This window comes from Budorcas taxicolor, chromosome 8 (genome assembly GCF_023091745.1).
Source record: "Budorcas taxicolor isolate Tak-1 chromosome 8, Takin1.1, whole genome shotgun sequence".
NCBI lineage: Eukaryota > Metazoa > Chordata > Mammalia > Artiodactyla > Bovidae > Budorcas > Budorcas taxicolor.
This window is the reverse complement of record NC_068917.1, coordinates 63,580,890-63,725,068: the sequence shown is the minus strand read 5'-3', so window position 1 is coordinate 63,725,068 and position 144,179 is coordinate 63,580,890. Positions and strand designations below refer to the sequence as shown.

General features: G+C 41.3%; 1 protein-coding gene and 2 pseudogenes across 1 annotated transcript; 2 read left to right on the top strand and 1 right to left on the bottom strand.

Annotated features, from left to right (window-relative positions):
- Positions 1 to 62,645: 62,645 nt before the first annotated feature.
- MELK (maternal embryonic leucine zipper kinase) lies at positions 62,646 to 128,778 on the bottom strand. Its single transcript, XM_052645114.1, has 17 exons — positions 128,721 to 128,778; positions 127,096 to 127,181; positions 125,276 to 125,392; positions 124,222 to 124,365; positions 123,286 to 123,354; positions 121,472 to 121,564; positions 116,091 to 116,189; positions 100,915 to 100,983; positions 99,284 to 99,382; positions 93,645 to 93,731; positions 86,563 to 86,691; positions 82,138 to 82,260; positions 74,377 to 74,608; positions 71,073 to 71,169; positions 68,760 to 68,928; positions 65,540 to 65,643; positions 62,646 to 62,848 (listed from the first exon to the last, which is right to left on the bottom strand). The coding sequence occupies exons 1-17, from the start codon at positions 128,776 to 128,778 to the stop codon at positions 62,671 to 62,673; spliced, it is 1,953 nt and encodes a 650-aa protein (XP_052501074.1). The 3' UTR covers positions 62,646 to 62,670.
- A 6,522-nt stretch (positions 128,779 to 135,300) lies between these two features.
- Positions 135,301 to 135,921, top strand: LOC128052066 (60S ribosomal protein L7-like 1; annotated as a pseudogene).
- Positions 135,922 to 139,072: 3,151 nt separating this feature from the next.
- LOC128052567 (40S ribosomal protein S15a-like) lies at positions 139,073 to 139,530 on the top strand (annotated as a pseudogene).
- Positions 139,531 to 144,179: the final 4,649 nt, after the last annotated feature.

The window sequence follows — 144,179 nt, the reverse complement described above, 5'->3', positions numbered from 1 at the left end:
AAAAACAAAAACATGGACACCTGGTTACATATGAATTTCAAATAAGCAATGAATAATTTGGGGGGCTTCCCAGGTGGTGCCATGGTAAAGAATCCTCCTGCCAATGCTGGAGATGCAGGAGATATGTGTTCGATCCCTGAGTCAGGAAGATACCCTGGAGGAGGGAATGACAACCCACTCCAGTATTCTTGCCTGGAAAAATCCCACGGAATGAGGAACCTGGCAGACTACAGTCCATAACATCGCAAAGAGTTGGACACAACTGAGCTCGAGTGAGCAGCAGCAGCAGCAATGAGTAATTTTTAGTATAATACACTGGGAACAAACTGAGGAGAGTGGTAATCCCAGTCACCTTTCTGTTGTATCAGCTCTGGGCCCTTAAGATCACTGGGTAGATAGCTATCATTTGGGACCTAGACTAAAACATTTTTTGTTGTTTATCTGAAACTCAAATTTAATTAGGTATTTTATCTGGCAACACTACACCTATCAGAACACCTGTCTGGTATTTTACAGGCATGAGATATAAATGTCTGTTGTGTTTGAGCCACCTTATATTTGGAGGTTTGTTTGCTACAGCAGCTAGCACCATCACTCCCTTGAGGCATCAGATATTAAGCAGCCCAGGTAGATGAATTCAGTCCAGAGTAATCAGCATTGATGCAAATGGATGTCTTGTCACCAATTCTTCCTGCCTGGACTGCTGTAGCTCAATAGAGCCTGTGGGGCTTTCTCCCTGCTCCCTTCCATAGACACATTTGGAGCCAGAAAGGAAGAGAGACCAGACTTAGTTCTTGCCCCACCACGCACTCTAGAAGCTCTCCACTTGGGGTCACCAGTATTTCCAGGGGGCTCATGAACAGATGCAAACCAAGGCTCAGAGAGTTCAGAGACAGTAAATCGGGTGAAAGAAGCGCTGGCGAATTTTGGGGGAAAGTAGCAGCAATCCTGGGCCCCACCTGGGAACATGACATTAGCTACCAGCACTGACACCCACGGAGCAAGTGCTTTGGCAGATAAGTGAGTAACCAGTCCACACTGGGACGGTCTGGATCAGGAGCCTTGGGCAGTTCAGAGTCATGAACATGGAATCTTGAAGTCAGGTCCTGGGACCTCTGATGGGAGCTCCCAGAGAGTTATTTCCAATGTGGCCCAGAAAAAAAGAAACAAGATTTTGGAGTTACAAAGATGTAGGTCAAGTACTGACTTTGCTTAAGCAGGTTATTTCATCTCTCTGAGTCTCCATTTCCACCTCTATAAAACAGAATAATATCAAACAAGTGTTGGAAAATTACCCAAGAGAGTCTATCCAAAGAGTCTGGCTCCTAGTTGGTACATAGTAAATGATACTTCCTCCCCTGCTGGTCTGGTAGTTGGAGAGAAGATGTGAGGGAGGGGAGCTCACCCGCATTATCACTCCCCAATTTCCTTTAATATGCATGTTCTCCCCCATCCTTCTCTTCCCCACTCCCCATGGCCCAGAGACCACTGCAGCCAGGGCTGGAATGTTTCTGACCCTTCCATCCTTCCTCCTAGTGTAGGACCACAGAGTCCCCATCACTAGAGAAATAGGGTTCCAAATAGAAGTTGGGCTCCAGGCCAACCCTCACTCCAGCCTTTCATAATATTGCTAAAACTCTGCCCCTCATTGGCAGAATGGACTTAAGTGGGCGAGACTGGGAATGTAGTCACTACCTCCAGGCTTATTCCTCGGGATCTGAGCCTCACTCCTGTAAAGGAGACCCCCTGGGGAAACTGACACTCCAGAGACGGCAGCTAAGGCCTGAGCTCCAGCGCCCAGATGCTCGTTTCCAGCATGCCCATCACTCACCTGCTTCTGGAAATGCTCCCGTTGGCTCCTCTGGAGCCATTACCGTCTGTCATGCTTATCTGCATTTAGGTGCAGTGGGGATTTGCACACTTCGATCTGTCATTGCTCATGAAGCAATGGCCCAAAAAATGGTAATGACGCCTCTGACACTGCAGCATTACTGCCTTCTTTACATATAGGGTTGCTAGGGTTAGCAGGTAAAAGCACAGGAAGACCAGCTAAGCCTGAATCACAGGGAAACAACAAAGAATTTCTTAAGTTCCCAGGTGGCGCTAACGGTAAAAAGTCCTCTTGCCAAAGCAGGAGACTTGAGTTCGATCCCTTGGTCGGGAAGATCCCCTGGAGTAGGAAATGGCAACCCATCCCAGAGTATTCTTGCCTGGGAAATCCATGGACAGAGGAGCTGAGAGGGCTGGGCTACAACAGTTCATGGGTTTCAAAGAGTCAGACACAACAAGACACACGGACATGTGCTTATTTGGGACATATACAAAAAGAGGACATTCATTTTTATCTGAAATTCAAGTTTAACCTGGCGTCCTGTATTTTATCTGACAACTCTACTCACCCAGCCTCCTGGTGCACCACGGTCATGCCCAGCTAGAGAATTTTCACAGTCAGGCAAGAACTGGGGGCTTGGGGCATCTCTCTCCTTAGCCAGATTACACAGCCACTACCACTGTCTTATGGCCATAAACACTCCCACTAGAGAAGCTGCTCTGTGCCAAGCTCTGTGTGGGACACGGTCTTGGGATGGTGTATGGCTCTAATGTGTGCGTGTCTGTGTGTGTCTGTGGAAATGTGCACACAAGCTTGTGTGGGGATGAGGTGGGAATGTCCTCAAATGTTCATGTTAAAATCAAACTTCTTACATGCTCTGAAGAAATAGAGACCTTCACAGGTTTATGGCCAAGGAAACTCATCCCAGCTTTCTTTTTTCTGAGAGGAAAAAAAAAAATTAAGAACAACCTGAACACTCAATAATAGAGAAATGGTTCCATCAGGAAACTCATATACAATGAAATGTGGTACAGTCATTAAAAATGATATTATGAAGGAATACATACTGACAGTTGGTAAATATTCACGATGTCAAAAGAAGTTAATAAAACAGATACAGTAGTGCCCTAACTTTTATATCCCTGTGATAAGACATGAATGTGAAATACTAATTGGTTTGTTCTCATTGTCTCTCCTCCGCTCCTTTTACCCCATGCCTTCACCCTCCATGAGAGTATATCGTGACTTACCCCATTCCCATTACCCAAGAGGGTAGTTGTCAGAATAGCACCCAAATTCCCAGGGACTTCCCTGGCAGTCTAGTGGTTAAGACCCTGTGCTTCCACTGCAGGGTGCCCAGATCCAGTCCCTGGTCAGGGAATTAAGATCCTTCATGCCGTGCATGGCATAGCCAAAACAAAAAAGTCCCAAGTCCTTAGGTTTTAAGTTCAAGAGCTGTGGTCTAGGTATAGGATGAATAGGTTAGGTGGTGGGCACGATCTACCAGTTACGCTCTGCTCACTCACACTACACAAAAGGCACTCAGGCTTAAAGGGGGAGGGGGAGCTTGCAGGTGAAACTAATAGGTCAGTTGCTGGTGTGGGAGAGTCCTGGACCCACCACCTACTTGCTTTGGGCTAAATCTTACAGGAGGAGAGGAAACGCTAAAATCCCCAAATAAGTGTGGAGACTCCAGAGCAGAGAGCCCCAAGCCCACACCAGTGCTGTGGAGGAGCCACCTGCTGGAGAACAGAACACAGATGTAGTGTGCCCAGACATGAGAGGCCAGTACTGCACCAACCCCAACTCTCCCAGCCCATGTGGTTTCCTGAAGCCCCTGACAGCATGGCAGCGCATCCAGAAAACTCTCTTGGCTTCCAAGTAGGGCACTCAGCTTGTCTGGAAGGTGTTGGGTCAGAATTTCACAGCCAGGATGGCCCTTGGAGGGTGGGTGTATTAGGTTTCAGCCCAAAGAGACCCACACAGCTCTGCCAGAAGGACATGGGGCATCAAGATCATGGAGATCAAGGCAATGCATCAGTGCCTCGCCCACCATTTAGAGTCAATCCAGAAGGTGGGACAGAGAGGAAATCCTGACGGGGTAGCAATCTGAGTATGATAGAACTCTGAAACCTCAAGTCACTGAGAAGCCCCTGAATAATAATAACTTCAGTAAGAAATCACTAGTCTACTGCCTTATGACCCAGCAATCCCACTGCTGGGCATACACACCGAGGAAACCAGAATTGAAAGAGACACATGTACCCCAATGTTCACTGCAGCACTGTTTATAATATCCAGGACATGGAAACAACCTAGATGTCCATCAGCAGATGAATGGATAAGAAAGCTGTGGTACATATACACAATGGAGTATTACTCAGCCATCAAAAAGAATACATTTGAATCAGTTCTAATGAGGTGGATGAAACTGGAGCCGATTATACAGAGTGAAGTAAGCCAGAAAGAAAAACACCAATACAGTATACTAACACATATATATGGAATTAAGAAAGATAGTAATGATAACCCTGTATGCGAGACAGCAAAAGAGACGCAGATGTATAGAACAGACTTTTTTACTCTGTGGGAGAGGGAGAGGGCAGGATGATTTGGGAGAATGGCATTGAAACATGTATAATATCATATAAGAAATGAATCGCCAGTCTAGGTTCGATGCAGGATACAGGATGCTTGGGGTTGGTGCACTGGGATAATCCAGAGGGATGGTATGGGTAGGGAGGTGGGAGGGGGGTTCAGGAGTGGGAACTTATGTACACCCGTGGCGGATTCATGTTGATGTATGGCAAAACCAATACAGTATTGTAAAGTAAAAAAATTAATTAAAAAATAATAATAACTTCAAATTCTGAAAAGTAGAAACAGTACAGTTTGCTTTGACCAAGAGGCAATAAAAGAAGGGAAAAAAAAATCACTAGTCTGATTTTTCTGCATCAGGCAGAACAGGGGCATAAAAAAAATCCCATTTAGAGGGAAAATAAAAGTACTTCTGGGTACATCTACCTTGAAATGTGTAAATTTCTTCCCACAAAACACATGCACACTCCCACCAGGCTAGAAGACCTGGCCCGAAATGCTAAATGCTATTAACACCAGCCGGGGTGGTGAGGTGCCCAATTGTCTTGATGTTCTTCTGTGATTTTTTCTGGATTATTGAGACCCCCTCAGTAGCTTCCCTGGAATTCTCCAGGGTGTGATGTCAGGAGAGACCGGCCTGGTTGTCCAATCCCAGGCCCCAGGAGCAGGTGTGGTCACCCCCAGGGTCAACTCCCAGGAATGAGTTTTCCAGAAATGTTGTCTAGGTTTAACCTCTCTCTGAGCAATACCATCTCTCCTAGCACCCACCTGCCACCCTAATAACCCACATCTTATAGTAAGTGATGGGAGGTATTAGCAGGGGAAGCTGGAGGAGTAAACCTACAAATGTGACCTTCATCCCTGATTCAGAGATGTTGGCTTTCCAGGAGCTTGGCTGGTGACCTTATGTGATCACATATCACCTCATTCCATCATGGTCAGAGGGCTTCATCAGGATCATTCTCAAAGCCCAACCTTAGGAGAGAAGTCAAATACTAACACTGTGTAGAATATGCATGTGTGAAAGGTGAGGAATCTCAGCTCTGATCATTTTTATTCTCCCTCTGTCTCAAAAGGCTGCAGTGGGTCCTAAGATGAAGAGAATGCACAATAGTAAAAGTAAAGTTCTTATGCTGAGAACTTGGACTCAGCTCTGTGCTTTTATCATTTCCAACAACCCATGAATAGCTACCCCTCTTACCACTAAGTGCCTGTACATCCTGGTATTCCAGGACAGTCCTGGTTTATACCTGTGTCCCAGTCCAGATGACCTCAACAGTCTCCCTAATTATTATCTCCCCTTTTACAGATGAAGGTAGAGAGGCTCAGAGAAGTGAGCTAACTTCCCCCAGGTCACACAGCTAGAACACAGTGGGTCTGAGAGTTGGGCCCAGTCTATCTGACTCTGGAGGGTGCAGGTTGTTAGTGAGCTAGAGAAGGACATGGTAGGGAGAAACAGGCAGAGAAAGGACCACCAGACAGATGGGAAAGACAGGTGAAATCACCCCCTTTTCTGCTTTATTTTCCCAAGACTTCAAAATAGATATATATCCCTTTTACAAATCTCCTCATAAAAATCAAAGCCTACACAGTTTTTGATGAGGATATTCTTGCAGAAAAGGAGAGTGCTCATCACAAGGACACTGTGTCCCTCTGCCCTGCTCAGGGAGGGTCTGGCCAGGAGCCCCGGAGGCCTGTGCAGCTGCGCAGCCCCTTCTGCACCTGCTGTTTGAGGTGGGGTGAACAGAGATGTATGACAAAGGGCCCCACAGGTCAGCTTCTGGTCCCCTTCATTCTCCCTTTCTGAGCCAAATCTTCTCATCTGTAAAATGGGTATGATAATCCAGGTCCTATCTTCCCAGAGTTCTGTCAAGAGAATCTGAGGGGACAAGCTGGGGCCCAGGGCACAGAGGCAAGACAGGCTGTCAGCATCCACCCATCCAGTGAACATTGCCCAACTCCTGTGATGTGGTCATGGGGCTCCAGGCCCAGAGCAGGCTCAGCCCACAGCTGAGCGGTCCTATTTGGATGGAAATTCCCCACCCCATCCTTTATTTTTCATACCCTCATAGGACTTTCAAGTAAATTGAGATGTAGTCCTCACCTTGGAAGAAAAGAAGACTGCAGCACTCAGCCCAGGGTGTACTGACCATGGTTCAGGTCAAGGACCCCAGACTGAGCATGGAAAGTGGAAATGGAGCTGAAAGGAAGCCACTGACGAGGAACCCCATGGTGTAGAAATGGGGGCCAGGGTGATCCCACTTGCAGACCCTCCACAGAACCTGGCCAAGGGTTGGGGTCGTACACACACAAGCAGACAAATCTCGACGCAACAGAACCTTTCACAAGGGGTGCCTTCCCCACTTCTTTTTGCCCTCAAAGAAGAAGCCTGACAACTTCCTGAGGAACCCTTGCTCTAAAAGTGATGGAGGGACAAAGAGGGGGCTCAGGGTCTCTGCTGGCGGAGGACCACATGTGACTGCTTGTCCCACAGTTTCTGTAAACAGCAAGCAACACTGGGTAATGAACAGAGCATCAGGTTATCCAAAGACCCAACACTAGAACACAGAAGTTGCATGACTTCTGAGCCTCAGTTTCCTCATCCAAGAAATGGAACTTTTAAAGCATGTTTTGCATCCCAGAATGGGGCGGGTTCGATAACCCACTAAGGGGTAGGGATCTAAGGCCCATAGGAAGGGGTTGACTGATTCATCTTCTCACTAGCCGGGCACCTTCTCCTTTATCTCTCTTCTTTCCATGCTTTTAAAAGAGATACTCTGTTACTTTATCCCCAGAACACTATTTCAGTCATATCTGCCTCTGGATATTCAAATTAATTCACACAGAACATCTTGGGAACCATTTTTTGTTCCCAAAGCTGGCTGTTTTGTTCCTGTCCTCCCTACTCACAGATCCCTCACAGCCATTCAAGCCCCAGTCTACCCTGGATCTCCCTTTCTAGTCTGTGAGTGACCTGAGGTCAGACTTCGCAGATTCCAGAGCCACTGCAAGGGAGTGGCTCAGAAGCAGCCTGGGGCTCTTCCCCACCTAGCTTCTCAAAGGTGCATCTTTCTCCCCCCAAAGAAGCCAGGAGAACAAGGGGACACCATCAAGGGGACGCCATTTACAGACAACCCTGAACAGCGACAAGAGCAGGGCAATGACCTTCATAGAAATCCCTCGTAGTAACATTTCAGCCCTGGCCTGTGACAGGCTCCAGTGACTCCTGGACATAAATTACTTGTTCATTATCAGGCCCCGACATGGGGAAGGATGTCGGCAGCTTGATTGTGTTTGCGTCCTGTGGCAGGCGGTTGCAATCTGGGCTGCCACTGTCCATAGTGCTGTTTTACATGGGCTGGTGCTGCTGCCTTCATTTCCAGGCAGGCTCAGGCCTCAGGGTACCCACCAGCTTTGTGCTTCAGGGAGGGAACCCTAGATTCTGGGCTGGGTGGCAGAGGGAATACACAAGTCCTCATGACAAGATGGCCAGATGTAAATGTAGATGGAAATTCTGCACCAAGGTCAAGCTGCACAGAGCCTAACCGAATTCTGAGAGCTACCACTTACAGAGCCCTTGCTATAAGCCAGGTGCTATGCTACATATATTAATAAGAGTTAGAATCCTTTGGTTGCAAGTGGCAGAAACCCAGTTCCAAACAGCTTAACCCAAAAGGGAACTATGGGCATTCACTCAAAAAGTGAGACCAAAATAAAGACGCTGGACTAAGAGATTATTGGAGCCAAGGATTCGAGTGCAATCAGGGCTCTCTCTGTCCACTTCTCTGCTTCTCTCAAAGTAGGTTTTTTCTGATGAGTCAGCTGTTCCCCCAAGGCCAGAACCACATCTGCAGGGAACTTTTGGCTTACATTTTATGTCTTTACAACAGAAAGGAAAGAGGTCTTCTTTCAACTAGAGTATAAAATCCCAAGGGCAGACTCTGATTAGCTCCACTAGTCTGAGCTGAGCTGCCTATGCTGGGGGTTCGCTCCCAGATCTAGGAAGGTGACCCTCTAAAGTGAAGAACCCCCAGATCCTGGCTTCAGAGCAGACCTGACGCACAGAAGCCCACAGATGCCCGGGAGGCACAGAGGCTGGGACACTAAGGCCACGGCTGTGCCCACCATCATTCTGCAAGGTGAACGCCTCCACCCAGCAACCACCAGGGGCAGTGAAGCTAGAGGACTGCCTGATCCAATCTTGGATAAATCTGTGAGCTCCTCATTTTGAGGACCACACCTAATTCCTGGGGCCAAGCCCAGCACCTGGCACACAGGAAGAGCTCCATCACATTTGCAGAATGAATAAAGAAATACACCAAAGAATCAGTGAGGGAGAAAAGCAACATCAGTTGAACAGCTGGGACAAGCTGATGCTCCTTGTAAATTACCTCACTTAACCCCCAGCCAACCAAGCCCCAAACAAGATGATCCAACAGACGAAGTTCAAGTGAAGATTCATAGCCAGCAACAGGTGGGGCAGTCTGGTCCCAGGGCTCCCTTCACCCAGAGTGTCTATGGAGAGTGCCTTGAGGAAGGTCTGAATCTCCAGCCTGGCTCGAGGGAGATGCCCAGCTGGCTCGTGGGGTGTCCCCTGGTGCTATAGCCACCTTGGTGTCCCCTGGTCAGCAGCTGGGGGAGACTGAAGCAGGCAAGGCCCAGGTGGAGCCCAGGCCAGGAGGCCTCGGAGGCTGAGCCCCTCCCCACTCCCTGCATTGGCCCTCCTAGGAGAGATGCCCACACCCTATTGCTAGCAGAAGGCTTCAGCAGACAGAGTCCCCGGGCCGAGCAAACCCCGAGGTCCCCAAACTTTCCACTTCCATAAAGTGCTCTGATCTTGTCAAATTGCTACCAGAGGAGTCATAGCTGAGTGAGCACTTGCGAGGTTCCCGCAGCTCTCCCGAGAGCTGTCACTGTCCTCATCCATCATAATTGAAGCAGTCCACCTGCTCCGGGCCCATCTTTCAACTGCAATGATGGCTGAGATGCGATAGATGTGTCTTGTCATCACCTTGACTCTTTTTTTGGAGAATGCAAAGGTCAGAAGGGGTCCTGGGGCGGGTGAAGCCTTGATCTCAGGGTAGAGAGCGGAACACCAGTCCTCACCATGGCCATCTGCTACAGCCTTCTGGCTGCCTCCCCACATCAGGTCGAGAGGAGAGCTGGAGATTCTCTTCACCCCAAGACCCCAGGTTGCTGCATCTGCCTGCCATCTCTAGTTCTGCAGAGAGACAGACTCCAGCAGGCCCACAGAGCTTGGCACTGCCTTCCATGACCCCTAGACCCAGGATGACCCTAAGATACCAACTTTTGCATGTGCCTCCATTCAGTCCATACCCATGACCACTGGCCTTGGACCTGTTTGTCCGGTAAGAGAAATGGTTATTACTGGTTATCTGCCCTCAAGTCTGCTAATGAGCGCAGTGGGTATGAATAGGTGCAGAGAGACTGATAGCACGTTGCCCTGCCTCATCCCCAACCCAGCCAGAGTCATCTTTCTGAAGCAAAGCTCTGCCTATTCACCGTCCTCTTGACTTGGAGGCCTCCAGGGCGTCCTCTGCCTGGGGAATAAAAACCACACCCCTGGGCCTGGCACTCAAGGTACCAAAGAAACAGACAGTTTGAGGATCAGTAGGGGCCCCTAAAAGGATCAGTGCCCACTTATTTTAAGACTTCATTAAAAAGGAATTAATTTTTTTCAATCAGAGATATTCTAAGACACAAAGCTATGTCAAGGGAAGAATGAGCTCTCTGTCTCTAGAAGCATTCTAGTCCAGCCAAGTGGTCAGAAGTAGGTCCCGCAGCTCCCAGGTCCTCAGGCCTCACCACCTCTCATCTGGACGTGGCAGTAACTTCCTGCCCACCTCCTGCCTCCCCTCCAGCCCTTGCTCCACACACAGCCTGCCCTCTTCCCAAAGTTCCAGACTGCCTCTGATCTTGTCATTTCTCTACTGAGAACCCTTCCAAGTGGGCTGCACTCATTGGCCACAGGGCCAGGCATATCTGGCTCCCACCGGCTTTCCCACCTCATCTGCACCCCTCTCTACCACACGACCACCTTCCTGTCCCTAGGCTGTCACCCTTGCTATCCCCTCTGTCACCCTCCTCCCCAACTATTCCAGTCCCCTGCCTCCTGAAGCAAAGCTGGTCCCCAGGGCTAGGGTGGGGGCTGCTTTGTTCCTTTCTCCTAGCACGTTAGTCACACCTTTCCCCAGCCCTGACTCCCTCTGGCCTGGTGCCTTAGCCAGTGTCATCACATCTGTGCCCCGCCCCCCACCACCCCCTGTTAGCCTGTGAACCCAGCCTGAGGCTTAGCCACCTCTACTTCCCCAGCACCTAGCATTGAAGGCAATCAATATTTTAGGAAAAATCTCATGATAGTAATTCTGCCTTAATCTTGTATAGTGCTGTACTTGTAAAAGTATGTTCTATCAATTGCTTCATTTTACCCTTAAATTTCTCCTCCGGTGATGGGAGACTAGATATTATTCCCATCTGATGGATAAGGAAACTGAAGTTCAGCGAGGTTAAATATTCCCCCTGAGATCACATGACTAATCAGTATTGGGGGCCTGACTCTGACACAGGTGCTCTGAATCCCATTCCACTGATATGTTCTGCCACGCCAGCATTTTCTAGGCATGGCTAGAAATCCCTGAAAAACACCAAGGCATAGGAATGCTGCCTGATGACTGTGGCTTGGAAAACATTATTCTGGTTTTTTGAAAGAGAAATAAGGAAGACGGCCCAAATCAGAAACCAGTAACCTTGACATTGACCTAGGCAAGATTGGTGGGTTGTGAGCAGCCAGAAAGCAGTAGAGGGTGAGGGACTGGGTGAGATCTCAACATCCACATTTACCAAAGTGAAGTGCTCAAAGTCAATTACAATCAACCACAAAAATCTACAATTCTACTAGGGAGCAGAATTTATATATTTCCTGGCCAACAACCTTTGGTCTCTTCAGGTTCCCTGAGTTCTTTTCCCAGCTGCTTGCTGAATGTTCACTGCTTGTCTTAGCTGATTTCTTTTAGCCACATCTGTGTGTGTGTGTGTGTGTGTGTGTGTGTGTGTGTGTGTGTGTGTGTAAAATCCTCTAAATTACCTAGTACCAGCAGCCCCATCCAGGGACTCAGGTCCTGTTTCTTAATGATGATTGATGGCTTTGAAGATGCAGTGGATCAATAGGGTCTGAATTCCTAAACTCTTGACAAGTGCTGGAGAGAGCACACATCTCAATGCCTGCCACACAAAGCAGAAGGGGGCCCTGTCCTTCACCCTCTTACCCCTTCCATGGTCAGATCAACAAGAAATGGAGCCTCGTGGGGTCACTCAGAGAGATGGAGCATCATACTACATCCACACTGTGGCAGCAGTTCCTCCATTCACTCAACAAGTACTTAACCATCTTATCTGTGAAAGATTGTACTGAACTCTGCTGTGTGCCAGGCATCACTCCCAGCTCTTGAATGCATCCTCTCCTTTTGGTCCTCACGACAACCCAATGAGGAACTTGACAGTTATCATCTTGTTTTACAGAAGGGGGAAGCCAGGTAAGGTCTCTTGCCCAAGGTCCAAGCTAGGAAGTGTTGGAGGCATGATCTCAGGCTAGGGTCGGCATCCTGGCACAGATAAAGTTTCACAGGAGGGAGAGATGACCTGGCTGTGGAAGAAGGGATGTAATGAGGGAAGATGAGGTTTGTGAGCCAGAACTCCAAGGACAAATTGGATTTGAAAAAAAAAAGAGCATTCTAGCCAGACCCCAAACTGGAGCAAGGGCGGGGACAGCAGGCAGGAGCGCATTTCAGGAAATGAGGCAAGTAGCTGGGTTTGCAAAGAGCAGAGACTCCAGAGAGAGGGACCAAAGCAGGAGGATGCTAGGAAGGTGGTTCAGAGTCAAATGAGGCAAGACCCAGGAGCGGTATCTTCCTGAGTACGGAATAGGGAGCCACAGAAGGCAAGTTTTCCACGCAGGAGAGGGTCACTATCAGGACTGTGAATCCCGAAAAGCAACCTGGAGGTGAACGCCACAGCAAGACAGACTTAGAAAGCGGACCGGGCGGGCCAAGAAGAAAAAGGAGAGACTGGCACGCCTGTCGCCTGAGCCCAGGCCCGGGCATGGGCAGCGCGCGGTGAGGGTCCCTGCCCCGGGGCCGGCCGCAGCACCCAGCTCTGGAGCGGGCAGGTAGCAGGGACGCCGCGGGCAGCGGGGGAGGCCGGCGCGGGGCGGCGGGCGGGAGGCTCCCCTTCGACAGGTAAGTGATTGGATTAAGAGGCCGGTCTGACAGGATGTCCGTTCAGCCGCGGAGGCTAATCAACTTCCCCATCCTGTCTGCTAATAAATCCCGCTCCGGGGACCACTCTGCCTGATGATCTGTCCTCGGGGACCGCCGCAGACTTCTCCCGGAGAACGCTCGCGCAGTCTATTAAGGGGCCGCCTCGCGCCTGTCAGGCCCGCCGTCCCGGGGAGTCTCGGGAGGTGCCCATCACCCAGGTGCGCCCGCTCCGAGACGGCCGCCGGGACAGCGCGGCCCGCGGCCACGCGAGCCATTGTTCCGCCGCCGCGGGGCTGACAGCCGGTCCGGGGCCGCGGGGGCCTCCGCTCCTTCCCGCGGGCGGCGGCCGGGACCCGCGCTCTGCCTCGGCGAGCCGCGCGTGCTCCTGGAGGGGTCCGCGTGCATAAATTAGGAGGCGGCAATTGTCGGATCCGTAGTATCTATAGAGAAGACGTATAAATAAATTAAAGCTTTAATTATTTTCTTGGATTCGCCGCAGCTCAAGAGGGCTAACAGAAAGCTGTCGGGGAAGGCCTGGCTCTTTCCAGAAGCTGCTCTAGTTTTGCTTAGCTGCTGTCATTTCTTTTTTCCTTTCTTTCCCCTACCCGCCAGAAGGTACCAGGGGGGCTCAGAAACAATTTCCTTTGTTACTCAAGATAAAAAATCCAAGCCTTTGGACTTGTAGACCCAGCTGCTTCCAAAATAGGATGGGTCCCCACCCCCAACACACACACACCCCTACCACTAGCTTTCTCTTCTGTGAATAGTGTCAATGGACAGAGTTCAATTCCACATTTTCATCAGATCTGGAAGAACCTCTAAGGGCGTTATTAGATATGTGAAATACGCCAGAAATATTCACGCAATCCCCATCTGGCCCTGGGAGGAAAGAAGGGACTGGGAAAGTAATAAAGTGTGTTTATTTTTTAATCTAGATGACATATTTTACATCATTAAAAAGGACAATTATTTTAAAAATTCAGCCTGCATGCTTCAATGGTTCAGGAGGCCTGCCACCATGAAATCCATCAGAACCTCCCTCCACAGCCAGGCCTGGGTCTGCCCTCCAGGCCAAGTCCCATCCTTAAACAGTCAAAACCACGGAGGCAGTTGAGAGTCATGTAAAAAGCCCTCATCTCTGAGGCACCTTTCCAGGAGAAGGGGGTCTCCGATCTCACAGTTCAGAGGATCCTAAGCTCAGGCAAAGGAATTTCAAGGATGACAGAGGACAGACAGGGTTCAGAATGTCCAAACCACCATTATCTTTGCCACAAAGCACCAGTTGTCCCATTAATGAAGTCCTGCTGCCAGCCTTCCTGATTACATCTGACCTCTACTGTTACTGGTCCAGGGTCACATCCTAGTGAGGGATGCAGCTGGGACTTCTACCTCCTCATCGGGGCCAAGCCCAGGCTTCTCTCCAGGACACCCAACAGCCAGCTCCAGAAATTCTCCCTCAGCCCTGTCCCTTGGGTTCTTGTTCTGCTTCATACACAGGCCAGAAGTCAGTATATTAAAGTCACTCAGTCGTGTTCGACTCTGCCACACCACAGACTATAGCCCACCAGACTCCTCTGTTCGTGGGATTTCCCACGCAAGAATACTGGAGTGAGTTGCCATTTCCTTCTCCAGGGGATCTTCTTGACCTAGGGATTGAATTTGAGTCTCCTGCATTGCAGGCAGATTCTTTCCCGTTTGAGGCACCAGGGAATCCCTTAAAAGCATGCATCTCTTTTGACTCAGCAAATGGATTATTCTAGGAATGTCTAGAAACACAAGCAAGTCACCAAAAAAATTATGTGAAGATCAGTCTTAACGACGCTCATCATGGTGTTATTTATGTTTGGTTAAACCCTATGAAACTGCCATCTCTTAGGTCAAGAACAGCCAAATGTCAGAAATTTCATATTGTTTACTTTAATAATGTAACAAAATTAGAAACACTTAAATGCCCATTAATAGAGATGGTTGGCTGCATTTCAAGGCCCACTGAAAAACTACTTAGCTGTCTGAAATGATATCACAGAACTATACTTGGTAGAACATAAAGATTTCAGAATTATTTTTGATAAAAAATAGTTGCATATTGTCTGATTCTTCTTCCATAAAAATGAAAAAAATAAATAAGTAGAGATAACGATAGACTGCAAGATGTTAAGAAGGGTTTTCCCTTGATATTGGGATTGGACATGATTTTTATTTTCTTCTTTTTGTTTATCCATATTTTCTGACTTTTATAACAAATGTACATTGCTTGTATAATAATAATAATAATAATAATAAAAGGAAACAAAGGGTTTAACACACTCACACATACACACAATAATAAAATAAACTGTGTGTCTCAGATTTGAATCTGAGATGCTGACCAAAGCTGAAGCCAAGGACCCAGGTCTGGCTATGGAGGGAGGTTCTGCCCTGCCACAAATGGGACCTGAGGGTGGGCCTCTGCTCTTTGTTGCAGGCTGGAGGCAGGCAGAGGAGGCCAAACAGGATGTTGGAGAAGGGGCAGTGGTCTGGGGTGGTGCCCTATTGCACTGTTAGGTCAAGTGAACTGGACAGCTGCCAGCACCATGGGCACTCCCTGGCTGTCTCGGGCCTGGCTTTAGGGCAGAAGAGAAGTAGGAAACATATGTGCAAGGATGTGTTCTACTTGAACAAAACTGAATTTCTAGTGTCTGAGCATGGCTGCAAGAAAGGCAGAGTGGACAAAGCCAGGTGCATCCTAGATTCACCAAGTGCTCTGTCTCAGTGAGGCCAGAGAGCATTCTGGCCATTTGCTGGGGTGTTTGCTTCCATATTTCCTAGTAACATTTGTTTTTGCCTGGCTCACATTACAGAAGAGGAAGAGGTGATTTCAGTAGAAGCAGAGACCAATTAAACAGAACAAGGTGAGAGCAAGGTGGGGACTTCCCTGGTGGTCCAGTGGCTAAGACTCCATGCTCCCAATGCAGAGGGCCTGGGTTCAATCCCTGGTCAGAGAACTAGATCCCACATGCTGCAACTAAAGATCCTGCCATGCTGCAATGCTCTCACTAAGATCTGATGCAGCCAAATAAATAAATATTGGGGGAGGGAAAAAGGGGGAAATGTTTAAAATAAAAGGATTGGGATGGATGTCTTATTTGTCAGTCATTTTTTTTTTCTACCCCAAAGGATATTTTCTACTCCCTGGACTTCAAGAGAAGATCAAAGATTAGATACTGGAGGGGTCCTTGGGAAGGGCCCAGAAGTCTGCCTCTCCCCTGGCTGAGCTCATGGTTACAGGGATAACAGAACTCTCAGGTGAGTTTGGAGAGATCTGAAAGTTGGGGAGACCTGGCCTTCTTCCCCAGGGAAGACCAGGTAGGCACAAACCTGGGAGAGAACCCATGTTCATGTGTGGGCAGAAGGGACAGAGAGAGAAAGCTGTGGGTGGTGTGCCTGAGCAGAGAGGGCCTTGGGGAGTGTCAAAGAGCTTCCTATTGCGGGAGAGAACAGTGGGATTTTCCCATGTCCCTTAGCATCCTCTCATGTAGCTGAGATTGCAACACTTCTGGAAAGGTCTGTCTTGGGAGGGAAGGATGGTGGAACCAAAGGCTGAGGGCATCAGCCACAAGGACCAGCAGCGCTGATTGTCTCAAGGGTTGACAGCTAGAGTGGGTGTCTCCCAGGGCACAGACAGCACTCAGATCACTTTGCAAAGACCTTAAGTGAACTCCCACCCAAAATTTAGACAGTTCAGCAGCTGAAGAGTATGGAGAGAAACCCCAAAGTAATAAGATCACTTGAAATTCACTGAGACTACCTTCTTGCTTTGCAGCTCAAGGACAGCTCAAAAGAGAAAGGATGCCCTGTGAAGAAAGACAAAGTCTCCTTTCTTGAAAACCCAAGCCTGTGGCCCAAGACTGGTGAGAGGATAATAAGGTCCCACTGAGCACCATGTCCTATGGATCTGCACTTTCTCAGGAGTTCGGGTGGCCAGCAGAAAAGGCCAGGTGGACAGGAGTGGAGAGATGGAGAGAACAGGCTAACCAAGACTCAGAAAAGCCATTGGCTGGAGAGGGACAAAGTGAAGCAAAGGGGTGCTGAAGGCACCACATAAGCTTCTGGCAGAGCCAGGTTTGGGACTCAGCTCTTTCTAACCCCAGGCTTTGCAAGTGGCTGCAAGATGAACAGAGCAGAATGGGGTGGATAGATGGGAACTGTAGAGCCATCCTGGGGGACATGGCTGGGTGGGCAGACAGTCTCCCAGTCGAGGCAACTCTCAGAAGACAGCCCGTGACTGGGGTTTCCAGGAGCTCAGGTGCATGCTGAGCCAGCTGCCTCCAGCCATGGTGTCCTGTTAATAACTGTGCTAACTGTCCCCACACACGTCAGCGCTAATATCCCACACAGCCTTCCAGGACCTGATTTATCAGGATGGAGGGCACGCTCTTAAAGGGTCATAGCCCACTGCGGATCTCCACTCCTTTAGCAGTAAGTGGCGGAACATATTTTCTCTGCTAACACGACTATATGTTAGAGGATAGATTATTTTAAAAATCAAGACTAAATTGAAATAAGGCAGGCTTGATTTTCTTCCCCTAGAACCATAGGAGAGGGTCATCTATCAGTGTGACGTAGTGGGCACAGTACTAAAGAGTGACTGCCAAGCTCAGGGTGGAGGACTCCACTCCAGCACTGATTTGCCAAAGTGACCTTGGGCAAGTCACTTACCCTCACTGAACCTCAGCTTCCTCATCATCGAAGTGGGGAACACTGTTCCCCATCCTGGTGCATAAATTGGTCTTACAAATATATCAGGGAGACACAAACTGGACATTTTACCAGGATGTACATGTACACATACACGTGGCTGGTAAACATCAAAGAAATGTTCAAAATTTCTAATCAACTTAGAAATATAGATTAAACCAGCTAGAGGACATTTTTGATTATCAAATTTACAAATATTAAAATGTGATAAAACCAGCATCAGTGACTGGAGAGATACAGGCACTTTCAAACACTGTTGCTGAGAATATAAATCAGAACAACCTTTGTGGAAGGCAAACTTGGCTGTTAAAATGAGCCTACCCTCTGACGCTGTAACTTCAAACCCAGGCATTTCTCTGGAGGAAATAACTGTGTGAACAAAGATGTAAGAACTTTAGTGCCGGGGGCCAGCGTGAGGAACTCCGCCCATGGCAAAGGTTATGAGGAAGGAGGCTTGGCATACGCAAAGGCGTGATCAAGCCTCAGGAAACCCCCTGTTCCCGAGCATCTACCCCAAAACCAGAGTCTGTTTTATGCTCTCACCTACACCTCTGACTTTACGGGGGGCTCTCCCCCATAACCGTTTCTCTCGGAGAAGGAGTAAATGTGCAGCTCCAAGGCAATAAAAATTCCTGGGCGTGACAAGAGTGTTTCAGCTTACGGACTCCTCTGAAGGTTATCTAGCCCGCCTGTATAGGTTCGTCTGGCCACATGTGATTGTTTACAGCCTCCCAATCTGAGAGGCACGAGATGTTTTAGACTTACTAAAGGCAACTTCTTTTGGGGAGTTAGAAATTATTAGTATAGTGGGTTGGTTAGGAATTATATTGGTGAAGGGTTTTTCATTTGTTGTGTCAATAATTGCTGCTAATTCCCTGCTCTGGGTGGGACAAGGATGTCTCAGGTCAAACCTCTCTGCTGACAGACTAGCTTGTGTGACAGGATTATCCATACTCCTGCCACTACGCACATGATTGTTTACTACCTCTCAACCATAAACAGCACAGAGTTTTAGAGTATTTTGAGAGTCTTAATTAGCATAGGGCTTTTTCTTCTTGTTGAGTCAATGATTGCTGCCAGGCCTCCATATCCTTAGGCACCTGGGACTATATTAATCAATGTATTTGGACTATAGAAAAGGAAATATAGTAGTTTTAAGGTTAGCAATACTAGACTTTTTGAGTTAATGGATTTTCTCTTTTGTAATAGATCACTGTACTTTGTTATAAATCACTGTGTCCTTGCTATGTAAAAATGTAACTTTATCACTATCTTAAGACTAAATAGATCTTAAGGGGAGCATTGGTGAAAGGATTTTCATTTGTTGGGCTGATGTTTGCTGCTAAATCTCCATGTTCCCTACCCTTATAATGAATATAACTAACATATAGGAGAAATAAGTATTAACCTTTAAGCATATAGGAGAAATAACTATTAACCTTTAAGAGTAATCATGTTAACCTTGGGTTAAATAAATTCCTTTCTTGAGTGTAACTCACTACACCCTCACCCTATAGGAATGCAACTTTATTTGGAGGGTGGTGCCTGGTTTAAGAAAAAACACCTTTGGAAGAAATAAGTTTTTTGGTTATCAGAAAGAAAGGATCATAAAATCCCTAAGACCTTTTTTATGTAAAGCACCTGATTTTGATAAAGGTCAGGACTACTGACCCCCACGTGACTCTGTATTCATCCCTATATGTAACAAAAGGTATATAAGCAAACCCCAAAATAAAGAAATCGGATCAGTTTCCAGAAAGACTGATTCCCCCATGTCGTTTCTTTCTTGCTCCTCGTTTTTCTGGCTGAATTTCCATCTGGAGCATGGATGCTATTCCACATAATCCAAGTTATTCAGCCTCTTTTTCTACACTATCTCCTACTACACTATCCGTTTCTAATCTCTCTATATATCTGTAATTAAATATGTATTTTTCCAAAGACGCCGACACTGTCCCCCCACCTTCGAATCACCCTGGATCCACCGGGGCTGGACCCCGGCACTTTAGGAATTTTATACCCATAATTTTATCCCAGTTATAGGAATCTGCTTATAATAGTGGGGGTTAGGGGACAAATTATCTAAATATCTGATCTTTAAGGATTGGGTTGGAGAAGGCAATGGCACCCCACTCCAGTACTCTTGCCTGGAGAATCCCATGGACAGAGGAGACTGGGAGGCTGCAGTCCATGGGGTCACTAAGAGTCGGACACGACCGAGCAACTTCACTTTCACTTTTCACTTTCACACATTGTAAAAGGAAATGGCAACCCACTCCAGTGTTCTTGCCTGGAGAATCCCATGGATGGAGGAGCCTGGTGGGCTGCCATCTATGGGGTCGCACAGAGTCGGACATGACTGAAGCGACTTAGCAGCAGCAGCAGCAGAGATTTGGGTAAAGGATGTTCCAACCATCTGATGGAACATTATGTATCCAATTTAGCTGTCAAAACAATTAGTGACACAAAATTATTCCTTGTTAAGGTGTTTTTGTTTTTTTTTTAAGCAGGCTATAAGACAGAATCTAGAGTGAAATCTATGGAGGTAAAAAATACTAGAAGAAAATACACCAAAATATGGGCAATGGCAAGTCACTGGCAATGGGCTTCTGAGATTTTTATTTTCTTCTCTTTGTTTATTTGCATTGCCTACATATTCTACAGTGGCCTTTACACTCTTAATTTTACAGCAATAGAAGTTATTTAGTAACTATCCTTACTGTGTCTCCCAAGGGATGGAATGAGGATCAAGCTGGCTATACTAAGGAACTAGGACCACATAGAGGATCATGATTCCTCTGCTCTTCATGAAACCCTTGCACTGGGTCAGAGTTGGTCATGCCTTTCTCAGGCCTCTATTCACTTATTTGTGTTCTTCTCTTGGTACTGACCGCATGCTGTCTTCTCTTAGACTATGTACACACTCATTTCTCCTTGTGACCTGAGAGGTCACGGGTGCAGAAGCCACCATGTTTTGAGTTTGTCACCTGGTCAGGGCTTGTCCTAGAATTACTATCCAGTGAATGTCTGTTGAGTTAAATAAAATGGCCATCAGCTAGAGCTAGGTCACCTTGGATGCACATCCTGCTTGCTGCCTTCCAGAGGGTTTCAATTGCCCTTGTCTGTGCCCGCCCCAGCAAAGCCCATATGCAGCACCTTCTATCTCACCAACCTTCTTCCTGGAAGACTGTTCACAGCTTGCTGATCCAGTGAAACCTTACCTATAGCACCTCCTCTGTGGGCAGCAGGGGTACCAGGCCATCCCAGACACGATTTCCTTGGGACCTCATAACAACTCAGGAGGGAGATCAAGGGCTCTCAATCCCATTTTACAGATAAAGAAGCACAGGCTGTGAGAATTAGGATGAGTTGCTCGTAGAACTATTTAGAAGAGGAGCCTATGCTTCCAGACTTGAATTCAGCGCTGCAGCCCTGTGCTCAGGGTAACAAAAACCCAGACCCAAATGGGTACTCTAAAGTCTTCACATAGTAACAGATTCAGATCCAACACTACCCTTCACTATCTGTGTAGCTTTAGGCAAGGCCCTTTCCCTCTCAGAGGCTTTTTTCTCATTTGTAAAGTGGTGCTAATAATTTCTGTCTCAGAGGGTTATTGAGGAGTTTACATCAGAGAGGGAAGCTCCTCCCACAGGATCTAGCTCAGTGTATACAAGTTGCCTCCCTGGTCAGGTGAGCCTTTGACAGAGGGCTGCCTTCAGATATGGCTGCCCAGGTGGGCTTTCTTTTGTGCTTCTCCATGGGAATGACTTTGTTCTTCATGCACCCTGAGATCAGGAGGCACTGCCCAGGAGACTGATGGCAATGTCTCCTCCTCTACTTCTCACCCAAAAAAGGGCTCCAAATTCCTTCTACAGCTTCCTTACTGGGCAGAGGTAGGGGGTGGCAATAATAAGAAAAAGAGAGTGGGAGACTGAAAGAATACATTTCTGCCACTGACTCACTGTGAACACATCACTTCTGGAGTGGAATGAGTCATATCCCTCCGAAAATATCAGATCCTAATGCCAGGTGTAAATCTTACCTTACATGGCAAAGGAGACTTTGTAGACATGACTAAATTACAGACCTTGAGATGGAGAGGTTACCCTCAATAATCTGTGTGGGTCCTAAATGCAGTCACAAAGATGAGAGAGGCAGAGGAAACTTGACACAGATGATAAGGCAATGTGAACACGGAGGCAGAGATTGGAATCATGCGGCCACAAGCCGAGGAGTGCTAGCAGCCACCAGGAGCTGGAAGAGGCAAACGATGGATTCTCCCTTTAGAGTAGGGAGTGTGGCCTTGTGGCTGCCTTGATAGTGTGGCCTTGTGGCCGCCTTGATTTCGGCCCCGTGAAACTGATTTTGGATTTCTAGTCTCAAGAACTGTGAGAGAATATATTTTTGTTTGAGGCCATCAAGTTTGTGGTTAATTTGTTACAAAAAATTAACATGAAAAAACAAATGCACTTACCCTCTCTGAGCTCATGGAAAAGTTCTGTGATGAAATGCTTGTATAAATAAACTCTCAGGGTTTATTCAGTTCAGTTCAGTCGCTCAGTTGTGTCCAACTCTTTGCGACTCCATGAATCGCAGCATGCCAGGCCTCCCTGTCCATCACCAACTCCCGGAGTTCACTCAGACTTGCGTCCATCAATTCAGTGATGCCATCCAGCCATCTCATCTTCTGTCGTCCCCTTCTCCTCCTGCCCCCAATTCCTCCCAGCATCAGAGTCTTTTCCAATGAGTCAACTCTTCGCATGAGGTGGCCAAAGTACTGGAGTTTCAGCTTTAGCATCATTCCCTCCAAAGAAATCCCAGGGCTGATCTCCTTCAGAATGGATTGGTTGGATCTCCTTGCAGTCCAAGGGACTCTCAAGAGTCTTCTCCAACACCACAGTTCAAAAGCATCAATTCTTCGTCACTCAGCTTTCTTCACAGTCCAACTCTCACATCCATACGTGACCACTGGAAAAACCATAGCCTTGACTAGACGGACCTTTGTTGGCAAAGTAATGTCTCTGCTTTTGAATATGCTCTCTAGGTTGGTCATAACTTTCCTTCCAAGGAGTAAGCATCTTTTAATTTCATGGCTGCAATCACCATCTGCAATGATTTTGGAGCCCCAAAGAATAAAGTCTGACAGTGTTTCCACTGTTTCCCCATCTATTTCCCATGAAGTGATGGGACCAGATGCCATGATCTTCGTTTTCTGAATGTTGAGCTTTAAGCCAACTTTTTCACTCTCCTCTTTCACTTTCATCAAGAGGCTTTTTAGCTCCTCTTCACTTTCTGCCATAAGGGTGGTGTCATCTGCATATCTGAGGTTATTGATATTTCTCCCAGCAATCTTGATTCCAACTTGTGCTTCTTCCAGCCCAGCATTTCTCATGATGTACTCTGCATATAAATTAAATAACCAGGGTGACAATATACAGCCTTGACGTACTCCTTTTCCTATTTGGAACCAGTCTGTTGTTCCATGTCCAGTTCTAACTGTTGCTTCCTGACCTGCATATAGGTTTCTCAAGAGGCAGGTCAGGTGGTCTGGTATTCCCATCTCTTTCAGAATTTTCCACAGTTTATTGTGATCTACACAGTCAAAGGCTTTGGCATAGTCAATAAAGCAAAAATAGGTGTTTTTCTGGAACGCTCTTGCTTTTTCCATGATCCAGTGGATGTTGGCAATTGGATCTCTGGTTCCTCTGCCTTTTCTAAAACCAGCTTGAACATCTGGAAGTTCATGGTTCACATATTGCTGAAGCCTGGCTTGGAGAATTTTGAGCATTACTTTCCTAGCATGTGAGATGAGTGCAATTGTGTGGTAGTTTGAGCATTCCTTGGCATTGCCTTTCTTTGGGATTGGAGTGAAAACTGACCTTTTCCAGTCCTGTGGCCACTGCTGAGTTTTCCAAATTTGCTGGCATATTGAGTGTAGCACTTTCAGAGCATCATCTTTCAGGATTTGAAACAGCTCAGCTGGAATTCCATCACCTCCACTAGCTTTGTTTGTAGTGATGCTTTCTAAGGCCCACTTGACTTCACATTCCAGGATGTCTGGCTCTAGGTGAGTGACCACACCATCGTGATTATCTGGGTCATGAAGATCTTTTTTGTACAGTTCTTCTGTGTATTCTTGCCACCTCTTCTTAATATCTTCTGCTTCTGTTAGGTCCATACCATTTCTGTCCTTTATCGAGCCCATGTTCCCTTGTTGTCTCTAATTTTCTTGAAGAGATCTCTAGTCTTTCCCATTCTGTTGTTTTCCTCTATTTCTTTGCATTCATCACTGAGGAAGGCTTTCTTATCTCCTCTTGCTGTTCTTTGGAACTCTGCATTCAGATGCTTGTATCTTTCCTTTTCTCCTTTGCTTTTCCCTTCTCTTCTTAGGTCAGGTCAAACAAAGCTTTCAGTTAAATAATGAAGAAAGTGACTCACTTCTGGGTTGTGGTCTGCAATCATCTGATGTCAAATGTCACCCTTTTCAATGCCAGAGGCCAGTGCAGCATTGAGCACAACCTGACACTCTAGAGTGGGTCAGGAGTTCTCAGAAGTGTTCCACTCAGCCCCAAGATCCTGCAACCGGCCCAGTTATAAACTGTGTACTCTTCTATGTAAAGGGCACTATGGTTACTTTTGTTTGCGAGAAAGAGTTCTGTTTCTCAAAGAAAGAAAAAATAAAAGAAAAAAATCTTGGCATAGTCTCTAAGAATGTAGTTTTAGGAAGTGAAACAGCAGAAGAATGAATTTTTAAAACCACCAGTCTAGTCCAATCCTTCCTATACAGACCAAGAAACCCAATGCCCAGAGAGGAGACAGGGTCTCACCCAGGGTCATGCCAGCAAGCTAGGAGAGGTGGAGAAGTGGCTGTTGTTTCATTTCTAGAATTACGTTGTTTAGTCTGTGCCTCCAGCACAGTCCGCAGCTGGACTAGGGGTACAGCTCAGCCCTTCCGGCTTCCCACACTTACACACAATCGTAACACTCACACACTACTAGATTCCTAGCACTCCACGGTGTGCCAACTTTTGTCCTCAGGAAGTCACCATTGTGCTAGTTTCCTGGGGTTGCTATAACACATCACCACAAACTGGGAGGCCTAAAACAACAGAATGCATTCTCTCGTGGTTCCGGAGGCCCAAAGCCCAGAACCAAGGTGCCAGCAGGGTCACACTCTCTCTGAAGGCTCTAGGCTTCCAGCTTCTTCTGACGATCCCTGGCGCTCCTCAGCTTGCGGCTGCATCTCCCCATCTCTGCCTTTTGTCATCACAGGGCCCTCTCCCCTCTACGTCTCTGTGTCTGTTTTCTTTTCTTGTGAGGACATCAGTCATTGGATTAGGGTCCACCAGTGTGATGCCATTTTGACCTTGCCATCCCCAAGGGCCCTGTATCACATGACAGGTCTAGGCAGACATGAATCTTAGAGAGACACTATTCAACCCAGCACAGCCATTTGGGCTCTTTATCCAAACAAATGAATAGCAGAGGCTCGACAGCCTAGCCTTAGCCAAATTCTTAAACATCTGAAGGATTTTCTCTGTACCTCTCTTTCTGCTCTGTATGGTAGTAAAAGGAGGCCCATTCTACTCTTTCTAGATTGTGCATTCAAGGGTGAAAAACGAGTTCCCAGTCCCCTCACATAGCCCTGGCACAAAGGAGGAAGCTGGGAACATTTGTTTTGCAAATGAATAAGAAATCGAGGACACAGCCTGAAGAATGCCATTCCTGGAGATGGAGCAGCAGCCACATCTCCTAGCTTGCTGGTGTCACAGCAGGCAGCTGAGTTGCTGAGAGTCCCCAAGATTCAGGGGTTCTGCCTGAAGGAGGCAGGAACAAGACTGGCATCTGGCAACAAGCCACCAGGGGTCAGAGTGGTCTTATGGCTGCAGCCTCTGAGGATTGAGTTTGGCTCCGCTCATCCAGCAGTCTCCCAGAATCAGAACCGTTCTGATTGCAAGGGCTGAGGAAATATCTAGTCCAACTCTTCTTTGTGTAGATGGAGAAACTAGCACCCAGATAGGAAGGGCCCTGCCCAAGCTCACACACAGTTGGGATCCAGGTCTCCAGACTCCACTCCTTGGGTCAGTCTAGTGCTGCCTGCCTTATTGGTCTGCCTGGAATCAATCCTTAACAAGTTAAGTCAACAACAAACTTTTAAAGGGATCCCTCCTTCATTGAATTTGATGTACACAATGTATATCCTCTTTGACCTAATGATAGCTCTTCCAGAAATGGACCTCAGATATGTATAAGGACGTTCACTGTGGTGTTGTTTGTAAGAGGGAAAAATTGGAAACAACATACATTTCAACAGTATAGGTCTCAGAGGAGCCTGGTGGGCTACAGTCCAAAGAGTTGCAAAGAGTCAGACACGACTGAGTGACTAAGCACACTCAGTTTAATCACTGATGGCATATTTGGTTTTGGAATATTCTGCAATCATTAAAAATAAATTTTAAGAAGACACAAAGAAAATGTTTATGATATATAAAACTGGGGAAATAATACCTATAGTTTGTTCCTGCTGCTGCTGCTGCTAAGTCGCTTCAGTTGTGTCCGACTCTGTGCAACCCCATAGACGCCAACCCACAAGGCTCCCCCATCCCTGGGATTCTCCAGGCAAGAACACTGGAGTGGGTTGCCATTTCCTTCTCCAATGCCTGAAAGTGAAGTCGTTCAGTTGTGTCCGACTCTTAGTGACCCCATGGACTGCAGCCCACCAGGCTCCTCCATCCCTGGGATTTTCCAGGCAAGAGTACTGGAGTGGGGTTCCATTGCCCTCTCCGAGTTTGTTCCTAATATCCCAAAATTATCCTGATACCTAAGCAAAGATGGTCCCTGTTTGGGGTCACAATTTAGGGCATTCTACACCCTACATTTCATAGACACACTCACACATGAATAGTTATTGCAGAAAACACGGGCATTTCTGTTGCCTGGAATCTGGTGCTTGGTGCTACAAAGCAGAATCTTAAACACCAACTTGCAATTAACATCATTTATGCCCTAAGAACTACATCTCCATCTCCTGCCCTCCATTTTTAAAACAAAAACGGACTAAATCACAGTGCCACAATACTGTGTGCGGTGAGTTGCTCCTGGCATCAGAGACGGACACTGCCTCAGAGTAGAGGCAAGATTTGAGCAGTGGATGTGCTTAAAGAAAAGACAAATTAATCTGTCAAATACTTCCTCTCAGATAGCATGAAATGCAATCTTTTCTTGCATAACAAAGTATCATCTCGCAGTAGTGCCAAGTGTCCATTTCCTTGCTCTTCTTCTTGTAATTCGTGGTTCCAGGAGTACTCACTAATTAACACATTTGCAACAGCTGCACATAACAGCTGAGGAATGTTCTACAATAGCAAATAATTCATTTTACTCTTAAATTTGTATGCATGTAAGTCTAGGTATAATATGCCTGAAGCATGATGCCAATTCTTTATATTGACAACTAGATGGACCTTGGCCATTAAAAATAGCTTCAAGTTTTACTATTTTGAATATTTCTTTAACTTTACTCAAACATCTGAAAATTAATTAAAGTTTTCAGCTTTATTGGAATAATTTTATCTAAATTTTCAATATTTACTAATTATAATTTGAAGTTCACCTTCTCATCTTAATAATTTTGAATATTTTAGAAGAAAAACAACTTCTTTAGGAAAATGATTTAAACATGTGGTATATGGGACTCCAATAGTATGCTTGCCCTTGTCCCTCAAGTGTACAGATTATGCCTGTGTTTAAAAAAAGATCCTGAGAAAAAAATATTTCAGAATTTTAAAGGAGGTTGAATATAGATTGCAAGACTGCCATGATTTTTATTTTATTCTTTTGTCTTTTATTTGTATTTTCCCAAATTTTCCACAATGAAAAAATGTTACTTGTCAAGTCGGAAAAGGGGCTTCCCTGGTGGCTCAACATCCACCTGACAGTGCAGGAGATGTGGGTTCGATCCCTGGGTTGGGAAGATCCCCTGGAAAACAAAATGGCAACCTATTCCAGTATTCTTGCCTGTGAAATCCCACGGACAGAGGAGCTTGGCATTCTACAGTTCATGGGAGTCACAAAAGTGTTGAACATGACTTAGCAACTAAACAACAAAGTCAGGAAAAACACAGTATATTTTCAAGTGATGCGTAATCACCAGACCAGCTCTCCAACCCCACCTCAACATGGAATTTCTACCCTCAACCAGGATCCTGAGAAAGGTTTCTAATTGTAACCCTCTACTCCCACGACCACCCCAGACTTCCAGCAGGAGGGACCCCAGGGTAGCTCTACCTCAGACCACTCAGCATTTTCCCCCTCAGCCAACATTGGAGTCAGGTAATGAAATACATAAAGGAGCTCCCGAACACCCCATGGACCGCACTCCTGGCACAGCATTCTCAGCCCAAGGTTTCTCCAGAGCAGTTAACTCAGTGCTACTTCTGGGCCCTAAGTAAAAACCAGCACCCTCCCCAGAGTTTGCAGTGACCGCACCTCCCCCACAACAGAGCTAAAACCCCCACAACCTGACCTTACAGAATTCTCCTCTGACCTTACAGGATTCTCCTCTGGAAGATGATCAAATGATCAAGCATACTGGGGGTGAGGGGAGATGCTATGATGGTTCTATTCTCAATTCCCCAACAGATGGAATTTCCCCATGTAGGGAATTAACAATAACGGGGGAAACATGTTTCTTCAGAGAAAACAACAGTGGGATGTTCTCCCTGGTTCCCATCCAGTCCCAGTCTCTGGCACCTGCAATTTCCCTTGCCCACTCCCAGGCACCTTCACCACCACCCCACCGCACCCCACCCCCACTCCCAGTGAACTTAAGTGAGGCTATGTTCCCTTGTCAGGCCATCTAACTTGGAGGAAATGCTTCCCAGAATTGGGAGAGGAAGTGTTTACACCTTCAGGGTCCCCAAAGGGCAAAGCTGGGAGGACCTCAGAGCTGAATCAACCCCTCTTTGCATACATGAGGCTCAGATTTCCACCAAACACTGGCCCTAGGTCACAAAGCAATCATGTCCCAGGGGGAACCCATGAATTTTCTCTTCTGGCACACTGGACAGCCTAAAACTTCGCTTCACATTGTGACGTTTGAACCCTGGGGACTTCCCTGGCCACCCAGTGGTTAAGACTCTGTGCTCCAATGCAGAGGACATGAGTTCAATCCCTGATTGGGGAATTAAGACCTCGCATGCCACACAGCATGGCCAAGTAAATAAATAAATAAATAGAATACCTGCCACATTCTTCAAGATGTGTTTACACTTCAGGGTTTTTTGGAAAATTATCTCGGGATGCTTGCCCTGAGCTACAAATTGAGCAAAGGCAGAGACTACAGTGCCTAATTCACCACAGTAGCCTCAGGGATTTCCAGCGTGCTACCCGGTTCGCTGAATCTAGATGGACCTTTTCTCATATTTTCACATCTCTGAAAGAGGGTTACAATTGCAATCAACCAACCACAGGTCAAAAGTTTAATTGGCAGCATTCTTTTCTTCCTTCATAGATCCATCATTGTGCACCAGACAACTGATGCATCTTAGATTCAAAGAAATATGGTAAATATGACAATCGTGGCCAAAACATATTTGTCAAATGTATAAATGTACCAAGCGCTATGCTAAGGGTCTACACATATTTCATTTACTTCTCCTCAAAAATCCTCCTATGAAGGAAGCGATATTATTCTCAGTTGACAGGTCAGAAAACTAAAACCTAGCGCAGTTAAGACACTTGCAGTGTTAAGATCGCAGTTCAGATCACACAATAATGGTGGACCTGCAGTCACCCCAGAAGAATGTCGTTCCCTTGTCAACAAGTACGGTAAGCAGCTGGGTTGGCCCTGGTCTGAGGGTTTGCCTGGAACATGAGAATTTCAGAGCTGAAACTGGCAAAGTCTTTGACAAACCAGGATGCTTGATCACCTTGCCACCAAGTCCAAGAGTCCTCCACCCCTCTGCCTCCATCTCCTCCAAGGCCTGACCCTAAATAGGTCCCTAGAGCCAGCAGGATTCCCACAGCTGAGTCCCCTCTGAATGAGTGGCCCCTCCACTCTTTGGTACTAGGGAAGCCACCTATGTCCCCCTTCCCTTAGGGTCTGCTGTCAACAGGCAGAAGATCCAGATGTTCACTGGACTGGCTGGGCTGTTCCCACAGCTGATGATGGCACATCTGACTGGGTTCTTGAAGCTTCACTGAAATCAAGTACCAGGCTATGTCTCCTTAATTCCCACTTCATGTTGTTATATGAATTTTGACAAGAAGCTCAATGTTTTCAGGTTCTGCGAAGGTAATAATATTAGTACATTCAGACCCAAGAAAAAGGGTCCATTCCTTTGAAAAGCCTCCTAGCCTTGCTGATCAAGGTTTCTGGAATCCATGTAAGGCCCAAGCTTGTTTAGAAGGTCAAGTTGCCCATGGGCAGAACTTCTCATTGGTGGGGGGGACCCCAATCTGAGGCGCTTATTATTGAATTGGCCAAAGAGTTTGTTCGGGGTTTTCCATACACTCCTACAGAAAAACCAAAATGAACTTTTGGGCCCACCCAATAAAATGCAGACTCCAGACCTTGGCCCAGACTTGATAAATCAGCCTCCAGGGATGGAGGCCAGATATCCACATCTGAAATAAACTCCCCCGGTGGTTCTGATATATGCCAAAGTTTATGAACCACACTAGAAGACAGTCTTGGAAAATCTTGTGGCCTCGTGTCACCTTACTCAGATTCTCATGCAGTTGGGCCCCCATTCAGGTGGGTCCAGACACTGGTGCCCCAACCATGGGGACCCTTGACCCGACCCTTGACCCTAGATCCTACCTTCTGGGTCTGTCACTGCTATCCCCACAGCTGGACGGGAGGTATTAAACAGCTCTGTTCCCCCTCAGGGGGTGATGGCTGCAGGACCTGGGAAGACTGCAGTCACAGATCAAGTACTCATGGGCACTGCTGCCCAGAGCCGAGTACTTCTTTGGCATCTACGGTGCCTTCTCCCAACCAGCTTCACAGGGAACCGGGCTCCCCCTCCTCTCTGCCCCAGCCACCCCTGCCTCTGCTCACCACTTTCTCCCCTCTCCTGACCTGCTGACTCCCAGGGCTCCCCAGTGCACTTCGGGGACTCTCTTGTGGTACTGGTGGATTTTACATGAGAAATGAATATATCAATCTAGATCATCCCACCCTGACCACAGTTCCATCCATGGGGCCACTGGGTCTGGGCTTTACCCTTGGCTCAGCCTGGCACGTTGTAGGAACCAGTAAATAACTGGATAAATGGACTATGAATAAATCCCCACATGGCCCTATGAAGCAAGAACTATTTTTATCCCCACTTTCACAACTAAGGACCTGAGGCAGAAGTGAATGATACTACCCAATGACTATCTGGCAGGACAGAGCTGAAACCCATTCTTTGGGTCCCAGATCCCCAAGTTCTACCTCCACTTCTGAGAGGGTCCAGGAGGAGACAGACCTGGGCTAGTCTGGCAACGGGTTTGCTGTCTGTCCTGAAACCTGGCAATGTCATTTAAAAATCTCCCCCCTTCTTTCTCCTAGATTTCAGTTCCTGCTTCTCTTTCTCCCCTCTCTCCCTTCTCAGACCTCACCTGCCCACGGTGTCCACAGCCTCGTAGAGTCACAAAGACTCAGTGATCTCTTAATGAGGGCCTTCTCTTTTTTTTTCATATTTCTTTATTTATTTGGCTACACTGGGTCTTAGCTGTGACATTTGGGATCTTTTTTAGTTGTGGCACATGGGACCCCTGACCAGGGATTGAACCCAGGCCCCCTGCATTGGGAGCGCAAAGTCTGAGCCACTGGACCACCAGGGAAGTCCCTCTTAATGGGAACTTCTCAAAATGAAGTCAGAGTCATGCTGAATACTGAGAAAGCCCATCATCAGGCTCAGGTGATTCACTAGCCACGGTGAGTTGGAGAAACAGAGGTAAATAAATATTGAAAAGAACTAGTGCTTTTTTGGTTTAAAGTCTGTCCTCAATATGAAAGAAAAATAAATTTTAAAAAAACAGCTCCTGAAGATGAAGAAAAAGAGTATTTGGAAAACTTAGAGAAACAGATATAATAATAATAATTGGAAACTGGCTTCCACCCTTTAAAATGAATCCTGATGAGATGCATCCTGAAGTGTAAACAGATTTGAACAATAAACTTATTGAACCATATACAATTATTTCTGGAGAGAAATGGATGAGCGGTTGGTTAGACAAATGGAAGAGGTGTGAATGATTCTTAACACTCTGATCTGGCAAAATGGTCCTTGGAAATTAATGGAACAAAAAATTATACTGGGGAAGAGAAGCATCATCAGGAGAAGGCACTAAGCATAGGAACCATGAAATGAAAATGCATTCTTATGAATAAGAGAATTAATGAAATGAATTTAAGAAAAGGTCAAGTCGGGGAGAATATCGGATGGGCTGCAGTTCCACAAAGCCTCCAAATTTACTGTGGCATTTGAAGCACAGGACTTTGGAAGTTCAAAGTCCCAGAGAAAATCATCCATTCCATGCTTTTTCTTTACATGAGGACCTGAGGTCCAGAGAGGTGAATGACTTGTCCAGAGCCACACAGCAATGAGGGCTCCAGTCCTTTATGCTACACTGATGCTACATGGATCAAGCAAAGTCATGCTTCTACTTACTCTAAACTGCAATTTAGCAACTGAAACTACACTTCAGGCGGTGCTGACAGGCATGAGACAGGCCTAGATGAGCCAGCTCAAGAGTCTCCATGCAGAGAACACGCTCTCTGGAGTCAGAGAAACCTGGGTTCAAATCCTGACTTTACCACCCAACAATTATGACCTTGCAAGTCACTCTACCTTTCTGAACCTCACTCTTCTCATCAGTAAAATGGGGCCAACACTGCCTACTTTGCAGAATGAAATGAAATATCCCAGGAAAAGCACCTAGTACTTGGTAGGAACTCAAGAAACAGTGCTGATGTTATAGACATGACCAGAATCCATTGTCTTAAGATTCAAAAGTTCACCAAAAAGTGTGTGTGTGGGGGGGGGGGACCTTTAATGGCAATAGAAGGAAAGTAAAGCATCATGACAGATTGTCTGATTCTGCCCCCCTCCCCAAAAAATGAGAAATGGAATGTGTCTCAAAAGCTTGCTAACTTTCCTCAGGGAAACCAAACGGCTCAGAATTGCAGAAAAAATACACTCAGTCAGTGTGCGCCACTTGGGGAAATGCTAGCATCTCTTTATATTTTGGTTCTTGAGATACTCTTGAGGATTTGGACTGCCCTACCCCAGCTCATACCCTGAGGTCCCTCTGCAGAACAGTGCCCGTATAACTAGTGGTGCCCACTCTGCAGGAAAGTAGGGTCATTTGTCAGGCCCTCCACCCCCATCACTGGGTGTGGCTCAGGGAAAAAGGCCAAGATGGGCCCTGATGAAGAGACTCCACTTACTATCACAGGAGAACACCAGGGAGGCACTATCCTCCCAGAGCTGTCTCAGGAGCAGTCAGGAAGGGGCTATCTGGTTAGGGCACAGGATTTTGCAGAGGTCAACTTTGAAAAATACCCACAGAGCTCCTGAGGTCTGCAGAGCCTATATGGGACTCCACTCAGCAGCCCTATTTGCAAGGGAAATGTGTGCCTGGCTAAGAACTAACTCCTGATCTATTCCCATGAGAAACCAAGGTGTATTTAGCTAGAATTATTTTCACAAAATGCTGCTATAATGAGTTTAACAGCTTATTGCCCAGTAAACTATCATGCTTTAGCTCTGTACAGATGTGAACTAAGAACTTGCAATCCGCAGGACAGAGAGACTCAGGCACTCCAAGCTAAGACCATATGCCCATAGTTCTCTAGATCCTTCAGAGTAAGCTGCCTGTTGTGACTGAATTAACTCAACAGCAATGACATCCAGTTCAAATTCCGCCATATTCATAAAGCTTCCCAGATCCCCCATCAGAATCAGCTTCTTCCTCTAGATCCTGGGGCTCTGTTTTGACCACTGTCTTCCTGGAACTTAAGAAGACATGTCAAATGACAGCAACTGAGATCAGGACCATCTTTTCCTTCATCCCCAGTGCCTTTAGCAGCATCTAGGTGGGTACCTGGCACATGGTCAGGCCTAAAGAAGCATTCTAAGAATTAAATTAAATTAAATAATTGTGGAAAATGTAAGGCTGGGCCAAAAGGACTCAGAAGCCAAATTTTCCAACAGTGACTTTATTGTTTTTATTTCCCTTATTCTTGGTAGGGAGATTCAAGGTACTTTATATCAAGGGACTTATAGTAAAAGGTAATGGACTCTGCATTCAGTTATGGCTGGAGAGTTGACATCCTAGTTCAGTGAGCTGCCTAAGGGAAGGCATATAAGACTGTTCTTTGGTGATGGATAGACCCAGGGTCAAACTCTGACTCTACTGCTTACTAGCTTGGGCTTCATTTTCCTCATCTGTAACTAATAGATAACAGTGTTTGCCTTGTAGGATGTAGTGAGACTTAAATGTGATAATGTGCAAAGCACTTAGCTCACAGGAGGCTGTAAGCACCATAGTCCCCTTCTCTGTTCATGTTTTAAAGAGACATGGTGGGATAGAAAAGGGTGCAGTCTCAGAGCTTCACTGCCCTGGATTAGGTTTGAAACTTCCCTTCCCCACATGTACTTGTGTGACTTTGAGCAAGTTATTTACCTTATGCAAGCCTCTGTTTTCTCATATGAGAAACACAGTATGTATTTTACGGGTTTGAGGGAAGGTTAAATGAGGTTACTTTAATGCTGAGACTAGTGCCTGGAACTTATTCAGTCCTAAACAAGTGGGTGCTATTATGTTCTTAGGCTGGTTCAAGGCATTTATCAGGCCCACAGTCAGAGCTGGACTTTGTGGTGGGCTCTGTGGATTTGGTGGTCCTGGCTGAGAGGGCCTCCCGAAAGGCAAAGGATCTAGTGAATGGCAGAAAGCCTCTAATCTGGTCGGGACCACGGACAGCTCCAGGCACTGCAGGCTGGACAGTGGCGGTGCCCCAGAGGTTCACAGTTCCTGACGGTGTGTCTTTCCAGGGGATAACTTTAAGGGAATCTATTTCCTTGTCCTCAGCTTCCACAGGAAACATTTCCTAAAACTGGTCTGCCTGTGGTGGAAACATCATGCCAGTTTTCATTTTCCATCTTCCCTTTTCTATAAAACCCCTTCTACTGTACAGACTCATGCATCTTTTCACCCTGAATCTTATTATGATGCACTGTCCACTGAATCCCAGCTTCTGGGACATCAGATAAAGGGATAAGCCAACAAATGGTGTTCTCAATGTCACCTTTAATCAAGGCTCTACAAATATCCCTCACCAGGGCCGCCATATAGAGTTGTGCAGGTTGTCCACTGCATAATTTCTGGGGTTGCCATCTACAGCATAGTCTATGTAAATGGCTCTCCCTGGAGACACAGATTGAGTGGCTGTATGAGGTGGTCTTCCCCGATCCATCTCATTAAGAGAAACATTTCCACTAAAATTTAACTGTTTAATAATTATCAAAATTTGCAGTATATTCACGTTATTTTTATTGTTTGTATTACTAATACTTGAAGTGATAGTTCAGAAGAATTTTTTAATTCTTAGAAGCTTATGGTCACAAAAAATAAAAGAATTCAATTTATGTACATCTTTTTGTTGCAGAGAAGTATGATAGGAAAATCAATAAAAGACTTTCAAGCATAAAAATACATTACATTAGAATAAAATTCTGTGGAGGAAGTGGATTGGAAATATAATTTCCTACTGTTAAATAAGAGCTCATTCGTGTATTTTTTAAAAGGATGGTCGTGGGTCTCAAATTGCTATGATATTTGTGTTTTACTGGATACATTCAAAATTGCAATGTGAGAGTTTTATCTTACAATGTCTATATTTAAAGTATACCACACATTATATCCTTTGTAATTATTTTTAATTGTTTATTTAAAAGTATTTAAAATTGCTTCAGATATTCTAGATGTCAACTTTTAAATGTTCAAGAAGGGATATAGATTTTTAAAATTATTTTAGGGAGTATTGAGGAAAAAATGGCTAATTCCATTGATGTTAACCCTATTTTAGACACTGGCCTGTCCCAGCAAGTGGATGCCTCCTCTGCACAGCAGAACAGGTATCCCACTTTGGAAGCACTAGTTCTTTGCTTTTCTTCAGGCCAAGCTCTGGTTCAGGGGCTGGGACACTACTATGTGAAAAGGATGGTGTTTGGCTACCAGACCAGGTTTGCCTGGATGTCTGCTATCATTTCTCTCCTCACCACAGAACTTGGGTTTTCTTCTGTGATTCCGGGCAAGTGTTCACCTTCCTTTGGGTTCCAGCAATCTGGTTGTCAGGAAGGGGTCGATCAGACTCTCAAGACTCATTTGGTTTGGGACTCTGGGTTCTCTTCCACTAACACTCCCTCACTGAGTGCCTGATACCATACCTGGTACATTGTAGGCTTACAGTTAATATGTCTACCCATGTGACAGCCTCAAATATGGAGAGATCTGCCTTTTCCCAGTAGAAAGTTCCAAAATAAAGCTTTTATTAAAAACTTTTAAAAAAAGTATTGGGGTATAGCCAATTAACAACATTGTGATAGTTTCAGGTGAACAGCAGAGGGACTTCAGCCATATTTATACATATATATGAATCCATTCACCCCTAAACTCCCCTCCCATTCAAGGCTGCCACATAGCATTGAGCAGAGTTCTATGTGCTATACAGTAGGTCCTTGTGCTTATCCATTTTAAATGTAACAGTGTGTGCATGTCCATCCCAAACTCCCTTACTATCCCTTCCCTGCATCCATCCCCTTACCCCAACCCACACCAACACCCCCACCACAACCATAAGTTCATTCTCTAAGTCTGTAAGTCTGTGAGTCTCTTTCTGCCAAAACAAAGGTTTTGACCTATTTGTATGTATAAACTTTTAGGAATATAGATGAGCTAGAGTGCTACTTATTTAGTAAATTTTAAAATTTAATTTCACAAACATGTAAAGTAACTTACACAAGACATATTCCTATACCAATATGTTAATTATAAATTAATATGTTAATTGAAAACTAGCACATTAATATAAAGTTTTACAAGTTACAAATATATTTAGAAATATTGTTTCTCCATGTTTACATTTAATTCATGAAACAATTATATTCATTCTCTTCACATACATCTTTGACATTGGTATCTTTGTCACCACTAGAACTACTTCCCAAGTCATCTGACACAGCTTTCCAGAGAACATCATCTTCACTTCCATTCAAGTCATTTAGGATACAGGCCAGTTTGCATCTTGGGGTGATGCTGTCACTGGAAATTATACTCCTAACCCCAAGTACCCATTCTCTATTCATGAGCTCTGCAAAGTAACCACTTAGAGTCTATTGTCTTTTAAAGCAATCTTTAAAAGGCTTGTTTACAACATTCAACACTTGCAATTATAAGGAAAAATGACTAAATCTACACTTAGTGTTTTTGTCTCCATTTCTGCGCGAGTGACCTTCCTAAAGTCACTGGAAGCACAGCATTGGTTGAAGTTATCAGGAGCTAATATGTCACCCCAAATAGTGCTTTGTGGGTTAAAATTAAGTGTTTGAGAGTGAGCCCTGTAACAGAAGAGACTTACTAAGGACATGAATAGAAGGTAAATCTCTCTTTTCTGAGAGGTAATGGGTGAGTGACTGAGTGGTGGGTGAATAACTGGGTGTTGGAGTCTTTGGCTAAGTTCAGTACCCTCTCTCCCAGGTTTGGGCTTCACAGGGGCCCAAGGTCCCTAGAGTCCCTAGAGTCCTTAATTGGAATCTTGCCCAAGACTGACCCACCAGTACAATGGGTTCCGGTTTAGGCAGAGAAGCTGACAACAGCCTCATTTTAATCCAGAGCCAAGCCCAAGAAAGGAAGCTATGTTTATAACATGATTCCTTGGCGTAAACCGCTGCTTGGAGCCTTCTTCTCTGCTACCCTGTTAAGTCTCCCAGCCAAGGTGAGAGGTGGCTGTTTAGCCATGAGGACACTGAAGCTCTAGCCTTTTTAAATTACATGTATAGACACATGAAAACTTGGCCAATAATTAACCTCCCAAATGGTTACAAACTTAGCCCAGTGGCTCAGAGTTAGACATCCCAGATTTAAATCCTGTTCTTCCACTGAAGAGACATATGACCAGTAATAAAACATTTAATCCTTCAAGGCTTTGCTTTTCTTACCTATAAAATGGGGATAATAATGTCTGCCTCAAAGGACTGTCATGAGGATTAAAATAATGGTACCTAGTCCAGAACCTTGTACATCTGTAAGAACCTCAAGCTTCAAGACTCAAGTTCTTAGGGCAGAGAACATAATATAAATAGAACCAGATGCTCCTTGGGACAACAGAAGTTTTCCCTGGGCAACAAGTGGCCACACTGCTTACCTTTGCATGTATGAAATGCAGAAAAGAAGATAGCAAACTGGCCACCCACCCAGACACACAGTGATTCTAGCAGGGGACTTGGTGTGTGACAACTATGTTAAAAATCATGTTTGCCACTTGATTTTCTTATGACAAAAATGATACAGTTCATTATACAATTATACAGAGGAACAAAAAGAAAATTACAATCACCTCTAATTCCCAGAGATAACATTAGGTATTATTTTGGTATCCTTCCAATTCTTTCTTGTTTGTTGGTGGGTTTTTGCTTGCTTGCTTGCTTTTCCTCTCTTAATTGCAAACAGTGCATCATACCCTCCATATTATTCTGTACTTACTTTTCTCACTTAACACCCTGTGAACAGCTTCCTATAGGTGGCGCTAGTGGTAAAGAGCTTGTCTGCCAATGCAGGGGACACTAGAGACACAAGTTGGATCTCTGGTTTGGGAAGATTCCCTGAAGGAGGGCATGATATCCCACTTCAGATCCTTGTCTGGAGAATCCCATGGACAGACGAGCCTGGTGGACTACAGTCCATAGGGTCACACAGAGTCGGATGCGACTCCCAGGCATGCATATCATTTTAATGATAGAAATGGCAACCCATTCCAGTGTTCTTGCCTGGAGAATCCCAGGGACGGTGGAGCCTGGTGGGCTGCCGTCTATGGGGTCGCAGAGAGTCGGACACAACTGAAGCGACTTAGCAGCAGCAGCAGCAACCTACTACCTGACATGCTTTAAAAAAGAACAAAAATTTTTTGGAGGCTTTTGAGTTGTTTGTAATTTTTCCCATCACCAAGAAGTCCTCTTAGAATTTTACAGTGCATAAAGCACTTACTCCCATCACTTTAAATCTTCTCATTAACTCGAAAAGAAAACAATGTGATCTTAATTCTCTCCACTTGACAGGTGAGAAAACTGAAGCTCACAAAGAAAAAAAAAAATGGCTTGCCCAAGGTCACTCAATAACTGGTAAAGCAGCGGCCAGCCTGGTTCTTCTGGATCTCCAGCCTGGCCAACCTCCTGACCCTCCTTCCTTGCCTCGCCTCCCTGTGCAGAGTAATGAGTCCTCCAAAAGATGCTATGCATCTTCAGCCTCCTCCTCTCCAGGAGCAGTGGGTTTAAAGGCACCACTTCACCCAGACCAGAAACCTTGACCCCTTAATCCAAAGGAGCTCCTCAAAATACTCTCCAGCCTCTCACCCAGCTTTTTTTTTTTTTTTTAATATTTATTCATTTGTCTGTCCTGAGCCTTAGTTGCAGCGTGTGGCTCTACTTCCCCGACCACAGACCAAAGCCAGGTTCCCTGCACTGGGAGCGTGGAGTCTTAGGCACTGGACCACCAGGGAAGTGCTTTACCCAGTTTTATTTTGATCGTTGTATTTATCACTACTCATTATTTTCTTGTTTATTTACTTGCCTTTTATAGAGTTCAGCGATTTTCAACAGGGGAGAGCTAACCCTCAGTGTGTGCGAAACAAGACATGGGTTGTCTCACACCGTGATAGCATCTGAACTTTAACCAGACATCCGTGTGAGTCAAAAGTCACTCAGAATTATATAAATATAGACTCAGGCTCCCTCTTACACACAAATGCTCGTATGCTTGGTTTAACTGATACTGACTTTCCCCATGGAAAGCAAGAGATTACCTGACTTTCTTCAACTTGGAGTTTCCTCAGTTCAGAAAATCGTGTCATCAGCAGCATTCATGGTATTTGAGTCACTGTTACTATACATGTATCAGTTTGAGTTTGTAGCTGTCACATTCAAAGCAATTCTAAGTATATTTACCAGTATCTTTTTTTACTCCTTGTTTCAAATTGTCAAAAGAAAATGTCAACACTCAGTTAGACATTATCCCTTTTTTTTATTCTTAAATTCAAACATTCATTATAAGTAAGTGAGCTTCATGGTGCTTTCTGGTATATCCTTATGATCAAACATTTAAATATTGAAATACATGTTAGTTTGCTTCCCTAGTGGTTCAGATGGTAAAGAATCTGCCTGCACTTCGGGAGACCTGGTTTTGATCCCTGGGTCAACCCGGAGAAGGAAATGGCAATCCATTCCAGCATTCTTGCCTAGAGAATCCCATGGACAGAGGAGCCTGGCGGGCTACAGTCCATGGGGTCACAAAGAGTCGGACACGACTGAGCGACTAACACTTTCACGTTAGTTTGATTAAAATTCCTTCCCTTTTATTTCTCTATTACATTACAGTGAAGTGCTATATTGATTTTTTAAATTATGTGAATAAGTAGAATGTGTTATCTGTGAATTTAATTTCAGAATGATAAAGGAGTCCTTCAAGAGATTTGAGTTCCAAAGAAGTCTTTAGGTCTGATTGTGTTGAGAACCACTGGTGTGGTCTGTCTCCCCCACTAGAAAATCAGCTGCATGAAGGCAGGACCTGGTCTGACTGAATACCCACACTGATTCCCAGCATTCAGAAGAGAAGGGTACTCAATAAAGACCAGCTGAATGAACAACGGAAACATTCCAGGCATTATAAAAATTTGGGGTGGGGAAGATATTTATGGGCACAGGTCAGCCTGTGACAAGTTGATTTGGTAACATTTCTGAAATTCTTTTTCTCCAAGAATCAATCAGGGTAGGAACCCTAATCTGCCTGGATGTTGAGAAGATTCAAAGAGATCATGGATTTGCAGCCTCCTGGCAGAGGGGAGGACTGAGTAATTGATTGCTGGTGTTGTTTTTGTTGTTAGATTTCCCAAACAGTAAACCGTAATTCTTTATTCTCAGCTACCTGGCATCCCTCTCTGTTCCAAATCCGGTAGTTGTTATTAATATATTTTCCTAAGAACCTCCTCTTCCTATTCATTCCCTCCCAGCTCCCCCACTGCAGGCCTGCACTACCTTCAATAATCTCACTCTAATTGGAAATTGGGGCTGTCAGGATGCCCTTCCTCTCCCCTCCCCAGTTCCCACCTTGCTCACAGATGCAAAGGTCCCTATGGCTCCAAGCAGAAGCCACAGACCAGGAGGACGAGGAGAGAGCCAGACTCCCCGTGGGCGCCATGGCGGGACAGACCCAGCGCCCCAGACTTCAGCTGCCATGCCGGGCCTGGACCTGCTCCCTCTGCCGACTCTCGGTGATGAAATGCCGCCGCCCCCCGGGAGCCGTCTCCAGCCTTCCACAGTGGCTCGGCGGCAGGTTTATCACACTCGCTGAGAGAAGACATAATCAATTCCCCAGCTGGCACTTTGCGCTGAATACCCACTTTTTCAGCTTGATAGCAGGACTAAATTAGTTATTTAGCAACTAGGCCCTAATTTAGAGCGAGCGAGAGCCTTGACAAGGATCATTGTTCAAGGCCATCCCCCCTTTCCCTTCAGATAGGAGGCCCACAAATCCCCAGAAGGTGATAAATAGACAATTAGAAAATAGATATATTTGGTTAGATCTACAAGGCTCCCCGGTGCTGTCAGGCTCACAATGAAGGGGGCCGGGGTAAATTGGTGGCCAGTGAACGCCAGCTGCACGGCCATCCGTCCTGCAGACACTCAGCCATATGTGGCCATTTACAGGCCGTCCTGAAGAATAGATCGGACCAATAAGACCAGAGGGAACTAAAAATACTTGACAAAGTTGGCTGCTCTTCATTTAACAAGAATAAAATATCTAATGGGGTGTAATGGAGGCCATCAATCACCTACTGCCAGACCCTGCTGTAATACCACACTTTTAACTATTAATGCTACTTTTTTTTTTCTCTAATAAGTGGGACAGGCACAACCACTTTGTATACAGGGTGGATGTTTGGGGAGTGGAGATGAATGGAAGATGCTGGAGAGCTGTGGCAGAGGATGAATTTTGGCTGAAAAACAGAAAGAATGGTGGGACTGGAAAGTGGCACAGCCATCGCTGAAAACAGGATGGTGGTTCCTCAGAAACATAAACGTAGAATTACCACATAACCCAGCAATTCCACTCCTAGGTTTATACCCCAAAGAAGTGAAAGCAGGGACTCTACCGTATACTTGCACACCAATGCCCACAGCACCATATTTACAATAGCCAAAAGGTGAAAGCAACCAAGGGTCCAATGACGGATGGATGGATAAATAAAATGTAGTGTATACATACAATGGAATATTATTCAGCCTTCAAAAGGACAGAAATCCTAACACCTGCTCCAACTTGGATAAACCTTGAAGACATGATAAATGAAGAAACCCAGACATGAAAGGGCAAATATTGTATAATTTCTTTTATATCAAGTACCTAGAATAAGCAAATTCACAGAGGTAGAAGGCAAACTGGTGGTCGCCAGGGGCCAGAGAGAGCAGGGAATGGGGCGTTGTTGATTGAGGTACAGAGTTTCAGTGAGCAATGACCAGAAAGCTTCGGAACTAGATAGAGGTGATCATTGTATTACTACAACATTGAATGTACTTAATGTCATGAATTATACACCAAAATGGTTAAAATAATAAATTTTATGTTATATATATTTTACCACAATGTTTTCTAATTTCAAATAGGAAAGGCAGAGCAGGAGAAACATTCTAATTTGCTTTAAGAACAGAAAAATCATGTGAATTCAATTAACCTAGGAGTGTCTTTTAAAGTCACCCTAAAAGATTGGTCTTCTCCTAGCAAATCGTGTTTTCTTGGTGGTGGGGGAGGGGAGGTCTTAGTTTCCTTGTCAGTAGATAATAGATAACAACCCTTGACACCTCTACTTCCCAGAGCTATTGTGACATCCAAATGAGATAAATGAGACATGAGCATTCTTTGTAAAGTTAAGTGCTGTTGTCTAATTTGTCACCAGTACAGCTAAGAAACACTTCAGGAAACCTACTAAGGGTACTTCATCCACAAGGACTGATCCATCAGTCTGAAAAATCCCATGGATGAGAAAGTCAGATCCCCACAGATAGAGACCAAACCCTGTCCTCAACCCACCATCCACTTGGGGAGGCTCCCCCTTGCCCACTGCTGGTTTCATGCATTATTCAGCCACCAGAGTCACCCTACAGTGGCCCTGATGGTGTCCTTCACAAAGCCTGAGAGTGTCTCCAGGCAGGGCAGACAAGTAACAAAAAGCAGAATGACTTTGAACACACCTGCAGAGAGCAGACGAGCCAGGTGCTGTGGCAGCGTGGGGCTGAGTGCTCTTTGCAGGGAAGCAGGAGAGGTCTGGGCATTAGAGGGGATGGTGACGGCTGCAGAACGGTGGCCATCAGGTATCATGGAGACGCTTGTGGTTTGGGGTTTCCATTGTCTTTTTGTCACCCTCTACCACCAGAATGCATATTTTGGTTTTATTGAAAAGATTCCTTCTATGTCACTTTTAAAGCACCTTTACACCTTTTAACTCATTTGATCCTTGAAACCACTGTGTGCATAAATAGATTGAATATTTCTTTCTCCTGAATCTGAGCATGCTCTGCTTGTGTCCTAGTTCACCAAGTCTGAATTCAACTCAGTCCCTCTGCTCACTGTTTTATATACACTCATGAACTCAGAAGCCCTATATCCCCTTTCTTTTTACATCTGATCCATGTTCAATAATTATTAATAATTCATTTAGCAAATTATACTATTAATATTTAGGATTCACAAGAAGCAGAAAATCAACTCAAACAAACTTAAACAAGGAAGAGGAAGTTAGTGTAAGGATTAAAGAGATTCTCATGAGCCTAGGAACAGGAATGTGCCTAGGACCCAGGAAAAAAACCCAGAAGCTCAGTCTTGGTCATCACACTTTTCATCTCCCTTCTCTGGTTGGTTTTCTATGATTTTCTCTCTCTCTCTCTCAATTTCCATATCAGTTTTCTAGAATTCTCAGGTTCAAAGAGAAGGAAATATGGTTGCCAACAGTTCCTGACCTTCACCTCTTCTGTGTTTAACCACTAGAAGGAAGAAATCTGGCCTTTCTTCCATCTCAAAGTGTAAAAGCCCCAGGAGGAGGCTTACTGGCTTAGGCACCCACTCCTGGACCGACTGTCAGCAGGAACCACTATATGAATAGAATAGGGGCAGGGAGCAATCCTAGATGAAAAGGTTGGGGGATTAGTGCTAGGAAACAAAACACAAGGTTTCCATTACCAAAGATTTCTATGGTCCACCATGTGGGAAGAATTCGTTCATCCAAAAATAAGTACCAAGTGTCTGCTATGTGCTAGCCACTGTGGTAGGCACTGGAGACAGGGCGCTGAAAAAGAAACTACCCCTGTTCTCAGGGGTTGATCATACATAATCATACCTGGTAATTTATCGCAACTAGGGGCTTCCCTGGTGGCTCAGGGGTTAAAGCGTCTGCCTACAATGCGGGAGACCTGGGTTCAATCCCTGGGTCTGGAAGATCCCCTGGAGAAGGAAATGGCAACCCACTCCAGTACTGTTGCCTGGAGAATCCCATGGACGGAGGAGCCTAGGGGGCTACAGTCCGCGGGGTTGCAAAGAGTTGGACACGACTGAGCGACTTCACTTTCACTTTCACTTTCAGGGGGTATAAAGGAGGAGGACAGGATATATTCATACAGGACATATACCAAAATAGATTAGGAAATATAGATAGATAAAATTTTATATCTGTATACTGCTAAGTCACTTTAGTTGTGTCTGACTCTGTGCGACCCCATAGACGGCAGCCCACCAGGCTCCCCGGTCCCTGGGATTCTCCAGGCAAGAACACTGGAGTGGGTTGCCATTTCCTTCTCCTATGCATGAAAGTAAAAAGTCAAAGTGAAGTTGCTCTGTCGTGTCCGACCCTCAGTGACCCCATGGACTGCAGCCTACCAGGCTCCTCCATCCATGGGATTTTCCAGGCAAGAGTACTGGAGTGGGGTGCCATTGCCTTCTCCATTATATTATATCTGTATATTTATATACATATATCTTCCAACCTAGTTTGATGGATGAGACATCTTCCCTGAGGAAGTGAGACTGAAGCTATGAAGAATGAATGTCAGTTGTCTGGACAGTCTACTAAATACTCTGGGAAATTTAAAGATGAAGATCCTCTTCAAGAAACTTCAGTCTAGCAGGGCAATGTTTCCTGAAGAGCCCCACAGAATACTGGCTGCATATTAACAACTATCTAATTTATAAGAAAAGGTGCTATGGTCAAATATATTTTGGAACTGCTGGGTTGGACAGTTAAACTGTTGTCTTTAGTGCAGAACTTGTTAGAGATTTTTATATGCCAAGGTACCCTGAGGGTCTCCAAAGAGATTCTCTTTTCCAATTAAGACAAACCTTTATAAGTAACATCTTCAAATTCAAGCAAATGTGCTCTGTCAGAAAACTGCCAATTTACGGAGGGTAAGAGACCTGCCCAAGGACACACAGCTCATTAATGATAGAATGTGGATTCTACTGACCTTCCCACTGGGCCTTCCTCTCCCCTGCATGATAGAGGCTGCAAACGCAAAATAACCACTTCCTCAGCCTTCTTTTCAGCTGTGGATGGCCACATAACCCATTTCTGCTAATAAGATGATAGAAGAATTCTGCTTGAAGGCTTGTGAGAAAGATTTTGCTCCTGATGTAAGAGAAGCTTAATAGGATGAGTCCTCTCACTGGCTTCCCTTCCTAATTTTGTATTCTGTTGATAGAAGACATGGTGCTCTGGGCTGCTGCAGCCATCTTGTGACGTTGAGGGGAGCTATCACCAATACCATGAGCGTAGAAAAGCATAAAGCAGGTGGGAATAGCCATAGCCTTTGACCACAATGAGTTGCTATGACCATCAACCACTCCACTTCTTGCCATGAATACCTACTTTAATGAGGGAGAATGTTTTGTTACTTGCTGCCAAAAAAAATTCTTATCAATTCAATTCTCATCCCTGCTCATCCAACTTGGACTTTTAAAATATATAATGTCTCATTGTCTAACATTATTCTGGTAGAATGCCTCTTAGAATAAAAATACCCAAATTTCATAAAACATTCATATCTTTCAATATCTTTCAGTCGGTATTCAAAAAGGAAAAAATTTAATTAAAAATTAATCACAAAAATTCATCATGACATTATTAACAAAAGGATAAATGAGAAGTCTCCAGTTGTTGTTTTTTTAAATATAATTGGTAGATCATCAGAATCCCATACAAAATTTTAAAAAGCAGACCAGTAGACAACAAAAAGGAGGTGTGTCTCAGATGGAGTGGCCCTAATAGAAGCCTTGTCATTCTGCACAACTATTAACAACCTGATTTATCATATAATGTTGTAAGCATTTTTACATCCTAATACAATCATTTGTAACTTAAATTTAAACAGGCAGTTGACTGTGTTTTACTTATGTTTTAGTAAAATTTAGTTGAGAGGTTTGGGTTGCATATGGCACATTGAATTTTTTTCCCATTTAAAATGATGGAAAATTAAATCCCAGTTGGTGTTTGTGTGTAAAATGTCTGATTTTCAGGAATGAATTCCTGAAAGCACAGATGTGGTAAGAAAACTGAATTTGAATTGCTTTATAAATGCTTTCACTGAATTACAAATCAATACCCCTCTTGTATTAAAAATCAATATGATAATTGGTTGTATTAAGTGTTTCTGCATCTTCTGTCGAACAGTGATTACTCATTTGTTCTCCTTAAGTTTCTGCACCACAGAGCTCCAGCCTAGCTGTGCCTTAGATGCACCTGGGGATCTTCTAAAAAATATAGGTGCACATGTCCCACCCCAGTTGGATTAAACAGAATCTCTAGAGGCAGGGTTCATGCATCAGTATTTTTTTTTAACATCCCAGATCATTATTAAATATACTCAGTTTGAGAACCACTGCTCTAAATAACAAATTCTTCCAAGAACTTAGGAATAGGAAAACACTGATATAACAAGACTTATAAAACCTACTAGGGTCCTTTTTATCCTGGCTACCAGGAAGCTCAAACAATTATAGTAACTCTCTTGTCCCTGGTTCTTATTTCAGTTAATTATCTCCTTCCTCCAGATGTTCAGAGGCTGATTCTTTTAAGTCACTTGTATTACAATAAAATCCAAAATATTCTGTGCTCTATCATCAGAATCCACCCACTGTAACCAATCATTCTAGCATATGACCACACATGAACACACACACACAGAGCAGGGCTTAGCCTACTCCAGGAAGCCACACCTCTTGCTTTTGACTTAATCTTTTTTCCCTCTCTTGAAGTTAGATTGCCTTAAACATGTTCTACAGTGGTTAAAACCTTGACTAATCCAATTTTCTATGAATCAGGGTTATCAAATATTAATATCAACCTACTTTCTGTGGCTTAAAAAATATTTTACTTTGGGAACAAAATATATGGCCTCATTTATGCCTGAGTTCATCAACCAGTTAAAATTTTTTGTGTTGTTCTTTTCATCAGCTCTGACAAAATGATATGGAATTAGACACCCTGTGAACTGTTTCTTTGCTCTAATGTGTGAGCTGCGCTTCACTAGAGGGAATAAAATAATCCACTGTCATTTCTGTTTTTATCATATTCATTTTTTTGGCAGAGAATTTATTCACTCTTCACTATATAGTTATTTATGTGCTACAATCTCGCATTTTTGCATTCCCCAGAGAATGCACCATTAAAACTCTTAATGTGACACCTCATATTTTTAGTAGACTAGAAAATAGTTACAATTTTAATTTAAATTGAAATGACTATGTAATAGCTGGACAAATCAGTTTGAGATCCCCAGAGCTCTTAATTGTAATTCTCCATTGTTTTCTATGCATAAATTTCTTTTCCAAAGTGTTCATTTTGAAATACTCACTCATTTTTTTTTCAGCTGTTTCATGCTCATTCCAAACTCACTTATTTAATAATTTTCTATGGTTAACAACTTCACGATTAAACTTTAATGTTAAATATAAATGGTTGAAATAATAAGCTTATTAGAGTGTTTAGAAAAGAGAGAGGATTGGACATTTAAGGAATGATGAATTTAAGTATAAAGTATAAGAATAGGAGAGAAATTCAGTCTGGCCAAGAACAAAGCAGAGACATAGATTTGTGTTTTTGTGGTGGGGGGGTGTATGTATACATATATACTTCATACAAATATATATGCTGCTGCTGCTAAGTCGCTTCAGTCATGTCCGACTCAGTGACCCCATGGACTGCAGCCCATCAGGCTCCTCCGTCCATGGGATTTTCCAGGCAAGAGTACTGGAGTGGGGTGCCATTGCCTTCTCCGACAAATATATATACATCTTATATATATATATGACTCTTGCAACCCAATGGACTATAGCCTGCCAGGCTCCTCTGTCCATGCGATTCTCCAGGCAAGAATACTGGAGTGGGTTGCCATTCCCTTCTCTAGAGGATCCTCTCGACCCAGGGATTGAACCTGGGTCTCCTGCATTGCAGGCAGATTCTTTACCATCTGAGCCACTAGGGAAGGATATATATATATTTATATATATATATGCATCTCATATATATGATATGAATGTCCAAGTCTGCTCCAGGATTGAACAGAGGAGCCTTCTCTGATGGAATTCAGGGCTAGAAGCAGCTATGAGAGTATATAGCCTAACCTACCCATTTTACAAAAGAGGAACACAAAGTTGTAGAAAAGGGAATGATTTTTTTTTTTTGAAATCAAATGATGTCTTAGCAAGACCAGGGTAAGAGAAGAATCACAAGTGAACTAAAAAAGGGGGTAAGAATTCTACTAAAGGCAGTCAGATAACCTCTTTTCTAGAATCCCCACATCTACCAACACAAGAGTCAGAGCAATAAAGGATATCACAGCCTCCCACTTGCTGTGCTGAGGATATTTCACAGCATCTGATTCTCAATTTAAAAACACGAACAAAAGACACCACCTGTGCTCCTGTCAGATCAGATTTTATTTTCACTTGGTCTGGCAATGTTAAGAAGGTAAAAATGTCTCCAATAGAAAACTGGTGTAATGCCTCTCAAATAAGCCTTGACAGGTCTGCTCATTATTGGAAGTTAGAACATCTACACTTGTCCGTCCATGTGTGCATGCGTGCTTAGTCGTTTCAGTCGTGCCCGACTCTTTGCAACCCCATGGGCTGTATGTTGCCCGCCAGGCTCCTCTGTCCACAGGATTCCCCAGAATACTAGAGTGGGTTACCATGCCCTCCTCCAGGGGATCTTCTCCACTCAGGAATCAAGCCCATGCCTCCTGCATCTCCTACACTGCAGGCAGATTTTTTGCCACTGAGCCACCAGAAAAGCCCTTGCCCCTCCATGCCACACCCCAAATCCCTAGGACACACACAGAGGACCTAACGAAGGTTGATTGCTAAGTTGTCCCTTTATTTAATGAAGAAAAATTAAACCACCTAGACAAGGGCCTTAGATAAATTCTGACAGATATGGAATCTAACACTGACCCTGTTACTAATAGGCCATGTGACTTTGGTCAAGTTCATTGACCACACTGGGCCTCAGTTTACTTATATAAAATGAGAAGACAAGTCTAAAGGCCTATCTGTTCAGCTCTAATATTCTATGGTTCCATCTGTGTTTAGTCACTCAGTCGTGTCTAACTCTCTGTGACTCCACGGACTATATGTAACCTGTCAGGCTCCTATGCCCCCGGAATTTTCCAGGCAAGAACACTGGAGAAGGTTGCCATTTCCTACCTACTCCAGGGGATCTTCCTAACCCAGGGGTCAAACCCAAGTCTCCTGCACCTCCTGCACTGGCAGGCAGATTCCTTACCAGTAGCAGCACCAGCTGGGAAGCCCTCATGGTCTTTACTCGACATTTATTGAGCGTGTTCTGTAGGCTAGACTCTCGTTTGACACTGGGGATATCAAAGTGAAAAAGAAACCATCTCCATTCTGCAGAGTCTCAGTCTACTGGAGTGAGATGAGCAATAATGTGGGAATTATTACTATCTAATAATCAATATTATTAACTACTATTAATATGCTGGGACAACAGATTTAAACTGAGACTGTCCCAGGCAACCTGGGATGTATGGTCACTCTGAAGATGGGGATTATAGGAGAAAATAGAGTTTGTGGAAATAATAAGTTTAGGTCTAGAAATGTTTCCTTTTAAGTGTCTATGGGACATCCAAATGGAGAACAATGGAAAGCTGGACATGGGCTGAGGGCTGAGGGCTGAGGGCTGAGGAAAGAGGACTGGGCCAGAGATTTAGATGTGGGAAGCTTCATGAGCCACAGGACAGATGAGAACATCTAGAAAAGTGTGAAAAGCAGAAAGAGAAATGGCCAAGCCAGAAGCCTAGAATTAACATCTAAGGGACAGACAGAGGAAGAGGCTGCAAAGAAGACTGAAGAGTGGTAGGAAAACCAGAAGAGAATCTAATCAAAAGCAGAAGGGGGTTCCAGATGGAGGAAGTGGGAATAAGGTGGTCATTGAATTCAGCAGTAGTGTTCAGGGGTGGTGTCCTTGGGGACTCTACCTCTGGGCAGTTTCCTCCATAGCCACACTCTAATATCCCCTTCTGACCATAGGATTTCTCTTTAAACCTCATCCCATCTGCTTGGAGTCTATTTGTGGGTATGATAAAATGGAGACGATATCCAAAGACTGTAGAATACTGTTACTTAAAAGATCGAATTGCATCAAGAATTGCTATTTGTAAGGCACTTTGCAAACCAGAAATATCATACTGAAATTCTCTTTTTCTCCTACCCAACATCCTTTCTGCCTCCAAGATTCACTACGTGTCCTCATCTTCATTCCCCTTCCCTTGTGCCTTCGATCTTCATCTTCATAGGTCTTACCTGTCTAGGCTCCACCCAATTGTTCTTGCCATCAAATCCATGAGCATGTAGTCTGAATTTCTTGCCTCTACTTCTCATCAGTGTTCCTGTGGCCCTGAGGTCAAGCTTCTGCCCCACCACACTCTTGAAGCTACCCTGGTTCCTCCTTGACAAATCTAATGCCCTCTTCTCATTCCTTAGCGTCCTTTTCCTCTCTGTAGCATCAAGCACCACTGTTTATCCCTCTTTCAAAGGTCTTCTCTCTTGACTTCAATGGCTTATTGTTTCTTCTCCCATCTCTTTTCAATTCCATTACCTGTTTTTCAGAGAAGTAGTTGACAGCAGCTAGATCCAGCTGCAGTTTGCCTGGGGTGAGACAATATCACCCTGAGGCCTGGGGATATGCTGGGCCATTGAAAGGGCCATTTCTTCCTTTCTAAAGCCAGATCCCCGACTTGAACTCTCTACCAAGAAAGCCCTGGGGCTCCCATTCTGCAACATAAATATCAGATCCTAGATTCTCCTGTCAAGAACCACATAGAATTATTGCTTCTCAGGGTTACAAGGGATTCTCAAATGATTTAGTTCAAAAGTCACCAAATGTTTATAATCCTTCCTCCATAGTCCTAGCTGAGGGCTCAGTGGATAAAGAACTTGCCTGCAATGCAGGAGATGCTGGAGAGATATGGGTTTGATTCCTGGGTTGGGAAGATCCTCTGGAGGAGGGCACAACCCACTCCGGTATTCTTGTCTGCAAAGAGTCAGACACAACTGAAGCAATTGAACACAGCACATAGTTCCAGCTGAGGGACTGTCTTGTTTCTACTGGAGCACTCCAGGTATAGGGAACTGGCCATTTCTAGGCAAGCATCTTTCCTTCCCAAATAGCTAAGGAGAAAGGCCTCCCTCATAGTAAACCTACAAGGATTCCCCTGTAGTTCAGTTGGTAAGGAATCTGCCTGCAATGCAGAAGACCCAGGTTCGATTCCTGGATCACGAAGATACCCCTGGAGAAGGAAATGGCAGCCCACTCTAGTATTCTTGCCTGGGAAATCCCATGGATGGAGAAGCCTGGTGGTCTACAGTCCATGGAGTTGCAAAGAGTTGGATATGCCTGAGCAACTAAGCACAGCACATAGCAACTCAAGACCAGCTTCTTATTAAACCTGTGCATTTGGTAGTATTCTTCTTTATACCCAATGGGTCAATCCATAAAAGTTCAAATCTCTCTTCCATAAATCTTCAGATTTCTGAAGATGCCTGTTACATCTCATTCTTGTCTCCATGAAGCCTGGCCATTCTTTCCCCCATTCCTCACATCACATAGCTTCAGTTCCCCTCATGACCCTGACCCACTTATTTGAAAGTAACCATTTCCAATAGTAAAGTGTGTGTGTGTGTGTGTGTGTGTGTGTGTGTGTGTGTAAGTGAATAAAAGGAATTTTTTTTTGTTTTCCTTTAAGTAGTTCATTTTTGCAAACATCAGGGAACAATTTCCGAGAGGCAGCATGACATATGATGACATAGGAACAAGGTTACCCAGAGCCCAGCACATCAGACAGTCTGGAAAACCCTTAAGTGAAGAACGCTTGTCTCCATGAAACCTTGATAATTTAAAAGGGACAATGACTATCTGAAGCAGTCAAGGTCTCCATTAAATTCTGCAAAGCTAGACGACTGGAGGGGGGTGCTTCTCACGCAAGGGGACCCTTTGGTCTTTAGCGACATCATTATCTGTGGGTTATTACCATTACTACAAATACTAATACACTTTTATTAAGCACTGGCAATGACCCAGGGCAAGTGAGTTTAAGTTCATATTATATCCATTTTCATTATCGAGAGAAAAGAGGAGAATGAACAAAGGACTGTAATGTGAAATTCTAAAGTAGGAAAAATGAAAAAAGGTTAATTAAAAAAAAAAAACCCACAGAGTAAAGAGAAAGGCTCCAACTGTTCGTGGTCAGGAGTCATGATGGATGGTGGATCTTGTCACCCTGGACTTGTCCCCTATGATTTCTTTCCATCTCTCTCTCTCTAAAAAGAGCCTTCTCTCAGCTAAGGGCATGGCAGGGACAGGGCAAGGGTGGGGAGAAGGCAGTAGACTTATCTCAAGGATCCCTGAAATTCTACAAATCAGTGTTTCCTAATTCTAATGTCTAGCCCAAAACAGAATCAAATTTAACATTTAAAATACAGTAAAATATAAAAATAAAATGAAAAGATTAAATCCCGAGGGACACTCCCTTGCCTTTTTTTTTTTGCACCCTTGACTCAAAGTATTCCACTCTCACCTCTGAGTATTCCACTCTCACCCTGGCCAGAATTCTGTATGGTTTACATTTCTTAGGAAACATATCAGAAATTTCCCACTGGACTTCCCTGGTGGTCCAGCGGTTAAGACTCCAGGCTTCCACTGCAGGGGGTTCCCTGGTCAGGGAACTAAGACCCCAAATGCTGTGTAACACAGCCAAAAAAAAAAAAAAGGAAATTTCCCATTAACCACCAAACTTTTCTCAGTCTCCTTTCTGTTCTATAACTCTGTGTTTAGTAATTCAAAATACTTTCTGTGGAAGATATTTCTCTCCATCTAGCAAATGCCTGAGGCTTTTTAGAGTGTATAAGCCAGAATGGGAATTCAGAAAAATAAGCAGATCAGCAGAATGGACATCTAAATACAGAGTCAGCATGTTGTCTGGGTCGGAGTATCCTTATGTTTACATCACATGTTGAGATGTTTGTAGCCACTCTGTCAGAGCTACTTTTCCTGGCTAAATTTTAATCCATCATTCCAAATTACACATCAAACCTTGGTGTCAGCTAAGAGGGACCCTGAAAGAGGTCTGTACATCTTTGGAGTCTGTGTTTCCAGGTACATGTCATGTTTATAGAATCAAACCTGGAGACAGACAGTGACTTACCCAAGGTGACACCACTGTGTCAGGTCTGCTGAGTTCTCCCAGGGCCTGAGTCCTAGCATCCAGCGCTCCTCCTGCTAAAGCGCACAGTCTCATAGACAGTGGTACAAACGCCACAGCTGGGCTCAGAGAAGTCTTCACAATGCCTCAGATTTCAAATACTTGGTCATAGCCAGGCCCTTCTAACACGCCAAGAGAAACAGGTGCCTCCTGTAACGCTGACTTAGATGAGGACTGGGCAGGAAGGAGATACCAAAAAGCCGTTGTAAACTTCTATGCATCTGGGTGCTGCCCAGTGTGTTTTTCACTGAGACCCTTAGCACCTTGATGGCAGGATAATACATGTATTCTTTCCCACATCCCACCTAGTACCAAGTTCAAATTCAATAAATGTTGACTGAGTAGCTGAACCAAATGAAGTTAAAAGTGAGTCAATATAGGGGGACCCATGTATACCTATGGCAGATTCATGCTGATGTATGACAAAAACCATCACAATATTATAAAGCAATTATCCTCTAATTAAATTAATTCAGTTCAGTTCAGTTCTGTTGCTCAGTCGTGTCCGACTCTTTGTGACCCAATGGACCGCAGCACGCCAGGCCTCCCTGTCCATCACCAACTCCCAGAGGTTACCCAAACTCATGTCCATTGAGTCGGTGATGCCATCCAACCATCTCATCCTGTCGTCCCCTACTCCTCCTGCCCTCAATCTTTCCCAGCATCAGGGTCTTTTCAAATGAGTCAGCTCTTCGCATCAGGTGGCCAAAGTATTGGAGTTTCAGCTTCAACATCAGTCCTTCCAATGAACACCCAGGGCTGATGAAAAATTTCTTAATCAATAACGAATATTCAACAAATGGCATGAGGTTAACTGGCTAATCATTTTGGGGTGTTAAATTTGGTAGAGGAAGAACTAGGGCTCAGTGTATGTATCAGATCTGTTTTGGCAAGGCCACTCCACAGATTCCAGTGAGGAGGACATCGTGAAGCTTGTCTGTGGACCTTTTCGGGGGACCCTGTGCTGAGTTGTACACATATTGCAATCCCTCTTCATGGAGGGCATTGTTTCTTCCGTTTTACAATTGAGTACCAGAATCTCTCAGAGGCCAAGCAGTCGCTGTCTCCCAGCTAGGCCATAAACATAGCTTTTATAATGGCCATTTTAAACATCTTAAATATTTTAACATTGCCAACAACTCCAATGCTTCCACTTAATGACACACCCTTATCAGTGTGGGTGTTACTGTTGGCGTTAGCACCTCCCCGCTTTCTGGCAGTAAGAGATGATCCAGACTCATCTTCCATATTTCCAGCCCCAGTCCTAGAATCAGCCAGTCCTCCAAGGAGCCCCTGGTTCTTTTTATTGGAGAATAATATTAGGAGCTAAGATCTGAGCCTTAAGTCTGCTTGCTGCTACCAGGTGTCTTTGAAACTTTCTCAGGGGACAGAAGAAATACACAAACAAATATGAATTCGTGTGTTTATATATAGGTTTATATATTTCTATATGTAACCATCCGTATCTATATTAAGGTAAACACTGCATAGATCATTCTAGTTTCCTTCCCTTGTTTATCTGTAAATTCTTACTCCAATGGTGAGAAATCTGGCTTCCACCACCCAAAATCCATTTACTTCAGTTCCAATATCAGAAGTATCAGAATATCAGAAAGATAAAAAGTGTTAACCTGTTCCCATGAGAAACAACTTTACCATTGAGAGTAGAGTGCCTATGTTTGGTTCCTTTTGCACTGAATCTTACACACTTCCCTCATTTCCAAAGTTACTTAGGTCAGCACCTTTTCCTCCACTCCCTTTAAAGAGGTTGTTTCATACATCTGTAATACAGTTAGACCCTCTTGTCACAGTGTACATTTCTTCCTGGGTTATCCCACCTTCTAAACGATTTTTTAAAAATTCATATTACAGTCATGCTATAGAATGAAGGCTTGTGTCTGTCCCTTACTCCCCAATTCATATGTTGAAACCTAATCCCCAATGCGATGCTATGTGGGGGTGGGACCTTTAGAAGCTGATTATGTCATGAGGATGGAGCCCTTGTGAATGGAATTAGTGCCTTTACAAAAGACCCCAGAGAATTCACTCACTCCTTCTTTCATGTGAGGTCACAATGGGAAGACATTCGTCTCTGAACCAGGAAGCAAGCATCCGCCAGCACCTTGATCTTGGACTTTCCAGCCTCCAGAACTGTGAAAAATTAATGTTTAAGCCAGCCAGTCTACGGTTCATGGCTACAGCAGCCTGAATAGATTACAACAAATATTTACTCACTGTGCTGAAAGTTCAATAGATTTTGACAAATGCATATTATGTACCCACCATTAAAGTATCATACAGTAGCTTTACCACCCTAAAAACTCCCTGTGCTTCGCCTATTCAACACTCCTTCCCATCACATTGATCTTTTTAATGTCTCCAGTTTAGCCTTTTCCAGAACAACTGCAACCACACGTAGACAGTCTCTTCATATTGATTTCTTTCACATAGCAATCTATGTTTAATGTCCTTCCATGTCTTCTCATGACTTGATAGTCATTTCTTTTTATTGCTGAATAATTTTCCACTGTATGGGTGTACCACAGTTTGTTTATCCAGTCAAATATTGAAGGATATTTTTGTGGTTTCCAATTTGGGGAAATTATGAATAAAGCTATTATAAACATTCACATGCAGATCTTTTTGAGAACCTAAGTTTTCAAGTCAATTGGGTAAAGACTTAAGAGCACAATTACTGGGTTATATAATGAGATTATGTTTAGCTTTGTAAGAAACTATCAAAACATCTTCCTGAGTGGATGTACCATTTTGCATTTTTACCAGCAATGAATAAGAGTTACTGCTGCTCCACATCTTTGTCAATATTTGATATTATCAGTTTCTGGACTTCAGCCATGCCAATAGTATCTCACTTTAATTAGAAATTCTCCAGCGATAAATGATGTTAAGCACCTTGTCATGTATTTGCCATTTATCTTTGATGAAGCATCTATTCAGATATTTCATTCATTTTTCAAATTGTGTTATTTTCTTATGGTTGACTTATAAGAATTCTTTTATTTTTATTCTTTTATTTTTTCAGCTTCAGCATCATTCCCTCCAAAGAAATCCCAGGGTTGATCTTGCAATCCAAGGGACTCTCAAGAGTCTTCTCCAACATCACAATTCAAAAGCATCAATTCTTTGGCGCTCAGCCTTCTTCACAGTCCAACTCTCACATCCATACATGACTACTGGAAAAACCATAGCCTTGCCTAGACGGACCTTAGTCGGCAAAGTAATGTCCCTGCTTTTGAATATGCTATCTAGGTTGGTCATAACTTTTCTTCCAAGGAGTAAGCGTCTTTTAACTTCATGGCTGCAGTCACTATCTGCGGTGATTTTGGAGCCCCAAAAAATAAAGTCTGACAGTGTTTCCACTGTTTCCCCGTCTATTTCCCATGAAGTGAGATAGTTAGATATTAATAGCATCCCCGGCTCAAAGGACATGAATTGGAACAAACTCCAGGAGACGGTGGAAGACAGAGGAGCCTGGCACACTATAGTCCATGGGGTCGCAAAGAGACAGACACGACAGAACTGAACAACAACAAAACAAATCCAAGGTCATATTTAATCCTGTATTTTTAAAGCATTTTTATCATTTTAGCTTTCACATTTAAGTCACTGATACACTTTATTTCTTATATGGTGTGAGGTAGGATCCAACTTCATCTTTACATGTGAGTATCAAGTTATCTGAGCACTGTTTGTCAAAAATGCTGTCCTTTCCTCATCAAATTGTCTTGACTTCTTTGTCAAAAATCAGTTGACCATTGTGATAGGCAGAAGAATGCCCTCCAGTCAAAGACATCGCAATCTAATTTCTAGAATATATGAAGATGATATATTACATGTCAAAGGAGAATAAAGCTTTCAGATAAAGTTGCCAAACAGCTGGCCCTATAATAGGAAAATAATCCTGCATTGTCTGGGTAGGCCCAATGTAATCATCTTTGTTTGAAGATGGAGGATGATGGCCACAAACTGAGAATTGCAAGCAGCCACTAGAAACTGGAAAAGGAAAGGAAGTGGATTCTACTTTTAAGAAAGCCTTTTCAATATATAATTCTACAAGCCTGTATTACACAAGTCATAATTATAAAAATAAACTCTTTAAAAATACATGAAATCACTGTGGAATCCAGAAGCTGAAAGTCATTCAATTCTTATTCCCTTAGTAGACTGCATTCTCCTTACTCGGGAAGACTTTGCACTCATTACTTTTACTAAAGAGAATCACGTAACACACTCAACTGTAATACACTTACTACACTGTAATGAAGTCTGAAATAGTGATGTTTTCCTATGTCTTAACCATTTTGTGTAAAACTGCTGCTATAAGAAAGCAATATTTTAATACATAGCCTATATAATATATGCCTTTATTATATATATGTTATATATATATTTATAATACAATCATGCTTTCCTACATGGTACAATTTCAGGAGAGAGGTATTACCTCTATACTTTGGAGCCTATCATGCCTGGTTCAAATCCAATGCACTTTTAAGCTTTATACAACCTGAATAGAGTTACTAATTTGCCTTTCTAAGCCTCAGTGTTCCCCTCTGTGAAAAGGGATACCACCTCCCTTGCAGAGTGAGTGTAAAGCTGAACGAGTTAATGTGTGTAATACATGTTACGATGATTTGAAAACACTGATCTAAATCAGGGGTCAGCAAACTTTTTCTGTAAACACTTTATGATAGTAAATACTTTGTTTTCTTGGTCATACATCATAAAAACCAATCAACCTGCCACTGAGAAACAAAAATAGACAATATGAGCTATTTTATATTGGCCATGCTCCCATAAAACTTTGCCAAAAAAGACTGCAGGGTGGCCCACAAGCCTGTTTGCTGACCCCTGATACAAATCATCCAGCATAGCATCTGGCATACAGTGGGCACTCAATACCTGACAGCTCTATCATCTTCACTTTGTTTCTCCCTATCAGTCACCATTCTAACTTCCTAACTTCCAAAATATTCAAAACTACCTATAATGATGCTGCAAAAGCTTCTGGGGGTCTCTCTCTGCTACCAACATCCAAACAACTGACTGATTATCTTCCATGATGTTACTGGACCACAGATGCTAAGGTAGACAGGAACTTCAAGACTCTTGGTTCAGCTCATACTTAAATCCCTTCTATGACCCATCTCACAAATAGCTGTCCAACATGTCTGAATACTTCCAACGAAAGGGCAATAGTCTAAGTGTTTTTCTCTTGTCTGGTAGCTTGGGAGTTTTTCTGAAAGCTCTTTATTGTGAGTTTAAGTTCAATATGGTTCAGGGACTTCCCTGGTGGTCCAGCAGTGAAGACTCTACACTTCCACTGCACAGAGAATGGGTTCAATCTTTGGTCCAGGAACTAAGATCCCACATGCCATGCAGTGTGGCCAAAAAAGAGTTCAATACCGTTAAACTTGATAAGCATATATTGAGTCCCTACTATATTCCAGAGACTACCACATGCTGGAGACACAAAGATGAATAAGATATAACCTCTACCTCCAACTCTTCACTGGACTTTCTTTGCCTGTTATTCTCACTAAAACAAGACACATATTCTCTCCCCTTGTGAGTCCTCCAGTTTTCAAACTCCCAATTCCTTCAACAATCCTTTACAAATTCCCTCATCCTCCTTTACACTGCCTTCCTCTGGACATAAAATTACACAGGCCCTACAAAGAAGCCCAGCTATGGCTGGACGATAGAGAATAAAGCCAACTTACAACTACATAGATTTAGTTTAGTGTCAACAATCTAAACCGTATTTGCCTCTTGAGAACTAACCCAGGCTTATTTACTTAACTATACCTATATCCCTTTAATTCTCCAAATGGCTCTACAGAATTAGAGCTAAGTGACAGATTTTTAGATGATATGGCAACTATTAACATTTTTTCTTAAAGAAAAGGAAGATTTTAGCCTAAATAGCAACCAGGGAACCTATTTTAACTTGATCTAGTCTGATGGGTAGCAGAACTAATAACAGCATTTCTAGACTGAATTGATCCCCCAAAAAAGATTTTAAATTTTTAAAAAATTTCAAAGGTAAACATACTAAAAACTCCAATTTAAGGATTGTAATTGTTAGACCAGATGTTTAAAAAAGAAAATAATATAAAATATTATTTCTTATATTAAGGTTAAGCAGTGTTTTTAAAATGTGTTTATGTGATGGATCCTAAGGCAAAATGTGCTTCTTACTATGGTTCATGGTCAGAAGTTTTTGAGAATCACTGTTCTAGACCATGCCATCTGCTATAGAAACAGAAGAGTAATCCTTCTCTTATGTCTTATAAAAATATATAAATTGGGCTTTAGAAAATTAAAACTTCTGTTCTTCAAAAGACACCATCAAGAAGCACAAAGACAACCTACACAAAAACTAAAAAATTACAAATCATGTATTTGAAAAGGGACTTATATCTAGAACTATAGAATTCTGACAACAGTAAAAACAGCCCAATTAAAAATGGGCAAAGGATCTAAATAGGTATTTCTCAAAAAAAAGATGTATAACTGGCCAATAGGCACATGAAAAAAATGCTCAATATCATTAGTCATTAGGGAAAAGCAAAGGAAAACCACAGTGAGATACCACTTCATATTACTTTGCAGGCTAAAATAAAAAAGACAATAAGAAAGGCTAGAATATAAATGTGAAAAAATTAGAACCCTCATACATTGCTGGTGGAATCATAAAATGATTAGCAATTTGTCAGTTTCACAAAATGTTAGATGACTCAGCAATTCCAATCCTAGGTATACACACAAGAGAACTGAACACCTATGTCCACACAAAAACTTGTACACAAATATCCAGAGCAGCATTATTTATAATAGTTATGAAGCAGAAACAACCAAAATATCCATCAACTGATAAAGGGATAAATATAATGTGATATATCCATACAATGGAATATTTTTCAGCAGTAAAACAGAAAGAAGTCCTAAAATATGCTACAACATGATGAATCTTAAAAATACTATGCTAAGCTGAAGGAAGCTAGACCCCAAAGGCCACATATAAGATTTCATTTATATCAAATATCCATAGTAGTCAAGTCCATAGAGGCAGAAAGTGGATTAGTGGTTGCCAGGGCCTGTGGGGGTTGGGGGAGGGGTTCAGGAATTGGGAGTTACCACTAATGGTTACAAGGGTTCTCTTTCAGGTGGTGAAAACATTCTATAATTAGATTATGGTGATGGTTGCACAAACAGGAATATACTAAGAACCACTGAACTGTACACTTTAAAGGGGTAATTTTATAGGATGTGAATTGTATTTCAGTAAAGCTCCTATAAAAAAATTTTAAACTCCTTGACAGCACTCCTTTATCAAAACAGTTTAGTGGAGGCTTCAAGTTCCTTCAAGTTTTTATCACTTATTTCCAGCTGAACTTTTGAATCCTCATCCCCTGCTATCCTCCCTATAGCACCTTCCACCTGTACCTTGAACACACAAGCCATTTTATCATTCCATGCCTTTATACATACTATTCATGCTGCCAAGAATGTCATACTGTTTTTTCTTTCTATTGAACTCATGTACGTTTCAAGACCAAATACAGTTTCCTTCAAGAAGTCAACCCTTATTCCTCCAGACAAAGTTGATCATGCCCTCTATACTATAAGTACTGGTAGATTTAAGTACTGGTTGATTTACATGTCATCTGCCCTTTTAATTAGAGAAGGCAATGGCACCCCATTCTGGTACTCTTGCCTGGAAAATCCCATGGACGGGGGAGCCTGGTAGGCTGCAGTCCATGGGGTCGCTAAGAGTCAGACACGACTGAGCGACTTCACTTTCAGTTTTCACTTTCATGCATTGGAGAAGGAAATGGCAACCCAATCCAATGTTCTTGACTGGAGAATCCCAGGGAGTGGGGAGCCTGGTGGGCTGTCATCTATGGGGTCGCACAGAGTCGGACACAACTGAAACGACTTAGCAGCAGCAGCCCTTTTAATGGGCTTCCCAGGTGGCCCTAGTGGTAAAGAACCCACCTGCCAATGCAGGGACGTAAGAGATAGGGGTTCGATCCCTGGGTCAGAAAGATCCCCTGGAGCAGGGAAGGGCAACCCACTCTAGTATTCTTGCCTAGAGAATTCCACGGACAGAGAAACCTGCAGAGTTATAGTTCATAGGGTCACAAAGAGATGGAGATGACTGAAGTGACTTACACATACACAACCTGCTAATAGACTGAACTTGAGTTTATTAGACAGTTTGATATTCAGTCCTAGAACCTAATGCTTATAAGCACTTAGCAAATGTTTACTGAACAAATGAATGATAAGACATTTCCTCACTACTGACTAGAAACACTGCTATTTTTTTCTCCAACTAGTTTAACTTGTAAATCCATACAAATATAACTTTAGTGTTGACCTTTAGAGACCAGTAAAATGGAATAAAAAGACAAGTTTGAGGCCAACCTTGAGACTTATGGAAAATTACTATAAAGTAACATTTCATGGGGGTTCATAGTTCAGATACTTATCATTGTTGACTGAACACACTTACTGAAGTCAACACTCTTTTATTCAACATATTAAATGTGTTGTTTAACTCTGGTAACCACAGCTGTGACTTAGTTAACGATCTCAATAAATCCTACTTAAATCAGAGACAGGAAAAATTATGCAAATGAATTCTTATCTGTTTTTCTGCCCAAGGCATATTTGATAACAGATAAAACATACTCCAAATAGTCTCTACTTAATAGTCAAGAAGCCATTTGAGGTTTTATTTGGATCAAAATTAAATACAAAGAAGAGGAGAAGCCTGCTATGTTCACAAATGATTTTATTTCAGAAAGAAATTACACATTAAAAAGAAGATATAGTTAAGAGCTTACATTCATGTATGGAAGTGACTCTAAGAAAGTAAACAGTTATTAAATATATAAAGCACATGATTTAAAAAGACAGTAATAGATAATAACAGATGGGCTTGCCTTAGGTTCACCCACAAAATAGTGTCTTTTGTCTAAAAACAAAGACATTGGTCTTTGAGACAGCTCTTTAGACATGAGTTTGTACTTCCAGTGGACTTGAAAAAATCAAACCAATCACACCAGGCTCCACATAGGCTGTGTCATCAAGTAGAATGGAAAACATCCATCAATTAAACCTTGCAGCTAGATAGGATGTCTTCCACTAATCTCTTGTAAACCCAGGCATCACCCTTAAGCCGCTGCCTCCTGATACCCACCACATCGGGTTTTTGAAGCTGGCACACTTCTAGTTCAAACTGCATTGTCACTTTGCCAAAATCTGACTGTGTTTGACACTTCAGTGTATAGCTGTGAAAAACAAGATAAGAAGCCAGTTAGTAGGAGAATCATGAATATTCTGTATAATACAAGAGATTTCTAAGCCTCTAGGAGGCCAGTGGGAAAATGAACCATGATTTCATATTAAGCAAGGTAGTACTGTTTACAGTTTCCAGATGACCTAGCTATGCATTAGTGATGGAGTATGACTAGTGTTTTCCCAAAAGCTGAAACAGAATCTTAAAAAAAAAAAAAAAAAGCTGAAAAGGCTTTATCAGAATTCTCCCTTGCTCCAAAGAAAAGTGCTTTATTCATAGCTATACAAACCATTCATGCTTAAGAAATCTTTTGGCATCCTTTATGCAGCTCTTTCAATGGTGTAACCTGTGAACATTAGGCCATTTCCACAATGTTCACAACAAAAGAAAGCAGAAGGAAGATGAAGAATATTTTATTTTGTGCACTTCATCAGAACTTCTGTCTTTCATATAAATTAAGCTGAAGCCACCAACCTGTTAGTAAGAAACACGTTTTTGAGGTTTTTCTAATAGTGAATGTGAAAGTTGTTCAGTTGTGTCCAACTCTTTGCAACCCCATGGACTATATAGTCTGTGGAATTCTCCAGGAGTGGGTAGCCCTTCCCTTCTCCAGTGGGTGGACCTTCTCAACCCAGGGATAGAACCCAGGTCTCCCACTTTGCAGGCAGATTCTTTACCAGCTGAGCCACAAGGGAAGCCCGATTTTCTAACAGTAATAAGAGGTTATGATCATTATAACACTTTAGGGCAGAATTATAAAATATATCACTCTTTTTCTTACTTGTGTCCTTTGGGGCTTGATCTATTAAAAATAAGCAGTCAATACCAGAAATGCCATAAGGTATACCCTGTAGTTAAGATTCCTGATGGGAAGATGAAGCACAGAGCAATGTAGTCACATCAAAGATAAAACGTGATTCTTCTTCATTGGAAAAAGATAGTAATGGAATATAACAGAGATTAGTGACACCACACCACTGAAAAGTTCATTATTCTGCTTTGTCACAAAGAAAGTAAAAACAGGTAAGATAAAAAGAAAAATAAGGGATCAAGGCAGACCTTTGGGTGGATCAGGAAGTTCAAGGAACAGATTATTGGTTAGTAGCCAGTTAATGATCTGACAGATTGTATGCTAAAGGAAAAATAATTGAAAGCTTTCTCATATAGATTCGTTCATGAGAGGTTCTGCAACTGTGAATAAACCCCAAGCATGAAGAGCAAGTCAGGGTTAGATGTGTTCTAATGACATCTGAAGAAGAAAGCCAGGATTCACATAAGGAGTGCTTGCCAACACTTAGAGATAGTGAAAAGTAAAATTACTGTTGCAAAAGATTCTTTCTTAAAATCTTCTCTCTATTGACTGTTCCATTTAAATATTTTTGTTAATTTATTAGTGGCTCTTCTTTGTCATTGTTCAGTCACTAAGTCATGTCTAACTCTTTGTGACCTCATGGACTACAGAACACCAGGCTTCCCTGTCCATCTCTATCTCCCAGAGTTTGCTAAAATTCATGGCCATTGAGTCAGTGATGCTATCCAACCATCTCATCATCTGTTGCCCCCTTCTCCTTTTGCCTTCAATCTTTCCCAGCATTGGAGCCTTTTCCAATAGGTCAGCTCTTTGCATCAGGTAGCCGAAGTATTGGAGCTTCAGCACCAGTTCTTCCAATGAATATTCAGGGTTGATTTTCTTTAGGATTGACTGGTTTGATCTCCTTGCAGTCCAAGGGACTCTCAAGAGTCTTCTCTAGCACCACAATTTGAATGCATCAATTCTCTGGCACTCAGCCTTCTTTATGGTCCAACTCTCACATCTGTACATGACTACTGGAAAAACCATAGCTCTGTTGGCAAAGTGATATCTCTGCTTTTTAATACACTGTCTAGGTTTATCATAGCTTTCCTTCCAAGGAGCAAGAGTCTTTTAATTTCATGGCTGCAGTCATGTCCACAGTGATTCTGGAGCTCAAGAAAACAAAACCTGTCACTGTTTCAATTTTTCCCCCCCTTCTATTTGCCATGATTTTAGTATTTTGAATGCTGAGTTTTAAGTCAGTTTTTTCATTCTTCTAGTTTAGTGCTTTCATTCTTCTGTTAGTGCTTTAAAAATGAAATTTTAGAGAGACATAACTAAGTGGAAATGCTTAGAAATATGAACATCTTAAGTAACCAGAAGCATTCTGGCTGTCCAAACCATGAGATCATGACCCAGGAGGTTTTGATGGCAGTTCACTCAACAGTGGGAAAGAGAAAAAGTGACATACTTTCTAAAGTACTGAAAACCAATCCTATCACATAGACATCATAAAGAGGAGTGTATATATATATATCCTTGATTTGTTTGAGGTATCTCATAAATTTAGATTACAATTCAGAAATATTATTGTTAAGCACAACATTAAAGAAAAATAGAAGAAGCAAAAGAAAACTGGAAGAAATTCAGATTTTTCTATTTTGAAAAGTCTAACTTTGAAAGCGGTGACAATATGGTCACTTAAAAAACTTCTAAAGCCCATATAAAACAAGAGAGAATAAATTATAAACACAGACATTATCATAAAAGCTTTTTTGGAAAAAATGAGATGGAAGAAATACATATTTTTAATAAGGGGAGAGGGGACTCAACCTATATTTTCTCAAAGTTCAAAAGACATCAAGTAATAGATACAAACATGCTTCTTACCCCTTCTGTACAAAGTCAACATGCTTCTTTGGAAGAACAGACATTATTTCATTCAAGAGTTGATCTGGATTCACTAATCTGGTTGTAGTCACATTATAGTGAGGCTTAAAAAAGAAAAAGGAGGGGTGAGAAGTAAATCCTTACATCAACACAAAGACCATCCTACCTGATTTAGAGATCCCCAATATAGTACCATTTCAAGTGGAAATATTTCAAGACAAACAGAATTTACAATCAACTCTTAGTAAGTTGGACTGAGATGGTACTGGGAGAGCCTAGAGAAATCATGTTTATTAGTAATAACCTCCATATCATCAATTTTTATACTTGCATCTTCCTCTCCTACCAGGTTTTTAAATAAGTAAATAAATATTGAATAATGTCTATTTCTCCGAGCTCTACCTATTTCCCCCTTCCTACACTGTGATAAAGATTCCTGCAGTGTAAACTGTGAGAAAAAAATGCCCTAGGAAATTTCACTTGTATATAGTTGGATGTGTTTCCTTAATTCTTTCTTGATTACTTAAGGAATTTTATAGAATCTCAGGACCTGATTCTATGAAAATTCTATGAAGGAATGAATATAACAGGTTTCCCTCATTCACTCACAGCATATTTCTCAGAAATAATTTCATTCCTAATTGGTAACTGTCTATCCATTCATCCAGCAACTATTTATTGAAGGCTTACTAGGTGCCAAGCACTGTTTTAATAGGTCCCAGAGACAGACAAGAATCTCTGCCTTCCTACTACTACCTTTATTGTCAAACAAAATTATACCTTCTATGTCTTTAAGATTTCAGTTCTTTTTATAAATAACAAAATGCTGAGGTTGGAAAAGACCCCACTACCTTACTTTTCAAATGAAGAACCTATGACCCAAAGAAGAAATTTAAGTTTCTTAAGATGGGGTTTCCCAAAATGTGATAAAAAAAATTATAACTGGACTTATAACTCTAAGTGGCACATGTATACTTTTTTTGGGTCACACTGCATAGCATGCGGGATCTTAGTTCCCTGACAAGAGTTCAAGACTGTACCCCGTGCAGCAGAAGTACGGAGTCTGAACCACTAGACCACCAGGGAAGTCCCCAGATAAACATTTTTACGTATTTGTTCCAATCTGATTTAGAAAAATATAATTAGCAAAAACTAATAATATATGATTTCCTTTTAAATAAATACAAGCTTTTAAAAAGTCATCTTGATTGTGGTGGTTTCGCAAGTGCATTCTGCATGCCAAAGTATATGAATTGTACATTTTTAATATATGCAGATTATTGCATGTCAATTATACCTCTAAATCTATTTTAATTCTGCATCATAGAATGCTCACTTTGGCAGCACATATACTAAAATGCATCATATAAAGAAAGTATCAGAAAAATTACAGTGTAGATTATACACTGATATGCCGATATAAAGGTGACTGTCAAATGACTGGAGTTCAGGAACCTCAGTTTCAGGTTATAAGAGGAACAAGAGGCACAGCTATGACAAGCTCCTCTGTCTCTTGGTTTCCAACTCAGGACTTTTTCACCAAATTAACTTGGTCTTTTCAAGATAATAACAAACTACACACTTTCAAATCACAATTCAAGTTATTCCTTTTGTAAAATAAAGAAGTGCTCTTGTTTTATCTATTTAAAATTCAGATTTTTAAAGACTCCTTCCTAAAAGAGGGTTTAACTACATATGGTTTGTTATCTCAAAAAACTAAGGTGTTCTTCGTACCATCTTTTATCTTTTTTTTGCCCCATCTCACAGCTTGTGGGATCCTAGTTCCCCAAGGGATCAAACCTATGTTCCCTGCAGTGGCACCACTGGACCACCAGGAAAATCCCTTTGTACCATCCTTTTAATTTTCTGTAAGTTTATAATTTTTAACTTAACAACCAGGTGGAAAAATGAGGCTAATCTCCGAAAACAAGTCCTTCAGTTCTGAAAAACTTTAAAGATCCAAAGTTAGATAAAGTTTCAGATGTTCAGATGTGCTAATTAGAACTGTGGTTCTGCTACACTGGGGTTAAAATGCTCAAAACTGACAAAAATAATGATACTTGACACTGGAACACCTTATATCAATAAAGCATTTCACATGCAATGTAGCATTTCATACAGTCTTGTTTACATATCCCAACTCTGTGAAGCTGCCAGAGACATTCTCTCGTTTTTACAAATAAAGACATTGAGAAAGTCAGAGATAAAATGATTTAGCCAAGCTACACTGTATGAAGCTGAGGCTATAACCCAGGTTTCTCATTCCCATCTTGTCATTTTTCTCCTACATTCTGGAAGCACTGGGAAATACCTAGAAAGCCAGTATCACAGCAGCTCCTACTGAAAAATGCATTCAAGTTCCAAACAATTTACATAGGTGAACATTTCAAGGATGTTATCCATTAGTATTTGATAACTGCTTAGCATCTCAATAATGTATATAATTGGACAAGTTTCCTTAATCTTCTTTATTTACTGTTCTCATAGAAATGACATGTGATTTTCATAATCCCAGTGTCAGGGTTTGAAATATCTCACAACTGTCTCCAACTAGAGAAATCTCAGAATAAAAGGATAAAATATGCCTAATAAACAGTCATATGAAACATAAAACTCCAGTGAATTATGTAAGTTCTACCAGGTAACAGATACTAATGGAGAAGTCCTATCTTCTCTCACTTTAAGGCAGAACATAAATGAGATCTCAACATTCTCCCCTGAAGCACCCAGCCTCCCTTCTGGGCCTGTTGCTATTCTTCTCACACACACCACACTCAAAGTTCAAATTAACTTCCCCTGCATTCAAATATTTTGTGAGGGCCTACAAATGCACCCATGTGTCAGGGACTCTTCTGTGTACCAGAAATAGGACAGCTGAGCACAAGTTCCCACCCTTAAGACAGTTCCTCATACACGCCCCATGCTTCCTCGTCTCCATGTTGCCTCTGAGATTAATCCCCCTACCTGGACTTGAATATTTAAATTTTAGTTATTTGTCCACCCAAAAGACCAACTGTATGTAATCTACCTCTGCATTAAGCCCACTGCATAGTAACATATATATTTTAGGTGCTCAAAAAATATGTACGTATTAGCTAAACAGATGAATAAGTAAATTAAAAATACTAATCAATTCACGCATTCAGTACTTTTGAAAAAAAAATAGTACAATTAGCAGTCAGCTTCTAAAATCCATATTAAAGAATTCCAGTCCACCTACCTTTAGTCTTCTTGGCCCATCTTTGACAGAGCCTTTCCTTTTGCTCCTGGTAAGCACTGTGATAACCTTATCCAACCCCTTCTCGAGGCTCCCAAACACTTTGGTTCCTTTTCTTTTTGGAGTTTCCTCTACATGTACTTGGTTGAGATTGAGTTCTACTGAGCGACACCTAAGGGGAAAAAACCCAAAAACCTCATGAGTAGGAGCTGCACTTCCACCTGTTGGCCCCTCACAGAGGTGCTTTTGTCATGCCTGATAGGTGCCAGGTATGCCCAGGCCAGACCATCTTATTCTTCTTCAGGGAGCACGAAAGCCATCTCCCACCCAAATGCAGCCATCACCTGTCCCCCGAGCCAAATGCCAAAATTATTTTTCCCTACCTTTTTTATTTTTAATGTCAAATCTGTAGAAGAGTTGAGCAAAATACATAACCACCACCCACATATCCTTCTAGATTAATATTATATTTTGTCACATTTGCTTTCTTTATGTATCAGTTCAGTTCAGTTCAGCTGCTCAGTCGTGTCCGACTCTTTGCGACCCCATGAATCGCAGCACACCAGGCCTCCCTGTCCATCACCATCTCTCGGAGTTCACTCAGACGAGTGACGCCATCGAGTCAGTGACGCCATCCAGCCATCGAGTCAGTGACGCCATCCAGCCATCTCATCCTCTGTCGTCCCCCTTCTCCTTCTGCCCCCAATCCCTCCCAGCATCAGAGTCTTTTCCAATGAGTCAACTCTTTGCATGAGGTGACCAAAGTACTGGAGTTTCAGCTTTAGCATCATTCCTTCCAAAGAACACCCAGGGCTGATCTCCTTTAGAATGGACTGGTTGGATCTCCTTGCAGTCCAAGGGACTCTCAAGAGTCTTCTCCAACACCACAGTTCAAAAGCATCAGTTCTTCGGCGCTCAGCTTTCTTCACAGTCCAACTCTCACATCCATACATGACCACTGGAAAAACCATAGCCTTGACTAAACGGACCTTTGTTGGCAAAGTAATGTCTCTGCTTTTGAATATGCTATCTAGGTTGGTCATAACTTCTCTTCCAAGGAGTAAGCGTCTTTTAATTTCATGGCTGCAGTCACCATCTGCAGTGATTTTGGAGCCCAAAAAGATAGTCTGACAGTGTTTCCACTGTTTCCCCATCTATTTGCCATGAAGTGATGGGACCAGATGCCATGATCTTCGTTTTCTGAATGTTGAGCTTTAAGCCAACTTTTTCACTCTCCTCTTTCACTTTCATCAAGAGGCTTTTTAGTTCCTCTTCACTTTCTGCCATAAGGGTGGTGTCATCTGCATATCTGAGGTTATTGATATTCCTCCTGGAAATCTTGATTCCAGCTTGTGCTTCCTCCAGCCCAGCGTTTCTCATGATGTACTCTGCATATAAGTTAAATAAGCAGGGTGATAATATACAGCCTTGATGTACTCCTTTTCCTATTTGGAACCAGTCTTTATGTATATATAATAAATATATTAAAAATAAGCCATCAAAGTAACCCATCTGAAGATATCACAACCCTTTATTCTAAAACACTTCAATACACATCAATGTGTCAATATTTCCTACATAACCACAATCTCATTATATCAAGAAAGTGAGTAATAATGCCATGTGTGCACGCTCAATCATGTCTGACTCTTTGCTTCTGTTAGTAGACATCTATACTCCATTGGCAGAAGTGCAGGGAAAGATGGGCCTCAGCACAGGAACCCCGGCCCCAGCCTCCCAGCCAGCTGTATTTTTTTTACTTTATTTATTTATTTTTGGCTGTGCTGGGTCCGCACTGGGACACGGGCTTTTCTCTGGTTGTGGCGAGCAGGGGCTACTCTCCAGTTGCAGTATACAATCTTCTCATTGCGGTGGCTTCTCTTGTTGGGGAGCACAGGCTCCAGGGCTCACAGGCTTCAGTAGGTCCAGTTCCCAGGATCTAGAGCACAAGCTCAATAGTTGTGGTTCACAGGCTTAGCTGCTTTGCAACATGTGGGATCACCCCAGATCAGGGATCAAATCCATGTTCCCTGCACTGGCAGGGGGATGCTTTACCTCTGAGTCACCAAAGAAGCCCCTGCTGTATTTTAAGTTAAGGTGTCAATCCTACTGCTGATGAGTCTCACAACTGCCCCCTGAGGAAGGCAGTGTCAACATCCTCAGTAATGACCACAGACTATGTTTATACACACATTCCTACAGTCCCTGACAGAATTCACATGCTGGTTTACTTTAATTGGGTTTATCATATATGAAAAAAGGAAATCTGGTTACTTACACTGAAGAGCAAACGAGTCTTAAAAACTGAACACTTACCGCCTCTCAGGGCTAATGACTCCTGTTATTAACTTCTCTGTTCCTGTCGAATTTACTGGCATTTTAATTGGGGTTTCTTTCAGGAACTGGTTTCCAGCTATTAGAAAAACAACAAATACAAACCATATGTAGTTTACACGCTATGGTTTCAAAATTTTTATCAATAATGCATGTATCACCTCATTCACTGGCTCAGAAATATTGTAATCACTTGCCCAGTGATGTCAACGTGCTAATTCTTTAAAGAAATGTTTCCATGAGATTTATAATAAAAACAAAATCATTTTGCTTTACAAGTGTGACTCTGCTTTTTCTTCACTGTAAAACTGAGGCCATGCTTACGATTTTGTTATAAATATCACATGAAAAATCTAAATAGAATATATAAATAATACTTTATGATTACTGATTCTCCTTTCTATAAATAAAAGTCAATCTGTATTTATACCTTTAATTGATATATTACTGAGAGGTATTAACTCAATTCATAGCCCTTTCAACTTCTGTCAGGCAAAGAGAACAGTCCCCTGTGAAAGCTGACAAGTTATTAAAGAGGTTGCGAGCTTTAGTTATTTTTATACTCCATATTCCAGAATTTGGGGTTCTATTCTAGCAGTGTATTTGTAACTGATATAGTTTGCAACAAACCTGCATTAGCAATCTGGCTACTGTTAATTAGCTAACTTTTTGTTCATGATCTAAAAGTTGTATACTGCTTAGAAATATAAGATACCAAGGTTGTAAGAGATCAGGGGTTTTGTTTTATTTATGACTATATAGCATTACTCTCACTGGTTCCCCAAGAACAAGAAAATAAGATTAATCAACAATACCTATGAAAACAATATTCATCTTTGTGTACTGAGGGCTTCTACTACCATACATAGTTACCCTTCAACAAACTCTCATTAAATGGACTAGACAGGATTCAGAAAAATAAAACTAATTCTTAGGTCAAAAAATGACTCAGAGGGACTGCCCTTTTGATCCAGTTGCTAAGACTCCATGCTTCCAATGCAGGTGGCTCAGGTTTGATCCCTGGTCAGGGAATTAGATCCCACATGCTGCAATGAGGACCCAGAGCAGCAAAATAGTAATAAAAAATAAATATTAAAAAAATGACTCAGAGCAAAAGTAAAATACAAAGTGCTGATGGAGGCTATCAGTTGGGGCTTTGGCCACTGCTTCTCTTGGCAGCCCTTATGTTTAAAGAAAAATGGCCAAAAATAGCTTCTGACCAATGTAATCTCTCACAGGGACAAGATATGTAAATTAATGACACTTTAAGATTATAAATTCTAAGCTACCTATATTTTCAAAACTTTCAGAATTACATAAATTTTTTATTGAAAGTCAATAATAGAAGGGACTATTTTTTTTTAATAATTTTTTTTTAGAAAGCCCTGAATGGGTTACGATGAGTTAAAGGTCCATTCTAGTTCCCTACTCAACCTCACAACTCACAAAGGCCCTTGTAGGTATATTAAGAGAAATAAGAGAAGAGAAAGAGATACAATGCAACAGCAGCAATTACTGTGTGCAAATATTATCTCATTAACACTCATAAATAACCACAGGCTTTCACACATCACACCAAACCAGCCTCATGATTTTAGGGAAAGTGTTGATTCAACTGGATAATGCTATCAACAGAACTTCCAGCAAATATTCTCACCAAGTGTTTCATAATATCTTTATGTACAAGAAGCAGACTCTAGAACTGGCTATCAGTTAGTCAGTTAGCAAACTGGAAACACAATGGCAGGATGTGGGCAGCCATTCACAAGACAATGTTTCCCAGTGTAGGTTCATTAAGATTTTAACCTAACACACACGTAGGTCACAATTGCTGGAAAGAAAACTAATAAAGTTTAGGTGTCATTTCTTTAAAGTGACAAAGACTAGATCACAGTAAATAAAATCCCTTCAGGCTGTCTCTAATTTATTCATTTCTTCATTCAACAGAAATGGCCCCCATTATATACCAGGCACTAGGTTTCCCCCAGGTGGCACTAGGGGTAAAGAACCTGCGTGCCAATGCAGACATGAAAGACACAGGTTTGATCCCTGGGTCAGGAAGATCCCCTGGAGGAGTGCATGGCAACCCACTCCAGTATTCTTGACTGGAGAATTCCACAGACAGAGGAGCCTGGAGGGCTACAGACCAGGGGGTCACAAAGAGTCACGCAGACTGAAGCAACTTGGCAGGCATGCAGGCACCTAGTAGGTACAAGATACCAAGTATGGCTCCAGCTAGGTACTATGCCATGTCACAGTAAAGCAAGACAGAGGCTACTCTCATGACACTGTCTCACCCTGGTGAGACCTTGTACTAGAAAACTGGATTCAGTTCCAGGCACTATGTTTTAAACGGAGTGACACAGTAGAATGTGCCCAGATAAGATCAGCTATGAAAACACTGAGATGTCACCAAGGAAACAGCTTGAATAATTGGTGATGATTAAAATGAAGAGGAAATCAAGGTAAATGAGACAGCTGTAATATGGACACAGCTCTAGGTATCCGGAAGGGCATCAGTAATAGAACAGGCAGAACAGGATCAGACACCAGAACTGGAGCTCCAGACGAGTAAGAAGGGCTCAGCAAAGACTTGAACGGAGTCATTCCATTCGGGGGCAGAGGGGCAAGCAAGGTCTCAGCCGACATGTACAACCTTGGGCAGATCCCTTCACTCATCTGAGTCTCAGCTTCCTCCGTTGTAAAAAGGGTACTAAATCGTTTCAGTCATGTCTGACTCTGTGCGACCCCATAGATGGCAGCCTACCAGGCTCCCCCATCCCTGGGATTCTCCAGGCAAGAACACTGGAGTGGGTTGCCACTTCCTTCTCCAATGCATGAAAGGGAAAAGTGAAAGTGAAGACGCTCAGTAGTGTCCAACTCTCAGCGACCCCATGGACTGCAGCCCACCAGGCTCCTCCATCTATGGGATTTTCCAGGCAAGAGTGCTGGAGTGGGTTGCCCTTGCCTTCTCCGTGTGAAAAGGGTAGGGGGATTAAATCAGCTATAACTTGCCTTTCACCTTTGATATTCTATGATGCTATGATTCAACTCTATAAATGTGGGAAAGAGAAAAACTTAATAACATTTGAGAAAAACCTGAAGTTGATTAATATGCTTTCATTCCAGCTAATGCAAATAACATATGCTTAAAAAACAGCCTGGCTTCTCCTATAATTCCTGAGGGCAATGCTAGCCATTTCTGATCTGCTATATGTTTATTTAGCATGGTAAGAAGAAGGAATTTCGAGATATTTTGCTTCTGTTTAATCTAAACAGCAAATACCTTTTGAGGGTGTACTGTAATGATTTGGTGTAGTGAGTATTTCTCTTTTATACTGGTTCTTATTAACTGGAGTCTTTGGCTCAGGAAATACAAAGCACTCTTCATTCTTTACAGCAGACTTAGGAGTATACACATTTTCTTTGTTCTTTAATTTATTGGCAGATGCCCTGCATAATACTGGAGTTAATGATGTAGATTCCAGGCCATTTGATTCTGTCCAATGCTTGGCAAACTGGAAAAAAAAAAGTTACTGGATAAAGCACACTGAAGAAGAAAAGTCAATTTCTTTACAACATGCCTTAATCATTTGCAAATTACCTTGCACCATTTTTATTAAAATGAAACACTATCAAGAGGATATTATTGGTGATACCAGGAAATTTGAAAATGTATATTCAGTTCTCTTTAGTTAGTACATGTAGATCACTTTAGGCTGTTCTATTGACAGGTAATTTTCAACATGTTTCAAGCTGTATTTAATCAAACACACCCAGATTCTAGGCAATTGAGGATGGCCACAAATAAATCCCTAAGAATTGCCTCCCATATCTAAACTGCCAGTTTGCTTCTAATATGTACCAAGAAATAAAAGTTTAGTCAATGACCAGCATAGAAAAACTGTTCAAATGTTCTAACAGAAATGTTGCATAGAAAATATGTCTTAATCCTTTTAAATTTATGGTTGAGCTTGCAGAAAAGATAGGAAAATCCTCAGAGGTCAAATAAAAAACAGCAGCATGAATGTAGAAATGTGATCAAGTCTGAAACTGTCTGCTGCCCTAAGGGCATCTACCCACTCTCTCGCATAATCTACTGCAGGAGATGAGACCTATGCAAGGTGCTAAGTTAGAGCCAAAGCTTCCAGGTAAAGCCAGGAGGGGCCAAAACAAAAATGAAAGGGTGAATAAATTTAAACCTGCCCTGTAAAGGAGTCGGCAAAAACACCTGTCTGTCCTGGTTATGGCTCTGGTTATGTTCCTTTAACAACTGCTGAGTAACCACAGGACAGTCTTCACACAGGTTTGGAGCTCAAATTCATATCCCAGAAATTTCAGCCTTAGAATTTGATTTAAAATAGTTCTAGTCCTAAATGGTTGTATTCCAGGAACATGACAAAAGGAAACACAATTCCTATCTGAAAGAAAAGCTTCAATCCAGCACAACCCAAGACCTCAACCCTTAATCCAAGCCTCAAAGCATTCCCAAAGAGTTCCAAGAAAAATGAGCCTATTAAAAAAAATCACAAATGATACAAACACCATGAGCAAAAGTCAGGAGAAAAAATAAACAAAAGAAACAGACCCCAAAAGATGTAAGATATTAAAATTATCAAGTACAGAACATAAATATGTTCATATGTTTGAAATAATAAAAAATTTAAAACATGAAAAGGAAAATGTTAAAGCAATTTTGAAAAAGAATAAAAATCCCTAGAAATAATGCAATGATAAAAATGAAAAATTCAATGGACATGTCAAATAGCAGATAGATAGAAATGAAAAAAGAACATGAATGTGAAATAAATCTGAAACGATCTAGAATACAGCTTAGAGAGAAAGATATGGGATATATGAAAGAGAGTTTAAAATAAATGGAAGACGAAGCTCTATGGTCTGCTGCTGCTAAGTCACTTCAGTTGTGTCCGACTCTGTGCGACTCCTTAGACGGCAGCCCACCAGGCTCCTCCGTCCCTGGGATTCTCCAGGCAAGAACACTGGAGTGGGTTGCCATTTCCTTCTATGGTCTAACATATATCTATTATATGTTCCAGAAATAGATAAGAGGCAATGAAAGAGCAGTACTCAAGATATTTTCTAAAATTAATTAAAGGTACAAATCCTCAAATGCAGGAAACACAATGAATTGCAAACAAAAAGAAATCCATATCTATATTTGCCAAGTTGTACAACTCTAGAAGACACTACTCACCCAGACAGTACACCTAACAATGAGACTGCAGAACACCAAAAGCAAAGAGAAAATCCTAAAAAGAGCCAGGGAGAAAAGACTAACTAGAAAGCAACCTGACTGACACTGATTCAGTACAGTCGCTCAGTCGTGTCCAACTCTTTGTGACCCCATGGACTGCAGTATGCTGGGCCTCCCTGTCCCTCACCAACTCCCAGAGTTTACTCAAACTCATGTGATGCCATGTGATGGCATGCCAGTAGGTGATGCCATCCAACCACCTCATCCTCTGTATTCCCCTTCTCCTCCCACTTTCAATCTTTCCCAGCATTCAGGGTCTTTTCCAATGAGTCAGTTCACATCAGGTGACCAAAGTATTGGAGTTTCAGTTTCAGCATCAGTCCTTCCAATGAATATTCAGGACTGATTTCCTTTAGGATGGACTGGTTGGATCTCCTTGCAGTCCAAGGGACTCTCAAGAGTCTTCTCCAACACCACAGTTTAAAAGCATCAATTCTTCAGCACTCAGCTTTCTTTATAGTCCAATTCTCACATCCAGACATGACTACTGGAAAATCATAGCTTTGACTAGACAGACCTTTGTTGGCAAAGTAATGTCTCTGCTTTTTAATACACTATCTAGGTTGGTCATAGCTTTTCTTGCAAGGAGCAAGCGTCTTTTAATTTCATGGCAGCAGTCACCATCTGCAGTGATTTTGGAGTCCCCCAAAATAGTCTGTCACTGTTTCCATTGTTTCCCCATCTATCTGCCATGAAGTGATGGGACCAGATGTCATGATCTCAGTTTTCTGAATGTTGTAATGAGGAGTTGTAAGCCAACTTTTTTGCTCTCCTCTTTCACTTTCATCAAGAGGCTCTTTAGTTCTTCACTTTCTGCCATAAGGGTGGTATCGTCTGCCTATCTGAGGTTACTGATATTTCTCCTGGCAATCTTGATTCCAGCTTGTGCTTCCTCCAGTCCAGCATTTCTCATTATGTACTCTGCATGTAAGTTAAATAAGCAGGGTGACAATATACAGCCTTGACATACTCCTTTCCCTATTTGAACCAGTCTGTTGTTCCATGTCCAGTTCTAACTGTTGCTTCTTGACCTGCATACAGATTTCTAAGAGGCAGGTCAGATGGTCTGGTATTCCCATCTCTTGAAGAATTTTCCAGTTTGTTGTGATCCACATAGTCAAAAGCTTTGGCATAGTCAATAAAGCAGAAGTAGATGTTTTTCTGGAACTCTCTTGCTCTTTCGATAATCCAGCAGATGTTGGCAATTTGATCTCTGGTTCCTCTGCCTTTTCTAAATCCAGCTTGAACATCTGGAAGTTCATGGCTTGGAGAATTTTGAGCATTACTTTGCTAGCATGTGAGATGAGTGCAATTGTGCAGTAGTTTGAGTATTCTTTGTCATTGCTCTTCTTTGGGATTGGAATGAAACTGACCTTTTCCAGTTCTGTGGCCACTGCTGAGTTTTCCAAACTCGCTGGCAAATTGCTGACACTGATTACTCAATGGTAACCACAGAAGCAGGAAGACAGTGGAGGAGAAGGAAATAGCAACCCACTCCAATATTCTTGCATGGGAAATCCCATGGACAGAGGAGCCTGGTGGGAGACAGTTCACGGGGTTGGACATGACTTAGCAACTAAACATTTCTTTATTAATTAAAAAAAAAACTATCTCTAGGAGAATGGGGTGGGGGGGGGGAAGAGTGGAATAATATATTCAAAATGAAGAGTGTAAAATAACTGACAAACTAGAAATCAATATACAGAGAAACTACATTCCAAAAATGAAAGTGAAAAAAGACAATTTTAGCTGATTTAGAAAGTGTTTGCCATCAATTGTGACTTCCCCTAAAGGAAATTTTAAAGCATACACTTCAGGAAGAAAAAAAATAATTTTAGAATGAAGGATTTGAGAGATAAGAAGGGTAAGTAAATGAAGGGAAATGTGAGTCAATCAAAACAAATATCAATAGCATTACATTCTAAAAATGTAATTTATGAAGTTGAAAATGTATAGAACCAAAAAAAATTGTACCACAGTTATGCAAAATTAACTACTGGAGGAAAATGAGTGAAAGGTCCATGGGACCATAGTATCCAGTGATTTTATGCCAAAACATTTTAAAACTTAAATGAAATGGACACTTCTAGAAAAACAAAATTCACCAAACTGACAGAAGAAATTGAAATACTGTGTAGTCCTATAAACACAAAAGAAAACTGAATCAGTAGTTGACTAGCTTCTCACAGAAAAATTCCCAGCCCAGACAGTTACATAAGCTCCATCATACACTCAAGGAAAATATAATTAATAGCTCTTAAATACCATTTCAGGGAATAAAAAAGACTATGTTCCAAATCATTTTAAAAGACAAACTATAATCTTAATATCAATCAGATACAATTAATATAAGATGGGATGGGATGTAAGAACAGGGGAAGAAAGACTTTCACTCTTTATTCAAAATAGTTCCATAATGTTTGAATTTTTTTACAAGATGAATATACCCATGTATTACTTATACATAACAAAACTAAAATTTTCAAAAGAAAAAAAAAAGTCATTTAAGAAAGAACTGGCCAATCTCACTTAAGAACATAGAAGCAAAAATTCTAAACGAAAATTATTAGTAAACTAAGCCCAGCAACGTGTAAAAAAGAGAAATACATCATGACAAACTGGGCTTATCCAAAGGATGCAAAACTGTTCTAAAATAAAATCTATTAATATAACATATGCTACATTAACAAACGGAAAGAACAAAGCCAGATGATTATCTCAACAGATGAATTCTGTCTAAGCTTTTTTTCTGCAACTGACATTCTTAATTTTTAAGCAAACCAGGATAGATGAGAAAATTTTCTTAGTCTGAAAAATATGGGGTGGGAGGCACAGAGAAGAGAGAGGGAAAAGGGGGATGAGAGGGAAAAGGGGGATGAGAGGGAAAAGGGGGATAACAGGAAAAGGGAAAGAAGAACAGAGAAAGGGAGGGTGAAGGGGAATGAAAAAGAAAAAACAAGCACCATATTTAATGGTAAAATATTAGAAGCATCATTCTACAGTTGGGAAGAACACAGAATGTCTGCTATATTGTTAGGACTACTAAGTACAGTAATAAAATGACACTAAAGGCATGAGAGTCCCTTGGAGTGCAAGGAGATCCAACCAGTCCATTCTGAAGGAGATCAGCCCTGGGTGTTCTCTGCAAGGAATGATGCTGAAGCTGAAACTCCAGTACTTTGGCCACCTCATGCGAAGGGTTGACTCACTAGAAAAGACTCTGATGCTGGGAGGGATTGGGGGCAGGAGGAGAAGGGGACAACAGAGGATGAGATGGCTGGATGGCATCACTGACTCGATGGACATGAGTCTGAGTGAACTCCGGGAGTTAGTGATGGACAGGGAGGCCTGGCGTGCTGTGACTCATGGGGTTGCAAAGAGTCGGACACGACTGAGCGACTGAACTGAACTGAAAGGCATGAGAATTGGAAATAAAGTGACAAAACTATCATTCACAGCTGATTTTTCATAATATGTGAAAGAATATATAAAGTATAAGAATTTAAGAGTTTATGAAAGCTGTTGAATTTAAGATCAATACACAAAAATCAATTTCTTATCTATACACCAGTATTAGACAGTTAGAAAATGTGACTTTAAAAAGCCTAACATTCCCAATAGCAATAAAAAATAAAAGTACTCAGGAATAAATCTAGTAAAAGATATATAAGATCTTTTGGGAGAAATTTATAAAATTTTATCGAAAGCACTTAACTAAAACCTAATAAAAAGGAAGGTATACTATGTCTACAGATGAGGGGTTTCAGAGTACAGACCTCAATTTTTTCCCAAATTGAATCTTAGAACCAATGTAATTTCAATTTTTAAGTGTATGTAAAGTTATAAATTTATCAAAATGACTCTAATATGTACATAGAAACGCAAAGGAACAAGAAATAGCCAAGATATCCCTATAGAAGCCTAAGATGGGAGGAAATGAGCCATCCAGATAAAAGAAATATTATAAAACTGAAGAGGTAAGACAGATGGTATTGGTGCAAATAAACCAATGAAACAAAATATTTCTCAGAAGCAGACATACATATAACAACTTGATATCTGACAGAAGTGCCACTGTGAATCAGTGCAGAAAGACTGCACTTTATAATGGTGCTGGCACAACTGGTTATAAGAGGAAGAATTGATTCCCGACCTCACACCATATAAGAGAATTAATTCTCCATAGATTAAAGACTTAAATGTGAAAGGAAAAGCTTTAAAACTTGAGAAGCAATATGTGTGAATGCATTTATAACTTTTGGAGAATGATTTCTTTTAAAAGATACAAAAGTTACAAGCCATAAAGAAAAATACTGACAACTCATTAAAATTAAAATTAATGTCTCCTGCCATCAAAGTAAAAAGACAAGTGACAAACTCAGATAAGATACTTGTACACCTGCAATACACAACCAACAAAGGGTCAGAATTAAACTTAGAATTGCCTCCATACCACAAGAGAAAAGAAACAATCCAATAGAAAAATAGGCAAAAGACACAAAAAAAATCATTTCATAAAACAGGAAAAAAAGATTGGCTGATCAACATATGAAAAGATACAAACGTAATCAAAAAAGTACAAATTAAAACCACACTGAGTCTGATTTTTGAAAGATTTATCCAAATATATCATCTTTTTAACATTACTCATTTATTAGAAAGATCCTTTATCCTATGATTTGCTTAAACTCTTAAATAAATTGCACTTTAAAAGACTGTAAGTAATCCATCTAAAAAAATCAAGTTATACACATCAGTGTTGGTTACTATGCAGAGAGAATGTCATTGTGTATAGTTTCATGTAATCTGTGATAAATGTTCAGCTGTATTTTTTATTAAAATAAACTGTGTCAAGGAAAAAAAAAAACCACACTGAGGTATCACTTCACATTCATCAGATCAGAAAATATTAAATACAAAAAATATCAAGTATTGATAAGTTTGTGGAACAGGGACATTTAAATTATACCTCATTCTGTATCATGCATTGAACCTGGGCTGGCGACTCATTTCATATATGATATTACACATGTTTCAATGCCATTCTCCCAAATCATCCCACCCTCTTCCTCTCCCACAGAGTCCAAAAGACTGTTCTATATATCTGTGTCTCTTTTGCTGTCTCCCATACAGGGTTATAGTTACCATCTTTCTAAATTCCATATATATGTGTTAGTATACTGTATTGGTGTTTTTCTTTCTGGCTTACTTCACTCTGTATAATAGGTTCCAGTTTCATCCACCTCATTAGAACTGATTCAAATGTATTCTTTTTAATGGCTGAGTAATACTCCATTGTGTGTATATACCACAGCTTTCTTATCCATTCATCTGCTGATGGACATTTAGGTTGTTTCCATGTCCTTATGGCAAAACCAATACAATATTGTAAAGTAATGAACCTCCAATTAAAATTAATAAAAATAAATAAATAAATAAATAAAATACAAATAATAAAATGAAAGAAAACCAATAAGATAATAAAAATGTCTTCTACCAGAAAAAATAAAAAAATTATACCTCATTCTGTAAACAGGAGGAGAGAGGAAGAAAGGAAAAAAAAGAGAAGTAAAGTACTCCAAAATGAAAAGAATTCAACTTGGAAATAACTGGCTTCCTTTGATTTATACCCCAACAATCTCCTGTTAATATTTTCAATGGTTTAGGAATTCATGAAATTTGCAAGCACAAATTAGATCTCATGTTACATAGCTTAGATATTTTTTATAATTGAGATAACATATTTTACTTTAAATAATAAAAATAACCAACCTGTGGTGTTTGTGGAGTAGCCACACCTCTTGGTGAAATGTCTTCACACCAGTCATAGTTTATTAATCCAGCCACATAATTTTCATCACTGGGGATCATATCTTCTAGACTCAGATTCTTCAACTATTCAAAAACAGAAGAACTCAGAAAACAATGCCACCATGATTCAGTTTTTAAGGGTCTATTACAGGCACAGGGCAAGGCCCTGGAAGCAGAAACAAATGAGAGACAGTATATAGAAGGAGCTCACATCCAAAACTGAAAACAAGAAGTCAAAAGTCTTTAATTCCAACTATTAGATAGGAGAATCTCTGACTCTCAAACAAGATGCCTTGGAATGTTCTTATGTTATATGGCTAAGTAGCTTATCATTATCAGAAAATCACTACAACACCAGACAAATGACTCCTTTGCAAATCCACAAATAAGAAGCTCTCTGACAAAGTAGAAAATGGAAGGGACTCTGAAATAGAGGTTTCTTGGTTGAAAGAACATACTGAGTAGTTAGCAATTTCCACTAGGAATAAATTAGCCTTATGAAACATCTCCTGGAGATAAGATATTTGGGATCCTATGCTAATAATACCACCAGAGTCACTTATTTTCCTTCATTCTTCCTCCTCAATAAACTGTCTGTGCTCAGTTGCTCAGGCATGTCTGACTCTTTGCAACCCCATGGACTGCAGCCTGCCTGGTTCCTCTGTCCATGGCATTCCCCAGGCAAGAATAGTAAAGTGGGGATCAAACCTGCATCTCCTGCAGCGGTAGGTGGCTTCTTTACCACTGAGCCACTTGGGAAGCTAAATAAACTAGGAATATACTAGATATACCCTAAATTCTAAGACTATGCAGTATAGCTGGGTTTTTTATTTTTCTTTCCTTCAACATCTATTTAGCCTGGCCAGGCAACTGTACTTGAATTTCTTACACCACAAAAATCCCTTCTTTTCTAATTCAAGGACAAATTTTCTCATATCTAAACTATTCAGGCAGACAATACAATCCCCACCACTAGTCCTTCCACCCTCTCAACCAGGGATGACAGAGCTCTCCAGGGTTGTCAATTACCATCAACTAGACTGAGCGATTTCACTTTCACTTTTCACTTTCATGGATTGGAGAAGGAAATGGCAACCCACTCCAGTATTCTTGCCTGGAGAATCCCAGGGACGGCGGAGCCTGGTGGGCTGCCCTCTACGGGGTCGCACAGAGTCGGACACGACTGAAGCGACTTAGCAGCAGTAGCAGCAGAACTAGTTACATGGAGTGCTAGGCTGAGAAAAACACTAAGTCTAGGCTCAGTGGGGAGAAGCACAGTATTGTATGAATGAGGGCTACAGTAGGGAGTAAAAGCACATACACATCCCTGATTGAATAATCCTATATACAAATGGATGAATTCTGAAAATCAGTCAAGTTGGTGATTTGTCGTTGTCATAGCTTGCTCAAAAATCTAGTTTCCCATTACCTAGAGCATAAAGTCTAACCCTCTGATCTGGCCTTTCAAGGTTCTCTACAATCTAGCTTTCAGCTACCCTTCCAGATCACCCATTCTCTCTTCCTCTCTTACTTTTTGCCCTTGAACTCTATTTTAACCAAACAAATCTAATCGTTGTCAAAAGAATACATCAAGCACATTTAGGAGACTGAGTTTTTGCTAATTCCATTTACCCTAAATTCTGTGTTCCTTCTTTTCCACTTTCCTAAACTTAACAGTGGATCCAGTTTGAATCACCCATAGTGATCACTCCCATGCTCCATAAAGCCCCTCCCTATCACACATCTCCAGTGCCTACCTGGCACCCACCATCTGCTATGATGTTGTGTTATTTATACGTGTCTTGCCTCATCTTATCTGTTAGACAGCAAGCACTCTCCTTCATACAGACTGTTTCCTAAGAGCTAGCACAGGGCCTGAAAATGCTAATGATGTTGAAAATATGTGGCCTTTTTGTGGTTCTCAGATCAGATTGTATTATCATTTCACTGAAAGTGTCATCCATTGATTAATAGTGCAGAATTACATTTTTAAAAAGAACACTCTAGAGGAAAAAAGAGTGATTCTATCAAGGAGGAGAATAGCAGAAAGACTATATAGCTTGCTTCAAGCCTTAGTGAACTGCATAAAAATCAGGGAGGAAAAAAAAAAACAAAATTTGGTTTCTACTTCATTTCTTGTCATTAAAAACTCTCTTTATTGGCTATAAAAATTGACTCAATAATATAAATGCCCAAATAATTAAATTATTGGGTAAATGCTCATTAGATGGAAGATTAAATACCTTCCCAGATCATTTTTCCTTGGATACTCTATGACTCATATAAGCACATCAATTGAGATCAGGCCAATCCAGATATAAGAAAATCTAATGGCTCAGGAAAATGTCTAAGACGTTTTAACTAGGGTGTCATAAACTCAAAAACCTAGGGAGTTCCCTGGCAGTCCAGTGTGGTTAGGATTCTGCACTTTCACTGCTGAGGGCCTGGGTTCAATCCCTGGTCAGGGAGCTAGGATCCTGCATGCCACACACTACAGCCAAAAAATAAAAAATAAATAAAATTAAGCTGAGGTTTATTCTAAGTATGGAGGTATCTAACATCTCTCTGCAATTACCTTGATCAGAATCAAAGTTTATGTTTTTGCGTCCTCCTGAACCCAAAGGTACCAACTTGAGTATCACACTTTAAAGAGTTTGCTCTGTGAGCAGGATGAGGGATGGGACGGTTCATGGAGTCAGCAGGTTAAAGATTTACCTGGGCATGGGATATTCACCAACCCAGTATAACTCTCTGAGAACAGACTAGAAAAACAGCTCACCCTTTGCTGTCCACCTGAAACTATCACAACATTGTAAATAGGCTATACTCCAATACAAAACTAAAATGTTCTTTAAAAGAAAAACAGCCCAGCAGTAAGATTATCTCACTTCAGAGATTTCTTCACACAACAGCCCCTTATACTAACACTTTTCAGTTTTTAATTTGGTCAAAAGACCAACTAGGGAGAGAAGGGAGACAAGTTAGGTCTCTCAGGGACAAAAGAACCACTATACGTGCGGTACATGATTGACAAGCGCCAAAAGAGAGATCTACATGAGTTGTTAAAGGAATTGCCAGGGCTGGGGATATGGGTGGATTCAACAAAAGATTAGGAAAGGGGTAGCATCTGAAGATTATTAAAACACAGCTTTGATACCTAAAGAAAAAAATATCTGGGACGCAGGAGGGAGACTCAAGAGGGAGGGGACATATGTACACTTACAGCTCATTCACATTGTTGTATGGCAGAAACCAACACAACATTGTAAGGCAATTATCCTCCAATTAAAAAAAAAAATCACTGCACTCACATAATCATTTGGGCTATACTGGATTCCAGGCTTCCCAGGTGGCACAGTGGTAAAGAATTTGCCTGCCAATGCAGGAGATACGAGAGATGCAGGTTCAATCCCAGAGAGAAGATCCCCTGGAAGAGGAAACAGCAACCCACTCCAGTATTCTCGTCCAGGAAATCCCATGGACAGAGGAGCCTGGCGGGCTACAGTCTACAGGGTCACAAAGAGTCAAACACAACTGAGAGGCTGAGCAAACATACTGGATTCCACAAAGAGGGCACACTCCCTCTCTCTGAGAATAAAAGAAGTACAGCTTTCTAGTGCTACAATCATTTAAACTGCAACCTGAACTAATGGAAGGAAGATTATATTACAAAGCTCCACATGCATTCAGCAAAGTATTTGGAAGGCAGAATTTTAAGCCATGAGAAATACAGAGAATCACATAGAAAACAGACTGATGTGAGCACTTAGGAATGACACAGTGCTTCCAAATAGGTAAGGCTTCTCCACCATTCTACACATTCATAACGAAGGAAAATGAGACAAAGACTACAAAATAGAAAAGAATAGTTACAAGTCATACAAGAAATTTGAGTTGCATGAGCTGTATCTAGTATTCAAAACATCCGAAACCCCTAACATAAATGAGTATCAAAATATTCACGGAAACACTTCATTTACATAAAACATATATAATTTGTCCTATAATTTGTCCTAACATAAGATATAAACAAGCATACTAAATAAAAACTATTTTATCTATAGATGGTAGTAGCTTTATAGATAAATTACATTCTCCTTTAGTTTATCTGTGGCTTAAAATTATTCAACAATCAGGAGTTACTTTCATGGGAAAAAAGGAGGAAGGGAGAAATTTTTCTTTTAATGCCAGGCAGACATTCAAAACTTGAGCATTCAAGCTCAGACTTTCTCATTTCCCTTAACAAAAATATTTAAATCATAAAATGCCTTGTCTCCGGGGCCTTGACATCAGCAAAGTTAACCTTCCTGGCGTGTATTCACTCATGAACAGAGGAAGCACATGGCAAGAGTGGATGGCACTCACACAAAAGGTTCTAACATTCACCTTTATGTTTGTGACTGGCGTTGAGTTGGCCTGTCCACAGGAAGAAAGAAGCCTTAAACGAACCGGTCTCCCCCGAGCCTTCTTGGCTAGGAGCAGAAGGTAAGTAGCTGTCAGGTGATCATACTGCCACTGGAGAAAAGAAAATCGAGTTGTTTAGGAGACTAAACTTGCTTCTGACATCATCTCTATTTTAAATTAATATTTTTCCCCAATGTCATGACATTCAGAGTTTAGAATTTTTTTTTAAGCTTTACAAAGCATATAATGAAAAACAGCAATTCCCTACACCATACCCCATACACAATTTCCACTCCCTAAAAGGTACCACTTTTAAACTTTCAGTTATTTTCTAAGTATTTCTAAATCAACTGCTTTTATACAGCTTTAAATTTGGGTTTCGTGTCAGATAGTGTCTCTAGCTTTCTTACTATGGAAAAAAGAAATTAGCTCTATTTCAATTCCTTCCTTTTCCCCCAACACATCTCCTTCCTGTATCCTCTACTATAATTTTATCACAGTTTTTAGTTAAATCACATTTATGTTATTATAATCATGTAAATAGTCCCTACAACTAAGTAAAGGTAATGTCCAAAATATTTAATTGGTACCCTGACATCAATCAGAACAGAGGCCAAAAGGTGAGTAGAGTCCTGGGGAACCCCTGCCATGCCAATTATTAAACTTTTTAATTATTGGATGAATGGGAGGTAAATTTTTTGAGATTTTACATGTCTGGTAAATGACTGTATGCTGTTCACACACTTGATTCTGGTTTGGCTGAGTATGGAGTTCTAGGTTGACGATAATTTTCACAGCTTCGAAGGCACTGTCCTATGGTCTTCTCACTTTTAGTACAGTTATCAAAAAATCAAGTCTTTCTGATTCCCAAACCTTTGTGTATGACTTTTTGCTTGCTGTCTCTAGAAAATCTGGATCTCCTTTTTCACCCCGAGTTTTCTGGAAGTTTACTAAAATAGGCTTTTGTGCAGATTTATTTTCATCCATTTTGCCAAGCCCTAGTTACTTAGACTTTCACTTCTGGAATATTTTTTCTCATACTGTTTCTCTGACGGTTCCGTCCCCTCCTCTGTCTTTTCATTTTCCTGCAGCTTCTATTACGCGTATGTTGGACCTTTCTCCCCTTCTCTTCTATTTGTGCGTATATCTGTCTTTAGGTTCTACCTTTGAAAGGTTTCACATTAACTTCATTTTGAAATATGTCTACTGAGCTTTTCATTTCTCTGGTCGTATTTTAAATCTTCAAGAGCTATCTCTTAAAATGTTCTTGTTAAGTCATCTTATTCCTATTTCGAAAAAGAAATAGCTTCTCTTATCTCAAAGAATAGTAATTATTGTTTCTTAGCCATTTTCTCCCACTCCCTGCATTATCTGATTTTTTTCTGAGTATCTATACTTTTCTTCACTCTCTCCCTGACCCACTGTTTTGATCTTTGACTTCCATGTTAGAGGCTATCCTCAAAGGTCTGGTGGTCTCTGGCTGCTGGTCTCTATTTAGAAGCAAAGAGCATACTTACTACACAGCTAAAAGAGTGTGTGTAGTTTGGGGCAGTTCATTACCTTGGGGGTTTCTCTCTTTCTCCCCAGCCTTTTTCACACCGGGACTGGTTTTGTGGAAGGCAATTTTTCCCCAGATGGGGGTGAGGGGAGGATGGTTTCTGGATGATTCAAGCACATTACATTTATTGTGCACTTTATTTCTATTATTATTACATTGTGATACATAATGAAATAATTATACAACTCACCATAATGCAGAATCAGATTATCAGGTATTAGATTCTAACAGGTATGCAACCTAGATTCCTCACATATGCAGTTCACAGTAGAGTTCACACTCCCATGAGAATCTAATGCTGCTGCTGATCTGACAGGAGGAGCTCGGGCAGTAATGCAAGCGATGGGGAGCAGCTGTAAATACAGATGAAGCTCCAGCCTGCTGCTCACCTCCTGCTGTGTGGGCTGGTTGCTAACAGGCTATGGACCATACCAGTCTGTGGCCCAGCGGTTGGGAAGCCCTGCTTTAAGGTGAACAGGCAGGAAGTTGAACTCCCAACCATTGGTATAATAGGTCTTTTCTCTTAGCTTTTGCCTAGAGATGAGTCTCCCAGTATTTTCCCCAACGCCACTGCAGTTAGGATAAAATCCTGACCCCAGCATTCTCAGAGTTGACTAGGGAAGGGAGTTAGAGATGGTGGTTCACTGTTCAGTAAGGGGACTGTGTGTGTCAATGCGTCCATTTCAGAATGGCTCATCACCCCCACCTAAGCTGCATCTGGTACAAGAGCACGTCTTGTTCAGTGTCTCTCCAGTCTTCTGCTGGAGTGGGGGAAACGTTATCACGCAGCACAAGGTAAAGAAAGGGACCTAGAGTCTAACTGCTCCTAATAGGGACTTCCAACCAATCTTCCTGGTTGCCAACCTGCTCACTTCCCTGACTCCAGAGGTTCCTAGGACCTCTGGTTCCTGAGCCTTTCTGGAGATCCAGGGCCCTAACAATTTGCTTACTGCCTTTTCCCACTCCATGCACTTTGCTTTCAGTTTTCTCCAAAATGCTAGGTCAGCTGCCACTTAGCTATTTTATAACTTCTAAAATTTTATCGACATTTCTTTTATCTCCTCTTTCATTGTGAAATGTTTGCCTTTTTATTCCTTTATTACTATTTTAGTGAGGTTTTAGGAGGTGTTGAATATAAACATGTCTGTTCAATCCTCATGAAAAACTAAAAGTTTCTAAATAATGTACTCAAGACTATGAGACTCTCTGCCCTGTGAAAGTGTTAAAATTTAAAACTAAGTAGTATTTTATGCTATGTATCTCTCAAAAAGGGGTCATGTCTCACATGTCATCTCTCACATGACCCAAAGAGGTCTACTATCACCTCTGATTTTATTAATAAGTTTTACCTGCTAACATTTGAGATAGCCACAACTGTAGTACATACTTTGAAATTCACATAATGGACGTATCAATCTAGTGGAAGAAGTATAACACTGTGATAAATTATCATGGAACGATGCCTTTCATTCAGATAGGCTGGGGAGAAGAAGGATGGGAAAGGTTTCATGGAGAAGGTACTTGGAAACTGGGTGAAAACTAACTCTCTCCTCTCCAAAGGTTATGTTAAAGGTTTTATTTATTTAACTGTTTATTCATTTATTTATTTGGTCGTGTGGCATAGCTTGTAGGATCTTAGTTCCCTGATCAGGTACTGAATTCTACACCCCAGGAATGAAGCACCAAGTCATAATCACTGGATCGCCAGATAATTTCCATGTTAAAGGTTTTTTTTGCACCTTCCACATCTATGGTCTCATGTGTGATAAATGCCTTTTTGAAACTGATGCCATAAACTGATTAGAAACAATGCCATAAACTGATTAGAAACAATGTTTCAGAAATAAGTTGCCACTTGCTTGTCAATGATGGCATAACCCAGGCATTGTAAACAACAATGGGAAAATGATGAGTTTTAGGTGGAGTTTTCTAAACATACCTCAGAGCTTAATAATCATCCTGGAAACTATTTCCCTAGGCAAAAAAAGCATCCTTTTAATAACTTTTTTGCCACAGCTATTGCATACCATTTATTATGATAATATGCACAGGGGAGTTCTGTGTTTAATAACAGATAAATCAATGCATTAGTTACGCTTTCCAGGTGATGTCAATCCTCAAGTCTAACACAACCAATGTCTCTCTTATCTTTTAAGCAGCTCCCTCTTTAGAAAGTCAAATGTCTGAGAGTAAAGCAAAAGGTTTACCTGTTATAAAGAAGGTTCTACTTCCAGGAAATGAAAAACATTTTAAAATCCCCAGTTATTGTTCAAGCAAACCAAATGTTAAAGGACTGCCTGGGCTGAAGACAGGCAGCTACTGGATCAGAGGGTTTGATAAACTGAGGAGCAGCCCAGTCTCCTTTCCCTGACCTTGCTCCTGGGGTATAGCGGTGTCGTCCTGAATTAATTCTCACAACCACACAGGATTATGAGAGACAGTGCAGGGAGAGCTCACGAAAGAGCAACTGCCCGAGAAAATCCTGAGTGCATATTTATTGAGTCTCCTTCTTGGACGAGGAAGTCATGTCGTAAGGCTTTGAAGATAAGGAAGTTTGTTCTACGTGCAGAACACCACCTGCTGAGGCTGACGTGTCAGCCAAGACATCTGTCTTAAGAGCATGAGAAAGAGCATGTAAGGAAAGGGTAAGACAGAAGAGTGTCCAGAAAACAGGGTCTTGAGAAAGGAACGACATTTATATTCCCACAGTAGGGCCCTCAATCTTGAAACCTCCGTCACCAGAATACATGAGGCTTTACACCACAGGGGTGAGGGGAAAGGATCTGTCTTGGTCTGGAGGTCCTTCTGTGCACATGGGACCTTCAGTGAAGTTCCCCAACCAGATAACTGGCTGCTCCACAATCCAGAGCCACTCACAGCTGGAAGACGAGGGGGAAAGTGAGGAAAGCAATGAAGTGGAAGCTCTAGCACCACTGGAGGAAATCTCAAGAGGGTTAAAACAAGATGGCTCAAAATCATGACACACGAGAGATTCTCACTTCCAATACAAAAAACAGTTTAAGAATGCTCAGGTATATAAGTGGTAGTTCCAAAAGTTGAATGTGAATAATATTGTTTCTCTCTCTTTACACAAAGATCAGCAGCTCCATACCCAGCATGGATCACATTAAACTGATCTCTGTCCTGTCTAGCCAGCCTGAAAAGTAACAGCAGAGTGCCCAAGACACCAGGAAAAAAAAAAAAAATTAACAAACCATGGCTGATCTCAAACCTGGTTTTCCCAAGGCTCTTTAAACTGGAAAGTACCTAGAACCAATGTGAATTCTATGAGACTTCCCAGACCAGGATTCCACAACTTCAACACTATTGATAACTGACCTGGGTAATTTGTGGCCAGGGCCTACTTTGTGTACTATAGGATATACAGCAGCATCCCTGGCCTCTACCTACCAGGTGATATTGGCATATACACACACCCTAGCTGTGACAACCAAAAATGTCCCTGGAGGGGCAAAATCACTCCCAGTTGAGAGCCACTGACTCAGACCAGTGCTTCACAATGAATCACATGGGTTCTACTAAGATGCAGATTCTGATTCAGCAGGTCTGAGGTGCACAAAGTGATGCTGATGCTGCTGGTCATAGATCACACTTTGAAGAGCAAGAATCTAGAGTAGTACCTCCCAACCCCTGTCTACCTACTGCAATCATCTGGGAAGCTTTTAAAAATTCTGATGCTTAGGCCACACCCCAGATCAATGAAATAATAATCTCTGGGGTTGGGATTTAGGCATCAAGATTAAAGTTCCTAGGTGATTCCAATGTTCAGCCAAGGTTTTGAAGAGGTTGTCTACTCATCACTAGGACTGGAAAATAAGTACAAACATTTAAGAATGAAGGGAAAGTACACAAGAAGAAAACTATTACTCTCCTCACACATTCTTGACGTTTGTCATACCCAGCTTTCAAGACAACTGAGATATTTAGAGAGATGTAATACCAGAAAACCATCTCTATCATGCTTCGTTATATTGTTTTATAATTCCTATTTCCATTTCAGTTTCAAGTTTGAAAACCATATGTAGAGACCACATAAAGGACACTATTTAAAAGACTTTTCACCCAAAGATTCTTGAAGTTCTGAGTATGTTACTTTTCAGATTCAGGTTTTAAAGTTTGTAAATCTCCTGCCAAAGTTTTTCTGCATAAAACAACATGATACATGGGATTTGCTTTGAAATGTGTTAGCTAAAAAGGGCAGACAGAGGACAGTGCTGGGATATAGATAAAACTGGCAAAATGTTAATACCTGTTAATTAAAGCTAGAAGATGAGTGCACGGAAAACCACTGTTATTATACTAGTCCCTCTACAGATATTTGAAAATTTCTATAATAACAGCTGAAAAAGCAATTTCTTGAATCCAAAATATAGCTTTCAAGATCATCCCAAAGAAAAAGCCATGTTTATATGAAACTCGTCTATGTGAAAACTTCAGATTTTCACTCTAACAGACGAAGGACCTGGGACTTCCCTGGTGGTCCAGCGGCTAGGACTCCTGCTCCTAATGCAGGGGGCCGGGGTTCAATCCCTGGTCAGGGAACTGGATCCCACATGCCACAACTAAGAGTTCGCATGCTGCAACTAAGACCTGGTGTAGCCAAATAAATAAATACTTAAAAAATAAAGAAGAAGGACCTGACATATCTAGCAGCAGTTCCCAATTCTTGCCATTTCCTTTCATTCCATTGAAAAAGTAAAGTATCACTCTGTTTTCCAGATATGTTCCATTTGTCTGAAATTGTCTTTCAAAAGACTTACTGTGTCATTCAAAAGAATTCTTTCATATCTCCCCACTGAAAAAATTTGTGGCTTAGCAAAGCTTTGGTTAGTTCTTTAAAAAAAATCTGCTTAAGGCCTTTACCTTTCAAGTTAGAAAAGAGGAAAAAGCAAACACAATTCATAGGTGATGAAAGACATGGTACTGAACCAGGAGGTAAGCTGGGTGCAATCCCTGCCCGTCATGTCAGACTGTACTCAGAGACAGCCTCTGTTTCCAGGAGAAACTACATATAGGATGTAGTGATTAAGCATCTGAAACAGCTAAAAATGATCCAACACCAGAAATCACATGTATCTGGTTCATAAGGTTGGGGGTGATGTGATGCTAGTGGGATGCTTTCAGGTAAAATGAAAACTGCTTTGTGTTTACCTCATTGCTACAGCAGAATCACACTTCTGTGTTAAAGAATTTAAAGTTGTCAGAATTGGAGCTCTGAAAATTCTCTGGATTCATTTGATCTGTTTCTTAATATTTTTTCCACTGTAATTCTCTTTGTTCAACCTCATTTCTAAAGAGGATATCTAGCAGACATCAGAAAAGAGTTGAAAATATACACAAACATAAACTAAGTGCAATACAGTGTTTTCACCCAGGATAAAATCTCAGGCCTGAAAAATGCTATACTATTTTTAATGTACTGATGAAACAAAAATAAAAGATGAAACAAAAGATAATACTTTCAAATTCATGCTATATTTCTTACCAGTGAAATTAAATCCTCCATCGTTTGCCTGTTGTTTCTGTGATGTACAGAAAGTTCTGTTACGCAATCTTCATCAAGGTGAATAAGCTAGAAAAAAATTTTATCGATTTTATTAACATTAATAAAATATTTATGATTTTAAAACCTTTAAATTATCATAATTACCTTCTAAAATCAAACACCAACATGTAAAAACAACATGAGTTTGTCAAACTCTTAGGTAAGAATAAACATCCTCCACAATTTTTAGAGATATAAGCAGATAACAATAAGCAGTTCAAGAAGGTGATGAGCTCTCTTTCTTAGCTTTTCACGTCCCCATCATCATCTGATCTACTGCTACAATTCTGCTGGGCAGCCCAGGGACTCTATGCTCCTCCTCTACTACAAGACAGGGACCGACATTTGCATCCAAGAGCAGACATCTAGACATCAAAAACTAGGGGCTGCACAAGAGACTGGGGAAAGAGTGGGTCAGACTTGTAGCATACAGTCTCCCAGGTTATGTTTGGGTTTAGCACAATCCAAGGAGCCCTTCTGACGGTGCCACAGATGCTGCACAATCATCATTATGATGAAGGCACTGGCCAAGCACAATTGTTAGAAGGAAGAAGTGATACTGCCTCCACACAAACATTATTTTGATTAAGGACAGAAGTGATCCAAGTAGTCTGACCCCTGCAGGATGAGACCTCACCAGAGATGGGACCAAAAATAGGTTCTCAGAACCAAACAAGGATCACTGAGAATGAAAAGGCAGGTAGAGTCCGGCCTGTCCCTGCAACAGGAGTTCAGAAAATCACATAGGAAGAGAATTATAAGGAATGTAATTATGAAGTCATATTTCCAATGTAAGAATTCACTTCACAATAGACCCAGTAAGTGAGGTTTCACTTTCTACTTAGTCTTCATCTCCAGAACAGCTGGGATGGTTAGCTTCTTCCTCCTAAGATTTGTCTCCTGATTCCTATCCACTGTGAATCGCTACAATCCAACAGCTGACAGACTTTAGAAGTAGATGACCTTGGTTTTAATCATTATATCACAAAAGAACTGTGTGATCTTGAGCATGTTATTACACCACCCTTAGTCTCAGTTTCATCATCTGTAAAATGATGATGAGATGGCACCTGCCATGTAACATATGCAAGCTATGTGGAATACCTAAACAGAGAGGCCCTCAAAAAATGGTTCACTATTTTTACTAACAGTCTTAATTCTATTTCCTCTTTGGTATAAGATCCTTTCAAAAATTTGAATATTCCTATTATCAACAACCTTTCTTCTCCAAGCATTCTCTTTTCCAGTTCCTTTAACAAATGTTTCAATGATTAACTTCTCCCACCCATTCTGGTCCTTTCTTTCGATCACATAGTTCAGGCTGTCACTGATGCTCAAGATCCAAGAGAGGTTTGCCCGGCAGAAGGCAGAGCACTATCATGACCTTCCCTTGTTCTATGATACCATAGTTGTCACAATAGACTCAAGGGAAAACCATGTTGCCACCATGAAACTACAGGGATGGTACAAACAATGACCTGTATGACTGGCTGGTACCTCACGGGCTATGGAGAACGCGGAGACCACAAAGGTTTATACTGATGGTTCTAGGAAAGTCAACCACAAAGGTTTATACTGATGGTTCTAGGAAAGTCAACAATGCCACAAGTAAGTTTTCCTTGTGATGGTTTGACCTTAGCAGTTCCCCTAACTGTAGATTCCCACTTCAGGAAGAACTCAGAAGCCCAGACACTTTACAACTCAGTTGGGTATCTTCTTGTTGATATCACTGCTCAAGCATGAAAGACAGGATTTCTGGGGTTCCCACCATGATCTTAAGTTACTCTCATAAAAACAAAAACCTCTCCCCCGTAGCCTCTTGCTCTGTACTTTTACCACAGGGTACGTGGAGGAAAGGAAGGAGAGTAGGAAGGAGATGCGATCTTCTTTGCTGGGCTCTTGAACTAGAAAGAATGAAAAGACTGGGCCAAGACACCAAAGTCTGAAAAATACGGTTTCTCAAGTTGGGTTTTTCAAAAAGGTTCAATACTTTAAGTACTCTGAATTCTCAGCCACACACGCTCCAGTTAAATTAAGTACAAAAATGTGTACCAAAAGCTAGCCAATTATTTTGGATTATCCGTGCCTACTACATTTCCTGTTCAGTAGAGCAGAAAATGGAACTGAATATAACTTCTATTTGATATAATACTTGAGTACTACAGCTATGTGTGAAAATGATAGAACATGCATACAGTTACAGAACAACATCTCTGCCTTAAATATCCAAGTAAATCTGAATTATTTTTTATAGTTCACCCTTGATGAAAGACAATATTGAGGCAGACAAGTGAATACTTCAAAAAGCAATAATCCCTTATAGCTCTTCTATATATAACTCATTTGATCCCTGCAATAGCTCAGTAAGGCAGACAAAACGGATGAATGACATTACATTCAAAGCACTCTATAAATGACAAAACATAATCCAAACATACAGAAGAGACTGACATTAGAATACCCACATTAGAGGTGAGAAAATGAAGACTCAGAAAAATTTATGCCATTTGCCCAAGATGGGCATTTTTCACCCTAGCCTAGGGTTCTTCCTACCACACCACAATGCCACCTCTCTGAGACTCGGTTCCAATAGCTATTCCAACAGAGACCAGACAAGTAACGTTCATCACAAAGGCAACTGCTACACAGAATACAGGACCTGAGTTTCAACTGTTGACCTGTCAGATCCATTATGTTCTGGAGTCCTTCTGTTTGGGTTAAGATCCTGGTTCTACACTTACTGGTTATTTGACCTTGGGCAAGTTATCTTATGATTCTGTGTTCAACTGCTTCATCTGCAAATGGGGACAATAACAGTACCCACTTCAGAGGGTTTGTATGAGGGTTAAATGAATTAAAAGAGTTAAAAACATAAAGCCCTTAAGGGTAGTATCCTAAGGGCTCTATTATTATACTATAGTACTATAACAGCACACTTTTCTATTATAGTAAGCATTCAATATATATGAGCAATCACTATACTAATATGTAAGGGAAATCATATACATTTTCAGAACACTGAAAACCTCAAAATTATGTACCCTACTTTATACAATGCCCCAATTTAAAATAATCTTCGTGCTGTTGAAATCAGAGATTTTCTTCATTTTGGCATCTCTTCTATTGCAAACAGTAGCATACCCTCCCCTGTTAAGGATCACGGCCGAGAAGACATGCAGAGCCCTCCCACACATGGAGAAATGATGACCCCCAATGGCTGAACACAGGCATTGGCACCACACATGGTCACCATCCCACAAGGGGCACAGCATAGCTCCCCGGCCCTGCTGCCACACTGCTAGGAGAGCACACGTTCTGCTGTCTGTAGGCTCTCAGTTATTAGCATTAAGCTGCTGCTCTAATTGTGTTTGCTCAGTAGATACTGAAGATGTCTTAAAGGGTGAAAGGAAAAAGGGAGAAAAGAAATTTCAGAGACTGACAATCACAGGAGAATCAGGAGGGATTTCAGATCAGGCTGTGTGGTCCTAATAGGGGACAGACTAGTGAGAAGGGGTTAAAAACAAACAGCCTATTTTTCCAAGTATTTATATTTATTGGTGTGATTCTTCCAGAAAGCAAATACCCTACAGCTGTATCAGGTCTACAATGTGGCGTGTCTCCAAACTATTCTGTTGACCCATGCACAAACTCCACTTCACTGTAGACATTTTAGATTATCAAAAAATATCCCCAATTATCTGATAAAGCTATTAAAACACTTCTCCTTTAAAGCATTAAAATGTTTTTCTAACTACACACCTGTGTGAGGCTACATTTTCTTCAGATGCTTTAACCAAAACAATGTATTAAAACAGAGTGTAGAAGCAGATGAATACCCAAGTGTCTTCTATTAAGCTAGACTTTAAAGAAATTTTCCAAGACATAGAGCAGTGCCACTCTTCTCACTATATTTATTTCTTAAATAGTTATGTTTAACTTATTGATTTCCTTGTCTATGAAAAGGGGATAAGAATTGTACCAACTCTGATGCCTACCCCTGCCATACTGGCTCTGGGTTTTGCCTTGTGGCTTGCTTTGGCCAGACATTAGTAAGTACAATGAAAGCAGGGGCTTGACAAACGCTTGAGTGTTAGGGCTTGCCCACTTTCTTGCTTCTTTTGGAATCCAGCCACCATATCAAGAAGCCCAGAGTAGCCTGCTGGACAGTGTGACCCAACAAATAACCAGCATGAACAGCTGGGGGGTTTTTTGGCCATGCTATGTCACATGCGGGATCTTAGTTCCCTGACCAGGGATCAAAACCATGCTTCCTGCAATAGAAGCATGGAGTCTTAACCACTGACGCACCAGGGGAGTCCCAACAGCTGGTCTTTTGAGTGAATCTTACACAATCCAGCCATGTTAGAGTCACCAGTTGACTGCAGCCACATGAGTGACCTCAGGTAAGACCCACACAAGAACAGCCCAGCTGAGCCTCAAATTACCGATCCACAGAAACTGTAAACTATTATTGTTTTAAATCACTAAATTTGTTTTTTTTTTAATGTAGCAATAGTTCATTAATATACAAAATGTGGCTACCCCTTACATAAAACAAACTGTAAAGATTTACTGTGTAACACAGGGAACTAATAGTCAATATCTTATAATAACCTATAATGGAAAATAATTTGAAATATATATATATTCATAACTGAATCACTTTGCTGTACATCTAAAACTAACACAATATTTTAAATTAACTATAATTTTTTTAATTACACATTTTTATCAAGTTCAAACTTCATTTGTTAAATATTTTTATAACAGTAACGTAGGAATATTTGTTACTCTAATTGCTTAAACTTGCATAGCACTCTGTGTTAAAGTTCTTTCCTATATATATATTAAAGCAGTTCTCGGGGAGTGGTGTGGTCTGCAGACCCTGGAGGATCTCCAATCAAAACAACATAACAAAACAGACAATGCAGAAGCAGGTGAGATCCAAGTGCCTTCCTTTAAGCTAAACTTTAAAGAAACTTGCAAAGATGTACAACAATGCTTTTCTTCCCACCACATTTATTTTTTAAATAGTCATTTTTCATAAAAGTATTTATTTGTGATAAACTGTAACAGGTATAGTACTGTTACTTTTAAGTGAATCAGTTAATAAATATTTTAATACATTAATATCAAGAGCATAAAGGGGGCCTCAGACTTAAAAGTATGAGAACCACCACAACCTCATAACTACTCTGGGAAGTAGACAGACAACAGGTTTAACCTACTTTTTACAGACAAACATACAGGTTTAGAAAAGTTAAGCAATCTGCCCAAGATTCTCAGAGCACTGTTCACAATCCTGACTATGTGAGAGACACCTGGGAGCTTTTTAAAATATCCATTAATTGTCGTGGGAGGAGGCACAGGCAATTTTTAAGGTCCTTGTGATTCTCATGTGCCGGCCTGGTTAGGCATCACTGTCCGAGAGATTGACAGGTGAATGTATAATTCAGTTACAGTCTCCCAAACAGCAATCTGACGAATAAGTCTACAAAATATATTTTCTTTTATACTTAGAACACATCACTGTACATCCTGAATCCACACAAAGTTTTTTGTTTTGTAACTCTACTCACAGGAGCCTTGCTTTGCCACTCAACAGGACAGTTGTAATCGTGCATGATCCAGGGGTGGTTCAAGAGATTTTTCATAGAAATCCGTTTCTTTGGGTCCACCTAGTGGCCATTGAGAGGTAGCTGGAGATTAACATTTCAAATAACACAGAATACATTTTTCTCCTGAGAACTCAAAATTCATCAGAACAGATGTAAACTTTTATCATCACAAAAATACTGTCAAAGACCTTAAAATGGCCTTGGAATAAATTCTTTTAAAAAGGGAATAGAAGCAAGAGAACTATAGCAACCTACACGGCTTAGAAGATAAATGCTTAACAAACATGAACTTCATTGGTATGGACATTATTCATGAAGTTCAGTCAATCTATTGTATGATGTAATAGTCTTTTGCTGGAAAACCTATTCACAGGAAATATTCACCAATTTAATATTCAAGCAGCCACAATGCAGGGCATTCACACTGAATATGCAATCTCTACCTCCGGTGAGTTTACAATCACATAGAACAAGTTGAAAAGCATACCTTTCTTTTCCATTTGTAATTTTCAAATGTGAGGAAAGGAAAATTAATCAACACAGATTAAGTTTTGGGGAGTTTAGAAGAAAGGATGAGGTATTTTCAATCTCATTATGGAGATTTGGTGGTCTGGCCTACTTAATCAAGGTGGGTGAGCTTGAAGTAAATTTTGAATAAAAAGTAGAGATGGCTTAATAGATGGAAAACTGAAATACATAATCATGAAAAACATACTGCACTAATAAGGCACCCATATTTTCAAAGTGTTTCCTATTAATCTCATTTTATCCACATAACTCTATGAAGCAGTGAGGCCAAGCTCAGAATCCCCCTTTTCAGGTCAGAACCAGGTTAGGTAGCATGACTATTGATCGGTAGGGAGGATAACTAGCCTTCAGCACTCCTATCTTTCACCTTCAGAGGTCATTACAACAAATCAGTGATTCTTAAATGTGGCCCCCCCCAAGACCAGCAGCATCAGTGTCATCTGGGAGCTTGTTAGAAATGCAAACTCTTAGTGCTGCTCCAGATCTATAGAATCAGACACTCTCCATTTGAAGCTCAGCAATCTGGGTTTTAATAAGCCCATCTCGCAATTCCGGTACATGCTAAAGTTTGAGAACCACAGCACTAGATCAAGGGACCACTCAGTTGTACATCAGCTCATTCAAGCATTTATTCCATATCCACTATATACCTAGCATACAAAGAGTGGGAGCAAGAACACAGAAAACAGTGGAACAAGAGCTGATTAAACTGACAATTCTCAAGAAAAGGGAAGAAAAACCAAATCACCAAAGACATATATTAGCTGTCTTTAAAAAAAAAAAATGCAGGTCTTCCCTGGAGGTCCAGTGGTTAAAACTCCACACTTCTACTACAGGGGATGGGGGTTCGACCCCTGATCAGGGAAGATCTCACATGCCATGTGGTATGGCCAAAAAAAAAAATTGCATTTGCAAAGAAAGCACCAGTAGAGAATATGTGCAGAACAGACATAATGAATAGAATTTTCTAAAGGTGATGTATAAATGTAGTAACACCACAGACATCTTAAAATCAAATAACTGCAATAGATTTCTATTATTTAAAAATAAATAACAAAGATTACCTGTAGCATTTGCTGAAGAAGTAGAACGCTACTAGGAGAGAGCCACTTTGGAACGTCATATTTCCCTCTCTACAAAAACAAGAAAAGCATTAAAGAGATTTAGGTTCAATCAGCCTTAACAAAAATTTCTACAGTTAACAACATGCTAGAGATTTACTTCCAAGCCTGAAGACGTCACCCAACTTTAAGACATGGCAAACATGTATCTTACAGGCCTTTGGAATCTACAGTATTATTAGTGGACAGAAGTATACAGTGTAATCAATGTTCATATTGCTAAAGCAAATTTTAGTTTATAATCCCAGAAGAACTGTCAGTTGACAAAATTAGGTCACAGAACAGCATATTTGGTAATTGGACACAGGCCGTGGTTACAAACAGGTCACATATCATCTACGAGGCAGAACTCACTATCACCGAAAAACTGCCACTGAATAAAGCCACCCCTTTAGGGAATGGAAGAGACTCAGGAGACATATGTTCATAACCTGTTAGACATTACAGTCACTAAGTCATCAACCAAAACAAGACTAGGGGCTCGCTAAACATTAACACATGATGGAATAGTACCTCTTCACACAACCTGTCACACACCCCTCTTTCCCAATTCAAAGGAAATGACAGAATCATTTCTCTTAGCAGAGAACAAATTGTTTAATGATGCTAGGATAACAGGTTAATTGTATGAGAAAATTAAGATTGAACTGTAATTCACAATCTACATCAAAATTAATTCTACCCAGATTAAAGAGTTAAATACAAATACAAAACCATGAGAATACTGAAAGCATGGTGATTAGCTTTTAGAACCTGTCTAGACATGACAGCAATACCAAAAACCATAAAGATTAGCAGAGGACACAATTAGAAGCTGACATTTCTGTGTGGCAAAACACAACTAACAAAGTTAATTAACAACTGAGTAGGGGAAGAGCCTTTCCACCTAAATGACAAAAAAGTAACCCGCTTTATCAAGTAAAGAGCTCTCACAGACCACCACCAATCCTCTTCTTCCAACATTTCCCCTTCACAGCAAATGGCAACTGCCTTGCCAACTCCTCAGCTCAGAAACCTTGGGTCATGGGCTTCCTTGGAGGTCCAGTGGCTAAGACTTCACACTCCCAGTGCAAGAGGCCTGGGTTCAATCCCCATCAGGGATCTAGATCCCACATGCTGCAATTAAGAGTTTGCATGCCACTACTAAAGATCCTGCTGGCTGCAACTAAAGAACTTCAGTGCCACAGTGAAGATCAAAGATCCTGAGGGTGGCAGCTAAGACCCAGTACAGCCAAATAAATAAACAAATATTTCACAAAAACAAGAAGAAACAACCTTGGACCATCTTTAGCTCCTCCTTCCTTCACACTTCACATCCAAACCATCAGCAAATCGACCGGTTCTATGTTATATATCCAGAAACCCCTGTCACTACCTGCCCCACACCTCCAGGCTCTTTCATCTGATATACTGCAAAAGGCTCCCAGCTAGTATTCCAGAGCCCTTCACTGCTCCCCACAGTCTAGTCTCTACTCATCAGCACCAATGTTCTTTCAAAACATTCGGTCAGGTCATGTTACTTCACTATCCAAAACTCTTTAAAGGCTCCCTATCTCACTCAAAATGAAATCCAAATTTCTTACTCTGGCTCCAGGCCCAACTCCTTGCTACCTCTCAAACTCACCTCCTCACTCTCTCCCTCCCTCACCAAACTATGATCAGGCCACAAGTCAAACACAGGCCTGCCTTAGGTCCTTTGCACACTTTGTTCCTGCCACTATCATGCTTTCCTCAATATCAGCAGAGCTTGAACCTTTACCTTCTTCAGGTCTCCCCTTAAATACCAGGGGTATCAATGAGGTCTCCCCAAACCACCATTATAAACAGCATCCTCATGCACCATCATCTCTACCACCCTTTCAAGGCACCTTCTGTACAGTCTTTATCTCCACTTCTCATACTACATATTTGTTTTCTACATATTTATTTATTTTCTATTTATTTGTTTATATGTCATACTATATATTTATTTTGTGCACAGACACACACCCAGCATATTAATTGTTTAAATATGTCATACTACATGTTTGTTTATAAACACATATTTGTTTATAAATGTCATACTACGTATTTGTTTATATATTAGAAAATATTCTAATGTATTCTATTTACATTAGAATATTAACTTTAAAAAAATCACAGGGATTTTTGTCTGTACTGTTCACCTAGAATATCGTCTGGCCCTAACAAAAACGGTGCTCAATTAATATTTGTTGAATAAATGAAGAAATAGGATAAAAGCATATACTCCAAAAGAAAATGGACAGAGTATTCATAATTCCCAAAACAAGAGCTTTTAAATGGTCAATAAACATGGTAACATGTTCAACTAAACTAGTAATAAAAAAGTAATTAATTTAAACAAAAATATGATCTAAATTGATAAACTTTTAAAAAAATTATCCAGTGTTAGAGTTCGGGGCAAGAGCACTTACATATACGAGAGTATAAATGTTTCTGAAGAGTACTGTGGAAATATGTATAAAAAGCATTCAAGATCAAATATCCTTGATCCAGCAATTACACTTCTAGCAATTTATCCTAAGCAAATAATCTGGCATAAAAAAGTTATTATTGTTATGAATAGTAATATTTATCACACAATTGTTTGTGATAACTATGGGGACTAAGGAACATGGTCTGAGAGAATCCAGAGGGTCCCCAAAACTAATCAAAGACAAAATTACCTAAATAAGGATCCTGAGTTAGAAATCTATTACAGGTCCAGGGAGACGAGGGTGTTAGGTAGGTAGAATAGGCAAAAGTAGTCCAGAATGGCGGTGGCTAAAGGACAAAGAAGGGAAAAGCCCGGGAAAATAGAACAAAGGAAGGTCCAAGGACCGGAGAAACAAACAGGTGAAACAAACAGCCCTCCCGGCTAGCCCACTTTACATAGGCCAGGCTCAGGGGGAGGAGAAAAAACAGAAAAAGAGGAGCCAAAACTGAGCCTCTGGCCTCTCTTCTCCTTGCATCTTTTGGGTCGGCAAGCTCTCATGCCTCAAGGATGTATTTGCTTGCCAAATAAAACTGAGCTGTAACACTGGTCCCTCCGTTGCTTCAAATTTTTGCTGCAGTGAGACAGAACCAAGGAAATTACAAACTGCCCCAACAAGGGCAAGCACGCACATGCGCGGACACACACACCCAGCAGTAACTGAACTAGGCTGAACGGTAGAGGCAGGTAGGTGGGGAAGCCAGCAACTAGCAGCAGCACTGCATTCTCTGTCCTCATGAACTGTCTAGGACACAGTTCTCACAGGAACCTGTCCAGGTTCAAGGTGAGGGGAGAAACGGACAGTACAGATCACTCAGAATCTGAGACCTACACGACAGGCTGGACTTTGATTATGTTTAAGAAACAGTCAAAGTTCCAAAGAAATGTTATCAAGCAATTTATTTAAAAAGAAAAGGTGCTAATGTTAAAGCAACTCAACCTCTTACTTAGCCTCTCTGATGAGAGCAGACAGGTTGACCTACAAAGTGTTTCCTAGGAAGGGCAAGAGCTTTCGTTTTACAAATGACATTTAATGTTATTAAATTTTTCATTCTCCTTTATCTAAAGCACTCACTACACCCAGAGATCCCATGCCTATTTATGCCTTGCCAGGGCACCTAAACACATGCCAATGTCAGGTGCTGACAGTTTGTTTCTGAATTGTAATGAGAAGCCTCTAATTCACTTTTCCTTACTACCCTTTATCCACCAAGCACTGAAGGCTCAGTGCTGCCTAGGCTCAGGCTTATCCCTGGGAAGGGGGGATTTTTAGATGCTTCAGCCACCTTGCTGGGACTCAGCACCAAGTCACATGCAGGACAGGCAGTGACTTGACTGGCCCCACTCTCTTATCTCAGCTTTTCCTTATTTCCATATCTAGATGTTTCTCATGATTCAAACCCTGGGTACCTGACATGTTCTCTTTCTTGGCAAACGGATCGTGTGTCTAGTACCTCAAATACCATAGCTTGCTCTTACCAGAGTCCTGTAGAAAACAGAGACAGCCTGGGGTTAGGACTCTACTATCTACTTACACTGATCGGAGAGTCATGATCTGAGTCTCCAGTCACAACCCGCACAGCCTCAAGTGCCCTTTGTCTTGCTCACGGTCAGAACCTCCATGTACTCCAGAGCGTCTCTGCTCATGCTGACTGGGTGCAGAGCCATGTACTGCTTGCTCTCTGGATATCAGCCTGCACAGGCTGGAATACTGTCCCCCTAAAACTGAAGTCCACCTGAACCTGTGAATGCACCCTTATTTGAAAACAGGGGCTTTTGCAGAAGTAATCAAGTTAAGATGTACTGGGTTAGGCTGGGTCCTAAATCCAAAATAACTGAGGGGTATTCTTATAAGAAGGGGGGCACTTAGACACAGAGACACAAACACACAGGAGAGAAGGCCACACGAAAACAGGGGCAGAGACTGGAGTGACACACCTGTAAACCAAGGACTGCCAAGGATTGCAGGCAAACACAAGAAGCCAGCGAGAGGCAAAAGAGGAGTTTCTCCAGATCCTTCAGAGACCATGGCCTGCTGACACCTTGGTTTTAGACTTCTAGTCTCCAGAACTGGAAGAATAAATATCTGCCATTTTAAGCCACCACCTTGTAGTACTTTGTGCCAACAACCGTAGAAAACTAACAGACCATCTCTATGGGCTTAACTCACTTGCATTATCTCTCTCCTATCATCACCTACCCATCCAAGGAGAATTCTGGTTCCGGCTTCCAGCCCTTTCTGGTCTGTTCCAACACACAAATAACAGTTCCTAACCAGAACTATGATAATAAATGTTATGCCATTAAATCCCAAAACGACCATCCAAAACACAAGTACTCTTAACTAAAAATAGCAGAATTCTACAGAAATCAGATATAAAGATGAATTTTCAGACCAAAGAACTGAATAACAAGAGCCACCAGGCTGATTCCAAGTTTCCCTTTGTCTCTTATTTTTCACCCCTTTGTTCATCCTAACTTGAATTCATGAAGTCTCTTTTAATAGATCCCCTGTGCTGTGCTATAAGCTAGTACTTACAGAGGCAATACTACCCACAGGTAGGCAAGGAGGACAAGTGAATGAGATGTATGGTGCTTGGTGCACTGGAAACAGGCAGAGCCTGGAATCATACTCTGTATTTGAATCCCAGTCTGCCTCTTATCTGCTCTTTGAACCTGTACAAGTTATGTCATTTTTCTGACCCTGTTTCCTAAGAGTAAGCTCTGGAGACAAACTGTCTATATCCAAATGTAGGACCTACCACTTACTAGCTGTGTGGAGGGGCTATGTAACCTCGCTGTGCCTCAGTTTCCTCATCTGGAAAAGAAATACAATAACAGTATCAATTCTGTAAACTGCTGCTAGCATTCAATGATTTAATACATAAAAAGCACTTAGCACAGGGTTAGGCACAGAATTAAGAACTCAGTATCTGCTAGTTTGTACTATTAAGGCTGCCTTCACTACTATTACCATTACTACTGTTACTGTCTGTGAAACAAGTACAGTGATGCTACTTACAGGGCATTACTGTATGTGGGATTATTCCACTAAAAGGAATAAAAGAGAATGTATGGGAAAACACTTGGCAAAGTGGCTGGCACCAGAGGCAATAAATGTTTGTTCAATCTGAAATAAAAAGAAGTGGGAGATAGGGCTACAAAGGGCAGAGAGATAGGGCAGACCAAAGATGGCATGGCAGCCAAAGCCATACATGGCAGGGTGCTAAATATTCAGTACAATAAAAACGGCTCGAGTCATTCTGAGGATGCACCTGCCCCCTCAGTAGTGCTTTGCCCCATCACAGCTGCCTCCGGATCTCAGGACTACTTGGTAAGAACAAATCAACTAGTCAAGTCCTGCTCATATCACCCACCTACTTTCCCTGCTTGGACAGAACAGCTCTGTAGAGCACCATCAACAAAGGAAGCATGAAGCCTGTGCCCCAGCACCATGACCTAACATTCTCAGCTTCATTCTCTACACTGAACTAGAATCCAGAGCTGAGTTCTGCTGCCAGGCTTACCCCAACCACTTATTTGTACACAGTACTCAAAAACACACAAAGCACTTGTATATATATTTTACCCTGTGCGGTGGGCAGGGATTACTAACCACATCACACAGGTGAGGAAACTATGTCTCAGCCAGGGAAATCAAATACCTATTCAATGTTATAAGGCACTGGTTCTCAACCGAGGGTGATGTTGTCCCCCGGGGAACATCTGGCAGTGTCAGGAGACATTTTTGATTGTCGTGATTTGGAGGCCGCTACTGGCATCTAGTGGGTGAAGGCCAGGGATACTGCTAAACACCCCACAATGCACAGGACAGTTCCCCACCACAAAGAATTATACAGTTCAAAATGTCATTGGTGCCAAAGTTGAGAAACACTGTTACAGAGCAATAAAGGGGCAGAGATAGTAAAGAAAGATATAATACTTATTGTATGGTACTGTGCTGGAAAGTCTAAGGATACCTAGAAGTAGAGAAAAAGGTTCCATCTTTAAATATTGAAAGTATGTATCTATTAATGGTCAAACAGAAAAGGCCTTAAACAAACAATTTCACCGGGGCAAAGCACCTCCACAAAAGGCCCTGTGTCAACCAAGCCTGTGCCCCTTAACCCTGGTTTATATCCAGTCTTTGGAGAATTCTTGTTTATTTAAGAGCTGATTACCTTGCAAATGAGAGCAAGAAACAGGTAATAGAGGGTGAAACCAGTTGGGAGGAAGGAAAAAAGATCTGTGTGCTAATAAGCAAGATAATCCTGGGAATACTGGTGAGCTTGGAATTGTTCAGTTTCCATACAGTACTAAGAAAAGCAGGTGATCTCTCCAACACATAACAGTACTGGAGTCAGCTCTATAATTGTAAAGTATTATCTCATAAAGAGATAACTTGCTCATTTCCCTTAAAATTATAATCCATACTTGTTAGAAAGCAATTTTACTTTCAAGCTACTCAACTTTCATTTACTAAATTAGTTATATTTCCTTAATGTTTGTGTACCCAGAACTGGAGTACAGTCATGCTTGTCTTTGAATGAAGTGATAGTGAATGAATAGAGGTGACATTAATAACATTAATACTCAGTCTATTAGTAACCATGCTGGAAACTGCAGTTTAGCATTTTGGTTAAAATAGTCAAAAAACACAAAAGCTAAACAAAGTCTGCCTTTTAAACAAGAGTTACATACAGTGTGTCAAATACTGCTGGGTTTTTCAATCAAACCAAGAACTGAGGGAGTGCTATTCCCAACTGAGGAATTTTTAGAACATTCTAGGCAAAGATACATACTGCATGCAAGTGATACGACACCTTAATTAGATTCAACCAGCAGACTGCATTACACTGTGACTCGGAACAATAGTTCTGAGCCAAGATTACAATAAATTTCAAAATCTATAATGTGTGAAATTAAATTCCACAATAATGCATAAAAGTCCTAATTTGAATCAATTTTCAACTTGCAAATACATGAAAAACTACAAAATGAAATTCAGAGGAAGAGAAACAAAGTATATACAGTATTAGTAAATAATATTAATTTAAATATTAGTATTAGTATTAATTTAAATATTAATTTAATATTAGTAAATGATATTAATTAGGAAGGCTAAAGCTCTATTGAACAAGAATTAGACATTTTCTACTCATTGCATGGAATAAATATTTGATTTACCCTAAATATCAAAACTTGGATCTAACAGATACTATTAGGATATAACACTTTTATGTTATCTTAAGGTAAGTTCTCTCCCTCAAAGGGTTCACCCAGAATCCACTAGTACATTCAATAAATAAATAAAAGTAGAGAACACTGAAATTTGCATGTTAGTACTAAATTTGTAGGTGTTAGATCCAAGTTTTGACTGTGTGGATCACAAAAAACTACGGAAAATTCTTAAAGAGATGGGAATATCAGACCACCTGACCTGCCTCCTGTAAAACCTGTATGCAGGTCAAGATGCAACAGTTAGAACTGGACATGGAACAACAGACTGGTTCAAAATTGGGAAAGGAGTACGTAAAGGCTGGATATTGTCACCTTACTTATTTAACTTACATGCAGAGTACATCATGTGAAACGCCAGGCTGGATGAAGCACAAGCTGGAATCAAGATTGTAGGGAGAAATTTCAATAACCTCAGATATGCAGATGATGACACCACACTTATGGCAGAAAGCAAAGAGGAACTAAGAGCCTCTTGATGAAGGTGAAAGAGAAGAGCAAAAACACTGGTTTAAAATAAAACTCAACCTTCAAAAAACTAAGATCATGGCATCTGGTCCCATAACTTCATGGCAAATAGATGGGGAAACAATGGAAACAGTGATGTACTTTTATTTTCTCGGGCTCCATAATCACTGTGGATGGTGACTGCAGCTATGAAATTAAAATATGCCTGCTCCTTGGAAGAAAAGCAATGACAAACCTAGACAGAGTATTAAAAAACAGAGACATTACTTTGCCAACAAAGGTCTGTACAGTCAAAGCTATGGTTTTTCCAGTAGTCATGTACGGATGTGAGAGCTGGACAATAAAAAGGCTTAGCACCAAAGAACTAATACCTTCGAACTGTGGTGCTGGAGAAGACTCTTGACAGTCCCTTGGACTGCAAGGAGATTAAACCAGTCAACCCTAAAGGAAATCAACCCTGAATATTCACTGGAAGGACTGATGTTGAAGCTGAAACTGCAATATTCTGGCCACCTGATGTGAAGAGCTGACTCACTGGAAAAGACCCTGATGCTGGGAAAGATTGAGGGCAGGAGGAGAAGGGGACGACAGAGGATGAGATGGTTGGATGACATCACCGACTTCAATGGACATGAGTTTGAGCAAACTTTGGGAGTTGGTAAAGGACAGAGAAGCCTGGTATGCTGTAGTCCATGTGGTCGCAAAGAGTGAGACGCGACTACACGACTGAACAACTGACCCATAACTCTTTAAGGAATTTTCTTATATGCACAATGTACAAAATGACTACTTAAAAACTACTTAAATACCCATTAACCTAGGATTGTTTAGATAAATTAAGGTATATAATTTATCTATAAAAATTTTTTAAATTTATATTTCAGATAAAGTACACAATTTAAATTAAGGTACATAAATTAAGGCTGGTTTAGATAAAGTATAATACACTGCAATTCTAAGAATATATGGAATTTAGAAAGATGGTAACGATGACCCTATATGCAAGACAGCAAAAGAGACACAGATATAAAGAACAGACTTTTGGACTCTGTGGGAGAAGGCGAGGGTGGGATGATTTGAGAGAATAGCATTGAAACATGTATATTATCATATGTGAAATAGATCACCAGCCCAGGTTCGATGCATGAGACAGGGTGCTCAGGGCTGGTGCACCAGGATGACCCTGAGGGATGGGATGGGGAGGGAGGTGGGAGGGAGTACACCCATGGTTGATTCATATGAATGTATGGCAAAAACCACCACAATATTGTAAAGTAATTAGCCTCTAATTAAAATTTTTTAAAAAAAGAAAAAAAATTCTATGAAAAGTTCTGAGCTGGGTATGAAATGGTATGATTTCCAACACATACCGTTAGAAGACAAGATACAGAACAGTGTTTGTGTTATGCTACCATCTGTATGACAAAACTGGGAAAGGGGTAGCATAAAGAGATAAAATAAAAGATTCCTTATATAGATTAATCTGGAAAAAATACATAAAAATCTGATATACACTTTGTAAGAGGTTAAATAAACAACATTATGCCAATAAACTAAAAAATTTAGACAAAATAGACACATTCGTTATGCTCAAAACTGAACTCCTTATCATCGGTGCTCTACCAGCAATCTTCTCCATCTCAGTTGATGGCAATTCCAACTTTCTTGTTGCTCAAGTTACTCCCCTCATCCCATCCATCAGCAAATTACACTAGCAATACCTTCAAAAGACAACAGATTAGTCTAAACATATATCCTGACTATGGAGGTGGCTACATGAATCTCTCTGTGTTAAAATCTGTAAATTGTTACACATAAAATTTTTATTTTACTCTGTGTTCATTTTAAAATAATGAAAAAAAAAAAAAAAAGACACCTAGAATCCAACCACTTCTCACTACCTCAATGGCTACCGTCTCGTCTGAAAATTACTGCCACATTCCCCTCACCCATCTCCCTGGTTCTCCTCTTTGCTCTTTATAGCCTATCTCCACACAGTAGCCACTGTGGTCTTGATAAAATCTGAACAAGACCATGTCTGTTTTCTGCTTAGAACCCTCTGGTGGTTCCCTATTTCACTTAGAGAAAAAGCCAGAATCTTTGAAAGCTACCGAGCCCAGGGCAGTTGGAGCTCCGAGCCTCTGAGACTTCGTTTCTGTGGCTCTCCTACTCAGCCCCACTCCAGTGGCATGGGCCCTCTGCTCTCCCTTGACTACACCAGACACGCTTCTACCTACCAGCCTTTGCTCTGCTCTCCTGCCTGAAATATTCTCTGCCTCGATGACCACTTGACTAACATTCTCACCTCCTTCTCACCAAATCTTGCTTAAATCTCACCTCTGACTACCTTATTTAATATTTAATAATTCAACCAGGATCATGGCATCCAATCCCATCACTTCATGGCAAATAGATGGGGAAACAGTGGAAATAGTGGGTGACTTTATTTTTTGGGGTTCCAAAATCACTGCAGATGGTGATTGCACCCATGAAAAGACACTTACTCCTTGGAAGGAAAGTTCTGACCAACCTAGACAGCATATTAAAAAGCAGAGACATTACTTTGCCAACAAAGGTCCGTCTAGTCAAGGCTATGGTTTTTCCAGTAGTCATGGATGGATGTGAGAGTTGGAGTATAAAGAAAGCTGAGCATTGAAGAACTGATGCTTTTGAACTGTGGTGTTGGAGAAGACTCTTGAGAGTCCCTTGGACTGCAAGGAGATCCAACCAATCCATCCTAAAGGAGATCAGTCCTGGGTGTTCATTGGAAGGACTGATGTTGAAGCTGAAACTCCAATATTTTGGCCACCTGATACGAAGAGCTTACTCATTTGAAAAGACCCTGATGCTGGGAAAGATTGAGGGCAGGAGAAGAAGGGGACGACAGAGGATGAGATGGTTGGATGGCATCACCGACTCAATGGATATGGGTTTGGGTAGACTCCGGCAGTTGGTGATGGACAGGGAGGCCTGGCATGCTGTGGTTCATGGGGTCGCAAAGAGTCGGATCCGACTGAGAGACTGAACTGAACTGAATGCAACCAGCCCTTCTTTTTCCCTTCACACTTCTCCATCTATTCTCCTGATTCCTTTTTACCCTGCTCAATGTTTTCTTTTTTCTAAAGCACGTGAAAGTGAAAGTGAAATGGCTCAGTCGTGTCTGACTCTTTGCGAACCCATGGACTGTAGCCTACCAGGCTTCTCCGTCCATGGGATTTTCCAGGCAAGAGTACTGGAGTGGGTTGCTATTTCCTTCTCCAGGGGATCTTCTCGACCCAGGGATTGAACCTGTGTCTCCCGCATTATAGGCAGACGCTTTTACCGTCCAAGCCACCAGGGAAGTCGATCATCTTTTAATACAGTTTATTCATTATACCTATTACCTCTTTCTACCACTATCAGTATTTTTTTCCCTGCCACTGTAATATAAACTCCATGGGGGCAGGGACTTTCCTCTGTTTTACTCACAGATAGTGACATATCCCAAGCATCTAGAAAAGTGCCTGGCACAGATAGGTGTATAGAAACTGTTTAAGATTTAAGAATTACATCCTAAGATGAGTAAGCAGTGAGGACGCTGAGATAATGGAAAGCCAGTTTACCTAGGATGATGCCTACAGCTTACACTCTGGCTTGAGTAAAGTAGGAAAGAAGCCCCTGGAGAGCTTTCAGTAAAGTACTGAGATCTTACTATTAAAATCTTCCCATAAAAAAGTCACTGTTGGAGATGGATTTTCAAGCATATTCCATAACACCCAAAAATTTCAAGCTTAAACCGCCTCTCCACACTCACACACACATACACAAAATAAACAGTGAAAGGAAGAATAGTCTCCAATTAACCTTATGTGGCTAGTAAAATCTTGAAGCCAAAAAAAAACCAAAAGAATTCTAGAAAGGAAAACTACATATTCATCTCTGAACAAATTTTAAGTCCTGGACAAAATATTGGCAAACCAAATTTAGAAATGCATGTCAGTCATAATAGCTAACATTTACTGAACATTACACTAAATGAACTCACTCATTTAATCCTGACAACCATGTGTTGTGAATACTATTACCTATTTTACAGATGAAGAAGCTGACATACAGAGAGGCTACCTAACTTGCCGAAGACCATAGGCATAAAGTAGAGATCCTAGAGTTTTAAAATATCAATGAGATTCTGATTTAACTTCTCTGGGGGCTGGACCTGATGGTTTTTAAAGCACCCCAAGTGATGCTGTTATGCTGCCAGGGTTGTAAACCAGTGCACTAAGTCCATAGCTAAGGCTTCCCCCACCCTGAGACAGATTCCATGGACACAGCCAGGGCGAGAGATGTTTTAGTGAAAATTTAAATATGAAACAAGAAGCAGAGAGGAGAACTCTAGGACCATGTGTCCCCACACTGTCTTTCTAAAATTCTAGGAGGTTTAAGATTTCAGGCTATTAACACCTAACAGATCCATTTTTCTTCATCTTTGGAGAAATTTGTCTGTCAGTTTATTTCTTTAGCATGGAGTACCCCCAACCCCCAAAAAGAGTATGGTAAAACATACTAGCAGCTTATAATACTAAGGTTATTTTCAGAACAAAAAGCAGAGGCCACTTTAAAGAAAGAGTAGCAAAAAAAAGGGACTAACTCAAGAGGTCAACCATATATTTTTCAAAAGTATAACTGGAAAACTGTCCCTGAGCTGCCCAAAGACCAAGCCTCCTTCCCACTCCACATATGCTAACTAAAGCTGAAGCTACAAAGGGATCTTAGCATTGTTCTCCTTGTATCCTGCTGCTAACCAGGGGGCTGTGGCTCTGTGAGGCCAGGAACTGCTGTCCCAGGCAGCACTGCTAGTAGAGCCAAGGCAGTACCTGCTACCCCATGAAGGGTGAGGTGAGGTGAGGTGAGGTGAGGTCGCTCAGTCGTGTCCGACTCTGCGACCCCATAAAGTTTAGAGGAGGCTTTGTGAGACAGAATGGGGAGAAACACGTGCTGTCCTGGCTACCCTGGCCGGCTCCAGCCCACTGCCCCATCCATCCCCCTCTCCAGGGAGAAGCACACATGCTCACAGTTCCCCAAAACATGAGCAGCAGCTACTGCTAACACCACTTCTCTTTGATCCTGCAGAATCAGAGCTCCTTAGCCTTCAAGAAACCGGAACTACTACAGCTCCATCACTTCCCAAAACTACTCGTGTAGTTTTGGCACTGATTTTTAAAGCATTTTCCAGGGTAGGATACAGGAAAAACTATTAAGCCTAATAAATAACTGCAGATTGAACTCTGTACCCTTAGCCTTGGTTGTTCTGTAGAGCAGGCAATAAGCCAACTGTCTCTGCCACTTTCAACCCTGTGTGCTATTTCCCAGAAATAGGAGCTGATGTAGGCAGCCTCCCTACAAAAGGGAGTTAGAGACCTAATGGTCCTGACACAGAAAACTTCTGGTCATTTCTCCCCATGCTACTCCCATTATGCCTTTGCGGATACTGTCCACCAGACACACTCTCTCCCACATGGCTTTCTCAAGTGCTTCTTACCTTTCAAAGCCCAGCTCAAACCTCACTTCCTGTAAGATGTTCTCCCAAATCCCACATCCACTCCTGCATTAACTTCACTTACACCTGTTATAAAATGGCATCCCTCACCCTTTCCCCTTTTTATTTTCATTTTTTTGAATTTTTTATTTTGCATTGGGGTATAGCCAATTAACAATGTTGTGACAGTTTCAGGTGAACAGTGAAGGGACTCAGCCACATATACACGTTAAGGAGTTTGGGATGGTCATGTATGTACACCCTGCCGTATTTAAAATGGATAACCAACAAGGGACAACACAGGGAATTCTGCTCAGTGTTATGTGGCAGCCTGGATGGAAGGGGTTTGAAGGGAAAATGCAATACATGTATGCTGAACTACCAGGGAAGCCCTTTCCCCTTTTTAGATAGCCATATATCTGTCTCCAGCAAGCAATCTGGCCCTGGGGGAAAATGACCAAGTTTCATAGATCTTTGTTCATGCTTTTCAGTATCTCAAAGAAGACCGTCAGGAAATATTTGTTACACAGAACGAAGTCCAGCTGCATTGAGAAGCTGCTCTGCTGGTCTGACCTTGGTTTGCTATGGACACAATGTGGTGCTCTTGCTCTTTACATGTCTTCTATTGTTAGCGTGCTTTGAATACAACTCATTAAAAAGAATTCTACTACTTTCCTTCCCATGTGATTTCTTATTTTTTTAATTGAATATAGTTCATATAACATAAAATTCACTTTTAAAGTATACACTTTAGTGGTCCTTAATATATTCACCAAATTGTGTAATCATCACCACTGGCTAATTCTATAATGTTTTCCTCAACCCAAAAAGAAACCCTTTACCCTTAAGTAGTCACCCCCCACTGCCCCATAATCTCAGATCTACTATCTCTAATATGTATGATTTTAACAAAACTTACAACGCTCTTCATTGTGGTTATATTATACCTTAAAGCTAATTTTATCTTCAAAAAAAAAAAGCTTCTCTCGTTTTAACATAACTCAAAAGAAAAATGTGATTTAACACAGCAACTTGCTAAGGCATCATTTCAGGATACAAACTAAAAATTCTTACCAGGAAAATCAGCTTACATGTTTACTTTCCCATTTGTTTTTGTTTTGTTAAGCTTCTTATTGAAGAATATAATATACATATAGAAAAGGACATCTATCATAGGGTATATCTTGATAAGTTTTCAAAAACTGAATACATAAGTATAATCAGCATTCAGATCAAAAATCAAACATGTCTCTCAGTCACTACCCACCTCCAAAGAGTGACCACTATCCTTACTTCTAACAGCATAGATTACTTCTGCCTGTTTCTGTATTTTTATAAATAGAAGCATATAATTTGCAGTATAATAAACTCTCACAATGAAATTCTATGCCTTGTAATACTCACCATAATCTTTTTGTACAAAGCCATGACATTATCATCATCAAATGGTAGAAAGCCACACATAAGTACATATAAGAGTATGCCCATGCTCCAAACATCTGCCTGAGGAGAAAAAAATCAAAAGACAAAAAAATCAGGACACATTTCAAAATAGCAGTACACAGAATCTTTACAGAGCTGGAAAAGAACTCAGAGATCATCCAGTTCAACCAGCTCATTCTACAATGTGAAGCCCAGAAAAGGAAGACTCATCCAAAGTCACCCAGCCAACAGCAGGCCACCCAGGCAGGTCTCTCGACTTCCAGTTCAGTGCACTCCCTGCCAATGCTTAATAGAAAATCTTTTCCAGTTGGCTGGATTGGGCATGATAAGGAAGAAGATGAGGCTAAGTCTCTGATTCTGAAAGAGAAAATATAGTGCTACTGAGGGTTTATTACATATGAGGATTATGTAAACATGCATGAGAAAATCAAAACAAGTTTTAAAATTTACTACTGATAATCTGCAAATGTGACTAAGCTGCACTGTAAAGTCCTCTCTATGTAGAGAAACCTTAATAAAGTTCAACAAATGACTTTTCAAGGATCACGGCTAGAAATTAGCCTGCCAGTACAAATAGCCCTACAAATCTCAAAATCCCAGAAATGAGTTAACCTTTACGTAAGATAGCCATTTGACCACTGGCTGAGAAGTCACAGTTCCCACCCTCATTTGAGCCTTGGAAAAACTTTAGTTTTTATACTAAATAACACCAATCTCACACTGAATCCTGCCTACCAAATCACATCATATTATTAGGACTCAACAAGGAAACCCTGGGTGAACAGTGTACTTTCAAGTGAACAACTGATTCTTCTTCCAAGCTGCAGAAGGTCAGAAATTAACCATTTATGCCTGAAAGATGTCAAATGCTTCATCTATAAATTGAGTCTTGGTGGCATGGCACTCCTGACTGGGGTGTTAAAGTTAAGGCAGAGAGGCTACACAGGAGAAGCACAGGTGGGAAAACTGTATTGGGTACCATACTATGAGCGGAAGTGGAGGAAGTGCTGAAGCTCTACTAGGTGGGGGAGAGGGAGACAGACAGCTGTTCTGCCAGGTGGTAACAGTGCTAAGGAGAAAAATCAAGCAGGCTAAGAGGACAGGAAGGAAGATTCATGGCAGAAGGAGCAACAGGGATAGAGGTGGAACAGCAGAGGTCAGTGGGGCTGGAGCAGAGTGACCAGGAAGGAAGAAGAAGGAAAGGAAGAGATCAAGTCCTGAGGCTTTGGAGTGGGAGCACTGACCCCAAGACCCTAGACTAACAGAGAACTAACCCTAGGGAGTATCGAATAGTGAGAACGCACACAAAGGAAACCACTTGAATTTAAGAATACAAGACCCAGCATCACCCAACCACCAGCAGAACATCTAAACAACAAACAAAACAAAAATACAAACCCAGTCATCAGCAGACAGGATTACCACCTCACTCAGCCTTGCCCATCAGAGAAAAAACAAACAAAAAACCTCAGCACAAATCTCACCCTATATACGAAGCTTACACAAACCAGTGGACCAACCTTAGGAGGGCAGAAACCAAAAGGAAGAAAGAATTCAACCTTGCAGCCTGTGAAGAAGAGACCTCAAACACAGTAAGTTTAAATAAATAATGAAAAGGCAGAGAAATACTACACAAATGAAGGAACAAACCAGAAACATCTAAGGCCAAATAAATGAAGAGGAACTAGGCAAATTCCCTGAAAAAGAATTCAGAATGATAGTAAAGATGATCAAACCCCTTGAAAACAAAATGGAGAAAATGCAAGACTCAATTAACCAAGACCTAGAAGAATTAAAGAATAAACATACAGAGACAAACAACACAATTACTGTAATTAAAAATACTCTGCTGCTGCTACTAAGTCGCTTCAGTCGTGTCTGACTCTGTGCGACCCCAGAGACGGCAGCCCACCAGGCTCCCCTGTCCCTGGGATTCTCCAGGCAAGAACACTGGAGTGGATTGCCATTTCCTTCTCCAATGCATGAAAGTCAAAAGTGAAAGTGAAGTCACTCAGTTGTGTCCGACTCTTAGCGACCCCATGGACTGCAGCCCACCAGAAAAATACTCTAGAAGCAATCAATAGCAGAATATCTGAAGCATAAGAATGAATCAGTAAACTGGAAGACAAAATGGTGGAAATAACTTCTGAAGAGCAGAATAAAGTAAAAAGAATGAAAAGAACTGAGGATAGTCTCAGAGACCTCTGTGACAATATCAAACGCACCAACATTTGAATTATAGGGGTCCCAGAAGAAGAAGAGAAAAACAAAGGGTATGAGAAATTTTTTGAATTGATTATAGTTGAAATTTTCCCCAGCACGGAAAAGGAAATAGTCAATCAAGTCCAAGAGGTGTAAAGAGTCCCATGCAGGATAAACCCAAGGAGAAACACACCAAGACACATACTAATCTAACAAAGACTAAACACAAAGAAAGTGGCTACACAGGAAAGAGTGGGCTAATATGGCCTCATCAAATGCCATAAGAAGAGGTTAACAGAGAGACTTCCTCTGAGAAATTACAAAAGGAATTAGAGATGTTTACCATGGAACATTCCATAAAGCATGATCTGAACCATGAGCAACAGAATAATCTAAATTACTTATTTAAGAAAGAGGATTCCTAGAGCCCCACCTTAGAAAACAAAACTAAAATCTCTAAATATACTGCCCTGAGTTCTGCATATTTTAATAAGTGCCCCTAGACAATACCTTGGTACACTGTCCTTAAGAAATTATCCTAGAAGGATGGAAAACTGAACTAAAATGGATAAGAAAGCAAGATCCCGTAGGAAAACCTTGATGCATTCAAACCAGCAGAGCCTCATCACCAGACCTCTAGGAATCTTGTGAGCATCAGGCATGTGATTACCACTCCTTCTAGGAGACTAGAAAGAGTACAGGTGTGAGGTAGAGCCTCACTCAGTTCAAATCTTGACCCACAGTTGCTAGTTGTGATCCTGCAAAGGCACTTAATTTCTGAGCCCCAGTATCTTCATCATCTTTATCTTATGAAACAGAGTAACAGCATTCACTCCAAGGGATTTTTGTGCAGATTAAATGAAAATTATAAAAAGGATCTACCATGTGGAATCCTTGTGCATTATTACAGGAATGTAAAATGCTGCTGCCACTACGGAAAACAGTATGGCAGTTCCTCAAAAAATTAAAAATAGAACTACCATATGATCTAGCAATTCCACATTCGGGTATATATCCGAAAGAACTGAAAGCAAGGTCTCAAAGAGATATTTGTGTCTACCAGCATTATTCACAATAACCAAAAGATAAAAGTAACCCTAAATGTCCATGGATAAATGCATAAATAAAATATGGTGTATACATGTAATGGTGTATTACTCAGACTTAAAAAGGAGGGAAATTCTGATACATGCTCCACAATATGGATGAACCTTGAAAATATTACACTAATAAAAGCAGTCACACAAAAAAACAAATACCGTATGAGTCCATAATACAAGGTCCCTAGCCTAGTCAAACTGACACAGATAGAAAGTAAAAGGATAGCTGCCAGGGGAGCGAGTGGCTAACGGAGTTATTATTTAATAGATATAGTCTCAGTTTTGCAAGATTAAAAGAGCTCTGGAGATTGACTGCACCATAATATGAATGTACCTAATACTACTGAATTGTACATTTAAACGTAGTTCAAATAGGAACTGTATCCTTATAAACAGTAAGATGGCAAATATTATGTCATGTGTATTTTACCACAATTGAAAGAAAAAAAAAAGATCTACCATGATTCCAGGACTATGATAAATATTCAGTAAAAGTTTGTCCATTTCTTATGATGCCCCGAGAAGGCCACAATATCACCTCTGTGGTATTTCTGCCAAAAGTGCATAACCCAAAACTAATCAAACAAATTCAACTTGATGGCCATTTTATAAAATAACCGGCTTTCCCCCCAAATTTCAAGGTCATGAAGATGAAAAAAGCCTAAGGAAGTCTTCCAGATTAAAGAACAAAGAAATGCAACAGTGCAACGCATGATCCTGAATGGAATCCTGGACTGGAGGGAAAATATAGCTGTAAAAGACATGACTGGTACAATCAACACCATCTGAACGTGAATTGTGGGTTAAATAAATTGTACCAATGTTAAACTCTCTGATTTTGATAACTAAAGTGAATTTATTTTGATAACTAAAAGAGGGACATCTTGGGAATTTCCCAGCAGTCCAGTGGTTAGGATTCAGCACTTTCACCACCGTGGCCCAAGTTCAATCAATCCCTGGTGAGTGAACTAAGATCATCCCACAAGCCACACAGCATGGCCAAAAATAAATAAATAAATAAATAAGAAAGCCCTTCTTTTAGGAAATATATACATAGCATTTAATGATAAACGGGTATGATGTCTCCAACTTACTCTCAATTGGTTCAAAACATAATTCACATGTATATAAACATAGAGAATACTAAAACAAATAGGGAAAAATGTAAACAGTTGTAAACTTGGCAAAATATATATAGAAGTTTCTCATTCCATATTTGTACCTATTCTGTAAGTCTGAGAATATATCCAAATAAAAGGTCACCAAAAACAAGTTAGTCCTCATCTTCTCATGTTACAAATTAAGTAAACTGGCATATCTCAAAGTTTCTCCCACATAACACCAGTTCCAAAAGATGCTCCACATAAAAAGTGGATTCTGTAGGCGCATGAAACTGAAACCAGCTGCTCTCTGTGATGGTCTCCTCCCAGAGGACATTGTACAGAACATATTAAGATTCAGAAACATCCTGAACTAAAGGAAACTGTTCAACCCAGTATTTCCAGAGCTTTTGACAACTAAACCTTTTCCATTTTACAACAATATCAGCAAAATCGGTACTCCAAAGAGTGTAAAGGGCTAACTAGCATGCGGTAGCCAATAGTTAAGCGGCAATACCCAGGGCTTTCTGAGCCTAGGCCTCTTACACAGGACTGCAGGCCTCGGATAGCTGGCTGTGGATCAAGCACAGCCAGCTATCCGAGGTCTTCTCTGTGCTAAACACCATCTCTGCAAACTAAGCCTATAATCCGGGCCTCATACTCTACCTGGCTGAACTAATCAGTCTAAATTATGGCATCGTTAAACACAAAACACCAGAAATATATCTTTGTTTCACAAGAATATTATGCATTATTATATTTATTGCAAGCTGTTCATTTCCCTTATTACTGTACATATCTCACTCTCTGACTGGACAACTCTTTGATTAACAAGTTTATTTCTTACCTCATTACATCCTCAACACACAGTGCCTGACTCACTGCAGATCACCAGTAAACATATATGGATCATATATTGAATTAATCACTGAATAATTACCTCTGATCCCAGATATGATTTGCCTTGTATTAATTCAGGTGCTGCATAAGCAAGACTCCCACAGCAGGTCTGCAGGTGATAATCCTTGTTACCCTGCCAGTAAGATAAAAATGAAACACTTATTAACTACAGCCCTTAAGAGAATTAAAACCCTGATAAACATTCTTCCAAAATAAGCAAAGAGACGCTAGGTAAGAGTTACTGCAAATGATAAGAGACATTCTGCCGCCAACTCAATACTCTGCCCGTGTGCGTGCGTGCACGTGTGGCTTCCTCTTCTCCGGATTTCCAACACCACCAAGACCTGGCATGAAAAAAATCCTTCTCCCCTTAGCTCAGTCAAGTTCATTCTTCCCTAGGCATCCATTTGCAGAATAATCAGTTTAGCATACATCCAAGCACCCAAGTCCTCCCACTCCCAAGTACTCAAGAAAAAAGGATTATTTCTCTGAAGGACCCCATCTCCAATAGCAAATCTTTACCAATATATAAGTGTCTTTTCCCCAAGAGGGAAGAGAGCAAACACTACACAAAACAAACCCTTGGGAGTCTGTTTTCTAGACTTGGTTATAACACAGATCATGACCTCAGCCTCCAGATCTGTTCAAATAAAGATCCTCTGGTCTCCCACAGAAATATGGTGACATAATGCAAATGATATCACCGCCTAACACTTCTACAGAGTTCCACAAATGGCAAATGACTTATGAAATTATAAGATTTCATTTACAACTGCAACAGCACACCCAGAAGTTAGCTCCTCAGCAGAAAGCTGAGGCCACCTTCTCCCAGTCAAGTCTTGCTTTGTGAGATGGAGTCTGTGTGGGTTGAATCCGTGGCAGCCATAAATAAAGGCTGCCAGAGTCTGTCACAAACATTCTCCACTGCCTCCTGTGACGAACATGACTTAAACCAGCTTAACGGCTCAAAGTAAGCTTTATCTTTATTGCTTGTCGATCAGAAAAACGCCTTCTTGCATTTGGTTCCCAGACACAAGACTCGACTGACAATCTCTGAAGAGCCAAGGGAAGGAGAGGAAAATCAGAAAGAATCAGACGTTCAGCCAAAGGGGCAAAATCTGCCTCCCTTTGCACCCAGGTAGTTCTGATTGGGGCAGGAAATAATCATGGGACTCGAAGGGGCTGAGACAAGTCTGAAATTTCAACATTCTTAATGAGGGTAGACAGTTCATTTTAGAGACTGTAAGTACCATCATTAGAGGACTCAAGAGGAAGCCTCCAACAGCAGCCACACAGGAGAAAGTTCAAAGTCACCTCAAAGAGAAGGTATTAACTATGGAGTGCAAATTAAGGAAATAATTCATGGTATAAATTTTAAAGTACATATGGACTTTTTCCTTCTTCTTTTATAAGGAAAAGGGATTGTCTCTCAAAATGTAACTAATTGTCAGTTATATAACCATTTGAATAATAAAGAATAGATTTTCACTAGATTTCCTGAAATGCATATCTAAACAAAGAAAGGCATCATCTAACAGGAACATACTCCAACTGCAAACACGTGGTCAATTCAGCATTCACACTGTGATGGCTTCCTGACACTTCAGTCCTGCAAATTCCCTCACAGCATACCCATGGGGTTTTCAGCAGGACCAACCCTGGACCTAGAGCAGTGGTTTTCAACCTTGGCTACATGTTAAAATCATCAAGAGAACTTATAAAAAGCATGAAATTTAGCATTTTTCTCAATGGATGCAACCAGGCTCACTAAATACTAAATGGAAGTTAGTGTAAGATAACAGGCAAGAGGTGCACTGGCAAAGGAAATAAACTCATTTTTATCTCTGCGCTTACCTTGGGTTTTGCACAGAGACCAAAGTCAATCAGCTTTAATTTATGATATTCGTCAAACAACAAATTTTCCTGAAAAAAAAAAAAAAAGACATTTTCGTAACTATATAGTTTTCCTTATGTTACATCCCACCTCTAGCTATTCCTAAAAGCACTTTAAGGTTGGGTACAGAGTAAAAAAATCAATTAAAAAAAAAAAAAGAATGAAGTGACAAGAATACAAGGAAAGAGAAGAGGAGAGGAATGTTGATAACTATCCTGCTTCCCCTCAAGACACATTAGCATAAACCACTTTCTCCTTGGTACTCTGAGGTTCAACTACAAGCAAACATGATTCAAATCAAAGAGTTGGATAAAAACAAAGAGAAAAGGACAGAAACTGCCATATCTTGTTAGGGCAATTCTAGATCTCAAACCCTAGTATCAAATTACATTGAAATTCATGTTCACCAGCATGCATATTAGTCAAAGCCTACACACTTAAGAGTATCAAATTTTTATTCTGCCCTTGAAAAGCAGAGTCTGGCCATTTTATTGAACTATTCATTTCTGAAGCATAATAGAATTAAAATTAAAGGAAGATGATGTCAGGAAAAGAGTATCAAGAGGAAGATACTCAAAGTCAATATTCTCAAAGAAAATACTCAAAACTCTTCTTTCCTAGGAATAAAACCTGAGGTTTATATTCTACAGCTAATTACAAAGACATTTATAATGTCACACAAAATTGACAAAGAAATAGAATGCCAATAGTAAGTCCATCCAGAAGAGCCCAGCAGGAGTCAAAAGTCAAGAAGGAAAAAGAAAGATACATTAGGAATGGAACAAAAAATTAAGCAAAAGCCCAAATAAATTCTAAACAGAAAGAACATTTGGAAATTGAGTGATGACAGTCAGATGTCAGATTCTCAGGTGAGCATCTGTAATGCAGTCACTTACTGGTTTAAGGTCCCTGTGAGCGTAGCCCTGGCTGTGCACGTAAGCAACTGCAGACACTATCTGACGGAAGACAACGCGGGTCTCCTCCTCTGACAGGCGATCGTGGGAAATTATATAGTCAAACAGCTCTCCTCCAGGGCAATACTGCAAGAGCAGCAGAGTCATATAAATATCATTATTACTTGCAAAAATCAGAGGAATTTAAAATAAAAAATCATACTTAACTCAGAGATGTTGTTAATTCGATTTCTAAGCAAAGGAATGAACTAATTTAGGTATGTTCAAAAATACACTCTCAGTATTCTAGCTTTTGGAATACTTTTGGTCTTGAGCTATTTTTTTAAATTAACTTATTTATTATTTTTTAGTTGCACTGGGTCTTTGTTGCTTCACGTGAGTTCTCTCCAGGAACAAATTCTAACCTATTCTGTCCACTAGAACAAATTCTAACCTATTCTGTCCACTAAAGCACACCATCACATGAGGAGGGTATTACAAAGGATATATTTACAATGTGTCTCCAATTTATTATACATGTCTACTTGGTCTAAATTGTTACAGTTAGAACTTAAACAGGTAAGCCACTTAGCATTGAATCTTGCAAGTGAAATGAATTTAATACCTCTCTCACATAACTATCATATAATGAAAGAGAATGGCCTGAATAAACATTTGTGTCCCCAAAAAATTCCTATGTGGAAACTCTAAGCCCTGAAGATGGTGATTTTAGAAGGTGGAACCTTTAGGAGGTGATTAGGACATGAGGGCGGAGTCCTCGTGAATGAAATCAGTGCTCTCATAAAAGAGGCTCCAGAGAGATCCCTAGCCTTTTCTATCATGTAAGCACAAAGCAATAAGGTACCAGCTATGAACCAGAAAGAGGACCCTCACCCGACCATGCTGGTGCCTTGATCTTGGGATTCCCAGCCTCCAGAACTGTGAGAAATAAATTGCTGTTGTTCATAAGCTACTCAGTCTGTGATACTTATTACAGCAGCCCAAACAGACTAAGACAGTGACAAATAACTTAAGGTCTCTGCAACGTACTACTGACCTCAAGAACCATGAATATTTTGTTGGCTGTCTCTATCACATGGTAGAGTTGACATATATGCTGATGTCTCAGGTTCTTCAAGGCATCAATTTCTGTTTTGACCCGAGGCAAATCACTCTGCGACAAAACATTTTATTAAATGAGCAATAAACTTATTTGGAAAATATTCCAAGCCCCAATATCAACAACTCTAATACTAAGTAGCAAAAGCAGTCAATGGCCTCAAAACAATTTGCTCAATAATACAAAAATAGAGAAAAAAACTTATTTCTGCGTACATTTTCAAAAGGCCCTGAGGGTTTTACAAAAGAAAAGTTCAATCTGAGGCAAGAGTACAACATCCTCAAAAAATAAAATAATCTCACTCCCTTTAGAAAGTTAGCATTCCAAACAAGGAAAATGACAGGAACACTATCCAGCGTGCATGTCTAGGCTACCACTTCAGTCTCTGCATTAAGAAGCATGATGAAACCTATGGCTGATCCATGTTAATGTTTGATAGAAACCAATGCAATACTGTAAAGCAATTATCCTTCAATCAAAAATAAATGTTTTAAAAAAGAAGCCTGCTGAGCTAAAAATTGGTGAATGTAGATAAAAGGTATTCACTATTTCAGTCTTTCAACTTTTCAAGGAGCTTGAAATTTTTCAAAATAAGAAGTTGGCTGGGAGGAGGATAACCAAGTTGAAAAAGTTTTTAAGTTCATAGTAAAGATAAAAATCCAGATATCCATGTAGTAAACAAGTAATATTTTATTATAAAAAGGGACTCAGTCTAATGATCAGTGGTTTAAGATCCAATTAACTTAGGGCCATGCAACCTGATATTAGATCTTAACCCAGAAGTTGTAACTTTAACTATTCTGATATGATGATCTTTTTTTTCTTCTTTTTTGGGGGGATGTGGGAATCTGATGACTAAAACCCTATAAGTAATCAAAATATTTTTAAAGTCCAAGAAATAATTAAAATAAGCATAATAACAATAGGAAATACAAAAACCAGTTTAGAATTAATGAATTAATATCATCATAATGATGCTTTAGAATAAGTTTTGAGTACTAGTATGTTACATCTTATAATAACAATTCACATTTTATCTGCTATTAAGGTATTTGCTGGGTCAAGTAAATAAGGTACACTAAAGTTATAACAGAAGTTTAAATTGCTTAAGGGAATTAAATTAATCCATTTTGTAACCAATGTTTAAATGATCAGGAAAAATTATTCTTAATATCTTTTTATTAGTTTAATAAACATAATATTGAGCACTGAAAACAAAAATACTGAAGGAGAGCTGAATTATCAGTTGACAGGTTATTTAAAATAATTCTGATATAGATCACTTCGTGATTTTGGCATATATTTCAGAAGGAGTTCAGAGAATTGAGTGATACTACTATAACACAACATTCTCTTCAACTTCTTTATATACGTTAATCAGCACTTACATCCTTAAAAATAAAATAACAAGTCATATTAAACTCTGCCAGGCTCCTCTATCCATGGAATTTTTCAGGCAAGAGTACTGGAGTGGGTTGCCATTTCCTTCTCCAGGGGATCTTCCCAACCCAGGGATTGAACTTGCATCTCCTGGCTCTCCTGCAGATAAAGAATCTGCCTGCCAATATTCTTTATCTGAGATTTTCTTTATCTCAGTGGAGCCACCAGGGAAGCCCTTTTCAAACCACAGATTTATTCATAACTGGCTGTGGAAATGTTATTTTAATAAAAGAGCAATAATTAGAACATTAGAGAAACTTCAGGTTGTAATTCACAAAACTGATCTATAAATATTTTTAAAATAATGTTAAACTTACCCCTAGCGCATTTTTATCCATGATTTTTATAGCTACCATTTCTCCAGTGAGGATATGGCAGGCAAGTTTGACCTTTGCAAAGCCACCTAAGTATAGGAAAATGTATTATGAAGAGATAAGCACACTAACTTAAATATCATCAGCAGAGCAAACTGAGAACTCAAGCACAAATACCTTTCCAAGTACTTTATAAAGCTCTTGAGCTATATTTTCCTGAAATTTGTGATCCTTTTTTTCATATTGCTTCCAAAGCATTAGCCATAATCCTAACCTCTCCTTATCCAATGACTGGCTAAAGATTCCCTTTTGCCATTATAGGATATCTTCAATTTTGCAATTAGGAAGTAGAAATTTGTTTTATAATTAACGGTGCAATTAAACCTTTTAATTCACATTGTCAAAAGACAATATAAAGTTACAGAGACAAAAGACAAATAATATGAAACTTCCATTCAGTTTTAAAACTGAAAAAATAAGCAATTATGTTTCAAAATTGGCTTAAAAGCTGGGTAAATATCTACATTCAGGTATCTGAAAGAAACAAACTTAGTACCTCTAAAAAGAAGTTCCCAAAAGTCCCTCCCATGGTATTCTCCATCTCAGTAAATGGCAAACTCATCTTCCCAGATCATGTCAAAAGCCTGGAGGCCATCTCTAGCCCTTCCCTTTTGTCTCACACCCCATACCCAACCCATCAACATAGCCCATTGGCTCTGTCTTCAAAAATTTTATCAATGTTTATCTTGGGGGAAAGGAGACAGGCACTGAATGGAAACGTTTTATGTCCTGATCTGAACATATGGGCATATGTGAGCCAAAACGCCACCAAATGTATTACACTTTGCTTATTTTACTATGTATTATGCCGCAATAAACTATATTTATATATACATATATGTGTGCCTGTATACAGAAGCCCACCGTCTTGTATACACAGAATCCCACTACCTTCAGTTCTATCACCATCCATGTCACCATCATCTCCAGTACCACTCACATAAAGTACTGCAGTGACTTCCTAACATCTGTCTGCTTCTGCCTTTGCCCTCTCCCAGCCATTGTTTTCACAATCAAGTAGCCAGAGTGACCCTTAAAAGCAAAAGGTCAGATCACTCCTTGGCTCAAAACTCTCGAGTGACTTTTATCCTTAATAAAATGAACTATATGACCTTTCCTACAACTCACCTCTCTCTTGCTCCATTTTTTTCTTACTAAAATAAGTTCAAAAAATTTTAAACTATATAAGTTAGGCTAAAAAGCTCATGGTTTGGCAGAAACCAACCCAATATTGTAAAGCAATTATCCTTCAACTAAAACTAAGTAAATTTTTTTTTTCATTTTTAGAGTCTTCACTGATTTTTTTATAATATTGCTTCTGTTTTTTTTTTTTATTGAAGGATAATTGTTTTACAGAATTTTGTTGTTTGCTGGAGAGGGTGTGGAGAAAAAGAAACACTCCTGCACTGTTGGTGGGAATGTAAATTGATACAGCCACTATAGAAGATGGTATGGAGATTCCTTAAAAATAAGTAAATTCTAAAAAAAGTAAAAATAGCTCATGGCTGCCCCCATTTCACTCTACTGTCAAATGGATGACCTATTCTCTTCAGGAAAAAATTAATTACCTGTCCCAATAGTTTCATATAATTCATAGTATTTGAGAAGTTCATCATAATCTTTCATAGTCCTTCTGGAAGTTTACTCAAAACTATAAAAAGAACCTGTAAGACAAAAACAGTACACAATCAAAAAGGAAACTACGAAGAGATTATCTCCTTCGCTCTTTTAACTACAAATATAAATAAGTCTCAGGCATATAAATCATATTGAGAAAACTGATTAGCCATAGGAAAAAACAAAACAAGATTCCTCTCACTCCATACATAAAAATCAATTCCAGATCAAATAAAGAAAATATGAAAGGTAAATCTTTGAAAACTTTTAATAGAATACTGTTATTTCAGGATAGAAAAGGGTCCTTTAAATAGACAAAGAAACCATTAATCATAAAAATAATCAGACTGAGATGTTCTCATCAAAACTTGAACAACGTTTCTCACAGGGCCTGTCCATAACCATGTAAGGAATGTTTCTATGTGAAGCAGTTAAAATTATTCTCTTTTAACATTAATCTTTATTTATTTATTTGGCTGCTCTGGGTCTTAGTTGCTTGCAGGATTTTAAGTTGTTGCAGCATGCCAGTTCTTAGTTGCAGCATGTGGGATCTAGTTTCCTGACCAGGGATCAAACCCAGGTCCCCTGCATTGGTAGCAAAGTCTTAACCACTGGACCACCGGCAAAGTTCCTGAAGCAGTTAAAATGATAATGTTCCTTTATTTGACAGACTGCTGTTTTCTCACCAATGACACCCTTAGCGCTACCTCATTGCTCCCACTTCTTCCTCAGATAGACAAAAGCTGAAATGCTCCTGCTCTTTGATAGAATCCATTCCAAAAGTGGTCCTCATTTCCCCAGCACAAGCCCGAACCATATAAGCCTCTTTCAATTCACTCTTATTGAGATGCCCAAGATCCTAGGGAGCAGGGTTCCTCTTGCTGCAGCAAGCTAAAGACACCTAATGTTTTTAAATTACAGATGTGTTCCTAATGGTTTGTGGTTCATAAAGTTAGTTAGTTAAGTCACTCAGTCGTGTCCAACTCTTTGCGACCCTGTGGACTGGAGTGGGTTGCCATTTCCTTCTCCAGGGGATCTTCCCGACCCAGGGATCAAACCCAGGTCTCCCGCATTGCAGGCAGACACTTCAACCTCTGAGCCACCAGGGAAGCCTACTTCTATCCATTTCCCTTGTTTTCTACAGAACTGGTCTAATTGTAAAACAGTATCATACTTAAGAAACCCTCCAACCAGCCACCGTTCGCCATCTTCCAATGGATACCGTGGCCATGCAGTATCACATAGGAAGACCATGTGTGTCTTCTTTAAGCCCTGGGGATCAAATCTATCCCAGTTTTTCAGGATACAGTTCAAAGGGGTGAGGCTGGAATTGTTAGCTCCCATCTTGTCCTGAAGAATCCCGGACAAGCCCCCAAGATCAAAGGTTGTTGCTGAACCATGCAAAGACGCCGGGATTCTTGGCCTCCGGAGGAGAAGAATTCAATCCGGGGCCAGAGACGAGGCTTGATCACTCAGAGCTTTTGTATAATAAAATTTTGTTAAAGTATAAAGGAGATAGAGAAAGCTTCTGACATAGACATCAGAAGGGGGTAGAAAAAGTACCATGAGTCATTTTACTTGGAGATAAAAGGTAGGTTATTTAGCAAGTAAAAAGCCTTCAAAAATTTGGTCAGTGAAATGAACCCTAGAGCAGAAGTTTTCGAGGGAAAAATATCAAAACTCAAGAAAACAATCAGCTTAAAAAATGGTTTTAGTAGCAATGTCAAAATTGAAATAGCAAGAAAGATAAAGATAATGGAAAAAAGACCAAGATCCAATAAACAATATTAGTCATTTTCTAGGAAGAACTGGAGAAAGCAATGGCACCCCACTCCAGTACTCTTGCCTGGAAAATCCCACGGACGGAGGAGCCTGGTGGGCTGCAGTCCATGGAGTCACTAAGAGTCGGACACAACTGAGCAACTTCACTTTCACTTTTCACTTTCTTGCACTGGAGAAGGAAATGGCAACCCACTCCAGTATTCTTGCCTGGAGAATCCCAGGGACGGGGGAGCCTGGTGGGCTGCCGTCTATGGGGTCACAGAGTCAGACATGACTGAAGTAACTTAGCAGCAGCAGCAGGAAGAACTGGCTATAGGACCAACTTACTAAGCAGCTGAATCTAGCTGAATCTGCACGAATAGCGTAGGCAAACAAAAGAAGGAAAGTCAGGTCCTGACGCTAATAGAAAGCTGGTGACATAAAATGAAATATTTCTGCTTCCATTTGAGTGGTAAAAGTTGTTCTAGGCAAGGAGACAGTACAGAGGACATATTTATTCTTCCTGGGCACCTGAGATACAGGATGAGAAATATCCTTAACAGCAGTACTAATTTAGAAACCTTTTAAACAGCATTTGTCACTGGAGCAAATTGGGAATAAAGTGGAACCACACCCCCAAAGACAGGAATTACAGGACCAAGAATTTTTTAAACAGGTAAAAACAGCAGTAAAATATAGAGGTCAATACAAGGCTAAGAAATCTTTGGGATCCTAATGAGGGAGAAGAGAGTGAGCAGGATATTGGAAATGGAGGGATGTCAGGCTATAAATCTGTTCAGAAAGTTGTCTGATATAAAAGTAGGCTAACACATTCCTTAGAGAGCAGAGCCCCAACTAATGCAATATTGGGGTATTCAGAACACAGGGATTAAAGAGGAAACACAAACAGACATTATGAAGCTTAAAAACCATGAAATGGAAAAAGTTCCCCAGTGGCCTAGTGATAAGGATTCCAGCCTTTCACTGCTGTGGTCCAGGTTCAGTCTCTGATGGGCAACTGAGGTCCTGCAAGCCGCGTGGCCCAGCCAAAAAACAGACTAACAAAAGACCATGAGATGAAAGACAAAGGAAAAGAAACAGGTCTTAGGAAATATAAGACTCTAATTGCCACCATGCACATGCCTAAATTCCATACCAAAGACTGGGCTATTTTAAATTGCCACACTCAGAAAAAGAAAGCAATTGGTATGATGTTGGAATTGATTTTCCCAGATAAGGGATATAAGAGCATCTTAATCAATGTCTTGACGGATTTTTCCCAAATGAGTTTTGAACTTTCAGGCTATGGCCTCCAGTCAACTAGCAGAGATCAACCTGTATCAGTGTAAGACTGAATCACATACCTCCCCTTTTTTTCTTCCTTCCATTTTCTTATCTACTCCCTTCCCTCTGATCATACCATGTCTTCAGAGAAGTAAAACTGATGTGGGCCTAAATTATATCTATTTAATCCAGGTAACATTATTTTTGCTACTGTATAAGAAAACTAGTGTTTATACTGCAAACTGCTATAATGATAGCAGATTTTACTTGGCTTGTGGAAGTACAATTGGTTCTAAATACTGTTAAGTCTCCTCTCTGTTTATCCTCTAGAGTCTGGAAATATAGAATAAGGACATGCGACTGGAGTTATCCAGCTGCTGCTAAAGATTAGTTAAATGTGGAAGGGAACCTCCCATCTGTGGATAAAGAAGAAGGAAACTAGACCTCAATCAGACACCTGATTGTCCTTCTGAATGTGACTAAATAGAACTGGGGCTGTATCAAATTGTGGTCCTGAACTTTTCTGAGGAAACAAGAAATTGCCTAGATAGTGGGAGGAAGTTTATCAGCAAATTTCATAGGATAGCAACAAATTGGGGGCATTTTCTTACCAACATAGTCTTCTTTGGGCTATGCTATTTCCTGCTGTGTAGTACATTTACGTTATCTAGTGACCTTGGTAAGACATTGATGCTGACGATATTTCAAATGAGAAGCAGAATACAGAATGTCTTACAATGTGACCTTCTAATACATTTAATTAACATCCAGTTCTGCTCCTTTGTAGAGGCTTCTGGGAGTACCAACAGAGAGACGTTCATTCCCAAAGGCAGTAAGAGATTGATCTGATCATCTCCTTAGTCCACAGTAGATATAATGAAAGGCTATATCCACTGGTGAGACAAGCCCATGAAGGTGCAGTGAGGGCGTTTCTGATTTATCCCACACAGCACAGAAATAGAAACCAAGATATGAACAAAAAAGTGAGGAACACTAATCTCTAAGCAAAACTCCAAGCACCTGTGATGCTGCCCTACCTTCCCCCTCTCCCTTTCCATTACCAGAGAGAAGCAGCAATGGTGAAGCTCAATAGTGACTCATCCTAGGAATGAGAGAGGCCGCATCACTCCCCTGGGGCGCCCTCCGTTGGAAGTCTCCCTTTCCCTCCTGGTCTTTCGGTGCGGGCCACTTCTTTTACTGCTATAGCATTCGGTGTATACTCCCTTTTTAGTGTAAGTCTCTTAAGCCACTACTTGGAGAAGGTGAAGGAAGAGGAAGCCTTTGGACTCTGAAAGAGGGGTGATAAGACATAACACGTTTCCTTTTTCACTGAACTGCCCCCAAGAAATTGAGTTGTACGAACAGAAACAATTGAAATCCTTCTTTGAATGTCTTTCTCGGAGACCGTCAAGCTCGTGCAAACGCGGAATGGGAATTCACATTTATCCCAGCCTCCTAGGGGGCAAGCGCTTCCACTGCACACCTCATCGATAACCCGGAGGCGGGTACGATCACTCTCCCCACTTACAGCGGAGAAAAACGGGGGTCGGAAAGGCTAATTATCTCATGCACGGAACCGAACTCGTAAGGCGGGGCCTCCAGGAAGTTCCTCAAAACGCCAGTGAGCCAGCAGCACACTGGGCTCAAGCCGCTGTCCCCCGCGCTGCGCACTGCCGAGACCTCGGCCCTCACCCACGCGGGACAGACTGACCTGAGGGCGGAGGGCTGGGAGGGACTGAACCAGGCAGAAAGACAGACGCACTGGACTGCAATCCCGAAGAAAGCGACGAGTGCAGAAAGTTCCCAGGAAACTTTGGGATGGTCAGGTTCTGGCCGCTTCCGCCCGCCAAGGCAATCAAACCTCGCGCGCCGGAAGGGGCGGGGGTGCGGCGGGGGCGGGGCTCATCGGGGAGGGTGCGGTCCGTGCGAGGAGGGGGTGGCGCCGCTCGCCGGCCGAGAGGGGACTTCAAGTCTCGGTAGTCAATCTGGAGTGTGACTCGGGGCACGGGAAGATTTGCCTGGTGGCGTGGACGTACAGAGTTTCCACATACTTCTTAAGTTCTCTTCCTAAAATTAATCTGCAGAGACGTCACTAGTAGTGAAGGTTCTCATTTTCGTCCTCCTCTTGCCTTATGGCCCTTCTGTCATCCAGCGGAAAAACAAGTATACCTCTGCCCTCTCCACATCTAAAACTGTGTTGTCCGGAGGAATGAAATCCCCAGGAGCCATTAGATAACTCAAGGTACCAGAAACACCAACCTAGCATCACTGTAAAGTCCCTCTAATACGTTTTACCGTTTGGTCGTTATTTATGTGACTTTCACCCGATGTATGAATTACAATTGTAATGATAACTCGATCCTGACGTAAAAAAAATTATAGCAAGAGGAAAGAAAAAGTATTAAGTATAAATTTATACACGTATTTTTAGGGCCTTCCCTGGTGGCTCAGACAGTAAAGAATCCGTCTGCAATGCGGGAGATCCCTGGGTTGGAAAGATCCCCTGGAAGAGGGTATGGCAACCCACTCCAGTATTCTTGCTTGCCAAATCCCATGGACAGAGGAGCCTGGTGGGCTGCAGTCCACAGGGTCACAAAGACTCGGACACGGAGCGACTAACAGCACAGCATATTACAGTAAAAGATTTTCAAGCAAAAAAAAAAATACACTAAGATAACATGTGTGGAATTGAAATATGAGTTAAAGGGAAAAGAGGGGAAATAAGTTAAAAAAGAAATCACATTTTATTTTTTTAATAATAGTAGGTATCAAATCATCTGGTATTTCTAATCTTGGATATCTTCAAAGGAGTTATTGCTTCACTTTCTGAGGTTTACAGTGAACAGCTGTTCTAAAATACATAAATACAATTAATCCAAAAATTAAAATTTTTGTGGACTATGCAAAATCATGAGGAGAGCATGAGCTTTTCGGTGTTTGCAGCCTCGCCCCAGCATTATGACAATACAGTTGAAACCTAAAGGGCTAGGTTTTAAAGATGACACAGCTCTAAAAAGTTTGGAAGCCTTGTAAAGGCAGCTTTACGCAACTTTCGCCAGGAGTTAGGGTTAGCAAGATCGCAGCGATTTAGCGCTGCTAAGAAGGTACAGACGGTCCTGGTCATCCAGCCAAGAGCCAGAACAGACGTTTCTATGGTCCAGTAAACACAGAGCAATGGCAACCCACTCCAGTACTCTTGCCTGGAAAATCCATGGACGGAGGAGCCTGGTAGGCTGCAGTCCATGGGGTCGAGAAGAGTCGGACACGGCTGAGCGACTTCACTTTCACTTTCATGCATTGGAGAAGGAAATAGCAACCCACTCCAGTGTTCTTGCCTGGAGAATCCCAGGGACGGGGCAGCCTGGTGGGCTGCTGTCTATGGGGTCGCACAGAGTCGGACGCGACTGAAGCGACTTAGCAGCAGCAAACAGAGCGGTTCCTCGCTTCCCCCACCTGCGCATGAGCAGTAGTCGCAGACTCGGAAAGATGGCAGAAGAGGAGCTAAGAGAGAAGATCCCTTTGGTTCTAGAAAACCTCCTGAAAACGTGGAAGTTTTATCAGGTCCTGAGAGTCATCCAGGCAAAGCTTTTGCAAAAGAAGGAACAGAGGAATGGGAAAGAGGTCAAGTTTTAGCGACTAAAATGGTTCCTCCATGATTCCTGGCCGAAACTGTGTCACAGGGTGCACCGACCACAGACAACTTAAAGTGAAACCTCTTGGCTTGAAAGTGCCACGTAAACATTCTTTGGCCTTTGTTGTAGTCATCTAGAGGATTAATGGGGTGAGTTTACTGGTGGAGTGGACCATTGCAAGACAGCCTGAATGAGATTTTCAGTGATGTCTTTGTGAAAGTAACCCCTCAAACCATAAAAACTCTTCCTATTGTGGAACCTCATGTGACCTGCTGCTGCTGCTAAGTCGCTTCAGTAGTGTCCGACTCCTAGCGACCCCATGGACTGCAGCCTACCAGGCTCCTCCGTCCATGGCAAGAGTACTGGAGTGAGTTGCCATTGCCATGTAACCTGGGGATTTCCAAATCTGAAGTCTGTTCAGAAACTCATCTATGGAAGTGAACGCATCAGTCAACTGAACCAGCAGCTGAACTAAACCCAGAATATCTGAAAGCACAGTGCATTTGGAAGCATGTGTTTTTGTTTTCTGAAATTGTTACCCAATATCTTCAGAGTTTATTTTCTCCTCTATCTTCAGAAACTGGAGGGGGAAAGTTCAGGGAAAAGATGGTGATATTGGCACCCCAGTTCCAAGGAAAAATTCCTGTGTGTTTTCTGAGTTGGTCACTTTCCACCTCTGAGACCAGCCAAAGATTCATGCCATGGAGGAGGGATCCTTTGTCACATCTTCTATCCTGGGGTTAATGAATGAATACCTAAGCATGAATACAAGACAGCAGTGGACCAACCCCAGGGGGCGTACTTGAACCTTTTAAGAATGCCATGGTAGATTACTGAGTCCCTGTGCCATCTATGACTCAGGGAAATGCCTACCGTTTAGTTCTGCTGGGCTTCAAGATGGAATTTTCTGGTTTTCCTGATGGTTTCTTAAAACCCAAGTCAGGAAAGAGTGAGTCATTTTCTTGGTTTGGCATGGATGAAATTAGCACCATTTCGTCTTTCAGGCCCCAGTCAAGCAGCACAATTGGACCCTTTCCTTATATATTCTAGAATCCATGAGTATTGCCCTCCACCCTGCAGGTAGACCAACACTCGTGGAGATGTTAGACCTAAAAAGAGGGTCTGATCGTGCTTGTGTTTGTCACTGGTGTCCATCCCTAAATGGGCCTTGCCTCTGCTCCTGTCACGCAGTTGCTTCCACTTGCCATCTGAGTAGGTGGCGAGGCTGTGCCAGGCCAAGCTTAAGAGCTAAAAACATGCTTAACTACTGTGTCCCCTGGTCCTTGAAGATTAGCTCTGCTGCAGTTTGGGTTCATGGAGCGCTCAAATGTGTTAGTCATAAGTCATACTGCTAGCTACCTGACAGGTCAATAAGTAGAGAGATGAGTCGTTGGGACAAGGAATGGGGACTTTATTTAGAAAGCCAATAAACCAAGAAGATGGTGAGCTTGTACCCAAAAAAAACTGTCTTGCCTGAGTTAGAATTCAGGTTTCTTTTATACTGATAGGCAAGGGAGTAAAGTCAAGTATTTTGGGGTTCCCTTCAGCCTCCAGAGGGGCTGTGTTAGTTGCTCACAGGTGGGCCTGGTCAGCAAACAAAGATTTCTTAGCTTAATGCTCATTACCTGGGAGCAGATTCCCAGACATGGGCCATTATGTGTAATTTAAGTTTATAGGCAACATCCCTTTAGTGATGAACTTACAATAGAATACAAAATGTTCTTCCCTGTTACACACATAGCTGTGAGATTGAGTTGGAGGTAGTAACAGTGCTTTAAAATGTGTCCGATTATGAGGTAATTATGTTGGTTGCCCCAAGAGTTAACCTGCCAGGATTACATGTTATAGATGTTACTCTTATACTGTGAAGCATTGTGAAATCAGATTACTTTAAAAATGATGTATCAAAAAGTCATGGGGAAAGAGCAGTTGCGAGTGTGGAAGTCCAGGGTTTATATCCTGGATCTTATACTAAATATGAGAATGTTCCCATTCTTACCTGTAAAATGGGGTTAATATAGTCTAGCCTGTGTCATATGGTTACGAGTACTAAGGGAAATAACCATTTTTAACTTAAAATTCTATATAAGTAAAGGAGGTTATAATTAAAAGTATGGTGTGAGAAATTAGATATCTACTTAAAAGTTTTTCAAAATTATGTTGAGTGTGCATATTCAAAAGCATTTGAGTGTTGCTGAATTAAGGAGAGTAATTATGCTGCAAGAGGAAAGGGTTCAGTGCAGGGATGCAGGGCCTGAGCTGTGGGACCTGGCCTGAAAGAAGTGCCTGCCCCTCTGTCAACCTGTTTCCTCAAGTGGACAGTAAGAGATTGGATATGATTTTCTGCTCCCTGTTTCTTGAGCCACTAAATGGGTGGGTCAGGCTGTTTGGAGTATAACATCTCTACCAATAATAACACCATTAGCAGCAATAATAAAACCCTCTACAATTTTTTGAATGATTAATATGCATTTATATGCATCATCTCTATAACCAAGTGTCTGTCCCTCCCACATAGGGTAATTCAAGCTGTTCATTCTATAATCAGTCACCAGAGTCTACCCTATGCGTCACCCTGTACAGGGCAATGCCTGAGGAAAGAAGAAAAGAGAGATGGCTTCTGCACAAGGAAGCTCAAACACAGAATTGCCAGATCCATAGAACAACCAACTCTATCTAACAAAGGACCAGACAGAAACACTATTAATACAAGTGCACTCGTTCATGCTGGTTCAAACTCAAAATGGGGAGCAATTATTTCTAACCAAGGGACTGAAATATTTTGTACTGGAGTTAGGCCTTGGGGGAAAAAATAGACAATTTTGACGAGGGAAGAACATTCCCCACATGGGGAATTCTGTGTGCAGAAGCACAGAGGCAAGAAAACAGAAGTCTCCTGGGAGAAAGTTATGTTGGATGGAGTACAGGAAACGGGTGTGGCAGGAGAGGAAGAGCCAGTAATCAGGGAACTCTTGGTGACGGGCCAGCCTTGTGTGCTATGCTTGAGTAGGGAGGGGTGCTAACCAGGAAAGAGAGCTGAGCAGTTGTGCATTTCAGAGAAAGCCCAGGCAACCACTCTGCCCACATAAGAGTATCCGTAAGGCATGGCAAGAGCTGTGCTTCCCTGGTGGTGGAATGAAATGTTTGAATGTCAGCACCATTTGTAGCTGAGTCATCAGTGGGGACGGGAAGCAAAGATCCATTCATTACAGTGCTGTTTCTCTCCTGAAGTGGTTGAGGTTAGCACACCTCAGGCTACAAATCATGCCTTGATTCTTATATCCAATCCAAGAGAAAATGGGAAACCACACAAAATTCAGTTTGGGGCCATCGTTCTGCTGGAAGAGGAGGTAGCTCCCAAAAACCTATTAAAAATTCAGGAATTTGAATGTGAAAACTACTTCGGGAGTTTGTTAAATTTCCTAATTTTGATAAATTGTAGGTGTGTACGAGAATGTCTTTGTTCATAGGAAAGCATGGTGGGAAGATGATAGTGGTGATAGGACAAAATGTAGAATTAGTGAATCTGGGGAAAGGGTATATGGGAATTCCTTGCTCTGTTCTATTCTTGCAACTTTCTAATAACTTTGAAATTATTTCAAAATTAAAAGTAACCCCAGCTCTTTCCGCCATCTTTCCGTGCCACCATAATTGTGCGCATGAATGTCCTGGCTGATGCTCTCAAGAGTATCAACAATGCCGAAAAGAGAGGCAAACGCCAGGTCCTTATTAGGCCGTGCTCCAAAGTCATCGTCAGGTTTCTAACAGTGATGATGAAGCATGGTTACGTTGGCGAATTTTAAATCATTGATGATCACAGGGCTGGGAAAATTGTTGTAAACCTCACAGGCAAGCTAAATAAGTGTGGAGTGATCAGCCCCAGATTTGATGTACAACTCAAAGATCTAGAAAAATGGCAGAATAACCTGCTCCCATCCCGTCAGTTTGGTTTCATTGTACTGACAACCTCAGCTGGCATCATGGACCATGAAGAAGCAAGACGAAAACATACAAGAGGGAAAATCCTTGGATTCTTTTTCTAGGGATGTAATACATACAAATAAAATGCCTCAGAGGACTCTGGTGCTTCTTAAGTCATTTTGAATTTTGTACAGCACAGTAGCAAGAGTGTCTTTGGGAGTATACAGCCTTTGTGTTAACTGGTGAATGCCGTTTCCTTGAAGTACAAGAAAGTTTTGACTTGGTGTAACTTTCACCATCACCCTTGCGGCTCACCGGAGGAAGGTGTATCTGGCCCTGGATGGTTGACTCTGGTTTGGGGTCCAGATGGTGAAGCTGCCTCTTCTGGAGTCTTAAATTAACCCTTGAATGAGTGGTGCCTTTCCTATTTTTAGCTTAATAGAATACACATTTCATACCCTAAAAATACAGGTTACAGTTGATTATGTAAGTACTCATAAGGAAACAGATAATTAGAGCTCTACGGCTCACTAAGACTCAAAGTAAATTTGGATGGCATATCAGGGACACGCCAGCAGTATGTATTTATAAAATGTCACTCTTTTTAAAAAACCAGTACTGTAAACCTATCACCAAATGTATTCAGGAATTGGGCAGGGTTAGTAAGAGCAGTGCTATCCAGTATACATCTAACAAGAGCCACATGTGTATTCAGAACTTCAGGAAGCCACATTAAAACAAGTAAAGAAAAACTTTTTTTTTCCTTAAAATAACATTTTGTGTTCAAAAATTAAAATTTCACCATATAGATTAAAAAAAAGTAACCCCAAAATGTCAACAATGTTTCTTTTTTTTCTTATTGTACGTTTATTTATTTGGCTGCACCAGGTCCTAGTGGCAGCACTCCAGATCTTCAATCTTCATCTGCAGCATGCAGGCTCTTTTTTTTTCCCATGCAGGATCTTTAGTCACAGCATGCAAACTCTTAGTTGCAGCATATAGGATCTGGTTTCCTGACCAAGGATCAAACCTGGGCCCCCTCTGCATTGGCAGCACAGGGTCTTAGCCACTGGACCACCAGGAAAACAGACGCGAATATGTTTCTTAATTCTGTTTATCCCTTAGCACTTACCACAGGGTCTTAAAATTACTGTAATTAAAAATGTTTTATCACTTTCTTTTAATATTAAAAAAAGATTTAATGTATATATTTATTGATTGATTTGGCTGCATTGGGTCTCCATTGCTGCACACAGACTTTCTCTAGTTGTGGCAAGTGCGAGTTACTCTTCTTTGTGGTGCTCCAGCTTCTCAACAGAGTGGCTTCTCCTGCAGAACCTGAGCTCTAGAGCACAGGCTTCAGTAGCTATGGCGCATGGGCTTAGTTGCTTTGTGGCATGTGAGATCTTCCTGGACCAGGGATCAAACTTGTGTCCCCTGCATTAGCAGGCGAATTCTTAACCACTGGACTGGACTACCAAGGAACTCCCTACAATGTTTTTAGCTCTTGAATTCCATTCTCTGCTAGACAGTGTACTATAAGTTGTATATACATTATTTCTAATCCTGCAGAATAGGTATTCTTATTCCCATTTTACAAATGAGGACACTAAGGTTCAAGAAGTTTAGATATCTGATAAGAATGAGTCAGGAATCCAAAGCCCAGGATTTTTCGGCTATAATTCTCAGTTAATTTTTGCTGAATGAAATTTGAGAGAAGTTTGAACAATTTCAGGTACCATACAAATACAAGAGACTTTATGAATTACTGAGAATGATAATGAACTCTCTGACCTAAAGAGCACCTTCATCAATAGGCAAAGGCTAAGTATTAGTGGGATACTACATAACCAGTTTTTCAAATGAATTAGGTAAGTATATTGCAGCCCACTCCAGTTTTCTTGCCTGGAGAATCCCAGGGGAGCCTGGTGGGCTGCCGTCTATGGGGTCGCACAGAGTCGAACATGACTGACGCGACTTAGCAGCAGCAGTAGAAGCGTTGCCATTAGGGTCACTAGATAAAATTGCAACATACTGGAGACATATTTACACTTTAAAAAATCCATTATTTATCCAGAATTCAAATTTAATTGAGCATTTTGTATTTTTATTTGCTCTATCTGGCAACCCTAAATGCCAAGAAATGATGTCTGTTTTTTAAGTAAACAAAACAACCTGCTTACTTAAACAAATTGTACAGTGCCATTTGTGTTTAGAGACATGTGTAAGTATAGGAAAATGTCTGGAAGGTTATACATTATAGTGTTAATGTTCTCTCCAGAAAACAGACTTAGTTTTTCTTTCCATACTACTATATTGAGGCTTACTATATTGCATGTATTTTAATTGAAATCTTTATTGAGATAATTGTAGATTCATATGCAGTAGTAAGAAATAATGCAGCGTTCTTCTTGTATGCTTTGCTCCGTTTCTCTCTAAATTGGAAAAAAATCCCTCTTTTTTTTTTAGACTGCTACTTATTCTGAACACTTTTGACACCTATTGAGTATCTACAATTCAATTCCATTCTGACACTCTCTACCTGAAATTAGAATTAGCATAAGAGCTTAGTCCCATAAAACTGGTCCCACTTCAGATGCCAGTCCAGAGTTGAGGCCTCCTGTATTTCTGACCAAACAGTTGTAAAGGAGGGGTTCCCATGACCCCTTTCTTGAGTTGGATAATCTGATAAAGCAGCTCGCAGAACTCAAAAAAATAATTTATCTACTACATTACTGACTTATTATTAAAGGATACAACTCAGGAACAGCTGAAGAGAAGACATACATGGAGCAAGATGTGTGGGAAGAGGCACGGAGCTTCCATGCCCCCTCTAGGACCATCAGCCTCCTGGCACCTTGATGTGTTCAGCAGCTTCTGTGAATGCTTCAGCTAGGGTTTTTGATAGAGGCTTTTCTATGTAGACATGATTGATTAAATTATTGACCACTAATGATTAGCCCAACCTCCAGCTTCTCGTCCCCTCCCTGGGTGTTAGGAGAGTGGGTCTCAAACTTCCAACCCTCTAATCATGCGGTTGATTTTCCAAGTGGAAACCAGTCTCCTATCCTTAAGAGCTTTTTAGGTGCCTCCACCCACAAGTCATCTCATTAACATACAAAAATACACTTAACCACTTCAGAGATTACAAGGCTTTTAAGAGCTGTGTGCCAGGAAAAGAGGAAGTGAGGAAGGCAGACACCAAATATGTATTTCTTATTATGTCACAAACATTGCCCCAGTGGTAACATTTTGCAAAACAAATTCATCCAAGCTGTCACATGTTTCAATGGTACATTCCTTTTTACTGCCAGGTAGCATTCCATGATTGGCTGTGCCACAATCTAGTTAACAATTCACCTGTTGAAGGACATCTGGGATGATCACAGTTTGGGGCTATTAGCTCCCTGGTGGCTCAGTGGTAAAGAATAGCTCCCTGGTGGCTCAGTGGTAAAGAATCTGCCTACCAGTGTAGGAGATACAGGTTTGATCCTTGGTCCAGGAAGATCCCACATGCCACAGAGCAACTAAGCCCGTGCACCACAACTATTGAAGCCTGTGCACCTACAGCCCATGCTCTGCAACAAGAGAAGCCACTGCAATGAGAAGTCTGTGCCCTGCAACTGGAGAGTAACCCCTCCCCCCCACCAATGACCTCAACTAGAGAAAAGCCAGAGAAGCAGCAAAGACCCAGCACAGCCAAAAATAAAGAAAGAAAATTATTTTTTAAATAATTTTATTTTAAAAAATTACAGGGGCTTCCCAGGCGGTGCTAATGGTAAAGAACCTGCATGCCAAGGCAGGAGACATAAGAGACATGGCTCAGCCCCTAGGTCAGGAAGATCCCTTAGAGGAGGGCATGGCAACCCACTCCAGCAGAGAATCCCATGTACAGAGGAGCCTGGTGGTCTACAGTCCATAGGGTCGTGACTGAAGCGACTTAGTACATATTTTTTTAAAAAAATGTTTAATGTTTATGAATAATCTTCTGTATGAAATAACAGAAAAGTCCCTGTATGTGGACAGTGGTTTCAGAGCTAGATTATCCTCTCTGAATGGTCTGCACTCCCAGAACCTGAGAACCTGGGCAGGAACTGTTGCTCTGATTGGAATTCATAGAATTTATGAAAATCACCAAAATTTAGAAATCTTATCCACTCAAGGCGTTAAACTGTGTGTGTTGCCAACAAAATAAAGATGGTTTCCTCAAATCTTTACCAGGAGAACAGAAACCAGCCAACTAAGATGGTCACAATGATCAGAGAAACACTAATCCAGGAAACATAAGTTATCAGTGACAAAAGTGGGAGAGGAGAAACAAAAGTAAAAATAAATGAATGAGACCTAATTAAAATTAAAATCTTTGCACAGCCAAAAAAAAAAAAAAAAAAAAAAGAATCTATCAACAAAACAAAAAAACAGCTTTTCAAATGGGGGAAAATATTTGTAAATGATATGATCAATAAAGGGTTAAGATCCAAAATATATAAATTACTCATACAACTCAGTATCAAAAAAAAAAACAACCTGATTAAAAACATAGGCAGAACCCTTGGATAGACATTTTTTCAAAGAAGACATACAGATGGTCCATAAGCACATGAAAAAATGTTCAACGTCGGTAATCATCAGAGAAATGAAAATCAAAACTGCAATGAGATATCACCTCACACCTGTGAAAATGGCTATCATCAAAAAAAAAAAAAAAAAACCCACACAAATAGCAAGTGTTGGTGAGGATGCAGAAAAAAGGAAACCCTTGTACCCTGTTGGTGGGGGTGTAACTTGGTACAGCCATTGTGGAAAACAGTT

Coding starts and splice junctions, on each gene's coding strand:
- MELK (XM_052645114.1), bottom strand. CDS start 128,778: ATGAAAGATTATGATGAACTTCTCAAATACTATGAATTATATGAAACT. Junction 121,565..123,285: donor GTCTCTGTGCAAAACCCAAG/GTAAGCGCAGAG, acceptor TCTTACTGGCAG/GGTAACAAGGATTATCACCT. Junction 62,849..65,539: donor GTTGACTTTGTACAGAAGGG/GTAAGAAGCATG, acceptor TGTTTTTCACAG/CTATACACTGAAGTGTCAAA.